Here is a 144,179-nt window from a genome sequence, read left to right as displayed (position 1 = left end):
ACTGATGAAAAAACAGGGATTCTTTCAAGAGCAGGACAGTTCTCACAGCTGGAACATTTGTAAGTCAGGTCTGAGGACTGTCTGTGCTCTGGTAAGTCTGAGGTTAGTCTTACAAACAGGGGAAGGGAATACTAATAATTACAGCTCTTTAAAAATCTAACTTATTGTTTCATTATGTTTCTTATCACCGAAGGCATTCTGAAAAATGGAAGAAAATCATTTATTAGGCGCATATAGGACAATTCATATATCCAGAAAAGGATCTTCAAAAACTAACACTTAAGACATCATCAAAGTCTGAAATGTTGTGACTCTTTTAGTCAAAGAAAATTTGAAACTTTTATTTGAGTGAAATGAGAAAATGGTGATAATGTATGTAAATATCTAGAGCTTAGAAGAGGCATACCAATATTTGAACATATTTTTTATTTAATCCATATGTTTTTTTATTGGCAAATATTGATTGAGTTCAATTATGTGCCAGGCACTGAGTTCAGCACTATTAAAGCATTTAATCAAGTTGTGGATTATCCCTCATGGCTTGGTCTTTGAAATTTGAGCATCCAATAGAAAGAATGATCTTCCTGAGCTTATATTCCCTTCAAACATGAATTTCATAGTTGTTAACAGTGAAAAAATTTTAGGGGATGACCCAGTGGCCTATTGGTTAGGTTCATGTGCTCCACTTCGGTGGCCCAGGTTTGATTCCTGGGTGCGGGGCTACACCACTCATCAGTGGCCATGCTATGGCAGCAACCCACATACAAAATAGAGGAAGATTGGCAGTAGATGTTAGCTCAGGGTGAATCGTCCTCAAGTAAAAAAAAAAAATTTTTTTTGGAGTCTGCCTGATTCTGAAAATGGTGATGTAAGTAAAACCTAGACAAGTAAGATAAGTGAAAAAATACCCCCAGACAAACAAACAAACAAAATACTTTCTTTTGACTGGGTATTTGGTGATGGAAAGGCCAGTTGTTTGGGATAGAGTGACAAGAGAGAGTATGTTTGGATTTAGACATTTGTCGGTAGCGAAGCTTATTTATAGCTGCATAGCCATAAACCAAGGTTTCCAGATCTCAGCCCCATGACATTTGGACCAAGACGTTTCTTTCTTGTTGGGGGCTGTTCTGTGCTCTATGGAATTAGCATCATACCTGGTTTCTACCACAAGATGCTAGTAGGTATTTGGCAGTAGGTATCTGGGTAGGAGAAGCCTGGCAAGAAATAGCAATGATTTAAGAAAGGAGATGGGAGTACTCCCTTTCCTATGGACAGAACTAGATGTTTTAGAAATGACGAGAGAGGAAAAGGGCAAAATTTCCCCACAGTCTCCCAAAACCTAGTTGTGTAAGGTATATATATAAAATGATAGGAAGTTTTGAAAATGGGTACCAATTTTACTTTTGGGCACTTGATTCTATTAAGACAGTTTTTTGGCAGAGAAAATTGAAATGATGCTCTTTAAATGAAATTGGAGTCTCGAAAATAATGAACTCATTTACAGCAAACCATTATTGATTGTGAACAGTGACTGTCACATAATAATAGTTTACATATTTGTTGGGGAAGTCAGGGATGAATGGTATGTGCTGCCAATTACTGACAGTATATAAAGGTTCGGGAGAAGCAGAAGGCACACACACACTTCAGAAACCTCCTCTTGCAAGCCACCTGAACTCGCTTCTCCTGACAACATGTGTTGCAACTACTATGGCAACCCCTGTGGCTATGGCGTCGGATATGGCTATGGCTGTGGGTTTGTCCCCTATTATGGCTGTGGTTATGGAAGTGGCTACGGCTGGGGATATGGCCCCCGTTACAGCTGTGGTTATGGAACCAGATATGGCTGTGGATACGGCTCCTACTATGGCTGTGGATATGGCTCTGGTTCTGTCTACTGTGGCTACCGGCCATTTTGCCATAGAAGATGTTATTCTTCTTGCTACTAGAACATCACTATGCAAGCTGCGTTTGCTTCTGAAACAGCATGTCTAAACATCATTCTGATACAAGGATCCACACCCCATGATTTCTACGTTGAAGAAAGTAAAATTTGATAGAGGCTTTGACCTCCCACTACCCATTTTTACAATGACATTTTTGTGGTCCGAGGTTCTGTGGTATCATCTGACTAGTTTCCAAATATTTGCCTTTTCTTCCTGAATCTGTGATTCTCTGTTATGATCCTAATATCCTACAGTTGGGCAAATCATTTATTCTCAATAAAAATCTTCTTTGTTTCTAACAAATCTGTGTATACTTGCTTGTGAATTACTCCCTTTTTGAGATGTTATGACCTCTCTTGAAAATTCAGCTCATAATGTGTTGCTTGAACCTTGTTTTTTTTGATATTATACAAGCATTTCTTTTTATAACTACATCAGAAATATGGTCTTATCTACCTGTTTCTCATAGCCCACATGCTCACGCACTGACATACCCAAGAACAAATCACAACTTATTGCTGAACCCTGCTTTGGATTTCATACTGGTGTCTAAAATGTAGCTGGAGCATAAAAAGGAAGTAGACGACATCTATTCAGGAGGTCATTACAAGAGTCCCAGAGAGAGGAGATGCAACCTGAATGTTTAAAGGATTAATTGGATGGAAGGGACAGTTTCCAGGATTATTGAGAATTTATAAGAAGACTCAGGTGTTAAGCACGAGGAATAAAGAACTAAGGAAAGGGTAAGTTAGAAGGAAAACGTACTGCCATATCCTCTGTGTTGGATGGAAGTGCAAATATATTTTTTGCATATATTGATGTCGAAGAAAGTGACTAAATTCGCTTAACAAATATTTGAGTATTTTTGAAAGGCTACCATCCTAGACACTGAAGACACAGTAGGAAAATATAGACAATTTCCTGCTCTTTGAGTGTTTACATTCTAGCAGGTGAAGATAAAAAAAAAGTAAGAACTAATTAAGATAAATTCAGACCGACAAGTGCTATGGAGAGAATAAAACAGCTTACTGGGAAAGAGAGGAAGGGTTGAAGTTTTATTTTATTTTATTTTTTATAATTTTTATTTATTTATTTTTTCCCCAAAGCCCCAGTAGATAGTTGTATGTCATAGCTGCACATCCTTCCAGTTGCTGTATGTGGGACGTGGCCTCAGCATGGCCGGAGAAGCGGTGCGTCGGTGCGTGCCTGGATCCGAACCGGGGCGCTAGTAACAGAGCGCGCGCACCCAACTGCTAAGCCATGGGGCCGGCCCCGGGTTGAAGTTTTAGAGAGATAGTTCGGGGAGGTATTTTGAGGTTGTGACAAATGAGCTGATGACATTTTCAAAGAAAGACTAGAAAGGACAGTAGCAAGAGTAAAGGGGGAAGAGAAGTTCATTAGGTTTTGGGTATGATCAGGTGGTGCTGCATTTTCCACTGGAAAAGAGCAAGGTCTATTGCCCTGATGAGGCTCTCTTAGGTTTGGGCAGATATAAGAATGGGATTAAAAATTCCAGTCAAGTTTCTGAGTTGGAGAGCCTACTACTTTGTTAGCTTTTGACTTTAGTGCTCTTTCCTCATCTGACTTTCCAGGCTCTAATATGTATATCCTACAACAGAAAAAGACTTTCTAGACTCAGTTTTAACCAGCAGTAGTAAATGTGTCACTGTCTTATCTCCAAGACAGGAGTCACTGCACAAAGTCTGACTCTGAGGTCCCTGGATCTAGGAGACCCCACACAATGGCCAATTCCAAGGAAGATGGCCCTGTCGTCAAAGTCAGCCCTGGAATGAGGCTAATTCCTAGGATATAATTTGTCCAACTGATGAAGAAACAGGGGTTCTTTCAAGAGAAGGACAGGGCCGGCTCCGTGGCTTAGCGGTTAAGTGTGCGCGCTCTGCTACTGGCGGCGCGGGTTCGGATCCCAGGCGCGCACCAACGCACCGCTTCTCCCGCCATGCTGAGGCCACTTCCCACATACAGCAACTAGAAGGATGTGCAACTATGACATACAACTATCTACGGGGGCTTTGGGGGAAAAAAAACAAGGGGGAGGATTGGCAATAGATGTTAGCTCAGAGCCAGTCTCCCTCAACAAAAAGAGGAGGATTAGCATGGATGTTAGCTCAGGGCTGATCTTCCTCACAAAAAAAAAAAAAAAAAAGAAAAAAAGAAAAGAGAAGGACAGTTTTCACAGCTGGGACATTTGTAAGTCAGATCTGAGGACTGTCTGTGCCCTGGTAACTCTGAGGTTTGTCTTACAAACTTGTGAAGGGAATTCTAATAATTACAGCTCTTTGAAAATCTAATTATTGCTTCATTATGTTTCTTGTCATTGAAGGCATTCTGAAAAGTGGAAGGATATTATTTATTAACCATGTATAATATAATTTATATATCCAGAAAAGGGTCTTCAGAAACTAACATTTAACATATCTCCAAAATCTGAAATGTTGTGAATCTCTTAGTGAAAGAAAATTTGAAACTTTCAGCTTGAGTGAAATGAGTAAAGCGTGGTAATGTTCAGAGAGACAGGGGTGATAAAATTAGCTATCATTTGTGTGCAGGTGTGTGCATGTGTGTGTAGCATGAGTTGGTGAAGGTTGGGAAAAATGAAGATTAGGTTTCACGTATCAAATCACGTTATGGAGGAAATGGAACACAATTGATATGAGTGGGTACTTTCTGTAGTAGGATATGATTTAAAGCTTTCCAGGTCCTTCATGAGGAAACACAAAATCTTTTCTTTGATGAGTAATTGCATATTGTAGAAGTTCTAAATTGTAAAATCAGTTATTTGTTCTTTCAGTCATTTAACAAATATTAAGATCCATGTGCCAGCTATGCATTGTGATTGCTGCTGGGGATAGAGATATAAAACACATAGTTCTTTCTCCCAAGAATTCAAAATATTCAGTTGGATACAAAAATAGTAAATTATATATTCGTATTATAACAGGTATGTTTACAAGTGTTATGGGGCTACTGAGGAAGAACTGGGGAGGAAACCTAAATCAGTCAGACTCTGGAAAGGGAAGGCTAGATAAGAGTCAGAGATTGCTTCCAAAGGAGAATGATATATGAGCAGAGCCATAAAGTATGTGTTGAAATTGCTCAGTTACATGAGAGGGAAAATAAAATTCAAGGCAGAGGAATTTAGAAAAGAAGCAAAATTGCTGGCAGTTTATTGCTAGACTAGTAACCTCTATCGGAAAAATTATAATCAATGGCTACACACATAGAGGAATTCTCAGATTCTCTTCAGCTTCACTGTCCAATATGGTAGCCACTAGAGAGATGCAGCTATTGAGTACTTGAAATGTGGCTAGTCCGAAATGAAATGCACTCTAAGTATAAAGTACACACCAGATTTCAAATACTTAGTATCAAAAAGAATGAAAACTATATCAAAAAATTTAAAAATATTGGTTTCATATTAAGTGATAATATTTTGGATATATTAGGTTAAATAAAATATGCTATAATATTAATTCACTTTTTTTTCTTTTTTGTATGTGGCTACTGAAAAATGTAAAATTCTATATGTGTTTCGTGATATATTTCTACCGTACAGTGTGGTTATAGAAGGCTGTAACAAGCTGGCAAAGAGGGGATTCTGGCTAGGAAGAGAAGCCATGTAGGCCATCAGCAAAGATCAGGCAATCCTGCCATGTTATCAAGGTCTAGGGAGTTGATCATTCCGAGCCAGTAAGACCACAGTAGCCAGTGCCAAAGACTCCAGGGGTGTGCCCGGTGAAGACAAAGTTTTCATCTGAGGTAGTTTATTCAGTAAATGGGATTGATCAATTTGCCCTCTGTTTGAGATACAGAAAAGATACTTGCCACATACCATACACAAAAGAAATTCCATATTGATTAAAGTTCTAAACAAGAAAGTTCATTTATTCAAGTACTAGAAATGGCATAGACATGCAGGAACAGAGTGAGCCAGTTAGTAACTTGAAACTTGTCATGCTAGGAGTTTTTACAACATGGAAATTGGCAAATCTAACCCCCAACCCCCAGCAGAGGTTTTAAACAGTTAACAGCACACCACTGCCCATATCCCTCCTGTCATTGAGAAGAAGTTTATTTCTTTGAAAGTTTTGGAATAAGTATGTATTACTTATGAGCCTGAAAAAGAAAAAGAAAAAAAAGAGGAATATCCTGGGAAATTAATGAAGAGAGGCTACAATAGTGTTCTGTGTCCAGAAATCTTTAGAACCTATTTTAAGTTGATATCCACATTCTCCTGCACACGAAACATTGTCTTTAACTGTACTCTCCTTCCTCGAGATATCATTTCCTCAAGGTCATCCAAAGGATCACACTTACAAAAAAAGAATTGTATGGATAGTGATTAAGAGCCTAGGTTCCAGAGTGTCACTACTTTCACTCTAGTTATTACTAGTTTCACTCCATCAGTTATTAGCCGTGCGATCATGGGCACATTATTTAACTCTTCTGAGCCTCAGTATACTCAATGCCAAATGATCAAATAGTGCTAGATCAGGATTGTTGAAATTACCAAATTAAATAAAATATGCAAAGCTGTAACAGTGTGAGAACGCAGTAGATTTTGTATGATATTTATTATTAGGTTGCTTAATATAGAATTGCAGACATTTAACCATATTTAACATATAAAAATGAGAATTCTATATGGCTCAACCTTATATACTATGCTTACTAATATTGACAATATTTTAATAATCCCAAAATTTTAATCAATAATCTCAATTTTATCATGTCAAATACATAGGCATACTCCCAAGTTAGATGTTTGTACCTCCATCATATGTGTATTCCATAATTATGAACTCTAACATATGCTGCGACAGCAAGTCAATTGACATAATGTTTGTCATTGTATTTTCAATAACAAATGAGTGGGTTTTAGTGGAGTAGCTTCTCTTCTGATGATTTGGTCTTTCTTTTTACTTTATCATCAAATTGTATGAATTACTTGAGAAGTTTCCATTGAATTTGGCAAAAATTATGGGATCTTCAATGAAGAAATTTTTTTTTGGTGGGAGGGAAGGTAATAATAGTAAATGTCGGTTGCGGTAAATTGAAGAGCGAATGGGTGAGGAAATACAAAGATTGAAAATACGCTAGTCTTTCAATGGCATGTAGTGAAAGGATATAGACTGGTCCAATGGAAATGATGATTCACTCTCCCTGAAGAGTTTCTAAAGCACAGAGCTTGTCCCTGAGCTCTAGATACATATTTTTTATTCAAAATTCTGTGCCCTGGAATAGTGCTTGCATGATGTAGGTACTCAAAAATTCCTGTAAAATTAAATTGTACTGTTCAGTCTCTGTCTAGAAAAACAATCAATGGAACAATGCAAGTAAATATGGTCATGCTAAAGCTGTTTTGGGAAGAAAGCAGGTGACGTTAAATGTGGAAAGACTCATGGAGTTTGGAGGCATGGAGCCAATGCTGAATATATTTTAGTGGAAAGAATTGTAAAAGTGGGACAATAATAATTAGAAGGCAAACCTGGAATCTGAGGTTTTCATTTTGACATGGAAGTTGCTGATCTAGGGTGCTCTTTCCCAATGTCGACTAAAATTTGAGATGTCTATAAAAGTTACCATCATTTCTACTCAGATACTATATTTGCCAAAATTAACTTGCAGAGCATTAGGAAGATTGTACTCTCAATAGATAGGAAACGCAGTTGCACAGGAAGAGGCTGTAATACCACTATGTGGTACTTAAGAAGAGTTAAAGAGCAAGCATGAGAGGGGGTTGAGTTGTCTGCTTGATGGTTTACACCATGCTTTGGCTAGGATGGCAAAGATCACAAAGAAAGAAAATCCAGATGATAGAAGTGTCAGACAGAAGTTGCAGAATATTGGTAATTTTAGTCAGATGAAGTGAATATTTTGCATTTAAAAAACTGAAGGAGAAAATAATTCATGAGTCCTGCCCTGCTTTTATGTTATAGTAGGAATTGAAGCAATTCAACTCTACAACTAAACAGCTTAGAGTCCTTGGGCAAGACTTAACCATCATTGGCCTCTGTTCTCTCATCTGTAACATGTGTATAAAAATAAGTACCACAATTTCCTAATTTACACTGTTTTTATAAGAATCAAATGAAGTAAGAAATGTGAGTGTGCCTCAAAAGCTATAAAGGAAAATATAAATATTATTATTTATTATTATTTTTCTTGTATAATTTCTGATACATTAAAATAATGATTTTTACAGGTGGAAGAAATCTTATAGGCTTTCATTCAATAATTAGTGAGTGCCTAGTTCTTTAGATTCACAGAAAATAAAGACAAAGTTATTGGCCTTAAATAACACGCAATTGACTGAGAGAATCAGGTAATTAAAATAGAGCATGCTTATGCAACATATTCAGTACCACAATGGAGTTAGGCACAGGGAGATTTGAAAGAACAGAGGAATTATGCCTAATACATGTTGTGAGTGTCCAGGAATGCTTCTCATACACGGTGTAGACTGGACTGTCATACTGAAAATTTCCAAAAACTTGTAAATAGAGTGAATTATATTGCACTGGATAAAATCATGGTCGCTTTTATTTTGGTATATTGCATCAGACACCTGTTTTGCACTAATTCAGGTCTTCTTCACCTCATCTGTCTCTTGCCCTAGCCACCATTGCAGTGGCCATTCTACCTGGGATCCATCCACTTTCTTGTAGGTATAATTTGAGAATGCCTCACGTTATACCCTTGCTGTTTGTCTCTAACCTCCAGCCTGGACGCATTCCTGTCAATGCTGAGATATGGGATGCTGGAGCATCTCCCAGTGTCCACGTATGTGTACTTGGAATTGCAGGAGAGTTAATGTTCCCTGGAGTGAATATCTAAAATATGCTTGGTACATTCCACAAGACATACTTGTTCAATGTGTAGGTTACATTTGTTTTCTCATAGTTCTCATGATAAGCTAAGGGTCACATCTTGGACATAACTACTTGAAAAAAATTATTGTCCTTAGAATGATGAGCTTTTTAAAAATGAAAATTGCTGTGGTAATGAGGCCACAGAGTCCATGTTGTGTGCTCCACCCATTTCTGGTAGTATATAAAGGTCTCAGGGCAGATGACATTCAGACTTAAGAAACCTCCACTTGCTCCTCTGCAGGACTACTGAACCTCCACCTCTAGACGCCATGTGTTGGAACTACTACAGAAACTCATGTGGTAAGTGTGGCTACGGCTGTGGCTATGGCTCTGGATACGGCTGTGGCTACGGCTCTGGATATGGCTGTCTCTATGGCTATGGATACAAGTCTGGCTATGGTTCTGTCCGCGGTGGCTACCAGCCATTTTTCTACAGAAAGTATTACGCTTCTTGCTGGTAGAATGTAACTGCATTGCACCTTTTCCTCTAAAATGGTCATTCCAAGGCCATTTCTTTTACAATGTCTCGCCATCTATCAGATCCCCCTGAACAGAGAGAAGTCAGAGCCTGCAGAAAACTGATTGTCTTCTTAAAAGTCTTGTTTGTAATTGAGGGGGCGTGAATTACTCCATGATGTTTCTGGAAGGCAGAAGACCCCATTTTGGCCACAAGTGTAAATTTACTACCTTCTTAGTCTATGTTTCTATATTGTGATTATTTCCAAATAAACATGTTTCATTGGTTCTAACAAGTTTGTGTACCTTTCATGTCAGATATGTTATTGACTTAAATTTTCGTCTTCTATTTCTGTGACTTCCTCAGAGATTGGCAGGGCTAATGCTCAGCTGTTCATTCCAATTGTGTATGTCTAGCTTCCATTCTGATTGGTCACTACCCATGGCTCATTGCATGTTACATATCTTGAATTTCATTCTTGAAAAAATGGCTCCTTATTGGCTGAGTCTTGTGTTCTGAATCTATTTTACTCAAAGGTTTGTTTTTAAGCATTTGTGTTTCCCGATTCTGGGTCTATCCATTTATTTCTTTCCATATTAATCAGCACTCATGTACTCATCAACACATGCACGCATACACAGAGACAAATGCCTCACAAAAATCTGGTTTGGGAAAATACTAATGGTGAAAAAAATGGTTTGGAAGGGAAGAGACAAAAGGTACAATAGTTAGGTATACAAATGATCTGGAGACTGGTTAAAGGATCCTGGATTTGAGTGGTGGCGTCAATAATGAAAGGGAACAGATAAGCATTGGGGACATTGTGAAGGCAGAAACTATAAGATATTAGACATCAACAGTGAAGGAGAAGCGAGAAAAACCTAGACAAGATTAATTTCTAAAAAGCAAATATTTCTTCTTGGCACGTATAATTGTGGGGAATTCAGGGTGGTATATACAGTTATATATCTGAAAGACTGGTATTGTAAAATTAGTAGGAATTGTATTGCAAATGTGCTCTATGTCCTTCTAGAGACACTAAATACGGTGAGTTGAATGGATGATCTCAAAACAAGAGCTCTTCTTAATATGTGACACCATCTGAAATAAGAATGACTTCCTCATTATGTGCTCTATCACTGGATGTGTCTAAACCCAGGTAGGATCACTCACTACTGGGCTTATTTTAGGAGGAAATTACAAACTCAAGGAGAAGGGTGGAATTAACCAAACTTACATATCCATTTCTGTCTCCTCTCTATTCTAGGATACTATAGATTATGTATGAATTTGAGATTTTAAGACTAATTGTGAAAATGGTGATGCTGATACCAGGAAAACACAGAACTGGAACCTTTTATGTTTCTATATCTGGGAGGAGAAGTCCAGTTATAATGTTTTGGCCTTGGAAATTCTATCTTCATTTGGGATGTAGAAAGACTGTCATAACTGGAGTCAAAATTGAACCACTTATGGTTAAATAAATTCAGCTTCCTAGAATCCCTTGAATCTTGAAAGAAATTGCAAGCTTGAGAAGAGGAAGGGCAAAAAACGACGGATGGATAGGTTGTTATTCTTGAAGAAATAGAACTACTTCTTGTGAATTAGATGAATAAGTAGTCTCACTCATAATATATTTATTGAGCTCCTAATAAAGGGCAATTTATTATGGCTATGAACACAGAACTAAAATATTTCATCCCTACTTTCTAAAAGTGTGGAAAAGATAAAAAAAACCTACAAGCAGCAAAGATCAAAATATTGCTATGATGTAATTATAACAGGAGAGTTTAGGAAATACAGAGGAAGAAATCAGAAGAGAGGCGAGGACTAAGAGAAAATAGAAAGAAGGGTCAGGAATATTTCTGAAAAAGAGACAAATTTCTGGCTGAAATATGAAGGATGAATAGGAGTTGGTTAATCATACAAGAAGGGAAAGAGCCTCTGGACAGAAAGGAAAGAGGAAATATATTTTGGAAAATGTCTACACATTAGAACTTTATTGCAATAGCTATCACCTATCCTGGAGAAAATGTAATCACTAGTTGGGCTTAAGGAATAAATTCACAGGTGTGAGTAGGCTGGATTCTAAGGTGATTCCCGATGACACACACCCTTGTATAATCCCCTCCCCTTCAGTGTGAGCAGGACCCATAACTCACCTCTAACTTTGACAAAGATGATGTGATATCACTCCTGTGATTATGTTATGCTTGGGGTTGGCAGGTAAAAATCAAGATGAATAAATTTGAATTTCAGATAAACAACAGATAATTTTTTAGTATGTTTCACACAACATTTGGGACATATTTGCAAATCTGGCAACTCTAGGTAAGTTATACAGCAAAGAGATTTTTCAGATGTCCTGGCTGACATCTTGTTTGCAATATTGTAAGACCTTGAGCAGAGATCCCAGTTAGGCTGTGCTTAGACTCCTGATCCACTCAGACTGGGAAATAATAAATGGGTGTTGCTCTAAGCTGCTATTTTTGTGGTGACTTACAACAGTTTTCCTCTACTGTTCTGTAAGTTATCTGGTGAGAGATGTGGTTGACTTGGATCAGATATGACCTGGAGATCATGTCTGCATATCAGCAGAGATTAGGGGACCAGTCATACCAATGGGCATCAACGATGGAGGACTCTGGAGTGAAGGTGAAAGGGTGAGAGGCACTCTCAGCCATACTTGATAGGACTGGCCTGTGAACACAACACTGAAATAAAGTTGATCTAGGACCCAAAGTGACATTGGGAATAACAAGAGACTCTGATGCATGTGGGGATTTTATAACAGAGTAATTTCACAATGAAACGGGGTCACCATAAGAAACAATAAGCTCTTTATTACAGCAAGTGTTCAACTGTCCAATGATTAGAAAGGGAGACTTTATGTAGAATAACAAAGAGGAACAAATACTCCATCTTGGTAATATACTATCTGTGTGACTTTTAGTAAGTTTCCTAACCTCTGTGTACCCCTAGTTCCATATTATAAGTTACCTACTTCTTTAATATTTTCATTGGGATCGAATACATTAAAATGTGTAAAGGAAATTTGTGACTTATAAAACATTAAACAGTGTTATTGAAAGGATTTTTTGTTTGTTTTTTTGTGTGCTGTTCTGGTTTGAACTAAATGACTACCTAGAGTTGATAAAAATTTATTGAGGAATGGCTCTTGGGGTGAAAATATCTTATCACAATATTATATTCATGAGTATTTGGTTTCATAAAAACTCTATAGCATAAAATGTTGAGGAGTTTCTGTATAGGACAGCATTGGGTTCCAATGAAATCTCCTACAATGTCATTAGTAATTAGTAAGCTAATCAAGATAATTAGCTAAGTTAATTTTAATAGTTGCATTCCAAAACATAAACTTCCCTACCCTCCACAGAGCCTTGTTACATAAAATATATCTTTGGGATCTGTGTTCAAATCATTGGATAATTGACAAACACTTTCTTTATAGATTTGTAATTGGCTCAAGACAATGCCTGACTGACAAAAAACCAAACATGGTTCTCCAATAAAACTGGAGACTCTACAATAATGGGTTCATTTAAGACAGACACTATAGCTGTGAAAAGACCAAATCCTCTCATTATCAACTGACAGGAGTGATTTGCTCATACTAGGTATTAAGTAAATATTTATTGCATGAATCACGAAATCGATGGTATGCCCTGGCCCTTGATGGTCTGTATATAAAGGTTCCAGGGTAGTAGGGGACATTCAAACTTCAGAAGCATTTTTTTGCACCTCAACTGAAACCTCACCCTCTGCCACCATGTGTTGCAACTATTATAGGAACTCCTATGGGGGCTGTGGATATGGCTCTTGCTATGGTTGTGAATATGGCTCTGGCTATGGTTGTAGATATGGCTGTGGCTATGGCTGTGACTATGGTTCCAGATATGGTTGTGGCTATGGCTGTGACTATGAGTCCAGGTATGGCTGTGGATATGGGTCTGGCTATGGCTGTGGCTGCTATAATTACCAACCATTTTGCTACAGAAGATGCTATTCCTCTCGCTACTAGAACATCATCCTAGAACATCCTATGCCTCTGAAGTAATATTTCAAGATTAACACTTTTCCTCCAAAGAATGCTCCATTTTATCACCTCTGCATTCAAGTAAGGATTGTATACCACCTATGTTTACTTCAAAGAACCTACTTGTTATTGAGGAATTATGAATGCATCTATTATGTTACCTGAAGACAGAAGATTTGATATCAGAATGTACAAGATGTAAATTCTTGGTTCTCCTAGTCTATGATTTTGTATTGTCCATGAGCATAAATATTTTATAGTTGGAGAAAATTATACTTTTTCAATAAACAAATTTCAGTTGTTCTTGCAAGTAATTGTGTTTTTTGGCGGACAGAATCATCAATGACATTAGTATTTATGGCCTCCCCGGAGAGCTGGGCAACCATGGTGTTAGCTGAGCTTTAGGATTATTTGTTCCTTCATCCACTATTTATTTCATGTCCATTCTTTCACCAATACCACACGGTTTCATTTATTACAGGGTTGTAGTAAATCTTGATATTAGATAGTGCGAGGCCTCCAACTTCGTTATTTTTCAAAATTATTTTGGTTATTCTAGTTCTTTTGTTTTGCATCTAAACGTTAAAATCAGCTTGTCAATATCTACAAATATATCCTGCTGAGATTTTTATTGGGATTGAGTTGAATCTATAGATCAATTTTGGGAGAATGGACATCTTAACGATATTGAGTCTTCCAATTCATGAACATGGTATATCTCTGCATATATTTAGGTCTTCTTTGATTTTTGTGGTGGGCTTTAATACAACATTGAACAAGAATGATTATCTTTGTATTCACAGAGGGCATATTCTAGTGGGGGAGACAAAGAAAAGTTTAAAAAACCAATCAGATATCTAAATAAAAATAAATAAATAAATAAACAGAATTATAAATAGTTATAATAATCATTAGTAAACTTGATTTGCTATAAAAGAAATCATATGGTCTGCCAAAACTCACACAAGAAGAAATAGACAATCTTAATAAGACTATATCTATTAAAGAAACTGAATCAATAATTAATAACATTTCAAAAAGCACCAGACCCAAATGAGTTCACTGGTAAATATTTTTATTGCTGCATGGTACTCCATATGGTTTATATACAAGATTTTTCCCATTCACTATCTCAGTGATTCATATGTGACTGCCCTCAGGTCCCCTTCACAACAAAATTGCTGCAATGAACATATGTTCCCTTTTGGGCTTCCATGAGAATCAACCCAACATCTGAATTGCTGGGACAAATAGTGTGTATATACTTGACTTTATTAAGTTCTGCCAGGTTATTCTCTAGAAGGTCTGCACCAGTCCAAACCCTAAAACTGCAGTTCTTACATCCTCACATGTTTACCAAAACTTCGTATTATCTAACCCTCAAATGTTTGATAAGTGTAAGTGATATTATCTTGTTGTTTTAATTTATATTTTCCCGATTACTAATAATTTTGAATATTTTGTATTTCTTTAAATATGTGTTAAACCTTATGTTTTTTCTTCCATATCTTTTGTCCATTTTTCTATTGGACATTTGTCTTTTTCTTATTGGTTTGTAGGAGTTTGTTGTGTGTTCTTGATATTATTCCTTTGTCATTTTTAGACATCGCAAAGGTCAGCTTCAAAACTGCCATTTGTTTATCTTTGTCCATAGTGTGCATAATTGAACAAAGATTTTTAACTCTATGATTTGTGATCTTGTAGTTTTGTTTAAGAAGACCTACCCTACCCTTATGTCAGAGATAGTCTACATTTTATTTTAATAACTTTAAAGCATTACGTTTCATATTCAGATAATTAATTCACATGGAGTGCATCTTTATATGCCGTGTTTCAGCTTCATTTTTTTACTATATTGAACCAGTTTCTCCAACACCACCTATTAAACAGTCTATCCTTGGTCAATGATTGGTGGTGCACATTTACTGTATATTGTTTCTACATATATGAGTCTGTCTCTGAACTCTCTACCATGTTCTCTTTACATTTATGTCTCTTCACATATTCCAACAGCTTTTTATTTCATGGCAGAGAATTAGGTTTATTCTACTTTGTGTTTCCACTGAAGAGAACTAGATCCAATGGGTAGAATTTTAAGACAAAGAGACTTCACAAGATAAGAAATTTTTCTAATGGTTAGAGGAGTGTGAAGATGGAATTAGCTGTCTTGTAGGTATCCTTATCCTGAAGTGGTTTAAGAGTTTGGATCTCCACTTACAGGAGAAGTATGAGTAAAGCTGTGCATTCAAAACATGGGCTTAATTAATTGATTCCTATCATTCACTTCTACTTTGAAATTTAGTGATTCTGTAAGTAAAGAATAATTTAAGAGATCAGACCTGTGGCCCAATGGTTAAGTTTGTCGTGCTCTGCTTTAGTGGCCCAGGTTCGCCAGTTCGGATCCCGAGCATGGACCTACACCACTTGTCAGCCATGCTGTGGTGGTGACCCACATACAAAACAGAGGAAGACTGGCACAGATGCTAGCTCAGGGTGAATATTCCTCAGCCAAAAAAAAAAAAAAAAAAAAGAATAATGTAAGATGAAGTTTAAGTGACCTGGATTAGGATGATATGGCCTGGAAATCTAGAAAAAACAATGCCCCATTCTACTGCAGAGACAGGAAGAAGAGTGTTGGTTTGAGGTACGCTTTGAGGCCTCCACTTTGAGTCAGTATTTCTGAATTTCTGATAATCTCTGCACAAGATGATCCCCAGAGCAGGTGAAAGAGAGAGACCAGATCCAGTAAGGCCTTTGCAGAAGAACTCATGGGTCTGGTCGGGGATTAATGTGATGATGAATAGTCTAGTCCAGTTCTTGAAGGAATATGGGGATCTACTCATTATGGATTGCTGAGAGATTATGAGCTATAATGTGATGATAATAGTTCAGTTGCCTTGAGAAACAGACATCTCATTGCCGTATTTATTTAAGGACAGATGAGTTGATCATCTGCCAGGAGTATGCATGCAGAATGGCATAGCACTTTGTTACTTATTAGCTTTGTTACTTTGGTATAGTAACATAACCACTCCTTAAAACTCAGTTTCCTTACATGAAAATGTAAGTAAAATGTCTTTCTAATATTGTGGGGTGGTTCAGAATTAATAATATTTTCAAAGGAAATTTCTATAACATGAACCATTGTAAGAAACTTATTAGAATGAATTTCTCTCCTCTATGGGAGGTTGCAAAGGAAAAGCAGTAATCAGAGCTTTAAGAGATTAATTAATATATTTATTCACACAACTCTCTAAGACATATTTCCTGTAATTAGTGATAGATGTTTTATAATCAACATTTATATTCACTTAAATCTCCAGTTGCAAGATTTTAAATTCTGAATATACTCAAAAATAGTCACACTCTCATACATAATCTGTTTTCCTATGATGCTAATCCTTTTGGTGGTTCCAAAATTTGAAATAAGAATCTCAATTGTTTTCCATACTGAAACCATAGGATGTTTTCCATATTGAAACCATAGAATGTTTTCAAGCCAAAAGTTTTACAGGTACAAGGTTTATGCTTCCCATAATTAGTGTATTGAATATGTTATGATGCCAAGTCCAGTGAATTGTTGTAGTATTCAGAGTAAAAATTTGTTGTACAAATTGCCTCCATCACATTATAGTTGGTTTAACATTAGGATAATTAATTTTCTCAGGTTTTGCTTCTATTTGCTTCCTTCATTAAAGTTCAATTAATAGAGATTGAGCAAACACATGGGGTACATATTATTATCCCATACATTTTCAGTTGATGCTCAATTAGCTTAAGAACATTTCTCAAGGTTATACAGTGTGTAAATGGTGGAGCCAGGGTTCTCACCCAGGTCATTCTGATTTTGAAAGTTTTTCTGCATTCTAAAGATTTATGAATTAATTTGGGAATGAGTAATGTAATCCAGTTTTTACAAGAAGCAAAGATTGGTGGCCTTCAGAAACCTGATTACAGGTCAAGTGTAGAAAGTAGCATGAGATCCACAGGGAGAACTTGTACCTCAGTGGCTATATTTTTGTAGGTGATGTGACCACACCCAAGAGGATTATAAAGAACCTAGAAAGATATTGTATTAAGAAAAAATGTTATGAAACACTGTAATATATTTAGGTTTAATTTTGAATTAAAATTTGTAGGAAGACAAGTCTTGACAACACAACAACCAATTTAGAACAACCTATTTTTTGCAATCACGGAGTGGGAGCAAGAGAAGTGATTGTAACTAAAGAGAAAAAAGAGCTACAAAATAGAAAAGAAGTGTTCCTTAAATATTGGCAATTTTAACATTGTGGCAAAGACTGACAAATAAGGATTTGAAACTAAGTCAAAAAATTACTACTTTGGGATCTTTTGAAGACATGAGAATCAGCACAAGTAATAAGAAAGTTAAATTTACTCTAAAAGACTTGAAATGCAAGAAGGATTTAAATCAATGTAATTAGACATTAAAACAGGATTACACATCTTATAATGAAAATTTGTTGTGGAAGATATGTTTTGAGACGAGTAGATTTCTGCAATGGAAATGCAAGTGTTTTCTGAAATCAATATTATGTGGCAAATAAAACTCAGATATCTTTGATCAAAGTGAAGAGCTCCACAAGAGCACTGGGTTGCGTGTCCCACTCTTTCTCGAGAGCCAGACAATTGTAAGTGACATAGAAGCCATGGAAATTGGTGTTGAATGTATACATAGATGAGAAAAAAATCTTTGAACTAATTAAATATTTCTTACTTTACCATTTTGGAAATAAAATGCAAAATAAGAAAATCATTTAAATATCATAAAACAATTTAACAAAAAACAAAAACAAAGTATTTTATCAACAGCAGCCAAATAGTAAAACAATTTCAGTTAAAATTAAGGAGCAGACAGTATTATCATGATCATCATCAAGTGTAGAGAGGGAAGAAAATAACAGGCAAAAACATTGGGAAAAAATGATCTTTTTGACAATTATAACCTTGTGTACATAGAAAACTCAAGATGCTAAAGTAAAAAAAAAAAAACTAAAATAAATCAGAAAATTTGTAAGATATATGGACACTAAAAAAATATGTTAAAGAAATATTTTCTGAATTACCTAGATTTAGAAAATGGAGAAAATAATTTTTATAATGTGATATAACTATAAAATTCTCAGGAAAAAAGAAAAAAGATGCAGAAACCCATTTGAAGCACACTATAATAGAATATCTTATTAAAGAAAAAAATCTGAAAAATGGAAATGCAGATGTTGTCTTGATTGAGAAGACCTATCATAAAATGTAAATCTCCCAAATTAATACATAAATTAAGATGCCTACTGGATTTTTCATTGAATACAATTATTATAAATGTATATAAAATACATTCCTAAGACTCATCAAGATAATAATAAAAAAGAAGAATATGTTTTTGGTTGAAGAATAGAAAATAGAAGAAAGGGGACGGCCCCATGGCGTAGCGGTTAAGTGCACGCGCTCCGCTGCTGGAGGCCCGGGTTTGGGTCCCAGGCACGCACCAACGCACTGCTTCTCTGGCCATGCTGAGGCCGCGTCCCACATACAGCAACTAGAAGGAAGTGCAGCTATGACATACAACTATCTACTGGGGCTTTGGGGGAAAAAATAAATAAAATTATAAAAAAAATAGAAGAAATAGAATATAATAAAGAATTTAGCAATATATCAAAGTACATTTGGGAAAGTAATATGATAAAATTTGTTGTACAATACAATGAAAAACTGATGAATTATTTAACAAATGGTGCTAATAAAATTGACTATCCATCTAGAAAACAGTAAATGTGGACCTCCAATTACTCCACCTAAAAAATATTCTGGAAGGATTAAAGATTTAAACATAAAAAATAAAGTAACAAAACAAAAACACAACAAGAAAGCCCTGCAAAATAGAAAATCCAAAGGAATACATTTACAATCTATGGATAATGGAGAACATTTCTAAGAACAGACAGCTAGAAGCTATGAACAAAAAGATAGATGGATAAAATGAAGATAATAGAACAGTGTTAATGTCTTAATATTATACAGAAAGCCATACAAAAAAATAGAAAGAGGAAATAAGTAGATATTCCATGTAAAAGAAATACAAATGTCCAAACATTTTAACAGGTAGTCAAATTCACTCGTGGTTAGAGAAATTAAAAATTAGAACCACCAAAAAATTATTTTTTACCAAATAAACAGATTTTTAAAAAAATTACAAATATTTTTAAAGAAAAGTTTTAGGTTCACAACAAAATTAATGTAAAAGAAGAAAGATTTCCCATGTACCCCTTGCCCCCACACATACAAACAGAGTTTGTACACCTGTTGCTGGCACAGAGGTCTGGAAACGAGCACACTCATGGAATGCTAGTGGAAGTGGTTACTCTGGCTCCTGTTAAGTCTATGGGGAAGGAGCACCCTCGTGTTGTGCCTATAGGTCTGGTTGCTATGACAACAGAACACCCAGAGACCAAAGGTGACATTTATCTTTCTCCTAGATTGTGACTTCCAACACATTCCTTCAATTTTGACATCATTTTCTAAGATATATTTTCCTTCTCTGGTCTTGTTTTCAAACTCTTTTCCTCTTAATACAAGTTTGCAAGTCATTTCTAAATATTTTGATGTTACATACTTGCATATCAACAAAAAGATTTCAGTTTTTAGAGTCTATATTTCACTTTTTGAACACATTATAAAAATTCATACATTCCAAAAAAATACTTGTATTTGCTGATCCTATTTTTTTATTGTGATCTTGAGCATGTTCTAGGAACAGAAGCTTAGAATGAGATTTCCAAATTTTTTTTTTTGCCATAGGAAGTCTGTTTTAAAATATGCATTACAACTAATTTATTGGCTATAATCTTTGGGTTACTATTTGTAAACCAAGCAACTATAGTATTGCTTATTTGGTTTTAAGTCAAATTAAACATCAATTGTCAAACATTTTCAAACCAAGTTTACATTTAATTCTTGACACTTAAAAATGGGCATGCACACATCTGTACTCACAGCAGGTTTTGCAAAGGGAGAAGCGGTGGATCCTTCCATTTGTTGTGCTTTGATTTTTATGTTGTCAGCTTTTGTGATAAGAGATAATAACTCATAGATACATTTAGTATGGTGATGGAGCATGCTTGCAGTGGCAATAACATCATTTGAAATGTTTGCCCTCAGAGGCCAAGCAAATTATTTCAACCAAATATTTAAAAATCTGTGGTTTTTCCCTATGTATGCTGCATACTAGAGACAGATTTCAGCCTACAGATACTCGCAAACTGAAAGTGAAGGGATGGAAAAGGATACTCCACGCAAATGGCAATGAAAAGAAACTGGGCTAGCAACACTTATATCAGACAAATTAGACTTTAAAACAAAAACTGTAACAAGACACAAGGAAGGGCACTACATAATGATAAATGGAACAATCCAATAAGAGGATATACCACTTGTAAATATCTATGGACCCAACATAGGAGCTATGTCTAACTATATAAAGTAATTATTAACAGACAAAAAAGGAGAAATAGACAGTAACACAGTAATAGAAGGGGGATTTAACACTCTACTTATATCAATGGATAGATCATCCAAACAGAAGATTAATAAGGAAATATTGGCCTTAAATGACACATTAGACCAGATGGAGTAAATAGATATATACAGAACATTCCATCCAAAAACCACAGTATACACATTCTTTTTGAATGGACATGGAACATTTTCCAGGATAGATCACCTATTAGGCCACAAAAAAAGTCTCAATAAATTTAAGAAGGTTGAAATAAACTAAGCATCTTTTCTGATCACAAATATACGAAACTAGAAATCAACTACAAGAAGAAAACTGGAAAGACCACAAATATGTGGAGATTAAACAAAATGCTACTGAACAACCATTGGGTCAATGAAGAAATCAGAGGGAAAATCAAAATAACTTGGAGACAAATGAAAATAAAAACACAACATACCAAATTTTATGGGATGCAACAAAAAAATGTATGAAACAAAGAGCTTGCTCTTTGAAAAGATAAAGAAAATTGACATATCTTTAGCTAGACTCACCAGAAAAATAAGAGAGAAGGCTCAAATAAACAAAATCGAAATGAAAGAGGAAAAATTACAATGGACATCTCAGAAATACAAAAGACCATAAGAGAATACTGTGAAAAGCTATACACCAACAAATTGGATAATCTAGAAGAAATGGATACATTCTTAGAATCATACAACTTTCCAAAACTGAATCAAGAAGAAATAGAGAATTTGAATCGACCAATTACCAGTAAGGAGATCAAAACAGTAATCAAAAACCTCTCAAAAATAGAAGTCCAGGACCAGATGGCTTCCCTGGTGAATTCTACCAAACAGTCAAAGAAATTTAATACCTATCCTTCTCAAACTCTTCCAAAATGTTGAAGGGATGGGGAAGCTCCTAACTCATTCTACGAGGCCAACATTACCTTGATAACAAAAGCCAAGATTACCCTGATACCAAAACCAGACAGGGACAACACAGAAAAGGAAAATTACAGGCCAATATCACTGATGAACATGGATGCAAAAATTCTCAACAAAATATTAGCAAATGAAATACAACAATACATTAAAGAGATCATACACTATGATCAAGTGGGATTTATTCCAGGGATGCAGGGATGGTTCAACATTCACAGATCAATCAACCTGGTACGCCGCATTAACAAAACAAAGAATAAAAATCACATGATCATCTCAATAGATGCAGAGAAAGCATTTGACAAGATACAGAATCCATTTACAATAAAAACTCTGAATAAAATGGATATAGAAGGAAAGTACCTCAACATAATAAAGGCCATATATGACAAACCCACAGCTAATATTATACTCAATAGAGAAAAACTGAAAGCTAACCCTTTAAGAACAGGAACCAGAAAAGGATGCCCACTTTCACCACTCTTATTTAACATAGTACTAGAAGTCCTAGCCAGAGCAATCAGGCAAGAAAAAGAAATAAGAGAAATCCAAATTGGAAGGAAAAAGTAAAACTATCACTATTTGAAGATGACACGACATTATGTATAGAAAACCCTAAAGAATCCACCAAAAAACTATTAAAACTAATAAATGAATACAGTAAAGTTTCAGGATACAAAATCAATATACAGAAATCAGTTGTGTTTCCATACACTAAAAACAAAGTAGCAGAAAGAGAAATTAAGAATACAATCCATTTAAAATTGCAACATAAAGAATAAAATACCTAGGAATAAATTTAACCAAAGAGATGAAAGACTTGTATACTGAAAACTATAAAACGTTGAAAGAAATTGAAGAAGACACAAAGAAATGGAAAGATATTCTGTGCTCTTGGATTGGAAAAATTAACGTAGTTAAAATGTCCATGTTTCCTAAAGCAATCTACAGATTCAATGCAGTCCTTATCAAAGTTCCAATGACATTTTTTACAGAAATAGAACAAAGAATCCTAAAATTTATATGGAACAACAAAAGACCCCCAATAGCCAAAGGAATCCTGAGAAAAAAGAACAAAGCTAGAGGTATCACACTACTTGATTTCAAAATATATTACAAAGCTATAGTAATCAAAACAGTATGGTACTGGCACAAAAACAGACACACAGATCAACGGAACAGAATTGAAAGCCCAGAAATAAACCCACACATCCATGGACAGCTAATTTTCACAAGGAGCCAAGAACATACCATGGAGAAAGGAAAATCTCTTCAATAAATGGTGCTATGTTGGGAAAACAAGCAAAAGAATGAAAGTAGACCATTATCTTGCACCATACACAAAAATTAACTCAAAATGGATCAAAGACTTGAATGTAAAATCTGAAACCATAAAACTTCTAGAAGAAAACATAGCCAGTACACTCTTCGACATCAGTCTTAGCAGCATATTTTCAAACACCGTGTCTGATCAGGCAAGAGAAACAAAAGAAAAAATAAACAAATGGGACGACATCAAAACAAAAAGCTTTTGCACAGCAAAGGAAACCATCGACAAAACAAAAAGGCAACCTAACAATTGGGAGAAGATATTTGCAAACCATATATCCGACACAGGGTTAATTTCCAAAATATATAAAGAACTCATAGATAAGAACGACAAGAAAACTAACAACCCAATTAAAAAATGAGCAAAAGATCTGAACAGACATTTTTCCAAAGAAGATATACAGATGGCCAATAGAGACATGAAGAGGTATTTGACATTACTAATTATTAGGGAAATGCAAATCAAAACTACAATGAGATATCACCTCAATGAGATATCACCCGTGAGAATGGCTATAATTAACAAGACAAGAAATAAGTGTTGGAGAGGATGTGAAGAAAAGGGAAGCTGCATACCCTGCTGGTGGGAATGTAAACTGGTGCAGCCACTATGGGAAACACTATGGAGATTCCTCAAAAAATTAAGAATAGAACTACCTTATGATCCAGCTATTCTGCTACTGGGTATTCATCCAAAGAATATGAAAACATGAATGTGTAAAGATATATGCACCCCTATGTTCATTGCAGCATTATTCACAATACCCAAGACTTGGAAACAATCTAAGTGTCCATCAAGGGACGAATGGATAAAGAAGATGTGGTATACATATACAATGAAATACTGCTCAGCTATTAAAAAAAGATGAAATCTTGCCATTTGCACCAACGTGGATGGACCTTAAGGGTATTATGCTAAGTGAAATAAGTCAGATGGAGAAAGTCAAATACCATATGATCTCCCTCAAAAATAGAAGATAAAAAGCAACAACAATAACAAGAAGCAAACACACAGATACAGAGATTGGATTGGTGGTTACCAGAGGGAAAGCCTGGAGGGAGGAAGGCGAAAGGAGTGACTGGGCACATGTGTATGATGTTGGATTGTAGTTAGTCTTTGGGATTGTAATCTACACAGAAATTGAAATAATGATGTACCCCTGAAATTTATGTAATGTTATAAACCAATGTTACTTCAATTAAAAAAGTGGACAAAAGTCAGAAAAAACAAGAACAAAACAAAACAAAAATATAATAGTAAGAACCTCCAAAAAACATCTGTGGTTTTTAACAAGGTCTCTGAGTTTCTTGATTAATTTAAAAATTCAACTTTTGTACACAATACAATTAGAATTTTTCTACAAATACTTAGATACCTACATTTTTCCTAAATAAGTTATTTCATGTAAAAATGTCTTTGGCATAATTGGAAATACTTCAAAGCACTAAAAGAATGAAGAAGGAAAGAATTCAGTGTAAAATGGTGGTGGAATTACAGGCTTCAATTCAAATATGAAGGTGAAGTTATTTGAATGTTGCCCAGGTAAACAAAAGCAACTCAATGAAAGACAGTGGCTTTAAGTGAAGTTTCTCAAAAAGAATAAAAAGCACACAACAGCATGGGACTGTTGTCAACATTGTGCGATGACAAAGATCATTAATCTGTTACTGATTATTTTAATGTGTAAAATATACATAAAACAGTATTTCTGCAGAAGATTTATACTAGGAAACAGAAGAAAAATTTAAGTGTACTGCTTATCACTCTAAAAAATATTAAGATCAACTCAATGAAAGATTAAATGTCACTGTATTGAAATGAGAGAAGGTATTGGCAGAAGTAGGAAAGAAATAATATCAAAGATTTTTAAAAATACTAAAAAGAAGTAAAGAACATAATTAATGTGGATGAAAAATGTGTCAGTAAGAGAGGACAGACATGAAAAATAACATACAGAATTCAAAATAAAAATCCATGGGACAAAAGTGCTTAGAAGATGATAGCTATCCAGCCATCCAGGAGATGATGGCTTTCCCAGATCAGTTTAAGTGGTATTTCTAAAGAAAAAATTAGAAGTAAAAAAGAAAAGTATTCTAAGGCACAGTAGATGAAAATTTCATTAAGCTTAAGAAATCAAGTCTGTTGATCATGAGAGCTGTAGATGGCCACCAAGATAAAAGAAAGCAATAGCAACAAAGCATAATTTGCTGGAACTATTAAACTTCAGGTATAAACCAAGATTTTACATGGGACTGAGCAGAAGAAATGTCATCTAAAGGGAAGAAAAACAATTCTCTTCTTCAATGTCTCTTCCACAGCTGAGATACCAAAAGAAAATAGAACATTGATTACAATATTTTTAGGCAAAATATTGCTAAATCAAGAATTTAAAACCTACTCCCATCAATATTGCCCAAAGATTAAGATAACATTAAATTATTTTCAAATATACAAAGATTCAGGAAGCAGATCATTAATGCATCTTTAATGGTGGCAAAACAAAACAATAAAATTCTTGACTATATACATCAGGCAACTGAGGATTGAATACAAATAAGTAATTTATAAATACGGAAGATTGGGTTCCAAGGAGTAATGATGAGCATTGAAATCATTTAAATGTATAATTTAGTACGAATAATTAAAATGTGTCTAAAATTGAATGAAGATATTAAATACTAAGAGTAAAAAATCTAGAAAACTAGGATAATGTTCATAGACTATAATAATAAAAATAAGGGCAATTTGAGGTTATTGGAAATAAAAGGAACCACAGGCTCTAAAGCAAAATTAAGACAAAGACAAAAGCAAACTACAAATGTAAGTATATATTTTCTATGAGATACACATGTAAAAATAAATCAGAAGTTCAAAATTCAAAGGAAAGGCAAAGATTCATCATCAAATAGACACAAATATAAAAATGTTTACAACACTAATACTAAACTTTAAGTAAAGGTAACATATTAAGTAATAATAAAGGCGGTTTATATTTTGCTGATATGAATCCAAACAAGTGACATAGTATTGAACCTTTTAAATTCAAAACCAAAGAAAATATTGTATTTAGAAGTGACACAAAATCAGTACTAGTGTGAAACTAATTTTCTCTCTTAGTCCTTGAAAGATCATGATAAATAAATGGAAAGATAAAAAAGATTTCGAGAGACATATGACAAACCACTACAGAGAATCACCCTCTTTTCAAGCACCCATAATTTTTTTTTTGATTTGATCAATAAGTTGCAAAAGATAGAATTAGCGTAGGTTACAAATACTGACAATACTATTATAAAGCCAGAAATAGATAAAATAAGTAAAATCATCTTAAACAAGGAATAAGTAAATAATTTTGCAGTCATAGGAGAAAGAAAATAATCACATTAAATCATATATAAATAAGTGACAAGAATACATATAAAAAGCTCTGGGATATTGCTAAAGGTGTATTTAGAGTAAAGTTCACAGAATTAAGCACATTTATTACATTATTTATTATATAAGAATCAAAAAGGACATAAAAGCATTGAATTTAAAAAGAATTACATGAAGAGCAACAAAACAAATATAAGATGGAGAAAATAATAATTTAAGCATAAATTAATGAAATAGAATACTCAAAAGCAGTACAAAGCTTACTAAATCCAAAAGTTCATTGTCCCACAATGATAAACATCTAAGTTCTTTATCAAAGAAAATGAAAAGAGGCAAGCACACAAACTAGGGACAAGTAAGAGGACAAAGCTAGCAGAGATAAAAGTTAAACTTATTGGGTTATTTGTATTGATTTCCAATAAATTTTTTAAATCTGGAAGAATGTATTATTTTCTAGGAGGATGTAAATTCCCGAATACTGCTAAAATAGGAGCCGTATGTAGTTTAATATCTATAGAATTATTGAGGAAATTGTTCAACACCTACTCCTTAAAGCTATCCAGACAGCTTCAAAGGCAGCCATCCAAGAACTCAAGGAAGAGACCATTTTGAAGAGTCTGAATAATCTATAAATCATAAAAAAAAGGAAAGCTTCAAAATTTGTGAAACAGAAGACAAAAATAATATTTTCATTTTGACTATTGAGGCAAAAATGTAGAATATCAACAAATATAGTCATATTTTAAATATAGTTACAATTGTATTGTACACCCCTAAGTTGTGTTCATTCTAGGATTGCCAGGATAGTCCATATCATGAATTCATACAATTAGTTTAATGGAGATTAAAATAAAATCATTATGTTAATCGATGTTGGCAAAAGATATTTTATAAAATTCAACATCCATTCATAACAAGAAAGTTATTGGTAAAATTGGTGCAGAAATTTATGTTTCTCAAAACAAATTTTAGGTGAAGAATTTTTATCTTTCTCAAAACAATTTTAGCGTCAAATTTATTGTTGAAGCTCTAAAAAAATTCCCACAAATGAGTATCAAGACAATGGTGTTCACAATCACCATTGTTTTTTAGCATTACTAGGTAATAAAATAATGCTTGAGAACTAACATAATGTACAGATGAGTTGGCTATTGACTCAGAAAACCTAATAGAACCACCAAAAATAGTAGAAATAAATAATGAATTCATCAAAGGAATCAGTTATAAATAAATATATCTGATAAATACCAGTAAAATCGGGTAGAAAACGTACTAGAAATAGGGTAACGTAAGAAGAGCTGAGGGTAACCCACTGACTCTATACCAGTGGTTCTCAAACTTCAGCATGTATAATGATCACCTGAAGAGCTTGCTAATACAAGATTGTTAGGCCCCATGTTCAGAGATGCTGTACAGTAGATCTGGGTGCTGCTTGAGAATTGCATTTCTAACAAGCACCCAGGTGATCCTAATGCTACTGGTCCCTGCCCTACGTTTGAGTAGCCCTCTCCTCTGTGAAGCTGAAAAGTTACCAGTTACATTACATAAGAAAACCAAACCTTGTTAAATCTTCAGCCTCTTTCACTTCTGCTGCACCAGTGAAACACACTCCAAGCCCCTGAATCCTACTCCCTCAATGGGACTTTATAATCCAGCATTTATTCATCTTGAACTCTCCTAGGACAGGTCCACCTGTTTCTTCCTAGAGGTAGTTAGAGAGGAACAGTAAAAGTTCTACCATTATCTCTAAGTTAGTAACACTGCCATCCCTAAAACTTGGAGGAAGAGGGTGGATGGATTGGGGGGCGGAGTTAAGAAAGAAAGAGGAAAAAGAAGGAGGAAAAGGCAGGAGAAGGGAAGAGGAGAAGGAAGGAGAAGGAGGAGAGAAAGTGGTCTAGAGAAGCTCAAATGAAGCCTCAAATACAGCCAAGCCATTGTCAGAGAAGGAGTTTCATCGTCTGAACTTCTCAGCATTGCAGGATCCAGTCCTTATGCCTCCCAATCCGTGCTCTGACCAACCCCCTGAATTTCTTAATCATTTTCCCCAGATAGTGCAACATCAGATTCATCCGAGGACTGGGTTGGGACATGTGGAGGAAGGTTTCCTTTATTTAGAGCAATGATTCTTAAATCTGAATGCACACCTGGTTCAACTGGAGAGCTTTCATTACGTGTCAATGCCTGGACCCCATCCCCGAGATTTGATTTAACTGGTCTGGCGTGGGACTTTTGGTATTCTATAAAAGCTTCCCCACGAAATTTAAAGCACTTCCATGATTGAGCAGTGGTCCCTATCACCTCAAAGCCTGGTAAGAAAAATTGTATCCTAGACCAGAAATTAAAAAGAACTTCCCCAAAACAGCCAAATCTTTTTTCTTTACTGCCACCTGGAAATACATACTTTCCATTTGAGATTAAACCTCAAAAGTAGCTCTGTAGTTAAATATGTTTGGAGAACCTGAATTACCTTATAACAATTGCTGAGGACTCAGGCAGTTCACCATCTGTGATGGTTAATTTTATGTGTCCATTTGGCTGGGCTGTGGAGTCTGGATGTTCAGTCAAACACCAGTCTAGATGTTTCTGTGAAGGTATTTTTAAGATGAGATTAACATTTAAATCAGTAGACTGAGTAAAGCAGATTACTTTCCATAATGTGGGTGTGCCTCATCCAATCAGTTGAAGGCTTTAAGAGAAAAGACTGAGATCCATCAGAGGAAGAAAGAATTCTGCCTCCAGACTGCCTTTGAACTTGAGCTGCAACATCAACTCTTCCCTCTGTCTCCAGCCTGCTCTGGAGATTTCAGTCTCAACAGTCCTCAAAATCATGTGAGCCAATTCTTTAAAATAAATCTCTCACATCTCCTATTATATCCTACATATGCTATATATATCTATTATATCCTATATATAACTATATATATATATCTCCTACTGTATCCCATATATAGCTCCTATTATAGCCTATGTATATTACCTACTTACCTATCGACCTATCTGTTGCCTATTGGTTCTGTTTTTCTGGAGACCCATGACTAATACACCATCCAATTAGGTGGAAATGAAATTGGTTGCTAAGTCTCTGGGGTTCATGACTTCCCTTTGGGCAATTTTGACCCTTGAACAGATTACAGATCAATAATGAGTTCTGTAAATTACCCTTAAAACCTTCCGAACATGTAACGGCCTCTCTGGGGTCCTCAGCTTCAGCATCCGCAGTCTCTTTTCCTGATCTTGCTCCTATTCAGAGCCCCTAAGATGAGGTTGTCCATATAGGGCAGTGGATAGGGTAATTGAAGTCTCATATTTGGGTCCTAAAACCTTTCCAAATATTCTGAAGTATGTGGCAGCTACACTTGAGCTTTCAATAATAACCTCTGTACTTTATATTCCAAATTCAGAACCACATGAAAAGCCAGTTTTGGGGGAGAACAAGGCGAAAGTTAAAAGAAAGATGGAATATTAACCTTCACTGCAGAACCTTTTAGATTTAGAAGAATGATTGCACAAATAGGCTGTGTTTCCATTATCATCTAAGCTTTGTGAATCACAGAAAGTACATTGCTAATCACCATTTGCCTTGTTTTAAACAGGTCAGAATGTTCTCAAAAATAAAAGCTTGGTAAAGTAACTACTTGTGTTGACCAGTGCTGTTTTATCTAGAAAAGTTGCTCTGAAGACTATTTGATCCGCAGTAGTGGTTCTCAAATGATAGTATGTATCGTAATCACTCAGAGAGCTTGAAAAACACAGATTTATGGGCCCCACACATAGAGTTTCTGATTTAGTAGGTCTGGTGTGGAGGCTGAAAATTTTCATTTTTAACAAGGTTTCCAGGAGATGCTGATGCTGCTGGTTCATAGACCACATTTTCAGAAACTCTGGCTCTTAACCAAATTCAATCAAACACATGAATTAGTGGCAAATATTGCTTCCAACTGGGTTCAGCACATGACGAACAGGGATTCACTGAGCACTTAACATGTGCTTGGTCACTGCTGAGGTAGGTGCTGTGGAGATACAGATAAGATATTGTTTCTGCCATCAAAGAACTCATCATCTCTGTGGAAAATCAAGGATAACACCTCAAGAACAAAACTTGGTACATAACAGCTTATGTGACACAGATGGGAAGGTTGGCAGGAGTTCAGAGGACTCTGGTAACCACTGAAAGCTTCTGTTGAAGGGGAGACTTGAACTGGGCTTGAGGAACTGGATCAATAGATTAAAGAAGGAGGAAAAAAAATTCAAGGTGGGAGAACTACATGGGGACAGAGGCAGAGATGAAATGGGTATTAAATTACCTGTCTAGGGAAAATGGTTGGTGTCTTGCATATGTATGAATTTAATAAATAATTTGATGATTACCATGACTTAGAGTGCTGAACAGATTTAGAATGGTTGGTAAAGAGGTATATTATAAAAGACCTGCCAGCCGGGCAGAGGATTTAGAATTAGCACAGTAGGAAACCCAGAACGTTAAGTAGAAGAAATCAGTGATAGGAAATATAAATTTAGTAACAATGTGCAGAATCTATTGGAGTGGAGAAGTGCAAGATGAACTGAGTGCCTGGACCAAAAGGTCCATTGCAGAATCCAAGAGTGAGACGTTTAGGGCCAGAATTAGGCCTGTTGCAATAAGACAGTAAGAAAATGTTCATTGCAGCATTATTCACAATAGCCAAGACTTGGAAGCAACCTAAGTGCCCATCAAGGGAAGAATGGATAAAGAAGATGTGGTATATATACACAATGGAATACTACTCAGCCATAAGAAACGATGAAATCCAGCCATTTGTGACAAGATGGATGGACATTGAGGGTATTATGCAAAGTGAAATAAGTCAGAGGGAGAAGGTCAAATACCCTATGATTTCCTTCATTAAGTAGTAGATAATAACAACAACAAACAAACACATAGAGACAGAGATTGGATTGGTGGTTACCAGAGGGGAAGTGGGGAGGGAGGAGGGCGAAAGGGATAAGTTGGCACATGTGTGTGGTGATGGGTTGTAATTAGTATTTGGGTGGTGAACATGATGTAATCTATGCAGAAATAGAAGTATAATGATTGGTTTATACAATGTTATAAACCAATGCTACTGCAATAAACAAAAAATTCAAAAAAAAAGAAAAAAAAAAAGAAAATGGATATGCAATATTCCCAATGGAAAATGATTGAGTTTAGTGACAAATAAATGAGCAAAGGTGGCACTTTTATATTAAATTGGGTAATCATCCAGAGAGGCAGTGCTATTAATAGGCAGGAATATTTTCAGTAGAAGTCAGTTTTGCAGGAGAAATGTGTTTGGTCTTAGATAAATGGATTTGAGGTTATGATAACATTTTCAAGAAGGGAATCATCTAGGGGCTGGCCCGGTGGCGCAAGCAGTTAAGTGCGCGCACTCTGCTGCGGAGGCCCGGGGTTCGCTGGTTTGGATCCAGGGTGCACACTGACACACTGCTTGACAAGCCATGCTGTGGCAGTGTCCCATATAAAGTGGAGGAAGATGGGCACGGATGTTAGCCCAGGGCCAGTCTTCCTCAGCAAAAAGAGGAGGATTGGGGGATGTTAGCACAGGGCTGATCTCCTCACAAAAAAAAAAAAAAAAAAAGAAGGGAATCATCTAGGTGAGATTTGTAGATTCAAGAAGGATAGTATACGGTATCAATTTGAAAGTCTCTATTGTTAATTTGTTATTTAAAGGTGTAAACATGAGAGAAAATATTCACTCACATGCATAGTTATCCCTTAAGTTTTAACTGAGTGCCTTCTCTAGACCAGGCAGTGTATTAGGAGTACAAAATGGAATTTAATGAGCGAATTTAGAGGAAGAGGGGGTAAGGTCAAGGAGCTGAGTGTTGGAAGAATTCCTTAGAGTTAGGGTAAAGGCAGAAGAATAAAAGAAAAGGACACATGAGAGATAAGGCTGTAGAAAAAGAACGAGGAGGGAAATGAAAAGGATTTGAAGGTGATGAATACAGCAGAAGTCAAGAAAAACGAAAATTGGAGAAAGGTCACTGGGCTTGGCAAAAGAAAACTTTAAAAATTAGAGAGGAGTAGGCAGAGAAGAAAGTGGAGTTGAAGAGACAGATAAAGAAAGAGCCAGAGAGAAATAAAAGTGGAAACAAGGCAGGATGCCACACTGGTGAAAGGCTAATAACCGGAGGGCAGAAAAAAATACCTCATCCTCTGAGACTAAAGGGAAAACACAAAGGAGATATGATTTATTTTCAATACAATCATCCACTTTCAAAATTAAATGTATTTATTTACATAAATCTATAATTATTAAATATTTCTTGCACATGATGTAATCTGCTATAAATTATATGCACATTTTAAAGTACACATTAAATGAACATTGACTTTGAGCTAAAAGAATTTCCATTAATATTATGATAGTATTGGATTTTTGTGCAGTTATTTTATAGAACTGGATAAATTAAATTGAAAAGATAAATTACAAAGTATCTAATGGGATAATAAATTGTTCATTTTCTATTTTTTTGTTTTTGCGGACAAATTAAGATTAATATTCACACTTTGTTTCCCTTAATTGGAGAAATCTTCACTGAGGATGGAGAACATAGGAGTTAAGCAATTTTCAGAGGGAGAAACCAGTGGCGATTTCCAGATTTGATGATTTTCCAGGTATAGAAAAAAACCATAGAAGCAAGAAAGGAAAATTGGTTTAAAGGGTCAATAGTGTATTTGGTGAAAAGTAGAAAATAGTTGGAGAGAGAGTATAAAAATTTTACCATCACGTATTCTGGGAATTTGTGTGGTTTTATGGAGAGGGCTATGGTGGTAAAAGAGACAGATTTTTTTTTTTACAAATAAAGTTTAGGGGTACAAAAGTCTTGAGTTTTATTTAAAGTGGCACAGAGTCGTCATTTATGATTAACGTGAGACCATTGGTACAAAAATGGAAAGGAAAATATGGGAGAGATGAACTAAGTTGTTGTAAATTTTGCATTTTATTGAAGTGGTGAATTTTTACTAATGAAAAACTGAAGATAATTACATAAAATTATCAATAATTGGGAAATTAAGAGAAAGAAATTTTCAGAAGATGGAATTCATCTTAAAACTTCAGATGAATTCTCATATGGTAAGGAAATACTTTCCAGAACAACTGAGCATTTTTGGGGTGGGGAAAAATAGTAACCACAATTTCTTGTAGTCATGTGAAAGTCCAAAATCTGAAAAGGAACAGATACTGAAGTGAATAAAATTATAGAACAAAGCAATTACACAAAACAAACATATGTTGCAGTTCTAGTATTCTTAAGGACTTGCACAAGGCAAGATAGTTTCCAGGGTGTCGAATGCACAGAGCAAAATCAAACAAAAAATAAAAACAGTAGGGTTATCACTTTTAAAGACCTTACATACGCTATAATCAGTAACATAAGACACTTATGCAGACACATGATATGTCATATTATAGATTATTTGCACCAAAGATGGCTCAAAGTACCAAATTTCAGAAGATTTCTTCAGATTGTCTTACTAAAACTCACTCCTCACTCAGCATCTTAAATAAGGGTTTTCAACTCTCATGGTCAGGTAAATAGTTGAGGTTGAGTTGAGACTACTTTGATAGAAAAGTGATTCAGCCCTATCAAAAATCTATTTTGAAACTATTTAGTTTAATCCAAGCAAAACTGCCCTCCAAAAGGTTATTTAAAAAATAACCTGTTTAACTTAATATGGTCTATTCCCTTGTGCTGTGTAGAAATGCCAATAGTTTTCTTTAGGAAGGTTATATATTCATAAGATTTTCATATTCCAACATATACTCTAAAATTATACCTTTCAAATGAGCTTAAAAAATTATTTCTCAACTGAAAAGTTATTTTTATTGCACAGATATGTTAGTTTGTTGAACAATGTCAATCAGGTTTTTTTTTGATAGGATGGTTCTCCTGAGGACATTTAAAAATGCCCCCATTACATTTTAATTGGTCTTCCTATTCTAATACCTGGCATATAGGAGGTACTCAAGTAAAACTTAAAGAATAAATGCAAATTGTGACTATCTCGAAAGGGACTTTCTATTACAGCATTTGACTGTATATTTTCATCTTGGATACTCTGGTTCTCGGAACACCTTTTAATACCTCCCAGACCCAGTGTTCCTGGAAACATAGTTGGAGTGTGCTACTTACATAGACTGCGATAAGTCCAACGCAATCAGGGCTAATACTCAAGGAAAGATCTTTGCTCAAGAGTAATTTAGCAAATAATGGTTTCCAAGAAATAGGACATTATTAAATGTGTTGGATGAGTGGTAATGATCACTGCATCTCAAAATATCGACCTAATTATGCCATTCATTTGCTCAAAAACTTCTCTTGTTCTTCGTTACCTTTAGAATGAATTCCATGCTTTTTACTTTGATATTTGAATAACTTTATTATTTGGCCCTAGTATATCAGACTCTTCTCTATTTTGTACCCAAGGAGGGGGAAAAAAAGAAAAAAAAAAATCCTTGCCCTCACAAAGCCTATGCTCTAGTGAGAAGAACAGACAGTAAATAAAATGAGTAAGTAAAACACAAGTGGTTTTATGGTGATAAATGCTGGGGAAAAAATTAAGCAGGGAAGAGATATGTGGGAAGGGAGCAGTTATAAATAAGGATGTTCAGGGAGGGCCTCCCCTTGGTAGTGACATTTGAACAAGACCTGAGGGCAGTGAGGGAGTGGGTCACAGACACATGAAGTAAAGGTTGCAGGCAGAATTACAGCAAGAGCCCTGAGTGGACCTGTGATTGGAGTGTTTTGAGGCCTGTTTCATGTGATTTCTCCTTTCTCTTTACCCCTGTGTCACTTTATATCTCCATTAACTCACCCCATCAGCCTGGGATTTGATTGTATACGTACTTTTCTTCTTTACTAAGCTGGAGGTTCATTGAAGGCCTGTTCTGGGTCTTATTCATCTTTGTATTTTCAGCAGTCCCTAGTGTCACGTTGTTTCTTAGGAAGCTCTCAATGAATACTAATTGCATTGAATACATATTTCTAAATTTAGCTTTCCCACACCCATCCCCTCCTGAGAACAGGTGTAGATTTTATGATAATATTGATGGCATCCTAAGCTCCTATCTTTATCTAGCAGCCTGAGATGGGAATCTTGCAGAAGATGGGAGATACTCAGTGTTTAGGGTTAGATTTGGGGGAATTGCTCCCATGCAACTGAGAGGCTTTCTTTTTCTCAAGTTTCTGCTGGGTTAGAGATATGGGGCTTTTACTGTTTGGAGGCCATGTAGACCATGAGATCAAACACACAGTTGCTACGGTCATATTAATTCTCATACTAGGAAATTACCTTCACAAAATATTCATTGAGGTGAATGCCAGCTCCTGCATCAAAGATGAAGAAGTGGTTTTCCCTTTTAAAATCATAGGAGACATCTTGATTTTTCATGTGGCCCAGGATGATCTTCAGAGAACTGTCCAATGTCTGCTTCATCACCTTTTCAATGTCATCATATTTGGTAGCTCTACTGGGTTGAATAATGTTCTCCCCAAAATTCATATTCACCCAGAACCTCAGAATATGACCCTATTTGGAAATGAGGTGTTTGCAGGTATAATCAAGTTAAGATGAGGTAATAATGGATTAGGGTGGGCCCTAATACAATGACTGGTGTCCTTACATAATAGAAGAGGAAAATTTGGACAGAGATAGGCACAGAGGGAAGAGGATGAGAAGATGCACAGGGAGCATGCCATGTGAAAGCAGAGGCAGAGATTGAAAAGATATGTCTATAAGCCAAGGGATAACAAGGATTGCTGGCAACCACCAGAAGCGAGGAGAGAGGCATGGAGCAGATTTTCCCTCTGAGCCCCCATGAAGCAACTAACTCCTTGCTGACACCTTGATTTTGGACTTCTGGCATCCTGAACTGTGAGAGAATAAATTTCTATTGTTTTAAATTGGCCAATTTGTAGTAATTTGTTATGGCAGCTATAGGAAAATAATGCAGCTGTTTTCTCTAGGCAATAGGTCAGATCTGATATGAACAGTTAGGGTGTGGGGACATGGAAGACCATGCCAGCTAGCTTCCCAGTCAGCTCTGAGATGGCTGTCCACAGCATGGACTATGCCAGTGGATGCAGGGCCAATGCTCTGGACAGCACCGTGGCCATAGTGCCACTGCCAGAGGGCCATCTTTGGTCTTCTGGGCAGCAGTAATGTCATGGACTGTGATCATTAGACCCTCGTTAGTTCCTTCATGAGATTCTGTGTTTTATAATAAGATATATATATTTGGTCTTTGTCCACATTTCTGGCCCAGATCTCCTTAAACCTTTGGAATTTCCTAAGTGATGAGAGCCTTAACGTGTCTTTTATGTTAATGAGGTGATTTTTTGGAACACAGCCAAGATTGGGGGCTGGTTGCCAGGAGAACCAACCATGTGATTAGAGGGTTGGAACTCTCAGTCCCGCCCCTAGACCTCCTGGGAGGGGAGAGGGGCTAGAGGTTGGATCAATCACCAATGGCCAATGATTTCATCAAACATGCCTATGTAATGAAGCTTCCATAAAAAAAACCCCAAAAGGATGGAGTTCAGAGAGCTTCCAGGTTGGTGAATCAGAACACTTCCATGTGCCATTGTGCTGGGCCCAAACTCCATAGGGACAGAAACTCCTTTGTTCAGGACCTCTCCCTATGTATCTCGTCATCTGGCTGTTGATTCCTATCCTTTAATATCCTTTGTAATAAATGGTAATCTAGTGAGTAAACAGGTTTCTTGAGTTCTGTGAGCCACTCTAGCAAATTAATCAAATCCAAGGAGGGAGTCACGGGAACTTCTGATTTACAGCCAGTCAGTCAGAAGCACAGGTAACAACCTGGATTGTGATTGATATCTGAAGTGGAGGGCAGTTTTGTGGGACTGAGCCTTCAACCTGTAGAATCTGATGCTATCTCTGGGTAGATAGTGTCAGAATTGAGTTAAATTGTAAGACACCCAGCTGATGTTGGAGAATTACTTGGTAGTGTGTAGAAAACTGCCCTCCCTCGTCTTACCCCCCCCCCACACTGAAATTGATGATCAGAATTGTGCTTCACAAAGCCAAAATTGTCATGGACGACCTTGGCTAGAGGACTCAAGCACTTGGTGCAGTACAAGGCTTTGGTGACAATCTCGAGGGAGTTGTCACTTCCCATGATTTAGTCTCATCCCAGAAACAGAGGCACTGGCAGAAGGGAGAGCGAGCACAACCTTTTGGCTTCACTCTTAAGGTGATGCCCAGCATTTTCTAAAGTGGTTAAGACAAGGAAACTTGGGGAAGTGTTAAATATGTGTATTACTTTGATTGTGGTGCTGGTACGATGGGTGTTCACATATGTTCAAACTCATCAAATTGTATACATTAAATATGGGCAGTTCTTTGTATATCAATTATACTTCAATAAAATTGTCAAAAAGAAAAAAAACAAGATACAGTGAACTCCACAACATGTTCAGCACCAGCATTACTCTGTTTAATGGTGGTGGTATCTTGCTCCTAGAAGATGGAGCTGGACTTCCCATTCACTGTTAAGTTTTGTGTTGTCACCCTTGATAGTACCATTGAACTTGCAGTGGCTGAATCCCACTTGTTGGGGTCAATTAAAGGGTTATTTATGGTCACAATAGCCACATTGTCAGAGTTGAAAACAGCCCTGGTCACAAGGTACCCAATACAATCAAATATGTTTACTACAATCTTCACTATTGCGTCTTAAGGATGCAGTTGACATTGGACTGAAAGGTGTGGCTTTTGCTTGAATAAGGAGACACAGAGGCTAAATTTAGCTTTCATTGGTATGTTCCCATGAGCTGTTATAAAATGGGAAATGTAAGAGTTTAAAGAGGTTGTTTTTTTATTCTGAAAGGTGTGGCTTTTGCTTGAATAAGGAGACACAGAGGCTAAATTTAGCTTTCATTGGTATGTTCCCATGAGCTGTTATAAAATGGGAAATGTAAGAGTTTAAAGAGGTTGTTTTTTTATTCGAAGACTTAATATGACCAAGCAAGAGTGTTTGGAGATTTTATATATATATTTCCGCCCTCGGTAAAGAAGTCAATAAAAGTTGTTTTTGCCAGAGTCGCTTGTTGTGGGGAAATCCCACATTGCAAAATTGGCTTTTCTGTGAGTATCGGAAACAGGCAAGAACAATGAAATGGGTTTTATGCTATTGTCACAAGCTTCTCTTAAGTGATGTATAGCTGAGCAATCAAATGTTGACCTCTCCTGGAATGCTCCTTGATTAAAACATGGGCATTCTAAATGTCTCCCATTTCATAACTAACATTTAATGAGACGAGAATGTATGTCAAGAATTCCCACCCATTCCCTATAAAACAGGTAAAAATGTACTGAGCAACACAAGTACATTTTATAGGTGGTGAGATAAATATTTTAATAAGATATAAATTGAAATCACATATAGGATGTGACAATTTCCTGATAAGTCACAATAGTAAACTTTGCTTTTTATAAAGTACAATACATTTTCTAAATTTTCTTTCTTAGTTTCATATCCAGTGAAATACTCATCGTGTAGAAACAGTGACAGATATTATGACTAATATAATTGTACTTGGCAGATTTGAAGTTGAAGGAGTAAGTGTGAAGTGTAATACCAGCTGTGATAAACTTTTTGATAATATTGCCGCTAAGTTTTAAATTCTATGGGAAGAACAAACAGGTTTGGATGGGGTTTAGTTAAAAAATATAAAGGATGTGTTGTCTGGAAACTGTGAATTGTGTCTCAGAGCATGTCTGAGGGATGGAGTCATGTTTTCTGCAATAAATAAGGAAGATTTTACATAATGTTTTCATGGAATCGAAAAAGGTAGCCTTAGAGAACATTCAGTCCAAGGCCATGATATTTCAGCTGGGGAAACTGAGGCTTGGAGAAAAAAAATTATTTAACCATCAGAAGAGCTGATATTAATGCTATTTATGAATGTACACAGAGTTGTCAAAATCAGTCAATTTCTTTGGGGTTCTTTTAGAAAAAGCAGATAAACAATCAAATAGAAATTGCTTATTTCGTTAGGCCACACTTCCCTAGTTTTCTGGATTTGAGAATGAGCTATTTATCTAGTTGTGTTTGGATAAATGAATAAAGTTATAGTCAGAAATTATAAAGTTAAATATAGGATGGTATATATGTAGAAAAAAAAGTTGCACCATTAGTTCTAAATTTGGCCCTCATATAATGAGAAAAGGATGCATTTTCAAAACGCGTTTTCTTGTTTGTTATTTTGTTTAGTTTCTAAATAAATGGTAAAATAAGTTGACTCTTGATATATTGAGATTCTGAACTTCCACAATGTTTAAACATATGTAAGTAGAAGCTTATAAGAAAACAAGATGTGTCAGAACCACAAATAGAGGATATCTATTAGGCCTATGAAAACAATCATTTCTAGGGTGACAGATTAGGCAAAATACTTTTGTAGCAGCAGATAATGTCTTGTACATGAAGCCCTCTCCAGATGGGAAAATAGCACAGTAAAATTTGCCATATTTATGTGAAACAGTGTAAGGAGAGAGATGACAGAGCACGTGGTGAACCTACCCACTCTCAATTGTAAAGGTTAGCAGCATCTCCTGTCCCCTCACCTCCTGGTGCTGGTGTTGCAGCTACCCTGGGATCTCGCATGGGATCTGTGGATATAGCTCTGGCTGAAGGCTGTGCCTATAGATATGGCTGTGGTGATGCCTCTGGCTGCTGGAGCTTCTGCCCATCTTTTATAAATGGTTATTCCTGTCACTGCTTGTAACTTAAATTCTTTTTGTACCTCCAAACAAACTGCTAGACTTATAGTTGATGTTACAGACCAAAAGTTTGTGTCCCCCCAACATTCACATGTTGAAGCCCGTTTTAACTCCCAATGTGATGGCATAGGGAGATGGGGTCTTTGGAAGGTACTTTAGAATTATATTAGGTCATGATAGTGCAGCCTTTATGACGGGAAGAAGAAGAGAGTGAAGTCTCTCTCTCTCTCTCTCTTTCTCTCCTCCCTCGTCCCTCCTACTCCCCCTTGCAAACACAGAGGAAAGACGATGAGGACACAGGGAGAAGGCAGCTACCTACAACCCAAAGAGAGAACCATCACCAGAAACAGACCCTGCTGTCACCTTGATCTTGGACGTCCAGTCTCTAGAACTGTGAGAAAATAAATTTCAGTTGTTTAAGCCACCCAGGGCCTGCCCCGTGGCTTAGCGGTTAAGTGCGTGCGCTCCGCTACTGCCGGCCCGGGGTTCGGATCCCGGGCGCACACAGACGCACCGCTTCTCCAGCCATGCTGAGGCCGCGTCCCACATACAGCAACTAGAAGGATGTGCAACTATGACATACAACTATCTACTGGGGCTTTGGGGAGAAAAAGGAGGAGGATTGGCAATAGATGTTAGCTCAGAGCCGGTCTTGCTCAGCAAAAAGAGGAGGATTAGGGGGCCGGCCCAGTGGCACAAGCGGTTAAGTGCACGCGCTCCGCTGTGGCGGCCCGGGGTTCGCTGGTTCGGATCCCGGGCGCGCACTGACGCACTGCTTGGCAGGCCATGCTGTGACGGCGTCCCATATAAAGTGGAGGAAGATGGGCACAGATGTTAGCCCAGGGCCGTCTTCCTCAGCAAAAAAAGAGGAGGATTGGCGGATGTTAGCACAGGGAAGAGGAGGATTAGCATGGATATTAGCTCCGGGCTGATCTTCCTCACACACACAAGAATAAATAAAATAAATAAATAAATAAATAAGCCACCCAGTCTATGGTATTTTGCTATGGCAGCCTGAGCAGACCAAGACAGTTGATTTCTTTCTTTTTTTTTTTCCTTTCTTTTTTTTTTCATGAGGAAGATCGGCCCTGAGCTAACATCTGCCAATCCTCTTCTTTTTTTTGCTGAGGAAGACTGGCCCTGGGCTAACATCCATGCCCATCTTCCTCCACTTTATGTGGGAGGCCGCCACAGCATGGCTTGACAAGCGGTGCGTCAGCGCGTGCCCGGGATCCGAACCAGCAAACCCCAGGCCGCCGCAGCAGAGTGCGAGCACCCAACTGCTTGTGCCACCGGGCCAGCCCAGACAGTTGATTTCTGTAGCACTTCATGATATCGTTTCTAGACTTAATTCAACACTAATTATCATTGCAAACCCACTTTGAGGAATGTCTACAAAATGACATGAGTCTTGTTACTATGGTAACAACACAGCATGGCCGGAAGACAGATTATATGATTCTAAAACATACCAAATTTTTGTTATAATAATATTGCTTGGTCATTATGGTCGTACTTGTGAAATGACATATTTTAAAATTTGAAATAAAATAATTGACTGATTTTTAATAAACGTATTTCAATTAGCTCAATTAATTTGTTTTCTTATTATTTACATAGGACATTGTGTTATAAATAATTTTCATATGTTGAGTCTTCAATTAAAGGCATCGGATACAATGTTTTAGATAGACAAACCTTGATAAATTGATTTCAATACCTCAATAACATTTTCTGTTGATCCAGAAAAAAAAACACACTCACTTAAATGTTGCAAATATTAAATGAGATCACACATATGTACTGTCTAGGATGAAGTCTGACACATAGTATGTGCCCAATAAGTGTTAATTACCTTCCTTTATCTCTTAGTTCTCATAATTTGTCTTGCATGATCATCCTGAAACCCCAATGTCCCATAGTAAGGAAGAGGAGTTTATATATTAAAGATGAAAATGAAAGTCAGCCAACTTGTAGTTAAAAGCAGAGGAATAAGACAACTCCTTTTCCCCTTCTCCCGCTTCCAAAGTTGGTTATCACAGACTGCATAGAAAATGAGCTGATGATTGTGATAACGATCTACTTCACACACACGCAAAATACAGGAGTTGGATTTAGACCAGATTTGGTGACTAGAGATTTTGAGGATAAAAGGTCAAACTGGTAAAGGTGATAGCCCCAAGGGAGATAGATCCCGAAGTCCCAAATCACAGTGGCTGTAACACATTGGACATAGACCCAAACTCGGATTGGCTTTAAGCTGTGGTTAAGAAGTGGAAATGTACAATATGGCAAAATTCTATTTATCACATATAAATTGACTTAGATTTTTGAGATAGGGCACATACTTTTAATTCAAACCATATGAAATGTATTGTATTTGAGCATTTCTTGAATGCTAAAATAGCAATCTCATGTAGTTCAACCAAATAGTTCTGAAATTAGGAGAGCAAGTCCTGGCTATGACAGCTGCTAGTTATGTCACCTAAAATCCTGCAACCTTCCCAGATCTCAGTTTGCTTCTCTGTAATATGGGGCTTGTGATATTTGTCCTATTCCCTAGATAAAAAGAATGAATGTGAAAGCACTGACAAGGGAGCTAATGAAATCTTTATCAAACGCTCCTCCCTTCCATGCTGAGCACTTGGAGTGGGAGAGCACAAGGGGAGATGATCAATGGCAGCTGATAATAAAATTGATAAAACTCTTACATGAAGTGCTTTCCTTCATGTTAGGAGGAATGCAATTAATCCACATGTTCACTACGCTGTAAGTGACACGCAACCCAGGATTCTGCTTCAAGAGTTTTCTATCACTTTTGCTCTATATTGAGTTGCAATGGACCGAATGTTTGTGTCTCCCAAAACTCATATGTTGAAGTTTTAATCCCCAATGTGATAGTATTAGGAGGTGTGGCCTATGATTAGGTAACTAGGTCATGAGGGTGAAGCGTTCATGAATGGGATTAGTGCCTTTGTAAAAGGGACCCCAGAGAGCTCTCGCACCCTCTTTCCTCCATGTGATGATACAATGAGAAATTGGCAGTCTGCAGCTGGAAAGAGGGTCCTTACCAGAACCCCACCATGCGGGCACCCTGATCTCAGACTTTCAGCCTCCAGAACCATGAGAAATAAATTTCTGCTGTTGATAAGCCACTCAGTCTATGGTACTTTGTTATATTAACCTAAATTAAGACACAATTTAAACTGCATTTACCTGTGGAAAAATTATTTTAATACTCAAGGGCTTTCTTACCACATAGAATCAAAGAACTTTGGAATTTGAGAGATCCTTAGAGTTGAGGATGCTGAAGACAAGTGATCTGAACCTTTAGAGTATTTATATCATAGTTTGAATAGAATAATTTAATAACTATTTTCTAAATATAAATATTCCATCTGTTTATTTTATGACTGCTTTTTTTAATTTTGGAAATTTTACAAATGGAAGAAAATAAGTTTTCTAATTACACTGTTTATTTTTATGATACATATTTTTCATGTGGGTTTATTTTCATTGAATTTCATTATTATTATTTTTCATTTGTAAACCAAAGAAGTATTGTATGTATTATGTGGCTACAGTCCCTAGACTAATTCCTACCACATTTTGTCAAGTATATTCTTGACAAAGTCAAGTATATTCCTGACAAAATCAAGTATATTCTGATTAGTTTTGAACCATATATCATTTTTCCAATGAAAAATCTAGAAGATTTCTTTCTTAGGTTTGAAGTCTCACTAGACTCCATATCATATTTCTGCTACAGTGATTCAATCGCACGGAGGAGGTAGAGAAGAATAAAAAGTTTTCTGAAGAAAATTTTGTGAGGAAGTTGTGCTAACATAATAAAGCGATATTGTGAACTACGTATATCCAAAGTTTTCAGAACATTATCAAAGTTTTCAGAACTTTTCTGGAGGTTTTCCTAACACTCTAGATGCTCCCAAAGTTTCTTTGGGAAAACCCCAAATTACTATGAATGGACATTTTACCTTATACCATGGAGCATGCATTTAATATAAATGTGTTTCCACTTTTACCCAACTCCTTTTTTTTTTTACATCCAAACTTTGGGTAAGTTCCCTAGAGTCATATGACCCCAACTCAATTTTCTCAACAATCTTATAGCAATTGACTTAACATGTACAATTTGTGAACCAACTTACTTAAAAGTATTTGCCATTTGATCACTGTTTAGGAGTGTTATGTTATATACATCGTGTTATATATATCAATGCAAATTAATTTTCTGTTGCTATTGATTCATTCATATATGTTTGGATTTGGGTAAGGACCTTGCTTTTGAAGATAATCTCTTTATCCAAACCAACGACTGAAATTGACAAAGTCATTTTATGAGCATAATATACCTCTCACTTCTGAATTTGAGCATCGTATGGATAGAAACTTTATAGCTCGTAATATTTACTTGCTTCCTGGAACTATTGGCTTTAGCCTCCACATTCTTTAGGAAAAAAGTTACTTATCTTTGTTTTAGCTGGTTGTTGACAACACAACTTAAGGAAAAAGAATTAAGTTTATCTTCAAAGGACACAGAGTAGGGTTAATAGAATTATTATCTGAATAAAATAAAAGTTTAATTTGAAAAAGGTGTATGAAGACACTTCATGACTGATTTTTATTCTGTTTTTTTCCCATGAAGCAAAAGATGAAGGAAACATTCTCTCTTAGAGAGCTCATGGGCAGCATTTTCTCTGAATTTTCTGGGAAGTATCAGAGAGAAGAATCAGCTAGAATACTACTATGCCTCTCAAGGAAACAGATCTTAATAGGTCCGAGTAGGTGTATGTTCTAAATTGCCAAGGTCTGGAAGCATCAGGATAAGATTAAACATAGATTAATAACAATGGAAGACATTAAGTCTGTGATCTAACTGTAACTACATGTTTGTGTTTCTCTAAAATTCGTTCTTATTTCACTTTAATAAATTTAATAGATTTACAAGAATGTCTAATAGTTATGCTTACATATTTTCATTATGATTTCTATTTTGGTGAATTGCATAAAGTAGAAATATAACCTCTCACTTACCCATGCATATGGAATCAATGTCTGAGAACTGAAAGTATAAGCAGTTTAATAACTGCTGATATTAACCTTTCAATCTATGCTGAACACCTTTAAAATGTCTAGTTATTTAGCCAGCCTTAGTCTGAAACTTTTACAGGGATAAAGAATGAACTGTTTCCTAAAGCAGCCCATATTATTGCAAATACTTATAATTTTAAGAAAAGTCTACTTTATACTGACATATCCATATCTTCCATTTTGATTCTTCCCCCTGAACTAACACAAGTTATATTCTCCTATCCAGGATAGCTGTAGTTGTCAAACACTGCACATGGCCATTTTTCAAATTAGGCATTCAAACTTACCTCAACTATTTCTCTTTTTATATGGTTTCTGGAACCTTCCAAATTGTGTTTCTGTGTTTATTCTCTCTTGGGCACTTCTAATTTAGTAATGTTAGTTTCAAAATGCAATGTTTAGAACTAAAAAGAGAATAAAACCCAGTGATGTCTCTAGATCTCACTTGCAGTGCCACAGTTTTAGATTGTGTTATCACCGCACATCGTTGACTCATGTAAAGCTAGAGGTCAAACAGAACCTCCAGTTCTTCCTCAGATGGTACTAATCTTAGTTTAGATCTTCACAATATAGCATCAGATAGCATTTTCATAATTCCAGAGTGTCTGAGAAAAATTAAATTGTTGTCATGTAAGACAGTCTATATTATTTCAAAGCTGGATGCTCTGTAAGTGTACCACATGTGCATTCCGTAATTCTTTAAAAAATGATAGGAAAATGAGTGAAAGCTTGTTTTTACATGTTTCTTTGATATTAAATTACAATAAATGTTAATTCAAAAATCTAGGCATTAGTAAAACTATGTCCTGTGTGCGTGTTTGTGTGTATTTATAGTGATTGTGTATACAGAAATAGACTTGGAAAACATACAAAACTTCATTACTATGGTTACCACGCCTGTGCTTCACTGTAGTGTGTACACATGTTCAATTCCTGGTCCTACAATGAAAGAAACTCACACCATCTTTCACTGAAGAAAACGTTATCAAATAACACTGGCATCAGCTTGACTAATTCATCCAGGTGGGAAATGGTTATCAAGCGCTTACTATACGACATCCAACACCAGTATGAATTGAACAATCTTGTCAAGATCTTGGCATAGGTTAAACGTATGTGAAACAAGAACAGAGTCTATATAATTAAAATTAAAATGTCATTGAACTTGATTTTCATCATATAAAGGTCACTAATTAATTTTCTCCAACTTTGGAGGGAATATAATGTTTGAGATGGTCTGACATAAAATATAGCCTTTGTAATATACCTGGAATTCACTTTCTAGGAGGTAGGTCAGCTTGGGTACTTCCAAGAGAAACAGTTATCCTTCAAAGCATCTGGAACCAAAATAAAATCTATATCTCAGGAAAGATTTGCTTTGGTGGGCAAGACAATGTGGACACAGAATGCAAGCAGCACCAATATGAGCATCAAATTGAAATTTTCTTCACAGGAATAACTCTCTACAGTGTGTTTCATTATAAACAGCAGAAGAGATTTATTTATTTATGTATGACTGATACATTATTTTAAGCAACACCAGAAAGGCTAGATGACAAATAAAATGGATATGATATATTTAGATATGAAATTATACAATTAATAAAAAAAATCACAAGCAAATATTGCATATCACCTATTTCATATTGATTTGGAATCTGTGACTTTGTGCGGGAAGGGGACATGATCATTCTATTTCACAATAATGAATATGTGGAGTAGAAACAAATAAGAATACTTCAGAGGTCATAAAAGAATGGAGTTTGGACAACTTGAGGTAAAAATCAACATGGAGGAAGAATTTGAAGAATTAGCCAAGATGTGTTTATAGGAAGAAAGGACAGAGTTGAACAAGTAATTACCTAGAAGAGTGATGCTAAACCAATAAAGATATCTGAACAGTTCAGTGATATAAAATTATGTGGACAGAAGATTACATGTAATAAGAATGTACAGAAAAGAATGACTATCATTAAACTTGAAATTAAATTATGTCTCTAGGTTTGGATTCAGAAAACCTTTTGAATGTCGTAGCATATGTTTAAAATAGCAATATTTGTGATTATGGTATATTCATTTTAAAAAATAAAACAATTTATAGCATTGACTAATATTTTCCAACCTGAAGTTCCCGAATCTATACGGTTCTACTGGCCGTGGGATCTGTGAATTATTTTTAACAGTCATAAAAATCTTTAGGAAATCATACATATTCCTATGTGATTATGTTGAAAAGGCGTTTCAAAATGTTTCTTTGCTTTTGAGTAGAATTAGATCAATTTATTGTGCTAATACTTTACTTTATGCTGATACAAAGCTTTGATTGGCCTCAGTATGTCTTTGATTAACAAAAAATGAGACGAGATAGTATTACTTAATAAATACAGTGCACTCAGCAAATTTCCCTGCTGTTATCAATAAGCAGCAGTTTACAGCTGTGTAGTTTTAAAATCTACAATCCTTTGAAGAAAGCTTGTACGACCCTCCAGGCCTAGGTTCACTCCTTTTCTGGGGAATGGTGATCTATGGGGAGCCGTAGAAAAGGAGCCTATATTTTGCTGGAATTACACCTGTCGTCACTCTTTTATTTTGTCGTGACAACCTGCTAGATTTTCACTCCTGGTAAATATGTATAAAACAATGAATTCATTTTTCTGAGATATAATTGAGACTCAATTTCAGATTTGCCACACTTGCATGGAACATAACTTGTCCAGGGTAAAGATGACTACAACCTATCTCCACCATCCATAATGGCTGTGTATCTATGATTCACCTGTAAACAGAACCTGTGAGAACTAGAGGGAAGACTTGGGGAGCCTTTACACATCATGTGGTCTTTCTTTTTCTATTCTGCTGTCTATACGTATCTGTGGACTCAATGTCACTCAAAACATATGATTGACAAGGAAAGATACTTCAAACTGTAGGCAGAGCTGTGATTCAAGCAGGACTCACAAACCCAACAGTCAGCTGTTAGCCAGACGGAGGACCAGATGATAACCAACAATGGAAAAGCCCTTTTAGGGCCAAGGGGCGTTTTTTAAAATTTTTATTTGGTAGCATTCTATTTTGTTTTTATTGTTTTAAGAGCACTTAACATGAGATCTACTCTCTTAAATTTTTGAGTGCACAATACAGTATTGTTAACTATACGCAAGATGTTGTACAGCAGATCTCCAGAACTGACTCATCTTGCGTTATTAAACTTTATATCTGTTCAACAGCAACTCCCCATTTCCTCTCTCCCTACCCCCTGGCAGCCACCATTGTACTCTCTGTTTCTATGAGTTCAACCATTTTAGATACTTCTCACAAGTGGAATCATGCAGTATTTGTTCTTCTGTGACTGGCTTATTTCACTTCACATAATGTCCTCCAGGTTCACCCATGTTGTCACAAATGGCAGGATTTCCTTCTTTTTAAAGCTGAATAATATTTCGTTGTACATAATACCACATTTTCTTTATCCATTCATCTGTCGATGGATGTTTAGGTTGTTTCCATATCTTGGCTATCGTGAGTAATGCTGCTATGAACATGGGAGTGCAGATATCTCTTCAAGATCCTGATTTCAATTCTTTTGGAAAAAATACCAGTAGCAGGATTGCTGGATCATATGGTAATTCTATTTTTAATTTTTTGAGCAACTTCCATGGTGTTTTCCATAGCAGCTCTACCATTTTACATTCCCACAAGTGGTGTACAAAGATTCCAATTAGGGAAAACTTCAGTAGTTAGATGATGAAGTAAAATCAAGAATTACTTTTCCTAACAGCTATGTTTTTCCAGTTTTAAGTGGGCTGTCATGATTAATGAGCAGGGCCTTCCAGAGACGAGCTCTCCTGTCACCTCTCTCCAGCACTTCTTTCTTCCATGTAAAGCTGGGATCACCCATCATTTGCAAGCCACACTCCCTCTGTAACTGAGTTTTTATAGAGTTCCTACTGACATCAGTCAAACTCTCCCCCAAAGTGCTCCATTCAGATAATTCTGAAAATAGGGGACTATGACATTTGCAAATAAATGGAGAAATAATAGCAGTTCCTAACACACTACAAACACTACAGTCTCCCGTAGCACAATGAATGAAACATTCTCCTTAGTCTATAGTGACTACATTTTAACATTTTTTTTGTAATTGACAGCAAAACAACTGCTTTTCCAGTCATGATAGGTTATGCAAGTGTTACAGGTTGAATTGTGTCCCCCTCAAAAGTTGTTGAAGTCCTAACCCCCAGTACCTGTGAATATGACCTTATTTGGACATAGGGTTTTTGTAGAATCAAGCTAAGCTGAGGTCGTTAGGGTGGGTCATAATCTAATCTAACTGTGTTCTTGTAAAAAGAGGAAATTTAGACACAGAAACAGACACTCAGAGAGGGAAGACACAGGGAGAACACAATCTATAAGCCAAGAAATGCTTGAGGCTTCCAGAAGCTAGGAGAAGGCCTGGAACAGATGCTACCTCACAGCCCTCAGACAGAACCAACACCTGCCAACACCTTGATTTTAGACTTCTGGCCTCCAGACTGTGAGACAATCAATTTCTGTTCTTTAAGCCACCCTATCTGTGATACTTTGTTGTGGCAGTCCTAGAAAATTAACACAGCAACCGAGTACAAAGTGCTAGATATTGTTAAAATGGCTTTTTTCTCTTATTTAATTTATCAATTGATATTCTTTTCCTGAAAGGACCATAAGGTAAAGAAGTAGCTGAGAAATGCTAATAACTAGAATATGTAAAAAGAGTCCACCACTTGCGTTAATATGACTTTTATTAGATTTAATGAAGAAAACCTTAAAAAACATAAATTTTTCATAACATTGATTTTTCTTACAAAGAATAATATTTTATCACAAATAAATTACAAAGATAATTTTACAATGATACATATTTTATCACTGTTTTATATTGCTAAACTATGGAAAATATAAAGAAATTAAAATAAACCATAATTACACTAACCAGAGAAAATTACACTGTATTTTTATTACTTTTGCTGCTAGTCTTTTCAAAAACTGTGTATGTGTGTATGCGTACTTCTTTCTAACTTAACTTTTCTGAAAATATAGTTCTTATTAATTTTCCTTTGTTGTAAAATCTTAGGGTCACATGGGGCTAGAGGGGCTAATATGTTGTTCTCACGTGTCTTTGACGGGATATACATAGGCAGGTAGCATAATCAATGACTTATCTTTTAAATAATAACCATGTAATTTCATGTTCATATTTGCCATTGCCTTAAAATAGATATTTTTAAAAGCGTGGCACGCTCCCATTAGACATTGAGGTGTTTTATTCGGACAAGAATATAAAGCAGTGATCCAAATGTGGCCCTTATGAAATCGTTGATATTATTCCCCAGCATGATGCTTTGTAAAATGGTTTGTAAATGCTGTGTAAATGCTTCACAACTCATATCCTCAGAACACAAACACGTGTTATGAGCCTGTGGTTCCAGCCTAAGAGGTGGCTTAGTTGTGGTTGTCTCATTACAATGAAGATCATGGGAAGGTGCTGGGGAGTCACTAATGAAATCATTTCCTGTCAATGGGTCTCTCAGAAGAAATGTATAAAATATGTGAAAGTGGCCTTTATTGTTACTAGTAATAAATAATAGTAACTGAAGATTTAATTTTAGTTCCTCCAGAACATGTTGCACTAACACTCAATGTGGCTTACATATATGAAGAATATGGCTACATATACTAATGATATTTTATGTCTTTATCTGTTCATATATGAGATTGCCAGATTTAGCAAATAGAAATACAGGACACCCAGTTAAATTTCAACTTTAGGTAAACGTATCAATTAAAAATTTTTACGTATTATTTCTAAAATGATATTTTAATATAAGTGTGTTCCAAATACTTCATAGGACATACTTACATTAAAAAAGTTATTCGCTGCTATCTGAAATTCAATTTGGGTGTCTGGTATTTTATCTGCTAATCCTAACATACCAAGGGGTCCTTCTGAAACTCAAGTTCCACTTATGTGACTATTCCAGATAAGGATTAAGAGACAACTTTCTGTTAGACAGCTGTTCATAGCAAAGAGAAAAGTTGATGCATAGAGAAGCTGAATACAGGGACTAGAGAAATGGAGACATTCCCATTTTCTCATGATTGTTTTTTTATTTTTCTGCAGTGTGAATTCACCTTTTTTTGGGAAATGAAGTCCAGGCCACCAATTCCATATTTAAATTGTTTATAAAGGAATATTCTTTCCAAAAGCAAAAAAAAAAAAAAAAATTGTGTTTTTTTTGGGAACTGATTACCTTATTTATATTAAGCAGTTAAAATATTCTCGGAAATGGTGGTCTCACAAACAGATATAAAAGGGAATACTACAGTATCTATTAGATATAGAGCTGTATTGTTCTGTGGGAAGAAACAGTGTGGAGTAAGTGGAGAGGTACTGAGATTAGGGTTCGATGATTATATTTTAGTGAGACATACATGGAGGATAAAAGGAAAGGGACACCTCGAGGACCACTTAAGAAAATTCTCCCTCCGGGGCTCTGGAGAAATAACATTTACCTTACAAGGGAGACAGAGGTGGGTGGGTATGAGTTTACATGTTCCAGTCTAGAGAGATGTCAATGACAACTCCTGAATAATAGAATTTGAAAACTAGAAATGATGTAAATGTCTTTTGAAATATGAGGATATAGAAATGAAATGAAAGCCATACTAAGGAATGGTAAATATTGCAAATGTTCAGGAGCTGAGGAATGTTGATTTGAAAAAGAAGGAGGGAGGTGGTAGGAGGCATGAGTGTGTGGGGACATCACATGGAAGACTGAAAATCTAAAACTGATTATTTTCAAAATAAATTGGCTTTAAATCAACTGAGAGTAGGAAATGAATAATGAAGAGGCAAATGGCCAACTATTGGTTTAGGAGATATATCAAGAGATTTAACATAGCTCAAACTTTAGTACAAGATATAATTATAGATTAGTGAAGAGAAAAGCAAGGTGTTATTTTGCATGATGACACTTGGGGAATATGTATTTGGAACTCACTGGGAACATGTGTATAAAGCACACAAGTTATTTCTGAAAGTTTATGATTGATTTGGGGGAACTGAACTAAGGTCCATAAAAACAGAGAGCTTCGTATGACATAAAATAAAACAATAATAAGCTTTTTTAAATATAACTTTTTTTTTTTTGTGGGAACAAGAATGCAAAGTGTGATATGTACTCTGTAGACCTTTCTCATATAGAAAGATCCCAAGGCAGTACACGATACTGAAAAGGCAGTACACGATACTGAAACTCAAGAACTTTCTTTTACAACCTGGCTGAATTCTCATCTTCTGATGTCATCTAGTTCAGATACTACAGAAATGTGTGTGAGAGATGTAGATATGGTTCCTGCCATGGTTGTGTGTATAGCTGTGTATATGACTCCCACTGTGATGGTAATGGTTATTATGGTATGGCTAACAACTGTTTTGTTATGGAAGATTCTATGATTTTTCCTTCTAGAGAATCACCATTGAGCATTCTTTGTGTCTCATTTAATTTCTCAAAGATACATTGTGCTTTAAGCATCCTTAATGCCAACAACCCTTCACTCAAGAAAAGATGTCATTGCTTGGTGAAAATGTCCTTTGCCTTCAAAATTCCTTTTAGTGCTAGACATGATTTAGTATCATCTAGAGATTGAAAATGTGATTGATTATTTTGAAATTTTGAAAAATATGTAAATTCTCTGTATGTAAGTATCAACACACACTTTAGACTTTTTGACCATTCTGGAAAGCCAGACAACTATTTCGATTAGTTGAGCCTTAGTTTCTCAGAAATTGGTTCTCGACCTTCAATAACTCTTTTTCTCTTCATCTTTTATATTCTAATAAAAACTTGAATTATTTAGGTGTCAGTATGTGACACCTTCAATAATGAATAGATATTTACCTATTATTGAATATAATTCTCGATACACAAACAAAGAAGAAAGGAAGTGGAATGGTCTCATCCTTAATGTGGAACAGTAGATTATGATGAACAAAAACCAGGAGAGGAGAAGGAGGTAGAAGAAGGGAGAAATTTTTAAGTGACAAAAGGGAAGACTGTCTTAGAGATGAAGTTGTAGCCATGAAATCCATGGTGACTGATGAAGGACGAAAAATCATTGTAGACAATAATATTAAGCAATAGTTTTAAGTATAAAAATTGAGCCTCTGCAAAATCTTAAAAATCCTTCATCCTTCAAGATGTTTGTTGTAAATAAGCAGACTGCAGAAACAGTACACAATAAAGATTGTATTTATGCTGGAGAGTTTTAAATTATAATAAAAGAAAACCTTCAACAAAGTTAGTATGACATGCTTGATGACATGTAAATTGCTAATGTATTACATGATAAGTAGGCATATATCAAAAATAGTTCTCACAAGTTTAATTAGCCAAGCAAGCTCAACTTTTAGTTTTTTCTTCTAATATTTTTGTTATCAAAAGTCCTTGAATATCATCAACTATATTGGAATAATGGAATATCCAAATGAAAAAACTAAATGTGGACATTGACCTATAGCTCATACCATATAAAAAAGTAATTTGAATTGGATTGCAGACCTAATTTTAAATGTTAAATCATAAAGTTCCTAGGAGAAAACACACTGACCAATATACCACACTATATACAAAAATTCGACTTGGATTGCAGATTTATATATAAAAGCCAAAACTATAAAATCCCTAGAACAAACACTTTGTTTTGAGGTAGACAAAGATTTCTTATAAAGAGAAAAGCACTACATGTGCAAAAATTTGATAAGCTGGGCTTCAAAGATAAAAATTGTTTTTCTTCAATAAGCACTATTAAAAAATGAAATGAGGGGCCAGCCCTGTGGCTTAGTGGTTAAAGTTCCATGAGCTCTGCTTCAGCGGCCTGGGGTTTGCAGGTTTGGATCCCGGGCGTGGACATATATCCCACTCATCAAGCCACGCTGTGGTGGCATCCAACGTACAAAATGGAGGAGTATTGGCATAGATGTTAGCTCAGGGCCAATCTTCCTCATACACACACAAAAAAGTGCAATCTCATTTCTCACCCTATTCCCTTCATCTCCTCTTCATCCTCCTCCTCCCTCTCTTTGTCTTCCCCTGTCTGTCTCTATCTCTATCTCTCTTTCTCTCCACATATTATTTGAAAATGGGGTCATTTCAAGGGCACAGTCTGTGGGGTCAGGCTCCCCTCAGATCCCAACTCGACCCACTAACTATGTGATCTTGGGCAAGTTACTTATCTTCTTCCTGACTCAGTTTCCTTATCTGTAAACTAGAGCTTTGGTACCTCGTAGGGTTCTTTTGAGGACTAAATTAGAAAATCCATTTCACGCACTTCAAATGGTTTCTGACATTGCCGGCTTTCAATAAACGTTAGCTGTGATCATCATTATTACTATTTATTCTGGCTACATCGGCAATCAGGAGTAAGTGTTTAGGAACTTGTACAATAAGAATAATCTGATGAAACAATAAATGCATTCTCCTTAAAAAAACAAAGCCAAATATTTACTTAACAATGTTTTATTTATTCCTTTTTCCTATTTTGTATTAACTTTCCAGAATTAAAAATCAAAATCCTTTCTCTTGAGTGGCATTAATGAAAAAGTAATCCAAAATAGTATAATAACTTAATTTATGAGTACAGATTTACATTTGCAGGGTTGGCACACGTGAGGACACACACATATTTGCAAGTATTGTTAGACTTGGTATTTAGGTAAACTTTTTCCAGGTGATAGTAGTGTTTTTTTTCAAACTTCTTGATTTAAGAAGCTGAAATTGTTTGGACAACTATGTTGAAACGAGCTGTTATTTTTCTTCAGTTGTATGTGTTACATAATTATAAAATTCTTTAATAAACCCCCTATTATTCAGTTTTCTAATTAACATTTATACAGGGTATATAACATTAAAGTAAGCCTAACAGAAATGGAAAAGTCAGCATACAAGTATTTGATTCATCAAGTTATTTTAATTGATGTTACTTAATCTAACCTTAGTTTTTACCAAAATTCTTAAACAAAACCGTTCAGGATCTGCTAAGAGCTGTTAAGAGTCCTAATCAACTTTTCTAGGCATTAAAACTGAAAATAGTCTAGGATTTATCTAATCAGTACTAGCTATTTTGACCATTTTTAATAATCCTGGGAAAATATACTTTTTTTCTAAATCTGTAGTCAATTTGAGTACTTAGGGTGTCAACAGTTGTTTGCTTTTATGCCATAAGACAAAAAAGAAACAACTTATCTCATCTCAGCTATCAACTGAAGCCATGTCTAGAAGGTTCTCAGGTGGAGACCCAGAGTGGGTGATGGACCTCATGGTGGGGTGGTGGGGCACTTAGAAGATCCTGACCCCATCCCTGGGGTAGTAGAATTTCCCCACGAGACTCCTGTATATGATAAACTGAGACCAGGAGTATTTGTGTAGGGTAATACACAATTCTCCTATGCCAAAGGGTAGCCACACAGTTTCCCTTTGTTAAAGAGCACAAGTTTGGGGTCCACACAGACTCGTGTTAGTTTCCAGTGTTCCCATTTATTACCTGTGCATGTATCAGAAGGCTTCTTAAACTCCGTTAGCCTCTTTCCATTTTTTATAAAAAAAGAAGTTATAAATACTGACCTCAGGGGACTGTTGTCATAGCTAATGAGATATTATACTTAGCACACAGTACCATGCCTAACTTATAGTTGATATTCTATAAAGAACAATATTTTATTGTTGTTTTTGGCAAAACGACTCCTTGTGTATGTTGTTTTGCATCATATTTAATGTAATCCTCAATCTTTGCCAACTCTCAAAAGGTAGTAACCTCCAATTTAAGTTATCTGATTGTACTATTGTTTCTATTTCCTTGTCTCTTGCTTTTGTTGGAATTCATGGAGTGCAGGAGAATTGCTATAGCAACCTGAACAATAGGTATTTTCTCGTCCGTAGTGCTAAATATCCAGACATGTGGAAGCATCTACAGAGTGATGAGATTTTATTTTATTTATTTATTTTTTTTGTGAGGAAGATCAGCCTTGAGCTAACATCCATGCTAATCCTCCTCTTTTTGCTGAGCAAGACCGGCTCTGAGCTAACATCTATTGCCAATCCTCCTCCTTTTTTCCCCCAAAGCCCCAGTAGACAGTTGTACGTCATAGTTGCGCATCCTTCTACTTGCTGTATGCGGGAGGCGGCCTCAGCATGGCCAGAGAAGCGGTGACGTCGGTGTGCACCCGGGATCCGAATCCGGGCCACCAGTAGCGGAGCGCACGCACTTAACCGCTAAGCCATGGGGCTGGCCCTGAGTGATGAGATTTTAAATTTTAACAATTAGAAATTATTTAGAGTTATTTTGGTTTTCTTTTTGACAAAATAAAACACAGAGAAATAATATGCATATTCACTTTATTTAAGAGCAAATGTGGAGCACCATCTTATATCACATACATACTACATCATCTCAACTTATAAGCATCATAAAATCCTTTAGTCTCTCCTGAATTCCACCTGGGAACTTCATAGTTGAGAAAATAATAACTTTAGAATCTCAACTACAAAGCAGAGTGTGACATCCTGAGGAATGTTGTTATATTGCTTGAGTGATTTTTTTCTTATAATTACTGTATTTGTTGAATATTTTGCCATACTGTTTTTTTTTTTTTTTTTTTGTGAGGAGATCAGCCCTGAGCTAACATCCGCCAATCCTCCTCTTTTTTTTTTTTGCTGAGGAAGACGGCCCTGGGCTAACATCCGTGCCTATCTTCCTCCACTTTATATGGGACGCCGCCACAGCATGGCTTACCAAGCAGTGCGTCGGTGAGCGCCCGGGATCCGAACCAGCGAACCCCGGGCCGCCGCAGCGGAGCGCGCGCACTTAACCGCTTGCGCCACCGGGCCGGCCCCTTTGCCATACTGTTTTTAAATTAAAATCCAACGTAATGGCAAAGTACCTCTGAGAAAATGGATTCTATAGAAATGAAACAATTCCTTACCATATGAGATTATGTACCAATGAAAGATCGGAAACATGGTCCTTTGAAACTCTAAACCATGACAATTCATCTTCACTCTCAGCATAGGAAAAGTAGACAAGGTTTCTTGCATTCCATTATAGGTAGAATCAATTTAAGGGTATCTGTCACACCTGGTCTTTTATTTGATATGTTCACTAGCAATTATTAAAATATAAAATAAAATTTTCATCTATAGACCTAATATCTGTAAATTGCAACACTCACCTTTCCTTTGAAAGCAAACAGCAATAATAAAAACTTTAATTTTAAATGGAAAATATTAAGACCTTATAAATGGTAACAAATTTGCTAGTTTCTTTTTTATCCATACTGCAGCTTCAGTTATGCAGCAGTGAAAACTCTGCAATAAAATATCTATTTTTGTTGCTGATGAATCATACACATTGCTCTTCTCAAGCAAGAAGCAGTATTTTCAAATAGGAGTAGAGGCAAATGTCAAGTAAGGTAAGAAGATATCTATTTAAAGCACACCTGCCCCATTTTCTATTAAAGTTTTACAAATATTTTTTCCAATTATATACCAAGAACCTAACTAAAACAAAACAATACAAAACATATTGTATTAAACAATTTAATCCCACCCCAATTATTTTCTATTCAAGTTTGACAATTTTTTTTTCCAATTCTATGCTAAGAAACAATACAAAACATAAATGGTTCAGGTTACCATATGTAAATCTAAATTTCCTAGTATTCATATATTAAATATTACAATAAACTCTGTGACTTCTTGGTTATGATTGTTCATTTAATAAGATAATAGGGAAAACATTCCTGGAACCCCAGTAAACCAGAAGAATAATGGTGAATAGAATCAGACACTTCGGTTTGCGTTCATCTTCATTTTCCTCCTCTTCACTTAGTTTTTATTCTAAAGAAAAGAGTGCCTATCTCTCCTTTTCTAAAATATACTTCTTAGCTAGATGCTTCATCAGAGAAAACAAGACATCGATAGCACAGGGGCATATATTCTGGGCTCTGAATTTTTCTCTCTGATACACCTCATGTGAGTGAGCTGCAACCTCCGGGCACTTTGGGCGCACTTTGGACCCACATCTCCTTGTTAGCGCAGACAGCATGTTTCCCGCTCTCCTGCGCCAGAGAGATAGGAGTTATGGCCCTCTGTTCAGCTAGAGGGCAGTAAAAGCTACTCCAAAGTACAGATAGAAGACTTGATCCCAAAAAGAACTGGGCCTCAGCTTCTAAGTACACTAAATGTGAATGAAAATCCAACAACCCAAACAAACAGACAACTTCAATTAAGCTTATATTCTTTCTGAGGCCAGATTGACTTAGTTCAAGGTCATCCCCTGCCTGCGCCTCGCCCCTGCCCCCGCGCTCCCAGAGGATTTGTTGCCTGAGGTACAACTATATGCAGATGCTAATTCAAATATCCTTATGCTTTCCTAATATTTAAGGCACTCCACAGCAGAAATGATGTAACAAGCTGGCTGAGGACAACTTAGCAGAAAAGTTATTTAAAACAGGTATGATAGTAGTCTTTGAATTCTCAAAAGATGTTAACAAAAATAAAATAAATTTCTTAGAAGAAACTTCGAGATTACCTTAAATGTCATTCCTCCAAGGCTTCTTTTTTATACTAGTCAACTTAGAGATGAGAACTTGACTGTTTGGCCCAAGGCTGATCAATTGGTTAGTGGTAGAGACATGAGCAAAAGCCATATTTCTTCATTGCTAGCCAGGTGGGAGATTTCAGCCTCATAAAATTGCAGTTAAATTAAATGCTATAAGCATATAACGAATGTTTATCCTAAGTACTAGGGCAGCAAATATGCACAAGACACGGTACTGGTTATCCAAGAAAGCACAGCCTAGTGGTGGAATTAGACCCTGAATGCACAACTGTAATGCCGTGGGAGAAGTGATAAAACATAAAATGTTCCTCACAATTCCACATGTCCAGAAGACCACATAGACATTTGGGGTCAAAGCCATACATTGCAATAAACTACAGTCATCCATCGCTTAATAATGGGGATATGTTCTGAGAAATGTGTCATTAGGTGATTTCATCATTGTGGGAACATCATGGAGTGTACTTACACAAATGTAGATGGTGCAGCCTACTACACACTTAGGCTATATGATACTAATCTTATGGGACCACCATTGTATATTTGGTCCATTGTTGACTGAAATATTGTTATATAGGGCGTGACTATTTGCCTGAAAAATTTTCTCTGCATTCTCCCTAGACAACCTTGCAGGACTGATGGAGGATTCAAGTATACTGGGTCCTAACCATCTCTAGCTTTCATTATACTTATTATGGATCTTTCAATCATTCTAGTGATTCCCACCATCAGTAAAATATATACTTTGATTTATTTTCTGGGAGTAATTGCAGATGGATTGTTACCTTCTGTATTTTCTCCCTTTTGCATCTTGTTATACACAAAACACATTTTATTTGGTAAAGGCTGGCTAGGGTCATGAACTCAAGAGGCTTCTGTAAGACTACAACCCAAATGATAAAATACAAGCTGCTCTCTGAAATTTTGCCTCATGTAATTTAATTGCTGTGAATTAGGCTTCCTAACAACTAAAGTGTACAAAAAATATGTTAATATTTATTTTGTATTGAGTAAACACTGAAACCAAATTCCCACTTAATGAGATTCCACCCATGAATTTGTTATGGTCGCTCCCCCCACCCTGCCCCCTTCAAAGATAACATCAGAATCTGTGAATGTCTGTTGTTGGTGATCCTCATTGTGGCCTGTGATGGAGTTTTGAAATCCATCAGCTAAATTCCCTGGGGCAAGTATGGAGTGCAGAGATCTTTGCTGAAGCTGAGAATTCACTATAATTCTGAAGATAGAATTCACTATCTTCTTTGAGACCTTGCCAGTTTCTTGGGTGGTGCCCTGGAGTGGTACACATGCTTCTGCTGCTCAAGGTAACAGACTCCCTCCTCTTCTCTTTCCAGGACATTAGGTGAGATTGCTTTCTCTGTTTCCCTTTCCCTCTTTTCCCTCCTACTATGCTTTCCTCAACAATATTAAAACATTTTACTCTGTGTCCATTTCTAAGATACTTAGATTTTGACAATGAAACAAAGAGTCCTTATTTCCTGCTCCATCTAACTTTTCTCCTTTGTGACTATTTTTAATGCGAGGAAGATACAACATAGAAAAAACAATTTAAACAAATTTCCAATACATTTTCTTGCTCCATGCCCTTCCTCTGCCACTGCAGTGTTCTCCCTGCCTGAATGTTGTGAGACGTTGGCATGAAGAGTTTTTCTGAAATTGAGTAATGATGGTAAAAGTCAATGATCTGGGCTGTCTGCCTGGAGGGAATCATTTCATTAGAGTGAATCCTGTTCATTTAGAGAAGCTACCCGCTTCTCCAAGGAGGCTCTGGTGGATGGCTCCCCTCGTGCTGGGTGATGGACTTAAGGAGCTTCTTCTCAGCTGCGGGCCACACCTGAGCCCGTGTAATCAACTGCCCATTCTGTCAAATATCCTTTCAACAAAGTAAATGGAGAAATCATACATCTGAATGGCAACATTATCTTCTACAGGGGTTTATTCCCTTCCTTTCTTCACCTAAAGAAATCTCCCTCATCAATCAGTTTTCTTTTGTTATATAAATCTTCCCTATTTTTTATCTCTCTGCTTCCATAGCACCCTGTCCACAGGCCTATTATATGACCTAACATCTTGGTATTCTTTCCTTCTCTTCTCTTCTCTTCTCTTCTCCTCTCTTCTCTTCTCTTCCCTTTCCTTCTCTTCTTTCTCTCCTCTCCTCTTCCTCTCTTCCCCTCCCCTTCCTTTTCCTCTCTTTTTCCTATATGTTTGTGTCTATTTTCCTTACAACATTATTCACTTCTTATGGACACTGGGTGAAGAACATGGTAATAATGGTTATATTTGTTAAATGGGTGAGTGAATAAATGGATGAATGGGCAAAATAAACAACTTTGGCTATATTGTTAAACTAAATTCTCTTTGACTGAGATATTTATTGCATTTAAAACTTTACCCCTTTAATCTGAGAAAATGTTTCTTCAACATAACAGCACTACTCACATCTTTATCCACTTATAGACAGCTCTTGTTTATCTACTGGGAGCCCTTTGATCCAGCAGGTAAAAGAATCAGAACTTGACTAGACCAAGATCTCTTTCTTCATCTTTGTCGTTGATTCCTTCAGCTCAATAGGATTTAGAGTCTTTATCTAGATAAAACTATCCATACAATCTATATAAAACACATATTATTTGGAAAAAACAATATGAAGGTACCTAAAGAGGCAGAATGGGAGAGCAAAGAGAGACTCCAATGAGCTCACGTGGAAATAGGATTCATTAAAGTTGGAAAGACCTAAGTCAATTTCAAAAGAAGGCAAGAGTGTGTAAGAATGACAACCATAAGGCAAAAACACGAACAGACATTCTAAAATTCATGAAAAGAAATACAAGTAAGTTTTATAACTACATTATTTCCCTTGCCTTATGAAATTAATATACAACAAAAACTACCATTTCTAACAAAGACCTAAGGATTTTTAAAGGTAGGATGATTGTAAGGAGAATTTGGTTCATATGAAACATCCCTTGCAACTCTCATTTTTGCATTCTAAGTTATAATTAAGCATTGCTTCAGAAAAAGCGTGAAAATATAATGAATTTCCTTCATGCACAGTTAAGGAGATGGAATCACTAGCAGATGAAGGGAGGGTTGCCCTGTGCTTCATTATCATTATTTTCAAATAATATTAATTAAGCCACTTCCTGTGCTGATGGGTGGAACGTAGCGTTCCACAGTCGAAATGGAACAGATGTTGTCCTTGACCCTATGAGTCACAGGAATGAAACATATGGCGTTGCTTCATGTATATCCAGAATAAGAAGCAACTAAAAATGTAAAACGATACTTACAATTTATAATGATTCAGCAGAAAAATGTCTGTTCATGGCTAGTTATTTCCTATAAAAACAATGCAATAATATATTTCGTTGTACATGTTATTGACAGGTGCCTGTAGGTTAGAAATCTCAGCTTTCCCTCCAAAGGTTTTGTGGTATTTCAAATTCTCACCAGCAAAATATGAAAGAAACCTTCTCAAGCACTGAATATTATCGATTCATTTTAGGTTTTACCAATAGAGGAATGGTGGTGAATGCTATGGTACATTGGTATTTTTCAATACTATGTAGCCATTGAAAATAATGAGTTATAGCTCTTTGTGTTGATATGGGAAAGACATTCATGTCATGTAAAACAAAAGATTGTCAATGGAAAAAAAGCAAGCAAACTACATACATCGTTACATGTATATAACTTTTATGGATCTTGAACCTATTTGATCCAGTACCTAGAACGGTCCAAGAATCATAGTCAAAACAACCAAAGAAAAAAATAAATAACAAAATCTGAGCTTTAACTGCTTTTCTCCCAAACATTAAAGGAAGTCAAATTCATAGCGCACAACAACAGTCCCTAATATGCCTGGAGGTTGACGTTTATCTAAATTCCCCAAGGATTTTTACTACTCCTGCACAACTTCTCCTCTTTCATCATTCCAGCCCTTGTTTAAATGGAGTAATCTTTTCTGTGAGTCCTTCCTCTCTACCTACAGTCTCACTGTACCAGTCAATCTCATGCCATCCTCCGATTCGGCTTCACAGACTTTCCCCCAAGGGTGGTTAATAAAGTAGAAATTGATTAAAAAAAACACTTTTTATATTGAAAATATTCACATGTTAATAATTTTTGAGACCATTACATAATACTAGTCTTGTTTTTTAAGTAAATAAAAGTAATAAAGTATATACATTATTGTGAGTTTGTATTCATATAGAAATGATGAAGAAGTGAACACGAAGGTGTCAGCATCGGTTGACTGAATGGTCTTGCACGTCTCCGGCTTGCACCTGGGTATATACCCAGGAGTGGAATTAAAGAGTCTTATGAAGTATGCTCAGATTTTACTTTATGAAATAATGCAAAATTGTTTTCCAAAGCAGTAGTTTCCATTTGTACTCTTACCTGCATGGAAACAACAAAAGCAACTCACCACTTGTGGGGCATGGGGACATGGGCAAAGGTAAGATCACATAGGTTGATTCAGTGGTATGGTTAATATCCTAGCTCATAGAGTGTGTAGCGTGTTCATGGATGCTCATTTTATTGTTATGCTTTATAACTAACATGTAAGTCACATATATTCTTTCATATGCATCAACATTACATACTAGCTATTTAAAAATAACAATAAAAATTCATTTTGTCTATGAAGAATTTGGGGACTGTGAATATTTATTTGAGGTTCCAGAACTTTCTTTTAAGAAAAAAGTTCTAGTTCCATTTGGAGGTTTGGTAACTATTTATTCAGATTGGAACCTTGATTAGTCTCCAAAAAGTTTACAATTAGATGCCAACTCTACCATCCCTTTACCTTAATTAGCAACGGGTAATCCCCAGAAATGCATGACCTTTTATTGCTAGACTTCAGGAATCTTGAAGAAAAGTTTCTGGACGCCTATAATAACTATGTAATTCCTTATGGGCTGCATAACCACAGTCAAATATTTGCCCTAGCAATGCCTTTAAATTTGACATTTTATCTGGTCCAGATTATTTTTATAATTTTTTTCCCCCACAAGATTACTATATATTTTTTTAAGTGGCTTGAAATCTTCTATGAAAAGATGGCATTAAACAATTCATAAAGGGTTTTCATCTTAAGTCTTAAGACAGGAGATTACTACACTGAAAAACAACCATTGCTCTTTCAGAAGGAAGAAGATAGGAAGACTGTGTGAAATTACCCATTCCGCCATTGTTCCTGTCTCCATACATTTTTGTGTATGTCAGAAAGTAATTAGAATATTTTTTTATTCTGTGGAGTTATTTCAAAATATCCTCATCAGACTCTGCTCTGCCTGAGATAAATATAATTATGCTCTCATTGTTCTATTCACTATGGATGGGCTATCTATGCCAGGGTAAGGAAGTGCTGCTTAACAATGCCTCCATGAGGGTGAATTTCTCATCAGTGGTCAAATTCATACAGCTGTGTTTGTAGAGCAAAGCGTCGAGTCTGATGATACTCAAGCTGGTGGGGTCATAGAAATAAACATCTGGAAAATTATGAGAGAAACATGTGAACTTTAAGTTGAAAAGAACCACTTGGCTCTTTTCCCTTAGAACTACCTAAAGAGGCAAATTATAAACTCCATAGCAAATGAGTTCTTATCTTCTGCTCAGATGCCATTGTAGAATGGTTTAGTGGAATGATTGCTGGTATACGACTCAGAAGAGTCTCTCAAACTTGCAGTCAGCTTTTTGCCTCCAGAACTGCTCCCCAAAATTGCTCCTGTACGGTTCGTCTATGATACCTTCTTCCTAAATCCAAAGTTCAGTTCTCCACTGTCAACTTACTTGACCTATCACCAGCATTTACTGGTCTATTCTTTCTTCCTCTTTGAACGTCTTTCTTCCCTTGACTTCCAAGTCTTGCTACTTTCTTGTCCTCTTCCTACTTCCCTGGTCAATCTTTCTGTGTCCTTTCTCATACCTCTGCTTTTCCCTAACATCTTAATATTAAGACGGCCTTGTCTCAGTCCTTGGATCACTTGGCTTCTCCATCTCCATCTGCTTCTCTATCACTATTGATTGCTCATTTGGTTTCATAACTTTTAGTACCATTTGTAAAATCTAGATGACTTACAAATTTGTATTCCCAGCTTATAACTTTTTCCTGATTCACATAGCCAACTGCCTCCTTGAAATCTTGATTATTTCTAATCAACACCTCACATTTATCCTGTCTAAAATTGAACTCCTAATCTCCTTCCCCTCAAATCTGCCTCACTTGATGCTTTCTCCATTTCAATTAATGGCAACTCCATCCTTCCAGTTGTGAGGGGTCAAAATCTAGGAGTCACCCTTGATTCCTCTCTTTCACTCTCCATAACCAACTTATTAGAGAATAATCTTGGCTCTAACTTCAGAATGCATCTAGAATTCCCACCACAGTGGTCTTAACCACCATCATCGCTCAGCTAAATTACTGGAAAGTGCTTCAGACGCCCCTCTGCATCTCCTCTTGCCCTCTACAGTCTGTTTTTAATATAGCAGCCAAAGGGAAATTTAAAATCTAAGTCTAGACGTCTGTCTGCTCAATACTCTGAACGTCTATTTTACTCAGAGGAAAAGTGCGAGTCCTTACAATAGCTTGCTAGGCCCCATGGATTCTGGCCCTTCTTTACGTTGCAAAGCTCTCTGCTGCTCTTTCTATCACTTTATCCTCTCGAGCCACATTGACCTCCTTGCTTTTTGTTCCAAGAACACTACAGGCAGGCTCCTTCTTCAAGACTCCACTCCAGCTTAGAAGCTCTTTTTGCCTATATCAGTGTGGTTTACTTCCTTCTCTCCTTTCCTTTGCTCAATGAAGTTTATCCAAAGAGAGTACTTTAAACAACAACTTCTATTTCTATACCCCAACTCTTGGAACCACTGGTCCCCTTACTATATTCTACTTTTTCTTTTTCCATATCACTTATCACCATCTAGCCTACTATATCACTTCTTTATCACTTTGTAAATTGTCTGTCTCCACTGCTGTAGTAGGCTGAATAATGGTAATAGGCTAAATAATGGCCCCAACGATAGCTGGTCCTAATGCCTGGAACCTGTAAATGTTACCTTATTTGGAGAAAGGGTCCTTGTAGATGTGATCAAGTTAGGGATCTTAAGAAGGAGGATTATCTTAGATTAGCTTTGTAGGCTCTAAGTACAATCACATGCCTTGTAACAGAAAAGCAGATGGAGATTTGACAGACAGACAGAAGAGGAGAAAGCAATGTGACCACAGATGCAGAGATTGGAGTGATGTGGGCATAAACCAAGGAATGCCTATAGCCACTAGAATCTGGAAAAGGCAAGGAAAGATTCTCCCCTAGAACCTCTAGAGAGAATGAAGCCTTGCAGACCCCTTGACTTCAGTCCAGAGATACTGATTTCAGACTTCTGGCCTTCAGAACTATGAGAAAATAAATTTCTGTTCTTTTAAGCCAGTAAGTTGGGGGTAATTTGTTACAGCAGCCATAGGAAACTAAGACCTATTATAGTATAAACTCCATGAAGGCATAGTCTTTGTATGTTTGATTCAATAACATATCTCAAATGCCTAGAACAATGCTTGGCAGCATAGTAGGTGTCCAGCAAATATTTGTTGAAAAAAGGAATAATATCCATATTCCTCTTTATATACTGAAAACAATCTTGCCTTCTTTATAGGGATGTTTTAAGACTCTGTGAATCTGTGTTCTTACTAGTCATAGAGTATTCTCTGACATTTTCTATTCAGCATCAAATTTTAGAAAAATTTCCACCTATGCTCAAGAATATCTGTGATAATCGTCAAGTTTGTGATATTTATCACTACTATATATTTGGTCTGTGAGGTTAAAAATCCATTATTTCTTTTTGTTCTAGAATTATAATACAGTATTCATCAGAAGGGTGGGACTTTCCTGATTATGATTTTAATGGGCTGAATGGCCAGGAAACTCATGGGGAGATTCATTAAAAAATAAATATTAGCTATATTTTAAAAAGATGACATCCAATTTTGAGCAAGAATGAAAAAAATTGTATAAAACCAAAGACTTTTCCGCTAATTTTCAACCATTATCAATTATTGCTTTGCATAGCTCTGCATTACTTTGTCTAGAACTGACTATACCTTTCTTAGTATCAGAGCCAGCATTTGTCTGTAGCTTGGAGACCTCTATGAACTTTGTGCATAAAGTCTTCTCAGGAAGCTTCAAAGTTGCCTTTTATCTTTTCTTCAGTAAGAAACTTCTGTATGCTTACTACAAAGAAAAAGTACCATTTGTCCTTTCCGGTTTTCTGCTCATGCCTGTATTTCCTCTCGTAGACTCTTATTTCTAGTGCCTAAGCAGAAGCAAAAATAAAGGTTTCAACAGCATGATCTGGTAAACTCCATGATTATTGTTTCTAAACAATAGTTTTCCTGCTAGGCTCAATACTCCTACCTTTGAGCCCACTCTTAGTTATTCTTCCATTTACACTGAATTCACTTTCCACCACCAAGTCTCTTAGTCTGGGATTTAAACACTAAAGTAATTGTGTTATAGACTGATTCAGACCTATAGACTTTATTTTGAGGAGCTTGGTGTTACCAAACCAAGCTACAAGCTTTACCATATGTTAAGGGCAAAGGGAAAAAAATATGCTTTCAATAAAACAATAAACCAATACTCTCCCCACATTATCACAGCACTTTTAATTTTTATATGTTCTCTCTTGGTAATTATATGGAGACATACATTATGCATGCATCATTTATATAATTGTAATAAAGTATATATTTAATTTTTAAAAAATTGATGGGCTGGAACACCCTTGATTCTATTCCTCTTTTGAACAGTCTTACTTATACTATTTTAGTTTCTTCCTTCATTACCTTTCTTCAGGATGTGTCCTCAGGCTCATCCCTTCTCGCCTCCAGGCCGTCTTATCTCTTGTCTGGTTTTTCTCCAGTTTGTTCTCTACATGGTGCCAGAATGATCTTTTTGAAGCATAAAAGATTACACTTATCCACAGTTAAACTCCTTCATATCTATGGAAATATGCTTAAATCTTTAACTTACCATAAAAAGCCCTTAATCACATGGGTCTCGCTATCATTGCTCCCCATAAACCATCTACCATTCCTACTCATACACCCTGCACGCCAGCCAGACGTACTTTCCTGTGGATTTTCTGGAGTGCTACATGCTACTGAAGCCTTCATGCTTTGCTCAGGTTCTTCCCTTTATGGCTTGGGATGCTTCAGAAACATTGCATCCCTGCCACAGGCTTTCTTATTCTTTGATGAAAAGTGTGGAGTTAAGCTCACTATCACGTGGCGTTTGTGCCATCTTGTTTTGTACCTCTTCATCAAGACTCTGATTGTCACCAATGCTCAGGATTCAGCATATAGTGTGGTAGTTTAATAGCAAATGTATCCATGCGTAGATATCAACTAGCTATTGATACAATGTTCTCATTTTAGTTTGTATTTAAATGAAACGGAAAGAACTCTATGAATCTATGTACAGAGCATTGTGTGTCTTAGATATTAGAGTCATCTGGCTGTGACCCTTATTATCTCTGAATAGCCAGAGTGGATTCTTTTGTTTGATTGACTGGGGGGATATACCACCTATCTATTGTCATAATAATGCTGTGTGACAAGTAGCCACAAATATTTAGTGGCAAAGAACAATACATGCTTATGGCTCACTGTCTGGGGTCATCTGTGTGTTGGCCAGGGGCTTTGCTGATCTTAACTGGGTTTGATCACATTTCTAGGGGTTGGAAGTCTGTTGGCTTATGTACATTGGTCTTATCTGGAAATGACTGGAGGACTCAGCTCTGCTCTGCATGTCTCTCCTCCTCCAAAAGACTAGCACAGGTATGTTCTCTCCATAATGGTGGAAGGACAAGAAAGCAAGCAGACACATGAGATCTTGAGGCCTTGGCTCAGAACTTGCATACTATCTCTCTGTCTCACTTTATTGGCTAAAGCAAACAGCGTGGTTGAGTCCTTGGTGTTGGAGGATGCTAAAAATGTATATGGAAAAAAGGCACTATTACAGGGATGAGAGACGAATTGGAATCATTCTGCAATCTACTACAGCAACTTTCTCTTTCTTTCCTCAGGACTACAAGTGTACCACTCTTGAAGCTTTGTCTTCTCTCAAATAAAAAAACTTCCCAGATAAAGACTGACATATCCTAAGTCAAAGTTAAGTGGGTAGCTCCCAATTATGTTGGAACATGTTGCCTTTGAATTTTTCAAAATATTTAACTCAATTTTTCTACTTATATATTAGAAAGTGAGTATATGTAGAAATATATATGTGCAACTAGGATGCTGAGAAGCAAAACTCATGGCAATATAATAATGCAACTTCATTTTTGTCTCTTGTTGTTTCTTTAAGATATACTTAGTGTGGGTAAATTTCTTCCGCCCCTAGAGGAAAACCATCAGACAAAATTTCTCACCAGAAAAATGTAACAGAATATTGAGGTATCTTAAACCATTGATTAAATATTAAATCCAAGGTATTAATCAAAACTGTGTCTCAAGTATTCACAGTGATAAGAGCATAGGAAAAGGCATGCCTGAATTTATCATCTTCAAACCTCTTCCTGCTCTGTGGACTTGATTTTTAAAAATTTTTATTTTTTTATTATTTATTTATTTATTGAGGTCACATAGGTTTATAACATTATATAAATTTCAGGTGTGTGTCGTTGTATTTCGACTTCTGTCTAGACTGCGTCATATTCACCAGCAAATGTCTAGTTTCCATCCATCACCATACATACGTACTCCCTTACCCCTTTTGCCCTTCCCCGATCCCCTTCACTTCTGGTAACCACCAATCTGTTCTCCATATTGATTTTTCCCAACAGTAAATTCATGGACTCTTTGGATATGGCCATTGCTGGGGAATGTTCTCTTGAAATTCTTTGAGGCAAAGAATTTCTATCAAGGCAAAACCATTTCTATCATGGTAATGACTTGTGATTCCTTCCTCAGCCTTTAGGAATCGAAAATTTATCTACAGCTTCTTGTTGTGTCTTCGCGTGACCCTCTTAGACAGGTGACCCAATGAAGGCTCTTTCCCATATGTCCCTTATCTGGTTTACATAGAACACACATCCTTTTCTTAGCAAATTCTAAGAGTGCAGGCAAATCCCAAAACATCCACCTCCAACCTGCTGCCCAGGATGCTTTTGTTTTCTGAAGTCTCTATCAGGACCAGCTCTCTCTATCTCTGCTTGCAGCAAGAGGTACTCAGGCTTTCCCAGTCATTCCACAAAATCTCCCCTCACCAAGTTTGAAGCAAAGGAGGGAGAAATCCCTCTCCCTTTGTGGTTTAGGGGTGAGAACTCACAGCATATCAACAGAAACTTCTAGGAAATATCTCTATAAATGTCTCTCTTACTTTCCCTTCTCAACCCTTTATATTCTCAAAGTGTGTGATGGAATCCATGAATTCTGGGCTTGGGTTTCAGTGATAATCTTTGAAAAATCTAAATTTTAGCCTAGCACCTTAATGTCTTTTAGGTCTCTTTCACTTTTGTGATTTAGTAGAAAATTGAATTTTTTGATCTTTTTGCATGTACAAGTCCCCACTTAGACCTAGCCTGTTTTTTGGCAAGGTTCTTTGAAAAATGGCCCATCCATCTCCTTCCCACTTGAAGTAGAGAGAAATTTTGGGTAAGGGAGACACTACTGTGGGTTGCTCCAGTAGGAAACTCTCAAGTGATCATGACTAATCATCTCAAGAAGGCAGCAGAACGGAATCAGCAGTTGGTGGCTTATTGTGCTGCCTATTCTTTTCCCCAGCATCTTCTCATTTTCTTGTAAACTTAATTTGTCTCTATATTCCTAGTTCTAGGAAGATAATACACTACTTAACTCTATGTATAAATAGAGTTCATAGAAGAAGTTGAGGACATGTGCAAATGGAAGCTCTTAAGTTCCTTTCAATCCCTAAGAAAAAGCATGCTCCTGGTGTTAATAACATGATGACTCACCATCCAAGTGCTTTATAAAGTTGAAAAGTGGGTAATCAAAGTTTTATCATTGATAAACAGTGACTATCATGGAATTCAAACTTTTGGCTCTCACACGGTTTTAAGTATCGAGCCTTAGGCCTTTCAAATGAGAAAGTTTGCATTGAAGACCAAAGAGGAAAGAATCATAGTGTAGTCTTTAAAGTCATCGTTATATCACACTTGAGAGATGACTGCAGAACACCAGCCTCTGGGCAGTTCCTTTAATTTTTAATTGGTTAAACTGTCCAAAACATAGCTTGGGTCTCTTATAGGACAAAGTGGCCTGGGGATGCTGAAGCCATTCTGCAGGAAATCTGTGTGCCTCCCATAAAATGAACTGGCTTGCTCTGAACTACATACTTTGTAGTTGAAACCTTTAGTGTCCTGTGGTTCTTGAACAAATATCCTAGGATGCCAGAATGATGGCTCCATTTTAGGGATCTCATAATTTTGGAGAGGAGTAGCAGAACTGAGGTGAAAGAAAAACTCCCAACCAAACAGATATCTTATATTGTGCTTTAAAAAGAAGGATACATGGCAAATGTGTTTATTTTCATCATTGTGTTTATTGTTAGCTGATACTTATCTGGCAATGTATAGTTTTCTTCTACAGTTATGTTTGCTGTTACCAAAAATCTATTTGCACCAGCAGCCTTTACTCATGTCAAACATATCCTTTCTGTTCAGTATCACATTCTTTACATCCTTCCTATATGAATCCCTCAAGTGAATATGGACATCCAAGACATTGGACACCTTCTGGAAATTTCATAGGTACAGAGTCTCAGGAAACTGAGGATGAGAGGGATACCTGATTTCCATATTTCATTAGTTTCATCTATGGATCTGTGGTTTATCATAACTTAACTACAACAAGAACCTCCCAACTGATCTCGTTAGGTTCAATCTTTTCTTTCTTTTATTTCTGCCATGAACATCATCAAATTAATGTTATTCAGTAATGATCATCATGTGATTCACCTAAATTTTTTAGATCTCTAATGCCACTTTAGTTTTTCATTCTTGCCGTCACCTACCATCACGTTTTTATATTCCTCTAGTTCTGCACAACAGCCAAACTGATCTATTCACAATCCTCTGAATATTTTTTTTTGGCTCTATGTTCTTCATATCTTCCCAACACCCCAAATTATCTTTCTTTTGCTGCCAAACAAGTAGTCCAGTTTAAACTCCACCTCCCGTGTGACGTCTTTCATCACTTCTTACATTTACTTCCATGGTTTTATATTTATACACTGCAATATAATGTATTAAATAAAATCTGTTGAGATCCACAGCTTTGTTTTCAAAGCTTTGAAGACATGTGAGAAAGCACAAATCCATGCAATAATTACTGTAGATACTAAAAAAGGACCCAAAGACTTGCAAACACACTCTTCTTAGGTAATATTTTATGATTCTAGGTTATCTTTATATAAATTAATATTGGTGCCCCTTGCTTCTCTCTAGACTGGTTTCTAATTCAGGGCATTTTTCCACCTACCAAAAGTAGAACATTTCAGATATATCCTTTATGATTTGGAGAGGCACTGTTATACAGTCACGCATTGCTTAACAACAGGGATACGTTTTGACAAATGCATCATTAGGCGATTTCATGGTGTGTGAACATCATAGGGTGTACTTACACAAACCTAGATGGGATAGCCTACTACAAACCTAGGCTATATGGTACTAATCTTCTGGGACCACTGTCGTGTGTGTGGTCTGTCATTGACCAAAATGTTGTTATGAGGTGCATGACTGTACTCAGCTGTGTATGCAATGAACCAGATAGAAGAAAAAAATGTTAATCTTGAATGACCCTGACTAAATAATCAGTTCTCATTTATCACTATTTTGTCTAAGTGTTGATGTACTCCTTGGCTGGCTGCAGCCCAAAGGTGTTGGTTCTCAAGATGGCACTTGTTAGCTATTAAATTAGGTCACTGCTTCTGCCTGCATAGTTTCTGAAATGTTGTTTACTGCTGCCTTTGCCACTTGGTATTCATTCCTCGTTTTAAATTTTATAATAATGTCACTCATAGTTTGACTGCTATCTATTTTATATGCTTCTCAGATGCTATGCTTAGATTGCAAGGTCAACAAAGGGAGTGGTTGTGGAAATCACACAAATTGCTGATCACAGTCTTTGTGGCACAAGTGCCTAGCTCCTTGCAAATGCCATCTGTGAAATGAGGGTGTTAGAATAGAATGTCTTTTAAGATGCTTCTCTAGGTTGAGCATTCAGTGAATCATTACATCATTCTAATAACTGAAAGATATGCGAGGGAGGACAACATGCTGAGGGAAGACCAATTTTTTTCTATTCTGTTTGGTTCAAGGTATTTTAGATAGAGCTGTACGTAAGAGGAGAGTACAGTACCAGTTTTAGTGTGATGATCAATTGAAACAATGCATGCAAAGCACTTAGTCAAGTGCTTGAAAAATAATTTATTATTACTATTATCCTTATCATTTAGATAACCTTTAAAGAAATATTTTTGCAAACTTCACTTAGATTGAGTTTTTGTGGAGGAATAGAGGAAGAAAAGAGCTACCTCAGAGGGTACAATTTTTAAAAACCTTTCTCTGAAATCCAGTTACGTATAATATAACCGGTAGATTGAAAATCACTTTTTGGGAGAACTCTCTCCCTCTCCAATGTAAACCAGGTCTCCCACCATATCCTCTAATAAATTTGACACTCCGCCTTCAGTGCACTCTCAAGGTTACAATCATATCCTTGTAGATATTTATTTTGTTATTTTTATTATCTATATCCTCCGGAAAATTTTAATCTTGAAGAGATCACTGTGTGTCTCTGTGTTGTGGCATCCCTATTTCCTGCATTGAGAAAATGCTCAGTAAATATTTGTTATATAAATATTGAATGCGTGAACAAATGCAGAGAAACTTGGAAGCCACCCGATAGTTGAACCATCGCTTATCTAGTATCAGATCTGAATTTTAGTCCTGTCTTTAACACTAACTATCCATGTCACCTGAAATAAGCCTCTATAGCCTTAATGTTTTAATGGGAGGGTTTGTGCTAAATCAGTGGTTTGCAACCCTGCTTGTACATTGTAATCCCCTAGAGAGCTTTTTAAAAGCATTTAATTTTAGGCTCCATCCCAATTGAATTAGATTCCCTGTGAGCAGGGCCCTGGCGCTGGTATGTACATATTTTAAGCTTCCCAGATGTTTCTAATGAACATCCAGGTTTGAAAATCACTGTACTAGATTAATGAAATTTCTTCCATTTCCAAGTCTAGATTATTTTGCCTTCTGAGAAGGCAGGCAGTTCTATTAATTTTTTTGAGCATTTGGAATGATTCTTTGCACATAGCAGGACAACAATAAATGTTTGTTGTTGCTGAACTAGCAGAGAGTTCTACTAAGGTCATGAATACTAAATGCAGGAGATTAGTCTGGTGACTGGAATGATGTGCTCTTCTCTCATTTTATAGTGGGTTCAGGAAAAAAGGCTTTGCAAATTAGATGAAAATAAATTGGAAAATCTCCAGCAATGACAAGTAACTTTTGGTCTCTGTATTGAAGATAATTAGATATTTTCAAATAAAACTAGCCATCACTTAACTGAACTCTTCATATATGCAAGACAGAGTTTTAAGCATTTTTTGTGTACCAAGTAATTGAATCCTAATAACACCTTACAGTAGGTGCTATCATTATCCACATAGTACAGATGAAGCAAATGAGGGACAAAGAGGTTAAGAATCTAGAAAATGGTAGGTCTAGATTTGAACTCAGTCTTTCTCCAGAAATGGGGCTTATTCACCATTATTCTAGGGCAGTGCAGTTTTACAAAATAACCTAGCCAGAGCGAAGTGACAGCTCATGCATGAAAATCACTTTTAATGATAAATATATGACCTCTGAAGAAGATGGCATTTAAACTCAAATAACTTATTCTTTGTTGTTCAACTGAAGTTTCTACTCTTGACATCATGGGTTGTAAACTACCAAAGTATATTAGTTATCTATTACTATGTAGCAAATTACCCCAAAATGTAGCAACCTAAAACCATACAGATTTATTATCTCTGTTTCTTGGGGTCAGGAATACTGGCATGGTTCAACTGGGTTCTCTGATTCAGGGTTTTTATTAGGCTTTAATTAGGGGTTGACTGGGGCTACAATCTCAAATGAAGACTCAACTGGGGAAGGATCCTTTTCTGTGCTCACTTACACGGTTGTGGGAAAAATTCAGTTCCTTGAGGGATGTTGGACTGGGGTCCTAAGTTCCTAACTGAGTTGTAGCCCTAGTTCCTTGCCATGTGGCCATCAAGGCATGCATGAAAAAGTCAAGGAGAATGCCAGCAAGGCAAAAGTCTCAGACTTTTATAATTTAATCTCAGAAGTGACATCCCATTTCATTGCTGTGTTCTGTCTATTAGAAGAAAGTCACTAAGCACATCCTACACTTAGAGGGAGAAGATTACATAAGGGTATGAAATACCAGGAGGTGGAGATCATTTGGGAGCCAATTTAGAAGACTGCCTGCTACACAAGGAATTGTCCATGGGGAATGTGCATGTGGCTCTACCTGTAGCTCTGCAACACCTGGGTGTCGCATGACCATGGAAACTTTGGTGGCCTGGGTGTGGTAATGGCTTTAACTATGGATGTTGCATATTTCTTGACAAGGTAGACAATTATTTTATGGCTTATAGATTTCATAGCCTCTTATGCATCCAAATGATGACATACTCTGATGTAAAAATTCCACAAAGTAGATGATGCTCCAATATTTCTTATTAGGTTTCTCCTCCTTTAGCCTCAGTTTAGCAGCTCCTAAGGAGCCATGACCACAACCATAATCTCACTCTGTCATACTCTGAAATCAGACTGCCTGAAAGACTTATTCTCAAATAAGTGATGTTGGTTTTTATAATCCCCCGATTGTGTTAGTTAGATCATTTGTCTTCTGCTACATTCACGAGGAAGTGACACTAAATCAGTTTCGTAGTAAACTTATATAGCTAAACAAGCCTGACTTTTTTTTTCATTAACACACACCAAGAACTTTATAGTCTTTTATATTTTATTGGACCTTGTGATTTCCACAGGGATCTGTTTTTGTGCCACATGAAGGAACTACACTGGATGAAGAAGTTTTATTGCTCCAATCACTCGTACTTTATTTATGTAAATATGTGCTCTCAGAATTAAGGTAAGCCCTGAGTCAGGTTAGTACTTCCCTTTCAACCCACAGCCCATGATAGAATTATTGTCATTGTCATGATTCAGGTTGTTTTCAGATGCAACACAACATAATGACATTATAGTTCCTCTTCAGCTTCACATGGAAGATGTGTTAGTGTTCATGCCATTCTTTTTTTTTTGTTGTTAAATAAGCACTTTTTTTTTTTTTTGCAGGGAAAGATTCGCCCTGAGCTAATATCTTCCTCTTTTTTTAACATCTTCCTCTTTTTTAACGTCTTCCTTCCTTCCGTTGCCAATCTTCCTCTTTTTTTTTCTCCCCAAAGCCCCACTGCATGGTTGTATATCTAGTTGTAAGTCCTTCCAGTTCTTCTATGGGAGCTGCTACCACAGCCTGGCTACTGACAGATGAGTGGTGCGGTTCCACGACCGGGAAATGAACTCAAGCTGCCGAAGTGGTGAGACCGCCAAACTTTAGCCAAAGAATGGCTCATGCCACTCTTTTTGGAAGTAATTTTTCATTAAGTCAAAATAGTACAAAAGAGCCATCTACGTGCAATATTTTATAAGAACCTTTAGGTGCTGATCATGTTATGTTTCTCATTCACACGTTTTGGAACTTACTCAGGAAGGGAGCATGTAGGTGTGAGGTGCTGAGCACTGTGTGAGGCAATTGCAAAAGTTATTTCATGTAAACGTCACAAAGCGCCTATGAGATAGGCATAATAATGTAATTCACAAATAAACAATATGAGGGAATAAATTACAGACCTAGGATTTCAATCCAAATCTTTCTGACTTTGGATCCATGGTAACTTTGTCACCACTTACTACTATGTTGCTTAAATTCTGACTAGCTCTTGATAATTTACCCCTTCTTTTTCATGGACTCAATTTTAATCCCAGCTAACTACAGTAAGACTGTGGTCAAACTATGACAGTCTCTCACCTTGTGCTCCGAAAACGATTATTGAGTTTTTACATTTCTTTTACATTTGTTCAATCTGAGGATTTTAATCTACTCAAACAGCATGAACCAACCAGCCTATTTCTTCCTGAAGAATGACCACAGAAGTATTCTAGTATCGCCAACTCAAATGCTTTAATGATTGCCAAGTTTCAGTATGAGGAAGGACTGATGATGCTTCTTATGACTACCACATGAAGGCTTTTCTTATACATCCATTTCTGGGGCCAGCCCACCATGGCGTAATGGTTAAGTGCGCACGCTTCGCTGTTGGCAGCCTGGGTTTGGATCTGGGGTGCGCACCGATGCACCGCTTGTCAGGCCATGCTGTGCCGGTGTCCCATATAAAGTGGAGGAAGATGGGCACAGATGTTAGCCCAGGGCCAGTCTTCCTCAGCAAAAAGAGGAGGATTGGCGTGGGTGTTAGCTCAGGGCTGATCTTCCTCACACACACACACAAATAAATATCTGTTTCTGTCCTTCAAACAATTAAGTCTATGGTTTGTGTACCATAATATTATTTTCTAGCTGCTAATTGCTGGTATAGAAATCACAATACTGCTTGGATTAGTGACATCCAATGTGATCTGACTCTTCGGTATGGCAGTTAATCTTTGTACCTCTGTAGAAAGTGTGATGTAGAATGTGTGATAACACGGGAAGCTCCACCCAGATCCCACTTCAAGGGAAGACTTGTCCTGGCTGCTGGGAGTCCTGTCAGCAGACAATCTTAGCTTTCAGCTCCTTCAGGGAATGCCTCAGCTGCATAAGGCAGCTCTGCTTCAGGTCACACCTTTTCAGAGATGGCTGATCAAAGTAGGTAGCATAAAGATCCGTCCATTCAGCCCAACCGGGGATGACTCTGAGGTTCCATTTCAGTGCCAGAGCTCCCCGTGGGTGGGCAGTGGCTGTACATCCTGCATTGAAGTTTGACTTCTCCCTCTGTCCGATCTCGCTTTGTCCTGCCTCCATTCCAGTCGTTGGTCCCAAGGTGGTGCCCTAATGAACATCCTGAACACCAAACTGTGTCTCAGAGTCTGCTTTCCTGCAAACTCAAACCACGATATCTGTTTCAAACCTTTACCACACTCTTGAGACTTTTACATCCTCTTCCCTATATCCAACATATCACACAGTTCATTCTTATAGAATAGCCTTCCTTCAAATTTCACAGAAAGGAGGAAAATTTATCAAAGGATAATTAATTCAGCTTCCAGACACTGGGCTTATGAATTTAGATGTTCACGCCTTCTTGCGTCCTTTCTTTCTGTCCCAGGGTAAAGATTGTCTTTCTATCCAGGCTCTGGGTCCCAACTTCTCTTGCCCTGTAGGAACTTCTACCCCTTAAGAATCCAACACTCTTTCCCTCACCCGTTTCCACAATAATTTTAACAAGGCCAGACCTCAGCCTTAAAAATCAAAACAAAAATTCACAATCTAACTTCTTCTTCTACATAACGTATCATCTCTCTCTTTTTATTAATTTTCTTGAAAGAGGAAAACACACAGGCTGTTCACCTTTTTTTTTTTTTTTTTTTCATTTCATTTACTCTTCAACTCACTAGTCTTCAGAAACTACTCACTCCAACGTTAACAACGATCTCTTTGTGGCAACATGTAGTGGATACTTCTCGATCTTATGTTGCTGACTCCCTTGGCCATTCTAACAGAATGTTGTGTCTGGAAATTCTATCCTCCATTCTCTTCTGTAATATGATTATATCTGACTCTTCCTTCTCTTTTCTCCCTCTTAATCTTCTCATTAAATATTATCATTTCCTGTAATTCTGTACTTGGCCCTCTTCTATGACTTTACATAGTCTCTCTGGATAATCTTATCCATGCCCATGGCATCAAATAATACCTGTATGTTGATGATTCTCAAATCAATACCTTTGTCTCAAATGGCTCTTTCTTTCTTTATTATTCATTTATTTATTTTTGTGAGGAGGACTAGCCCTGAGCTAACATCCGATGCCAATCCTCCCCTTTTTACCCGAGGAAGACTGGCCCTGGGCTAACATCCGTGCCCATCCTCCTCTACTTTATACGGGACGCTGCCACAGCATGGCTTGACCAGCAGTGCGTCGGTGCATGCCCGGAATCCGAACCTGCGAACCCGGGGCCGCTGCAGTGGAGTGCGTGCACTTAACCGCTGCACCACCGGGGGGCCCCAAATGGCTCTTTCTTTAATGTGTCTCTCGCTCTCGTCTTTCTTTAATATTCCTCTTTCTTCTTTGTCTTTTTTTCTTTCTTTGTCTTCCTTCTTTCTTTGTCATCATCATCATCATCATCACCATCATCACCACCATGTAGCTATGATGTCCATCTGGATGGCCTCAAAGTCAGTGTGCTCTAAATTTAACACATCTGCTAAAAATTTGACCCTCTTCTTGTGTTTCTTATTTCAGTAAAAGGCAATATTTTTCACCCATATGCCTAACCCATAAACTTAGTAATAAATCCTTGATTCTTTCTTCTCCTTACCTTCTTGCCAAGCCCTGTGTACTTTGCATAATTAATCTCTCTTAAACCTAACAACTTTTCTCCATCTCCACTTCTACTATCTGAGTTCACACCCTAATCTCCTTGGAATGGATTATCGCCATAGTAACCTAACTAGTCTCCCAGCCTCAGTTTCAGCCCCAATGAGCTATTCTCTCCCCTGCAGCCAGGACATCTCAAATAGCCCTCAGAATAAAGTGCAAACTCCTTAGGATTGCAAAAACCATTCTTGGCCTGATTTTTAATCCTCCAGTTTTATCTCTCACTTCTCCTTACCATTCTCTATTTTATGGGTTTTCTGAATAAATTATAATTCCAGGAACACCATGAATTTCCCTTACCTCTGGGTCTTTGTGTACGCTGCTTCCCCTGCTGCCACGCTCTATTCCTTCCCGTTCCCACTTGGCTAACTCCTGCTCATCATTTAAGAGTTAGCTCATGCGTCTCTTTTTCTGAGAAAGCATCACAGTCTTGCATGTTTGGGATGAGTACCCCTTCTACGTGCTCTGTAGTGCTCAATGGACTGCCAATATCAGTTTGGGTAGTCTTGGATCTACTCTCAGTAATCACAGCTTTTCCTCTTCAAGTAGTTTCAGATGTGAAAGAGGTTTGAGAATTGTTTGTCAAGCTCTCTCTGGCACACTAGAACAGATTAAATGGCTTATTAACTTGGGTGCATTGGAGGTCAAGTTGTGCATATAGATACTGAATAGTCATGATCTTGTAAAGCTCTAGTCCAGTGGATAGGGCATCTTAATAAGAAATCAAGGTACAGACTGTTTGAGATGATGTAGGTAAGCTGTGTCTGTCATACAACGGCAATTATTTAATTATGGGGAAATTTCTGACTTCATCATCTTCCTTAACTTCAACTAATAATCCTTTTCAATTACCAATTAAGATGTCTTCATTATTTTCAGGGATACTGAATATCTAGTCATAGGAGTGTACATTGCAATTAAATAGAATTTAGGTCTGCTTTCTAGAGTACTGCAGAAGGAAGTTGATACTTTAACATGGCTATGCACAGCCAGATAAAAGAGAAAATTTTAACATAAAATATATAAGAGCTATTATAATTTGAACACACTTTTTTCTGGATTATTTAAAATCTTTGTGAACTTTGATTAAAGGGCAATAGAATTGTCCATTGCTTATTGATTACTATATAAATATAAATATAAATACACTTGACTTTTATTGAGCACTTTTGTGTGTCAGCCACTGCATGAAGCACTTTACATGTAATAACCTATTTATGTGTCACAGCAACTCTGTGAGGATGGCATATTATCCCCATCTTACAATGAAAAAATGGAAATTTAGAAAAACCAAGTACTTGCCCCAGATCATACAGGTAACTAAACAGCAGAACCGGGATTTAAGGCCAGGTCTGTCTGATTCCAAAGTCTATGCTCTGAAGTAGTTGGCTGAACTAACCCACGTGTCTTTCACAGGCTTACTGTCATTTGGTTTTCCTATTAATAGACTTTGACATCCTAGCATTGTCATTTTCCAAGACAAATGTGGTGTGCTCCTCTTTCCTGATGTCTTAAAGTCTGTATTTATTCTTGGCTCATAGGATAGATGGTCCCTAAACTCTCCTAGGGGCAGGTATAAGAAGGGAGACCTCATGCTTTGGTCTATTTAGAGGTTGAATATTTGTAGAGACTCTAAATTTGGGACTTGTTCTGAGTGGAATTGTGTCCCTCAAAATAATATGCTGAAGTCCTAGTCCCTGGTAGCTATGAATATGACCTTATTTTGGAAATAGGGCCTTTGCTATGTAATCAAGTTAAGATGAGGTCATACTTTATTAGGGTGGGCACTAATCCAATATAACTGGTGTCCTTATAAGAAGAGACACAGAGACACACAGGGAGAGCACATGTGACTACAGAGGCAGAGACTGAAGTGATGCATCTACAAGCCAAGGAATGCCAAAGAGTGCTGGCAACACCAGGAACTGGGAGAAACACATGGAACAGATTCTCCTCTAGAGCCTTCAGAGAGAGCATGGCTCTGCAGACACCTTGATTTTGGACTTCTGGTCTCCAGAACCATGAGATAATAAATTTGTGTTGTTTAATCCACCCAGTTTGTGGTACTTTGCGATGGCAGCCCTAGGAAATGAACACAGGACTCTGTTAACTATCTCCGGTGTTTTAAGTCTGTATATCTTATATGTTTACTGTGTTTGGAGGTAAGAATGGGAAGAAAATACATTTTCTCAAGAAAAAGGCAAAGTAAACAAGAAATCACTTTTCATCTGTTCTTCTGCAAGAAGCTACAGATGTTAAGTGACTCAAATTCATCACACATATACTCAGTCATTCCTGGGGGCATAAATCACTTGCAGCTGCAGTGAAGAGAAATTCATGTTGGATTCAAAATGATATACCTATAGCATAAGAAGCCGTTGAGCTGAATAAACACAAATAAAAGCAATGTTTGCTAGGGAAGATTATGCATTTTTATTGGAAAATTGAAAACGTAAGCATTCTAAGACATGGGATACAGGAGAAATAGTTGATATCAGAGTTAAAAATAAATTTGACAGGAGGAGCTGTAATTAGAATGTTGAGATTTGCAATTCAAGTATTCAATTGCATGAGATGCCTGGAAAATCTGATCCATGTGATGGATGCAGGCTGACTCCTGCATTCATGGCGGCCAACAGTGGAGGATTACTTAGCAAAGTAGAGATGATCACCAGTTGTAAACTGTGGATGAAAAGAAGAGGACGTCTTATCATTTAAAATTGAGCTGATGAATCTCTAGGGAATTGTTTTAAGCTATCCATGTTTTCAATAAAAGCCATAGGACTTATTTCCTCATAGCACAATGGGCGACAGCAGCCATACTGATACCCACCCTAACCATACCCATTGACTTGTCCTAGGCCGCCAAAGTCCCAACAATAGTAATACCCAAGGCCCCATAACCACAACATCCACCACCATGGCCCTCAAAGTAGTTTGTATAATATCTGCAGCATAGAGTCTTGGGAGATGAGGATGTGTTAGGAAGCAAATGATGAGTGTCCAAAGTTTGACTGTTAATGTATGTGGGAGCTTTATGTACCACCTAGAGTGGCTGTGGAAAACTCCAGGACTCCAATTTCTAATTCCATAAAGGAGTTAGTGTCAAAATGATAGCTAATTCTTGTACATATGAATGAAAAAAGTTAAGATGGTGTTGGAATTCTTGTGGCAAAGTTAGAATTCCATGACCAATTAGAAAAAGAAAGATCTAGTTTCAAAAATCTTTGTTTATCCTATAACTCAAAATGAGAAATCCGTAGCCTATATCTGCATTCAGAGATTCATATATAAACGGAACACATTCCTTTCCAGGTCTGGGGAATTCAGCTAACCACAGGAATAGGCCTGCTATCTCCTTTATATGCAAAGCAGGTGGAATCTCTTTACATCAGTAGAAAGATGAACATTTTCAAATCCAGTTTTTCTCACACTGCTTCTTAATATCATCTCATGACATCAAGCTGAAAGCAGTCATCTGGGGATGTACTGTAATGTTCTTCAGCTGAGAGTGTTGGATTTCATTTTTGTTGAAATACTGTCACTAAAAATAATGATTCCAGCTTCACATAATACAATTCAGGCATGTTACATTTTTAAAATGCACAGAAAAACAATATGAAGAGAATACAAAATCCAGCATTTCTAAGCTGGGATGTTGGAAATGCATATTCTCTGTAAGAAGCTTGAAGATGCAACTTAAAAACAAAATGATTTCGCCTAAGACCCATCACAAATACTCAGGGATGAGGTCACATAGAAGCTAGTTACACACACATTTTTTGTTTAGGTCTTGACAATCAAAATGCATAGTTGCCAATGACATTGGGCTGTGCAAAATAATAAGTACCTATGAGTTTACAAGATGACAGGGCTGTCTGAGTTTATGTGGACTTTTCATCATTGCTTACATGGTTGATAGATAAGTGGATGGAAAACAATTCCTCTGTGTGGAAAATATTTAAGTACGAAACAAGACAGTAATAAGATTTCTGTTGTTGTTTTAAGGAAATAATTAGAAAAATTGAGTGATAGGGGAAATATTTTTGAGGATGGATTCCACCTGGAAGTAGCCTCTCTCTGGGGGAAAACACTGTTGTAATCTTTAGAAAGTCTCCATGGCCACAGCAGTAGAGGGGGAGAGAAGACTTCCTTCTAGGCTCCTGTAGCAGGCAATTTTTCAAAGCTTTTCTGAGTGATCATCTTTACATTCCAGGATTGCTCATGGTCAGACAGTCCAAGATAATAGTAATCAGAGTATAAAGAACTATGAAAATCTTGTGAATCAGTGATGACTTAAAACAGAAAGTGCTTGAGAGTGCTTCTATCATTAGTGTCAGAAATGTTATAAGGCATTGATCAGTTTAATGAGAATTGATGTGAACAAATTTAAAAGACAGAACATGGCCTTTTGAAGTGGCATGAAGAATGATGAATAGCAGGTGCCCAAAGGAGAAATGAATCTGTAAAGAATTGTCACAATGACATTTACCCTAGCAACAACTAGTCTAGATGTTCACTAGTTTCTTAGAATATAGAGCCTGAAGTTAACAATGGACCAATACTGCCATACATCAAGACACTGTTATATTTATACTATGTTTATATTTAAAATAATTGATTAGTGAATTTACTATAGTCTGGGTTCTCACCTATATTATTATTATTTTTTCTGGTATATGGTTTTCATGAAGAGATCCAATGTTAGAAATGTAATCAGGTGGACCCCGTTGTTGTTAAGGTCCCTGTGTCCAAGGGAGATAAATCAAGAAGCAATCTAAAATGGTTCTTTTGAATAAGACTTGTTTACATTCGTAAGCATTACATGCAGCACCTCAGAGTATGGTAGGCAGGTTGTACCTTCCTTAGAGTGCCCACCATGTAGCAGAACATGTACCAGAAAGGTGCCCCTACGGGTGCCCACCAAAGAGTACGAGTGGGGCCTGAAATGACCCCATACTGCATTTGCTGGGCTGTGATCTTAGCTTAGGACTATAGGAGCCTGGAGGAAGGGGTCTTGTAGTTTGCACAAAGGCACAATATTGTGCTTCTTCTGGGTTTGTTTTGTTCCATGACAAACCAGCCGATAGTAGCATAAAGAACAACAATCCTTCATGTGGCTCATCTGTAGGCAGCTGGGGCAGCTCAAAGTCTCTCTGGGAGCTTGAGTTACCTGAAGGCTCGTTCACTCACAAGTGTGGTTGTTGATGCGAGCTCTGGGCTGAGGATTCAGCTGTCAGCAGGAACGCTGATACATTGTCTCTCCAAGTTACTGCTTGACTTCCTCACAGCATGGCAGCTGAGTGCCCAAAGGGAGCATCCCAAGAGAGAGTCAGGCATAAGCCACATCGCTTTTTATGACCTAGTCTTAAAAGTCCTACAGTGTCACTGTGCCACATTCTAGTAGTTATGATTGTTAAAAAAGTCAGCCAACTGCTTCGGCAGCCCGGGGTTCGGTTCCCAGGCACAGACCTATACCACTGGTCTGTCAGTGGCCATGCTGTGGTAGCAGCTCATATACAAAAGAGGAAGATTGGCAGTGGATGTTAGCTCAGGGTGAATCTTCCTCAGCAAAAAAAAAAAAAAAAAAAAAGTCAGCCACGTTTTAACAGATAGGGACATAGATTTCAGAGTTGCATGGTTTTGGAATACTCTTTGGGTATGGAAGTGTCGTTATGGCCACTTTTGGAAAATATACTCTGTCATAGTCCTGGCTATAGGACCATCAATTTAAAAAAATAGTGAGATCATCAAAAGTTAATTGATAGCTTTATCACTCAGGAACCTGGCCAGGAAGAGATGATGTGCTCAAAAGGAGTATTTAAAGAAAGCTTAATAAAGGAAACTGTTTACAAAGGTGTGGGTGGGATTGAGGAAACCCACAAGTAGTGATCAATCACCTAGGACTAGCAACAGTGGGAAGCCACTCCTACATCTGAAGGACCAAGGGGAGAGAGTGGTTTCCAGAACCTAGTGAGAACCGTAGATGGAAGAGAAGGGTCACATATGGACGTACACTTTCAATTCTCTTGGGTCATATGGAAACTGTACAATTAACTTTTTGAGGAACTACCAAACTGTTTTCTAAAGTGATTGTACCAATTTATATAACCAATGTATGAGGCTTCCAATTTCTTCACCTTCTGACCTACATTTGTCATTGCATTTCATTTTAATCATAGACATCCTATTTGATGTGAAGTGGTCTCTCATTGTAGTTTTGATTTGCATTTCCTTAATGTCTAATAATGTTGAGCATCTTTTCACATGCTTATTAAGTATTTGTATATCTTCTTTGAATAACTGTTTATTCAGATCTTTTGTCCACTCTTTAATTGGGTTATTTTTATTGTTGAGTTGTAAGAGTTTTTAGCATATCCTGACTACAAGTTTCTTATGGGATATATGAATTGCAAATATATTCTGCTATCCTGTGGTTTGTCTTTTCGCTCTCTTGATATTGTCCTTTCAAGCAAAAGAGCATCTAATTTTGATGATGTTCAATTTATTTATTTTTTATTTTGTGGCTTGTGCTTTTGGTGTTGTATCTAAGAAATGATCACGAAATCCAAGCTCATGAAGATTTACAGTTATGTTTTCTTCTAAGACATTTACATCTTTAGCTCTAACACTTATATTTTTGATCCATTTTGAGTTAATTCTTGATATGGTGTGAGATATGAGATAGGGTCCAACTTCATCCTTTTGCATGTGAATATCCAGTTGTTTAAGTACCATTTATTGAAAAGCCTATTCTTTCTCTTGCCACTCTTGTCCTAAGTCAACTGAGCATAAATGTAAGGGATTGTCTTACCTCATCCAAGCATCGAAAGTCTAAAGTCCAAAGTCTTATCTAAATATCATCTAAATCGGATATGAGTGATATGCAAGGTATGATTTATCCTTAGGCAAATTCCTCTCTAGCTATGAATGTGTGAAAACAAACAAGTTATGTGCTTCTAAAATACAACGATGGGACAGACATAAGATAGACATTCCCATTCTGAAAGGGAGAAATAGGAAAGAAGGAAGTGGTAACATGTCCCAAATAGGTCCAAATCCTAATAGGGCAAATAACATTAAATCTTAAGGTTGGAGAATAATCCTCTTTGGCTCAGTGTTCTGCCCTCTGGACTCCCTAGGTGGTGGTCCTGCTTCCAAAACTCTCCCAGGCTGGAGTTGCTGCACTGTGACTTTGGGTGCCCTGCCCCCATGGATCCACTGGCTGCAGCCCCTGCTTCAGCTTTCCGCAGGGGCCTTTTCCCTGATACACTAGGTGGGGGCATTTGGGACCACCTGAACTAGAGAGGAACTAGCTCTGCCCTCCCATCCCAGGCCCTTGCACTATGGGCCTGGCATAGGACGGGCAGACCTGATGATCTCTGAATCATCTTTGAGTTCATTCTTCCATTATCTTGAAGAATAACACCTGGCTTCTGTTGAGATGGCTGATCCATACTAATCTCCTTATCAAATAGTTGTTTGGCCATACCTTTAGTGTTTTCATTTTTTGGGGTATAGTTAGGCTGAGGATTTTCCAGATCTTTAGTTCTGCTTCCCTTTAGCTTAACAATTCTTCCTTTAAGTAATTTCTCTCCTCTCACATCTTACTATAAGCAGTCAGGAGGAACCAAGCCACCCCTTTAACACTTTGCTTAGAAATCTCTTCAGCCAAATATCCTATTTTATTGCTTGCAAGTTCTACCTTCTATGAAACACAAGAACACAAACACAATTCAGCCAAGTTCTTTGCCACTTTATACGTTTCCTCCAGTTTCCAATAAGATGTTCCTCATTTCTGTCTGAGACCTCATCAGAATAACCTTCACTATCCACATTTCTACCAACATTCTGTTCCTAATTACTTAAGTATTATCCAAGAAGACAGAAGCTTTCTCTACAACTCTCCTTTCTGAGCTTTTGGCAGAAGGGGTAAGAGCTTTCCGGGTTCTCTTTTATAATGGCACTAATATCATTCATGAGGGCTCCATCATTCTGAACTAATCACCCCCCAAAGGCCCCACCATCACACTAGAGGTTAGGATTTTGACATATGAATTTTTCAGGAACATAAACCTTCATTCCATAGCATTCTGCTTCATACCTTCAATGGGCTTTTCTCTTTTGTCCAAATGTCTCTCTTTCTCTTTGTCCAGATATCTGCATCCATGTATATCCGTCATTTGACTGGTTACCTCATCTGGAAAGACTTTTTTTTTTTTTGCTGAGGAAGATAAGCCCTGAGCTAACACCTGTGCCAAACTTCCTCCACTTTATATGTTGGTTGCCGCCACGGCATGGTTGATGAGTGGTGTAGGTCTGTGCCCGGGATCTGAACCTGTGAACCCAGGCTGCTGAAGCAGAATGTGCTGAACTTTAACCACCATGCCACAGGTCCAGCCCCTCTGGAAAGACATTTTTAACTTAGGCTAATTTGGATAACTCTTTTTTCTGATAGATTCCTATGAAGTTTTTAATTTTATTCCTCTAATGTCCTGATAACTCACTTGTCTCTATGGGTGGGGTGAGTTCTCGACAAGTGTGTCCCAGCACACTGTGTACTGCTTATCCTGTACAAATATATTGACAAATTTTACTTTCTATAAAACATTTACTATCACCTTAACTAAGAATATCTCATTTCTATTAGATGGACTATTGAGTTGTCAAATGTGCCACAAACACAAAAATAGTGAATACTAGTGGGCTAGAATGTTCTTAATGCCCTTATAGGCCAGGTGACCCTCTAATAATCTTTTGAGAGCCACGTCCCTGTTAAACCTGTAATGACATCCCAAGAAATGTTGATCTCTATTTTAATTGGTTTCTGCTGTGCACACTACTCTTTTGCCACCTAACACACATATTTGCAATCATTTGTTTACATATCTGTCTCTGAAGGGCAGAAGACAGGATCATGTCCTATTCATCCTTCTGATCTATACTCTAGTACTGGGTCAGGCATGGTGAAGAGGCAGTAAAAATATATTAAATAAAATGAATGAGTTAATCAAGTAAGTACAATTTTATAATAGTCAAAGAAGATGATAACAGAATGTTCACATACGCTTGAAATCCCAGGAACGATAAATTACGATTGCCCAAGTTATTATATCGTTGGTCAATCATATACAAATTAAAATTACTTTTTATAGTTTATTATATATTTTTAAGTTTTATCTAGATGATATGATGATGGTAGACTATAAGGGAATTGAATTCTACTTGTTGACGTAAAGTTTGATTAAGTAGAAGTGGAATAAACTGCTTCTCAGAGTTTTTGAAAACCAAACAGCTGATATTTAATCCCAGTTCAGCAAGACATTCACATTTCATTATCTAAAATCAGATGCATTACATACGGCACCAGATCTTGGCACAAACAATTGACCTCATTCTTTTTCTTTCTCATAGGGCGAACGGCTTGAAATCTCAAAATTATTTATGACCATTTTCTATTTGCCATTCCCATGCCCTCTCGCATCTGAGTCCTGCTAATTTATCTTCTATGTCTGTCCGTTCTTCTTGTGATTCATATTTTCACAGCTTCTGCTTCAACAAAAACATATTGGCTCTGAGAGCAATCCCTTAATTATTCTCCAACTTCATATTTCTTTATTCCATGATGCATTCCACAAAGCCATAAGCTATTTAATCTTCCTAAGAGAATAAAACCAAACCAAAATAACAAACAGAAAAAATTTCACTGCTTTTATCACTGTCTTGCTCAAAAATTCCATCACGCTTCGTCTACATTCTCTTTATGTTTTGGCCGTATAATATCCAATAACTAAGGCCTCCAATAAAAACACACTAGCCCATCTTTCTCAACCGAGCTCTCATTAACTTCTTTTCTCAAATCCTCAGTTTTATAGTCCTGAGAACATGTCTTGCACAGTGTCACACGCGAGGTTTTGTTCATTTCATTTGTCTCACTGATGAATGTTCTCTCCTCTTGCCATGTTTTATAAATTTTTCATCATAAAACATTTACTCAGCTGAAAAATAGAAGAATATACACCTTTTTATTCATCACCTAATTTGAACAATCATTAACCTTTTAATATATTTGGTCATCATTTTTTGTTGAAATAATTTAAAATAAATCACAGGTATGATATTTCATAATTCAAAACATTTCAATATGCACCTCTAAAAACTAAGCGTGTGTTGTTACTTTATCATAATAGCATTATCACACCTAACAATAGTAACAATATTTCCCATATATCAAGTAACTCAGCAGTCAAATTTTCCTGTTTGTTTAAAAAAGGCATTTTAATGTTTTTTTTAAATCCAGGACTCAAATAAGTCCCACATGTTGAATTTACTTGTTATGTCTTTTAATTCCCTTCGAATTCAGAAGAGCTCTTCTTTTTTATACTATTGACTTGTTGAAGAAATCAGATCAGTTGCTCCATAGAATACTCACAATCTGGATTTGTCTATTTGTTTACTCATGATGTTGTTTAACTTGTTTCTTTAAATCATGTATTTTGTATAAATTGTAGATGAGACCTTAGGTCTCGGCTTGATCCAGGTTTAATACTTTGGCAGGGATACTTCAGGTGATGCAGGGTATTCATTGTGCACATACTGCCCAGTTGTTCTAAACCTCTTTTAATCTAAATAATTCTCATTCCTCCAATTCTGTTCCTGGTCCCTCGATAAATTCTATGAAGCATCACATTCCTCACTAGAGTTCATTGATTTCCCCCCTCCTCTGAACACCTGTGGCATTTATGGTCTATAATACATTACAACACTTCCCATTTACTTTTGTGCTATGCTATATACCATTTTGAAGTACATTTTCTATTTTGTGTTAAATTCATCTGTTCAAATATGTTGTAGGTCCTAGTAGTCAATTCCCACACACCGTGTTTTGCCCCATGGCAATGAAGATATTGTAGGTTTCCATCACATATATATATTTTATGATTTTTATAGTTGACTCCACAGGGACTTATCCATGTATTTTTCATCTTTTAAAGAAAAAAGTTAAATATAGAAGTATTCTTTGTTTATGCCACTTGTATTATATAGAGGAACAAAACACAGCAAGAGTGAAGGAAACACCAGTAATATCCTCAGTAATGAGGATAATTGTAGGTCCTAAGACCACGCACACAGACCATGCAAGGACTGAGACCACATATGTAGACCACACTCAATGACTCAATGAATATTTGTCCCCCCAAAATGAACGAATGCTTGATTTGCTCATACTGTGAAAAATATTGTATGTCAAGAATGTTTTTTAAATTGAATAAATTGATTACTGCTTGTTATAGCAGCCAGAAGTCTCTTGAAGTAGTTCACTCTAACAATTTTCTATAGTAAAGATATTCCACAAAGAGTTGTCTGTAAAGACGTCTGCAACGAAGTACCTAGAATACACTTTGAAGCATATGCAGTTTTCAACAGCTGTTGACGTAGTCCATCTCCTTCCTCTGCGTATCCAGGGAATACCATGGAAAGATTAAGTTAGCTGAAGATCCCTGGGGGGTTTTTTCCCCCACTTGCTATCCAGAGCTTTTCCTTATATTCTTCTTTTGGTCTCTATCAGATTTTATAGAAAAAAACTAATAACATGTATCAACTCTGGTCATTTAGGGCTCCAGAATATGGAAGTGTTTTAGTCAGTAAATGAAACTGCTATCTCCCCCGACTAACAACACTGGGCAGCTCCTCAGAGGACTTTATGTGGCATCACATTTTGTTTTTGGTAGCTGTATATAAATTCAAATTATTATGTTTTGTTTCCTAAAATAATCTTGGGCCTCATTATCTGCCATTGTGGCATAGTGAAATAGTTGCTAATAAAGGCAAGAAATCTTTCCTGGGACTAAAATCTAGTAGATTTGTTAAAAATCTATGCTTACATTGTCATTATGTTTCTCCTTGCCTCATTCGTTTGGATTTTATGACTATTATGGTAAAAGTTATTTGGAGGCCTATGCACAAGTATCCCTTTCTCTTCAAGATATGTAAACAGGGTATACTAAATGTAAATAAATTAAAGATAGAATGCTGACAGCTTATAAACAAATGTTAAAATCTGTAGTAAACACCGGAAAAGAAATTGGAAATCAAGTAAAAGTTAAGTAAAGCCGTGCTTTCTAAAACTTCTTTCAATTCTATGGGTCCGTGATTCAGTTTTCTGTCATCTGAAGCATCCTTTCAGTTTTTAAATGTTTTCTTCATTTGATGTTATCTTTATTCACAAGATCATGTGTGCTGGTAATAATAAGTGAAGCAATACAAACATGTGCAAAGGTGAAGCTAATTATCTCCTATCCTACCGCCCACACATATTGCTCTCTTCAGGGCACCTTCCCTCACTTTCTCCTGCCTCATATGTCCATTTGCAACTTTGTCTCTACTCATAGACAAAGTGCAAAGTTATGCACACATGGGGGTTTGTGGTCTCAAACAAGAAAGAATCAAACTATACATACTGGGTGCTTGCCTTTTTATCCTGATATGTATTATGGATGTTATAAGTCAATAGATATCCCTATGCACATTACATATCACACACATAAATATAAGTATATAAATGATATATTCTTCATTCTAGGAATTTTTTAAAGCACAGTTTCTGTTCTTCTTTATTTCTTGCCTTTGGTTAGCCCCTTACCTTCCCCCATCCCCACCCACTCACTCAACACTACCCATCAGCTTTCTACCACTGCCCAGCCAGATAACCATATGCTAAGTTGTCTAGCATATTTCTCTTTCTCTTTCCCATTCAATATATTCATACATATACCTATAGATATCTCATATATACATATAAATATTTCATGTATATATATATACACACAGATATAGATAAATACTTTATTCAATGTTTTAATTAAGTTTTGAGCTGTTGTCTTGTTAGAGCTACAGATCTGCTGATCTTTTTGCGGTGCCCTTTGGTCCATACAGGGAATTGGAATAAAATCTCTCTGTTTAAGAATCAAACATGACTTAGTTCCACAAGTATTTAGGATTTTAAGGCTGTTAAAAGGGACTGGAAAAAATTCAGTGTTCTGGCCATCATTACATTTCTTTTCCATCTAGATAAGTCTAACCTTTTTGCCATTGCCTTCTACCACTGGGCCAGAAATTTTGCTCCGTGCTGTCATATATTACTGTAATTTCCTTCACAGACCTTTTTCAACCTGACATCATGATCACAACTTTAGCAAAAATGTCCCCTCTGAAACCCAATGGTGCTATATTTTCAAACTATCAGAAATTTTAAGCCTTCCTGCTACAATTTGGCTTATAGATTCTGCATGATGTATCAATCATAATGACATTCTCATCCACTTCCATGCAATGCAGACCAATAACTCTGTAACTCCGAGGTAAATAAGCAAATAATGAATTAACATAGCACAGCATTTGAGGTCAACGTGTGGATCTAGAGAATGATGATGGTTTCCAATTCACGCACCTGGTTTTGTTGGGATGGTGAGCCTCTGAGTCTTGACGGTATATCACCTACTGAGATACCAGCACACAAGAGTTAAAAAAGAGTTTTCATAAACTGTCTCTGAGTAGAACATATAAAGAATTATTCAGCAGACTATTTAAGTAGATATCTTATAATTCACTGTAAATGGGCACTCTATAAGGAGTAAGGCATAGCTGCTAATAGATCCCAAATATTAGTCCTTAGAACTTCATCAAGTAGAAAAAAAAATCAGCTTATTTGCAAACCCTTGGGATTTTGTGGTTCAGCTTGTTCACCTGGTCAGAGTTGGACCCATCAACCTTAAGCAGAGCCTGGCTCTTCTTTGGTAATCTTGTGGGTGGAGTTTGGGGGTCCATTCCCAGACATGGGGGGCTGGAGAGGCTCTTCTCTAAATAATCACTAAAGCTCTGGTTTTTTATTGTAACTGCCTTTATAATGTTCTGTCATCGCCTCTTTTTTATTTTTTTTCTCCGTTGTTTTTATTTATTTATTTAATTTTTGTTTATTGCAGTAACATTGGTTTATAACATTGTATAAATTTCAGGTGTACATCATTATACTTCTATTTCTGCATAGATTACATCATGTTCACCACTCAAATACCAATTACAACCCATCAACACACACATGTGCCGAATTATCCCTTTCGCCCTCCTCCCTCCCCCCTTCCCCTCTGGTAACCACCAATCCAATCTCTGTCTCTATGTGTTTGTTTATTGTTGTTATTATCTACTACTTAATGAAGGAAATCATACAGTATTTGACCTTCTCCCTCTGACTTATTTCACTTTGCATAATACCCTCAATGTCCATCCATGTTGTCACAAATGGCTGGATTTCATCGTTTCTTATGGCTGAGTAGTATTCCATTGTGCATACATACCACATCTTCTTTATCCATTCCTCCCTTGATGGGCACTTAGGTTGCTTCCAAGTCTTGGCTATTGTGAATGAAGCTGCAATGAACACAAGGGTGCATGTATCTTTATGCATTGGTGTTTTCAAGTTCTTTGGATAAATACCCAGCAGTGGAATAGCTGGATCATATGGTAGTTCTATCCTTGATTTTTTGAGGAATCTCCATACTGTTTTCCATAGTGGCTGCACCAGTTTGCACTCCCACCAGCAGTGTATGAGAGTTCCCTTCTCTCCACATCCTCTCCAACACATGTTGTTTCTTGTCTTGTTGATTAGAGCCATTCTGACGGGCGTGAGGTGATATCTCATTGTAGTTTTGATTTGCATTTCCCTGATAGTTAGTGATTTTGAACATCTTTTCATGTGTCTGTTGGCCATCTGTATATCTTCTTTGGAGAAATGTCTGTTCAGGTCTTTTGCCCATTTTTTAATTGAGTTGTTAGTTTTTGTGTTGTTGAAATGCATGAGTTCTTTATATATTTTGGAGATTAAGCCCTTATCAGATGTATGGTTTGCAAATATCTTCTCCCAATTGTTATGTTGTCTTTTCGTTTTGTTCATGGTTTCCTTTGCTGTGCAGAAGCTTTTTAGTTTGATGTAGTCCCGTTTGTTTATTTTTTATATTGTTTCTCTTGCCCAGTCAGACATGGTGCTTGAAAATATGTTGCTAAGACCGATCTCGAAGAGCGTACTGTCTATGTTTTCTTCTAGACGTTTCATAGTTTCAGGTCTGACATTCAAGTCTTTAACCCATTTTGAGTTAATTTTTGTGTATGGTGTAAGGTAAGAGTCTACTTTCATTTTTTTGCACGTGGCTGTCCAGTTTTCCCAACACCATTTGTTGAAGAGACTTTCTTTTCTCCATTGTATGTTCTTGGCTCCTTTGTCAAAGATTAGCTGTCCATAGATGTGTGGGTTTATTTCTGGGCTTTCGATTCTATTCCATTGATCTGTGTATCTGTTTTTCTGCCAGTACCGTGCTGTTTTGGTTACTATAGCTTTGTAGTATATTTTGAAATCAGGGAGTGTGATACCTCCAGCTTTGTTCTTTTTTCTCAGGATTCCTTTAGCTATTCAGGGTCTTTTGTTGTTCCATATAAATTTTAGGATTCTTTGTTCTATTTCTGTGAAAAATGTAGTTGGAAATTTGATAGGGATTGCATTGAATCTATAGATTGCTTTAGGAAGTAGGGACATCTTAACTATGTTAATTCTTCCAATCCAAGAGCATGGACTGTCTTTCCATTTCTTTGTGTCTTCTTCAATTTCTTTCAGCAATGTTTTATAGTTTTCGGTGTACAGATCTTTCACCTCTTTGGTTAAGTTTATTCCTAGGTATTTTATTCTTTTTGTTGCAATTGTAAATGGGATGGTATTCTTAATTTCTCTTTCTGCTACTTCGTTGTTAGTGTATAGAAATGCAACTGATTTTTGTATGTTGATTTTGTATCCTGCAACTTTACCATATTCGTTTATTACTTCTAAAAGTTTTCTGGTGGATTCTTTAGGGTTTTCTATATATAAAATCATGTCATCTGCAAATAGTGACAGTTTCACTTCTTCCTTTCCAATTTGGGTCCCTTTTATTTCTTTTACTTGCCTGATTGCTCTGGCTAGGACTTCCAGTACTATGTTAAATAGGAGTGGTGAGAGTGGGCATCCTTGTCTGGTTCCTGTTCTTAGAGAGATAGCTTTCAGTTTTTCACCATTCAGGATGATATTAGCTGTGGGTTTGTCATATATGGCCTTTATCATGTTGAGGTACTTTCCTTCTATACCCATTTTATTCAGAGTTTTTATCATAAATGGATGCTGTATCTTGTCAAATACTTCCTTGCATCTATTGAGATGATCATGTGATTTTTATTCTTCATTTTATTAATGTGGTGTATAACGTTGATTGATTTGCAAATGTTGATCCATCCCTGCATCTCTGGAATAAATCCCACTTGATCATGGTGTATAATCTTTTTAATGTATTGTTGTATGCGATTTGCTAGTATTTTGTTGAGGATTTTTGCATTGATGTTCATCAGTGATATCGGCCTGTAATTTTCTTTTATGTGTTGTCCTTGTCTGGTTTTGGTATCAAGGTAATGTTGGCTTCATAGAATGAATTAGGGAGCTTCCCCCCTCCTCAATTTTTTGGAAGAGTTTGAGAAGGATAGGTATTAAGTCTTCTTTGAATGTTTGGTAAAATTCAGTAGGGAAGCCGTCTGATCCTGGACTTTTATTTTTGGGCAGGTTTTTGATTACTGTTTCAATCTCCTTACGGCTGATTGGTCTATTCAAATTCTCTACGTCTTCTTGATCCAGTTTTGGAAGGTTGTATGATTCTAAGAATTTATCCATTTCTTCCAGATTGTCGAATTTGTTGGCATATAGCTTTTCCTAGTATTCTCTTGTAATCTTTTGTATTTCTGAGGTGTCTGTTGTAACTTCTCATCTTTCATTTCTGATTTTACTTACTTGAGCCTTCTCTCTTTTTTTCTTGGTGAGTCTAGCTAAAGGTTTGTCAATTTTGTTGATCTTTTCAAAGAACCAGCTCTTGGTTTTATTAATTTTTTCTATTATTTTTTTAGTCTCTATTTCATTTATTTCTGCTCTGATTTTTATTATTTCCCTTCTTCTACTGATTTTGGGCTTTGTTTGTTCTTCTTTTTCCAGTTCCTTTAGGTGCATTGTTAGATTGTTTATTTGAGATTTTTCTTGTTTGTTGAGATAGGCCGGTATTGCTATAAACTTCCCTCACACAACCGCTTTTGCTGTATCCCACAAATTCTGGCATGTTGTATTTTCATTTTCATTGGTCTCCAGGTATTTTTTGATTTCTTCATTGACCCAGTCGTTGTTCAGTAGCATTTTGTTTAATCTCCATGTATTTGTGGCTTTTCTGATTTTCTTCATACAGTTGATTTCTAGTTTCATATCATTGTGGTCAGAAAAGATGGTTGGTATTATTTCAATCTTCTTAAATTTATGGAGACTTGTTTTGTGGCCTAATATGTGGTCAATCCTGGAGAATGTTCCATGTGTGTTTGAAAAGAACGTGTATTCTTCGGTTTTTGGATGAAATGCTCTGTATATATCTACTAGGTCCATCTGTTCTAGTGTATCATTTAAGGCCAATGTTTCCTTAATTGTCTTCTGTTTGGATGATCTATCCATTGGTGTAAGTGAAGTGTTAAAATCCCCTACTATTATTGTGTTACTGTCTATTTCTGTTTTTATGTCTGTTAATAATTGCTTTATATATTTAGGTGCACCTACACAAGGGTGCGTAGATATTTACAAGTGTTATATCCTCTTATTGGATTGTTCCCTTGATCATTATGTAATGCCCTTCTTTGTCTCTTTTTACAATTTTTGTTGTAAAGTCTATTTTGTCTGATACGAATACTACTACCCCAGCTTTCTTTTCATTGCCATTTGTGTGGAGTATCTTTTTCCATCCCTTCACATTCAGTTTGTGAGTGTCTTTAGGTCTGAAGTGTATCTCTTTTATGCAGCATATTTTTGGGTCTTGTTCTTTTATCCAGTCAGCCACCCTATGCTTTTTACTTGGAGCATTTAGTCCATCGATGTTTAAAGTAGCTATTGATAAGTATGTACTTACTACCATTTTTTAACTTTTTTTTTTCTCAGTGTTTTAGTAGTCCTTCTCTGTTCCTTTCTTCTTCTATACAGAATTGATGGTCTCTTTAGTTTAACCCCTGTCTGAAAGCTCTACTCTTTACCTCCCCTCCTCCCTCCTTTTATGTTTTTGATATCATATCTAACCTCTTTTTTGTGCATTTGTATCCATTACATTCTTATCATGGAAATAGATAATTTTTACTATTTGTAGTCTTCTCTTTTCCCCTTAAATCAGCCCCTTTAACATTTCTTGTAGCACTGGTTTCTTGGTGACAAACTCCTTTAATTTTTGCTTGTTCGGGAAATTTTTGATCTCTCCTTCCATTTTGAATGATAACCTTGCCGGGTAGAGTATTCTTGGCTGTAAGTTTTTTCCTTTTAGCACTTTAAATATATCATGCCACTCTCTTCTAGCCTGTAAGGTTTCTGCTGAGAAGTCAGCTGATAGCCTTATGGGGTTTCCTTTGTATGTAACTTGACTTTCTCTTGCGGCTTTTAGGATTCTCTCTTTATCTTTAATCCTGGACATTTTGATTATGATGTGTCTTGGTGTGGGCCTCTTTGGGTTTATCTTGTTTGGGGCTCTCTGTGCTTCCTGTACGTGGATGTCTGTTTCCTTCCATAGGTTAGGGAAGTTTTCCTCTATCATTTCTTGAAATAGATTCTCTGCCCCTTTGTCTCGCTCTTCTCCTTCTGGGACACCTATAACACGGATGTTAGGTAGCTTGATGTTGTCCCAGAGGTCCCTTAGACTGTCCTCATTCTTTTTAATTCTTTTCTCTTTTACCTGTTCAGCTTGGGTAATTTCTTCTAGTCTCTCATACAGCTCACAGATCTGTTCTTCTGTATCCTCTACTCTGCTTTTGAGTCCCTCTAGTGACTTTTTCAATTCCAGTATCGTATTCTACATTTCTGATTGGTTCTTTTTCATATCTTCCATTTCTTTGTTGACAATGTCACTGAGTTCATCTATTCTTCACCCCAGGCCAGTCAGCATCCTTAACATTCTTAGTTTGAACTCTCTGTCGGTTAGGTTGCTCATTTCTGTTTCACTTAGTTCCTTTTCTGGGGTTTTGTCCTGTTCCCTTACTTGGAATGTATTTCTTTGCCTCTTCATTTTGCTTCTTTCCCTGTGCTTGTACCTACGTATTAGGTAGGTCAGCTACGTCTCCTGCTCTTGGATAGGTGACCTTATGTAAGTGATGGCTTAGGAGGCCTGCAGTGTGCTTCCCTCAGTTCTCAATGTTCCAGGGGTGACCCCTATGTGGGCTACGTGTGTCCTTCTGTAGTTGCCTTTTTGCTGTCCCTGTAGGTGCCCAGGGAGGCTGAGTTATGCTCCTGGCCCGCTGTTGTAATGCTCAGCTTCTTGTAGTTATTGTGGGCCCTTCAGTCTCTTTATCAGGTGTGGGGAGCCCCAGCACAGTTGGCTTCAAGTTCTAATACCACATTTGTGTTTCAGTCTTTCTTTTAAGTGAGTAGGCCCCCAGCGTGGCAGGTTGTTAGGCTCAGGGGCTTACAATTGCTGTAAGCCTCCAGCCTTTAGGTCTCTTGCCAGCTCTCTGAGGATTGCAGCTGGGTGGGGCTGGCCTCAGGCACAGGGCAACCAATTGTTTCAGGCTTCGGATGGTGGAGCAAACCCCCTGTGTGGGTCTTTGAGAAGCACAAATCTTCTGCAGCTGACAAGCCCCAACCCCTCAGGTCCACACACATAGTCAACACAGTCTTGTTCTGTGTGCACGCCCCGACCTCCCGAAGCGGACCTAGTCTCTCCTCAGCGGGAGCCCCACACACTCCACCACCGTCCCACACTCTCCACCGGCACCTTGTGCACGCCCTGCCCCGCTGAAGTCGGCTCAGTTGCCAGGCTGCAGAGAATCCAGTCACCAATCTATGCAGGCCCTCAAGTTGCCTGAGGGCTTGTTGTTGGGTGGGGCCAGTCTCTAGGGTGGGCTGCCTGCCCTGGCTGAGCTGGATTAAATCGGTGCTCTAGCGGGTGGGGCTGACCCTGGACTAGCAGGCCCCAGGGAGAACTCCAATGGCGTCTGTGTCAGCACGCCCACAGCAGGCCACAACAATGGCCGCCACCACTGTCCCAGTCCCTGGAGAGGCCTCACCTCTCATCGAGATGCACACAGGGCCTATTAGGTTAGTCTCTTTTCACCAAAGCACTGTGCACCTTTCTTTCTGGTGACTTCAGGTTGCTTTCTGAAACCGGTGAGTTTGCATGTGGACCCTTTAAGAGCCGGTTTTAATTTCTTTGCAAACCAGCTTTTCTGGGAGTCCTCCCCAATGTTTTAGTAGCAGGCAAAGTCAGATATTCTGCCACTCGTCTCGATTGTGCGGGGTCCACAAAATGCCCACAGCGGGGGCGCTCCCTGGCTCAGGGTCCCGGTCCTCCAGGGAGGGCTGCGTACCTGTAGGCTGCTCCCGGGCAGCCGTGACGCTGGCGGCTTGTGAAGGCGGCGTTTTTCCTTTCCAGAAGGGAGTTCCTGCCTCTTCTACCTCAGTTAGGATTTTCTGCTGTTGCAGGAGTTCCTCTTATCCAGTTTTCAGTTCTGTCTCAAGGGTAATTTTTCCATGAGTAGTTGTAAATTGGATGTGTCCGCGGGAGGAGGTGAGTTCAGAGTCTACCTACGCCGCCATCTTGACTTCTCTCCCTCTTAGCATTGTTTTGATTTGCATTTCCCTGATGATTAGTGATGTTGAACATCTTTTCATGTGCCTATTGGCCATCTGTATATCTTTTTTGGAGAAGTGTCTTTTCATTTCCTCTGCCCATTTTTTGATTGGATTGTTGGGTTTTTTTTTGGTTCAGTTGTGAGAGTTCTTTATATATTATGGAGATCTACCCCTTGTCAGATGTATGTTTTGCAAATATTCTCTCTCAGCTGGTGGGTTGTCTGTTCATCTTGATTCTGGTTTCGTTTGTCTTGTAGAAGCTGTTTAATCTGATAAAGTCCCACTTGTTTATTTTTTCTTTAGTTTCCCTAATATGGGTAGGCAGGTCATCTGAAAAGATTCCTTTATGACCAGTGTCAAATAGTGTGTTGCCTATATTTTCTTCTATGAGTTTTATAGTTTCAGGTCTCACCTTCAGGTCTTTGATCCATTTTGAGTTAATTTTTGTGAAGGGCGATAGCAGATGGTCCACTTTCATTCTTTTGCATGTGGCTGTCCAGTTTTCCCAACACCATTTATTGAAGAGACTTTCCTTTCTCCATTGTATGTTCTTAGCTCCTTTGTCAAAAATTAGCTGTCTGTATATGTGTGGTTTTATTTCTGGTCTTTCAATTCTGTTCCATTGATCTGTGTGTCTGTTTTTGTACCAGTACCATGTTTTGTTTTGTTTTTTATTGGTATTCATTCTGCTTGGTGTTCTCTGAGTTCCTGGATCTATAATTTGGTGTTTGTTACTAATATTCAAAAGTTCTCAGCCATCATTATTTGAAATAGTTCATCTATTCTCTTTTTATCTGCTCTCTGGTAATCTACTTCTGTGTTACACCTTTTGAAATTGTCCCACGGCATTTGAATATTTTTTCTTTTTTCATTATTTTTTATTTTTTTTTACATTTCAGTTTTGGAAGTTTCTTTTGACCTATCTTTAAGCTCACTCATTCTTTCCTTGACCATGTCCAGTCTACTAACGAGCCTATCAAAGATATTCTTCATTTCAGTTACAGTACTTTTGATTTGTAGCACTTCCTTTGGTTTTTTCTTAGTCTTCTATCTCTATGCTTACATTACTGATTTATTCTTACATGTTGTCTACTTTTCCCATTAGAGCTCATAACACATTAATCAGTTATTTAAAATTCTCTACTGGATAATTTCAGCTTGTGTCCTATCTGAGTCTGGTTCAGATGATTGATTTTTCTTCAAAGGTTTTTATTTTCTTGCCTTTGTCACAACTTCTAATTTTTTATTGAACGTTGGCCATGTGATGTAGGATAATAGGAATTGAGGTAAATAGGCCTTTGGAGACAAAATCAGCAGTTGCTTATTTACTTTTCATTTCCTAATATAAATAAGACAATCAATTATAAAAGAGAACTAAATTACCTGAAGAATAATTTATTATGAAGAATATATTATGGATCTTTGTACTAATAAAGCATGTTATGATCAGCAGCTTTATAAGATATGCATACCATGGGTTATTATGCTTAAAAATAAAATTTATTGGGGGCCAGCCCAGTGGCATAGCGGTTAAGTTCGCATGCTCCAATTTGGTGGCCTGGGGTTGGCAGGTTCGGCTCTTGGGCCCAGACCCACGCAGTGATTATCAAGCCACGCTGCTGCGGGTGTCCCACAAATAAAATAGAGGAAATGGGCACGGATGTTAGCCCAGGGCCAATCTTCCTCAGCAAAAAGAGGAGGATTGACAGCAGATGTTAGCTCAGGGCTAATCTTCCTCACCAAATAATAAATAAATAAACAAATAAATAAATAAATAAATAAATAAATAAATAAATAAAATTTATTAATTTAGGATAGGTTAATTTAAACTTATTAAAATATATGTAAGGAGAGGCTTTAAAGGTAGAAATGTGTAGCTTTGTGGGATTAGGGTCATTGTGTATATTATGTTACTAGACAAAGAATATACTCTATTAATAGATCTAGAAGCTTATAATATATCAGTAATGATGTCATTCTTAACATGGGCCTGTGGACATTGTGCAAGGACATTTGATTGTGCAAGGACTGGGATTAAATGTCCTTACAATCCCCAAAGAATAATTAAGTAGATAGTTTAACTTTTCTTACTGAAATGCTGAAGCATGATTTCTTCCGTAGTCCAAGGCAAACTAAGTTCTGGTATTGTGTCTATTGCTGAATTGTCCCTTTCTAACTGGATACACGTTTTCAGTTCCTAATGTACTGCCAGCCACCTTTGCCTGTCTATGAAAATTAATCAAACAACATATATGTGACTATAGATATGGTTTTCAAACATAGCACAGGGAAATTGGCATTTCAAATTCCTGTAGTAGATTTAGGGAAAGAGCTAGAATTAGAGGGAAAAATATGTAATTTTCATGTATTTGAAAGAGAATTTGGAAATACAAAATTTAGCTGCCACTGATAAAAGCGAGAAAGCTGCAGTCCAGTTTGCCCAGACCTTGGTTTTCCAGGATGGTAACCAGGAGTCTGTCCTTAGAGAATCTCACAGACGTAAAGGACAGCTGGCCCACTCTGCATGTAGCCAGGAGATAAAGAATAGGTCAAATGTTTTGTTTTTAACTGAAGAGGAGTAGCCAGAAGAATGTGAATCATTCAGTGACACAGCTTGAATAATACTTTCCAGCTCTGGGGAGACAGAAAAATTCTATAGCCTGAGGCATCTGAAATGTTTGAGAGAAAAAGGGATTGTAGTTTTACTAATTATGAAGCTTAACCTGACAAGGTGTGGAGAGAAGCAGAAGCTATGAATATATTTATGAAACCAGAAAACAACAAATTTTACAATGGTTACATGAAAAAGAGCAAGAAAGGTGATGCAACGACTTATATGCACACTCCAACTCACAACATATATAAATACACAAGTGTTAGACATAAATTAATATGAATGACAATAGATAGCATTATCAATGGGAAAGTTTATTGAAAAGTAAACACATGACAGTTGTTGGATTCAGATGTTAGCAAAAAGATAGTAGTATTACCATAACAAAGGGAACTATCTTTAACATGTGAGATAGCCCAGATGAATTTGGTCAACTGAGATGGAGGCATGCCAAATCTAAACTTATTTTTCCATGTATCCTAGTATATGTTTGCCATTGAGTCACAATGGATTTACCAAAATGAAGAACCCTGGAAGCAGAATCAGTGGATCAAAGGAAGAGGAAATTCAGGCTGAGCTACTCAGAAAGATCCTTCCTACAACCCATAGGACCAGTATCTGCCACAGCAAGATGGGAGGCAGCAGCCATACCCATACCCACCTGTCTTAGTCTGGGCTGCTATGACAAAATACCACAGACTGGAAGTTTAAATAACAAAGATTTTTTTCTCACAGTTCTGGAGGCTGGAAAGTCTAAGATCAAAGTGCTGGGAGATTTGGTGTCTGATGAGGACCCACTTTCTGGGTAACAGACAATTGTCTTCTCGCTGTGTCCTCACGTGGACAAAAGGAGTGAGGGAGCTCACCAGGGTCTCTTTTATAAGGACACTAATCCTATTCATGAGGGTTCTTAATCACGTCCCAAAGGCCCCACCTCCTAATATCATCACATTGAGGGCTAGGATTTCAATCTATGAATTTATGGGAGACATACTTGTTCAGTCTATAGCACTGCCATAGCCAGGATAACCACAACCATAGCCACAGCTCCATCCGTAACCACAGCTCAGGCCACCAAATCTGCAGCACAGACTAAGATAGTAACTGCCATAGTAGCACATGGTGCCAGGACTAGAAGGTTCAGTTGAGGGGTAAGGACCTGATGTCCTCAGTCTAAATGTCACCATTGACCTTTTATACACCCTTCATGGTGGGTGGGGAAAACCACAGGCAGTGTGTTTACCTTATATTTTAAATTAACTTTCTTTATTCCAGCTTTTGTTTCTTAAGGCAAAGAAGGCCCTCATAGCCAGGATTTCTCTGTCATGTAATAATTCACACAGTCATATCATGTCTTTAATAAGAAATTCATATTCTATTTCCAAAAGCCATTCTCACTCTAAATTTAATTACTTTGAGGTATAGGAACAATTTCATGTAACTTTTCTTCAAAAAGTTTGTTTTTGCTAATAATCATTTTCATAATCAGAATACCGTTTGAGAATAGAAAGGATAGATGGGTGCAAGGAACGGGGATGTTACCTGAAGCCACAAGTCTGCCAATTCTCTGTTCTCTTTTCTCAGGAGAAAATAAAGTTTTTATCCTCCCAAAATAATCCTAGTTGTTATTTGTGATTGACAGGCTGAATCTATATCCCTAGTGTTACAAAGCCATCTCTTAATTCGTGTTCAATATTGTGAACTATTGGGTAAGTTTGACCTTGACTATATTTGGATGAGTTTACTATTATACAAAAAATTTAGAATTTGTGTATAAGCATGTTTTCTTAATATATGTTGGTTTGTTCTCCTCACATGGAATATAATTTCTTATGGAGTAAAACTGACCGTGCTTGAAACTTCCTCTGTTACAATGATGTAAAACCCCACTGTCCTTGGGAAGATACTGCAAAGGGCTTAGTCCAAAAATCCCAGTTTAGCTATCCGGTTCCAGTCCTTTGCTAGAAATCCAGTTGACCTGGGAGTGCTGCAGAACCTGTCCACATAGTGTTTGGAAAATGACAGAGTCCATGCAAAACAAGGTGAAGTCTTGGGCTTGCTCAGCCATCATATTGGATGGGAGGTGCTTCATGCAGGTGGAAAGAAATTCTTCCTTTTGGACAGACCAAACCTTCACTGAGAGGAGCTCCAAGTTTTTCATTAAAACGAATGTTTATGTCTAAGAGATGCTGTGCTCTTTACTGACACTAGTGGGAGAAGGAAGAGATGTCTGTGTGAAGAGAGGGGAGCCCAGCAGTCTCTCTAACTGAGAGAAACACAGAAATGAGGCAATACGTATGCAATATCACTCAAGGATTATGTCACATACAAATGTGAAGATGAATTAATAAAAGCAGTTTGAACATACACCAAGAAGTATTTTTATTTTTTTCCATTTTGAAGCTGTTCATACTGATCTCTGATTTTCCTATTGGTTTAACCTCAGAGAGCAATCAGCATGTTTCCATACCATCATTATTCTATTCATGATCATAGAAAGGTTGTGGGAAGGACACAGGAAGGTCGTGAGGAAGTCTGCACTTTCTACTGCTGCTGCACCCAAGTTATCTCCAACACCACCAGAAATACGGTTTATATCATCCTTTGGACGTTGACACTTGGAGGTGGGTTTGTATGTGTATGTATATGTGAATAATGCTTCTTTTTCACATGCTCCTAATTGAAAATATATGGAAGTTCCTGTGAAAAGTTAAAAACATTTAATAAGAATTAATTAATTTATCCGTTCAACAAATATTTGTTGGGGGCCTCCAATGTGATGATCTTTAAGGAAGTGAATTATACGACTTTTGGTAACATTATTTTCTTATTCGTAGGATGAGGATAAGGTAATTGTGCAAGGTCATTTGAGGAAGTTTCAGCATCCTAAGTTCAAAAATATAATAAGGTATGATTTAACTGGCTGCTATGACAATGAAACATACAAAGAATTTCTCTGGAACATACAAATATTCTATGTTTTATAAATATATAACAGATTTTTCCAATTATTAATAGAGATTTGCAGTTTAAAAAACGGTAGTTAGTGATGTCTAATGGTTGGTCAGATAGTTATCATCATTGTTTTGTAATCTCAAAAAAACCCATTGTCTCTATACATACCTTTTGGATAAAATGTTTCAATTTCTTATAAGTAATATAAATATAATTAAAGTTCCATTTCACATTGTTCCAGTTTTCTGGGTTTGAGGGAAAAGTAGGGTCAGTAAAAAAATTATTTTATAACTACAAAAAAAAAGTGGAAACTACCCAATGTCAGAGCTGATGGTATAAGAGGGAAGATCTTCATCCAATTTGCTGAATCCTGTTGTGCTGAAATGGTAAGAAGATAACTTTTTTTGGGGTACTTTTGGACAAGAATGTCAGGTGGATGCGCCAAAAATGTAGCCACAGCCATGGTAGACTTTCTGATCTTTTTTGGGTGAGAAATTTTTCATGAAAAAGAAACCAAGAAAATGTGGAAGAAAAAAATTACATCTACAGAAGTACAGTACTAAATGATGAGTCCAACAGTGTGGTATTGGGAGACAGCCAAAGACAGAAGCTAAAAGAGCTCATTTTTTCTTTTTTTAATTTATTTTTAATTTTTTTATTAAGGCAATTTTTTTAGAGCAGTTTTAGTTTCACAGCTAAATTGAGAATAAGGTACAGAGATTTCTCATATATGGCCTGCCCCCATACATGCATAGCCTCCTCCATTATCAAGAGTCCTCACCAAAGGAATGCATTTGTTTCAACCGATGAACCCACACTGATGCATCATAATCACCAAAAGTCCCTGGTATTCATTACAGTTCAATCTTGGTGTTGTACATTGTATGAATTTGGACAAATGTATAATGACATATATCCACCATTACGGTATCATAAAGAGTAGTTTCACTGTCCTAAAAAGTCTGTGAGCTCCACTGATTCATACCCCCCCACGCCCCAATCCCTGGCAACAACTGATCTTTTTACTGTCTCCATAGTTTTGTCTTTTCCAGAATGTCATATAATTGGAATCATACTGTATGCAGCCTTTTAATATTGGCTTTTTTTTTTTTTTTAATTTTTTTGTGAGGAAGATCGGCCCTGAGCTAACATCCATGCCAATCCTCCTCTTTTTGCTGAGGAAGACCTGCCCTGGGCTAACATCCGTGCCCATCTTCCTCTACTTTATATGGGACACCGTTACAGCATGGCTTGACAAGCGGTGTGTCGGTGCACACCCGGGATCCAAACCGGCAAACCCCGGGCTGCTGCAGCAGAGCGCGCGCACTTAACCACTTGTGCCACCAGGCCGGCCCCTTAATATTGGCTTTTTTAACTTAGTAATCCGCATTTAAGTTTCCTCCATGTCTTTTCGTGGCTTGATAGCTCATTTCTTCTTAGCACTGAATAATATCCCATTGTCTGGATATGTCACAGTTTATCCATCCACCTGCTGAAGGTCATCTTGGTTGCTTTTAAGTTTTGGCAATTATGAATAAAACTTCTATAAACATCCATGTGCAGGTTTTTGTGTGGACATAAGTTTTCAACTACTTTGGGTAGACGCCAAGGAGTGTGATTACTAGAGCCTATGGTAAGAGTATGTTTACTTTTTAAGAAACTGCCAAACTGTCTTCCAAAGGGGCTGGACCATTTTGCATTCCCACCAGTAATGACTGAGAGTTCCTGTTGTTCCACATCCTCATCAGCGTTTGATGTTGTCAGTGTTCTGGATTTGGGCCATTTTAATAGGTGTATTGTGCAAATTTTAATTTGCATTTCCCTGATGACATATGATGTGGAGCATCTTTTTATATGCTTATTTGCCATCTGTATATCTTCTTTGGTGGAGTGTTTGTTAAGATGTTTGGCCCATTTTAAAATCAGATTGTTTGTTTTCTTATTGTTGAGTTTTTAGAGTTCTTTGTGTATTTTTGATAACAGTTCTTTAGCTGATGGGTCTTTTGCAAATATTTTCTCCCAGTCTATGACTTGTTTTCCCTTGATATTTGTTATCTCTTGATATTATCTTTCAGTGCAGAAGTTTTTTAATTTTAATGAAATACAGCTTAGCAATTATTTCTTTTATGGATCATGCCTACGGGATTGTATCCAAAAAGTCATGGCCATATCTGAGACCTAGGTTTTCTCCTATGTTAACTTTTAGGAGTTTTATAGGTTTGCATTTTACATTTAGGTTTGTGATCCAGTTTGAGTAAATTTTTGTGAAGGATGTTAGGTCTGTTTCTACATTTGTATTTTTGCACGTGAATGTCCAGTTGTTTCAGCACCATTTTTTTTACTGTTTGTAATCACTTTATTAATAAATATTTTTTTATAAATAACTATTTAGATAAAGTTAGGAATAGTTTCTCCACAATTCACACTGGCCTGATATTTTTTGATCCATATGCTGCTGGGGAATGTGAATATTCACCATTCCATAAAGTTTCACAAGGAGGCTTCTCACAAGTATATCGGTTAAAATCATATTGTAATTTATATTCTTATGCTATTATATAAGAAGCTACAAAATATTTCTTAATAGTTTTATGAAATGCTTTATCTTGGAATTATCTAACTTTCATTTATGTATACAGTTATTATCTTTGCTCCATTGTATTGCTTTTGCTCTTTTGTCAGAGATCACTTAACTATAATTATATGGGTCTATTTCTGGGCTCTCTATTCTGTTCCATTGATCTATTTGTCTATTCTTTCACCAATACTATACTGTCTTGATGACTGTAGCTTCATAGTAAGTCTTGAAGTTAGGTAGTGTCAGTCCTCCAACTTTGTTCTTCTTTTTCAATATTGTATTCCCTACTTTGGATTTTTTACCTCTCCAGATGAACTTTATAATCAGTTTGTCTATATCCACAAAATAACTTGCTTGGATTTTGATTGGGATTGCAGTGAATCTGAAGATCAAGCTGGAAAGAACTGACATATTGACAATATGGAGTCTTCCTATCCATGAACATGGAATATCTCTTCATTTATTTAGTTTTCTTTGATTTCCTTCATTAGAGTTTTGTAGTTTCCCTCTTATGGATCTTATACATATGTTGTTAGATTTATACCTAACTATTTCATTTTTTTGGATACTAATGTAATTGGTATTATGTTTTAAATGTCAAATTCCACTTGTTCATTGCTGGTATATAAGAAAGCAATTGACATTTGTATATTAACCTTGTATCCGGCAACCTTACTGTAATTGCTTATTAGTTCCAAGAGGTTTTTTGTCAATCTTTTTCAGATTTTCTACATAGATGATCATGTCAGCTGTGAACACAGACAGTTTTATTTCTTCCTTCCTAATATGTATACCTTTTATTTCCCTTTTTTTCATCTTATTGCATTAACTAGAACTTCCAGTACAATGTTGAGAAGGAGAGATGAAAGGGAGCATCCATACCTTGTACCTGATCTTAATGGGAAAGCTTCAAGTGTCTCTCAATTAAATATGATGTTATCTGCAGGATTTTGGGAATATTCTTTACCAAGTTTAGGAAGTTCTCCTCTATTCCTAGTTGACAGAGTTTTTATTATGAATACAAACTGGATTTTGTCAAATGCTTTTTATGCATCTGTTGATATGATCAGGTTATTTTTCTTCTTTAGCCTGTTGATGTGACAGATTACATTACTTTATTTTTGAATGTTGAACCAGCCTTGCACATCTGGGATAAATCCTCCTTGGTTGTGGTTTATAATTATTTTTATACATTGTTTGATTTGATAATATTTTGTTGAGGATTAAGAGTTTCTGATTTTGTTAATAGTTTTTATTTAAAAAAAAATAGAAGATGAGGCATGTCTTTAGCCTGATCAGATGTGAATGGATGAGTGGCTGCAAATTGGCATGAATGCATAGGTTTTACAGGTGTTGTTAAAAATACCTGGTGGTTAGGCTTACCACTTGCCTGAGTTCTGGCCAAGAGGACCTTCAGTTCTGAGTCCTGTCTTTTAAAGAGTTCTGGACCTCCTCCTGCACATGCTTCCCCCTAGGGAGTGAAGAATATATGGGACCAAAGGGATAGACTCACAAGGAGTTGATGATCTTTACCTGAAGATAGTCCTATTGTGTCTGTTACCCTGGAATTCCCTGCCAAGTGGCCCTGAGCTTGCTTGAATCCAAGGTCTTATTGCTCTTTCTCATGGGCCCCATTACTAAGCTGAGCTTCTCTAGGGCCAAGGACAGCCAGGTGATGAATGTTTGTGGGGGGGTGTTGATGCATTGCTCCGTTGTTCACCTAAGTCCACCCAATGCCCTATGGACTCCGAGATGGAGCCAGATGTGGAAGGAGAAGGTGCAGATTGTAGGCCACAGACCTACACTTTTAAATTTTGGTGCAGAACTCCAAGGAGTCTGAGAATTTCAAGTTAGAACTTTGCCTTATGGATCATTATGAAGTTTATCAAGGTAGAATAATAAACATATAGGTCATATTTAATATGACATTTTGCTAGTTGAAACATTGAATACATATTTTAGACTATAAGTTTGATATATTTAGATATATGGTATGTAGGCCACAATTTGTACTTTTGCCCTGATTACTGGATGGACACTTGTCTTTTTAGGCATAACCTAAAGCTCAAGACAGCACCAAAGGTGACAGATTTTGTTTTCTTTCTCTCACCATTGCCATCTCTGTCTCTCTCTTTCTGTTGTTCCCTATTATTCTTTCTCTTTTTTCCTCTCTCTCTCTTCTATTACACACCACACACACACACATACAAAATTGTGAGAAAACACAAGATGCAATGTGAAATAGAGTTTATTGAAAAAGAAACTAAGATTTTTTTTACATACATTTGAAAACCAGAATTAATAAGGAAATGGTGGAAATGCAATATTAAAGCAAAAGCATGTTTTAAAAATACAAAATCTGAGGTATTCCAGGTGATTTTGATCAATAAAGATGCCATGTCAAATCTGAACTGTGTTTTTCCTGGGAGCCTAAGATGGGTTTACTATGCATTAAAGATATAATAGAAATTCTAAGGTCATTGATGGTGGCAATAGGATGAGTCCAATGGGCTGAGTGGCTCTAGAAGTTTCTTAGTAGAACCCATAGGACGAGTATCTGCCACAGCAAGGTGAGCAGTAGTAGCCATATCCATACCTGTCATAGCCAAAACCTATGCCACCATAACCACAGCCCAGACCACCGTAATAGTTGCTGTAGTAGCACATGGTGTTCAGAGTGGAAGGTTCAGTTGAGGAGGAGGGAATTACTCTTCTTAGTTTAAATGTTATCATCTGCCCAGGGCCTTTTATACTCTGTCAGTGGTGGGTAGGGCAAGCCGCAGGCATTGCTGACCTCATAATTTAGAATAACTTCCACTAGAAAAATTTACTGAATCTTTTGTTTACTTAGGAAATGAGAGTTCCTCAGATGTAAGATTGTTTTGCTATTACATCGTGTTCCATAATTAAATCCTGTGATTTAATGAGACATTCTTATTTTCTTTTGAAAAACAATTACTCTGTGTGTGATTAATTTAAGGTTGATTATCAGTTTATCATTTCTCTCCACTCCCAAGTTACACTACATCTGAAAGCCCAGGGACCACATTTCCCAAGATGCCTTGCGAAATAAAATTCTTTGTGAAGTTCCCTCAATGAGAGAGACTTCAATGAGATTTAGGAGGCATTAGGAGGCATTAGAAGGCATTAGGGGCCCTCTTAAATCTTTTGCTTCACTAGACAAAGCGAGGACCCACATTACCAAGCTTGCTTTGCTTTTATGTCAGAATGACTTTGATCAAATCACATGCTTTTAGAGATCTTTTCCCCTTATTTTTATTGCCCATGCTTACCTGTATTTATTTAGTTGAATTGATGTGTCCTGTCCTGACTACTTGATGTGACGTAAAGCATACAGTCCTTCCTCCAGGTTTTGGTGTGTTGGCTTGTTTGTTTTCTAAAAATAACTGCAATTTCTCAAAAGGCAGTCTAAGAATTTAGAGTTTACGTTACGTGGCTTTGTATGTGGAAGTGACAAGATAACTGAACTGGACAAAAGTTATCATTTCTGTAGGGTGGAAACACTGGGTTTTAGGGTATGAGTGTGTTTAGCATTTTTAGATGCTGCCAAACAGTTTTCCATAGGGGTTGTGCCAAATAACACGCCCACCAGTAGTTTTGTGAGTTCTAGTTGTTGCACATTCTCAAAATCACTTGGTATTTTCAGTGTCTCTAATTCTGGCCATTCTGGTGGATATGCAGTGCTATTTCACTGTAGTTATAATCTGCATTTTCTTGATCTAATGAAGTTGGTCATCTTTTGTTATTGTCTGCTATAAAATGCTTGTCCATGTTTTTGGCCATTTTTAATTGTTTTACGTCTTTGCCTAGTGATTTGTATGTATTTTTATTTACGTTGTACAAATCTTTTTTTTTTTTTTGTGAGGAAGATCAGCCTTGTGCTAACATCTGCCAATCCTCCTCTTTTTTTGCTGAGGAAGACTGGCCCTGGGCTAACATCCATGCCCATCTTCCTCCACTTTATATCGGATACCGCCACAGCATGGCTTGCCAAGCAGTGCGTTCGTGCATGCCTGGGATCTGAACCGGTGAACCCTGGGCCACCGCAGCGGAGCGCAGCACTTAACTGCTTGCGCCACTGGGCCGGCCCCTGTACAAATCCTTTTTAAAACACGTGTATTGTAAGTATTTTCTCCCTATCAGTGGCTTTTCCATTCTCTTAAAAATAAAAGTCTTTAATTTTGATGAAATCTAGTTTGCTAATTTTTTTTAGAGCTAGTGTTCTTTATATCATGTTTAAGAAATCTGTTTTATATATGTATACTGGTGAATTATTAGTATTTTTAGCGTGTATTCAAAAATAATTTTATTAATTAATCTATTTTTAACTGAAGGGGGTTTTACCAAACACAATGATCTATGTAAATCACACATCTTTACTCTTTAGAGAGATCAAAAGTTTCAATAAGGGACAGAAAATATCTGAGCATTGAATTTTATATTGCTGTTGAAAAGTTTTCTGTCTTATCTGACAAGCAATATCGTCTTACCCAGCATTATTATCATTTTACTATCCAGACTCGCTAGATGCCTGTCTGCATATCTGTAAGGACTCCTGTTTTCTCCAAGTGCCCTTAAATGAAATAGACACACCCAAACATACACTTATAAATAGTAGAGAAATGAATATAAATGCAAAGCATTTTGCAGTGAAAGAGAAAGTTTATTGAAACATAAACTTAAAACCTTTTTCACATCGGAGTGGTTAAGTTAAAATGAAGGAAGAAAAAAATATGATAGCAAATGTAAACATTTTTATGAACTGTAAAGTATTACATGTGACTTTGGTTATCAAGTTGAGGCATGCTGAATTTGTAGTATTCAATCTGAAGCTGAAGTAGTCTAAGATCAAATTTTCAGTGTTTGGAAAGAGAAATAAATTACTCATAAGAAGAACCCTGGAAGGATAGTTTGAAAGCACAGAAGGAGGAGTTCTGCAGGCTTAGTGGCTCTAGAAGTTTCTCAATAGAATCCATAGGACAAATATCCGCCACAGCAAAATGGGCGGCAGGTGCCATATCCATACCGGCCATAGCCACAGCCATAGCCTCAGCCCAGGCCACTGTAGCTATAGCCCAGGCCGCCATAGTAGTTGTCGTAATAACACGTAGTGTGAGGAATGGAAAGTTGAATTGAGGAGCAGGTTATCAATTTCCTCCGTGTGAATGTTAACATCTGTCCCGGGCCTTTTATACACCTTCCCTGGTGGGTGGGACAAACAACAGACAGGAGTTAGCCTCATATTTTACGTTAATTTGCATTTTAAACTTTCAGAATCTATATTTAATTAGGCAGAAAGAAGCCCTCATAACTAAGAATCCCTTGCTGTTATGTCAGGATTCCTACAATCAAAGTAGATGCCTTTAATAAGCAACCTTTGTTATATTTGGAATGTCCTACTTACCACGTTTTTGTTACTTTAAAGTCTACGACAAGTTTGCATGGGGAGCTCATTTGTCTCATGTCCTTAATGGTTATTATTTTTGTTATTAAACTTCTCATCTCACAATGAAGTGTGTGGTTAGGATTTATGAATGTCCCTCTGTGGGTGTACGGGTTAATGAATCGGAGACATTAATAAAGTAAAAATCTGCCAAATTGCTTGTTTGTTTTTTTAATGGGCAAACAATTATTTCCCCCAGATAAGAGTTGCCAATGATTACTTATGAAACAATGGCTGCCTGTACGTTCCTTTGTTGTTTTCATGCCACCTCTTCTTTCACCTTGAAATTTGCTGTTACTCAGTATTCTTGCTTTGGTCTAGGTAATTTTACCCTTGAATCATGTAATTTTCCATTTACTTGTTTATTAATTTTCCTATTAATATTCCTATAATATATCCTATTAATAAATATTTTTCTTATTTATAATTAATACCTTATTTAATGTATTAATTAAATATCTTGAGTGGATATACAACTTTGTGAATTTGTAGGTCACCTTGTTGTCAACACCCTCAGTCCCAAATGGGATACCGATGAAGACTCAGTTCATATTTAAGTACGAGATCTTCTTTACTCTCCTCTCTCTGGACCCAGGATTGCCCTTGCCCATTCAGTTGCCCTCTAGAAGTAGCATGACCTTGGCAAAGGAGACATGCAAACCACTGGCCCAGTACTAGTCCTGATCGGCAGTCATTTGTGTGAGGCAGTGATGCTTAGTAGAGAGGTAAAAATCTCATTTATGTAACATATGGACTCTTTCTTGAGCAAGATTATGCTCCATGTTCTTTAAAATGAATATTCTAAATTTAATAGTAGATGTGTTCCTTCCCTACACTATGTAGACCCAGTTATTAGAGAAAACATCATATTGTGGAAAAAATAGGAACACGCTGTGTTTGAGTAAAACCTAAAGTACTAGATTTTCTATTGACAACTGTGCACGCTTCTATCCTCATTCTATTCTCTATTTGTGTCCCATTGACAGGCATCTACAATTCCCCAGTTACTTGTTAGGAAGGTCCTCCAAAGTTTCTGCCAGTGATAGGCTCTTGTGCAAAACTGGGGCTTGGAAGAGAGAAAGAAGCCATGTTATTTCACTGGCATCAGCAAGAAGATATACGACCCTTGGCAAATGTGGGGTTTTTGAAGTATGCTTCCCTGAGAAACATTGCCCTGCATACTACAGGTGCTGTAACTTTCAGTGTCAGTTTGTTATAGGTCCTGAAACTTCCTTGCTCACCAAAAGATTCCAGTGAATTTGAGTGATGATAGAGGCCTTTCTTGACCTTTGCTTCTATGGTCTTTCTCATAGTTTGATATGCACTTATTTCTCTGCATTAAATCCCTTTCTGTTTAAAATATACAAAGTGGTTTATATTTCCTTAAGCAAACCTTGAAAGATACACCTAACAGTGCAGTCATATGCCCAAGGCATTACTCAGGATGATAACGTGTAATATATGTGTGAATTAATGAACACACAATTTTATTGTGTCACAAAATAAATTTCTTTTTCTTGATTTTAAAAGATCAACCTCTTTCACAATAATCATGGGGAAGAAATCCTGCCAGCTTATAATTCTATATCCAGTGAAAGTATCCTTCAAAATTTAATATAAATAAAGATTTTTTTTCCAGAGGAAAGTGGCTAGCAGAACTGCAGTAAGAAATACTAAAGATCTTTCTTCCTGCAGAAGAATGATCCCAAGTAGAAACATGGAAACTCAGGAAGTTTTGAAGACCAAGGAAAAGTGAAGTATATAGCTCAATATAAATTGCTGGGGAAATGAGCAGTGTGAGGAAGGTGTCTACAAGCTGGGGTGGAGGTAACAATGGAATGTGTTGTGGAGCATGAGGAGGGTGGAAAGGCATCTACACGGCCTGGTGTGGCAGAACAGAAGCTGAGTGTGGCATGGAGGCTGTCAATGGAGAAGGCGAGAGGTGAAGACAGCCCATTGCAGGATGGCAGTAATTGACAGTGAGCACAGGAGAAGAGCAATGGAAGTGGTAGCTATCCAGAGCAGGGCATTGGAGCCCTAGTTGGGTTAGGACGACATCTTATGGTGGATGAGAACAGTGGAGGAGGCCCAATTTGGGGTACTGGAGTGTGAGCTGGGTGAGGAGGGAGTTCACTCAGTCCTGCACAGGTGATAGAGACTAAGCAACGTAAGCTGGGCATCCACATGGATCCAAGACTGTAGTAACTGTTTGGTGTGGCTTGTTGGAGCACATATAGGGTGAGGAGGGTGTCTTCATAGAAATAGTGGTTGGGGGCTGCATCAGCAATGGAAATTGGTTACGTATTGGAAGAGTGATTGAATAAGTAAATACATTAAGGATAATGGTAGCCACGGACAGCGGCTGCAATGATCAACCTATGGTAGACAGAAAACTAGAATGAACGTTGTGATGTTGGAATGGAATTGCAAGTATCAGTGTGAATGCATGGTTTTCAATATATTTATACACATAGACAGAATAAATATAGATGTGGATGTGTATCTGCATATAAAAATATATACGTATGTATGTGCACATGTTCCTTAAACTCGGCTACTGAGAGGATTGGGGAATAACATCCCCTAATAACAATGAGCATATCTATTGCCCAAATCTTAATTTTTAAATACTTTTTTTCCAGTAAAAGGAACCAAAGTTCTTGAGAAAATTGGTTGATACTAGTGTTGGGACAGAAAAGTTAAAAGATGAGATAGGACCATCTTTTTGTGACAAAAGAAGTTCTCAAAAAAGGATGAGTACATATAGGATGTATCAAAAAGATACAGAAGCTAGCTTAAAGTGTTTCCTATTGTCCAAATCTGCCATAGTTTCAGCATTAAATTAAATAATGATAGTTTTTAATTTAATTATATTATAATACATTGAATAAAATATAAATACATGAGTATTAGTGGATATAAATGCAGACATGGATAAATAAGTGGGAAAGGAGAAAGCTTTTCCTTATAGTGAAATGCCTACTGATGAATATAGAAAGGATGATAGATTTTGAAAAATCACTGTTTGGCAACCATCATGGAAATAATCAATTCAGTCAAAAAACATCAGTAGGTGGTAAAACTAGTGGATGAAAGCTTGCTGAGAAATGGGATATTTAAAAAGTCTCAAAACAATTCCTGACAAAATACTTATTAATCACAAAGCAGTAAAGAGTAGCTTTACAGTGGATAAACCACCATAATCAGATAATTAAGGTTAACATTTTCAAGAATAGGGCAAATCTAAATTATGTCCCACCTAATAATATGTAATGAGAAGAGTGCAGGAATCATTTCTGTGATATTCCTACTCAAAATGCAAAACCTAAATCGAGCCATGAGTAAATAGCAGACAAACCCAAATCGAGGGACATTCTTCAAAATAGCTGGTCTATACTCCTTAAATGTCTCAAGGTTGGGAAAATTAAGGAAAGACTGAGGAACCCTTCCAGGTTAAAGGAGACTAAAGAGGCGTAATAACTAAATGCGATGTGTGATCCCAAATTGAACCTTTGTACTATAAAGGACATGACTGGGACAGCTGGTGAAACTAGAATGTGGTCTGAAGATTAGAAGATGGTAATCTATCACTGTGACTTTCTTGATTTTCATGGTCGTTTGGTGGGTATGGAGGAGAACGTCCTTGTTGTAGGAAATGCATGCTTAGAGTGTTCCATGATGATGAGGCATCCCATCTGCAAATTACTCTCAGAAATTTGTATTGTTTTTGCAACTATTTAGTAAGTTTTAAATTTTTAAAAAAACACAGGAAAGTGCAAAAAAAAGTCAATATGATTGACCAAAATAGGATAAAGGAGAAAGTTCACATGACTCTTTCAACAGATGCAGAAAAAGCATTTGATAAGATTCAAGGCCAATTTATAATAACAATTCTTAGCAAACTATAAATGGATCAAATTTTTATTCTGATAAAATGTACCTGTAAACCACTGACAACAAAGTTCATACTTAATGGTGAAATATTTGAAGTGTTCCTCCTGAGGTGATAAATAAAATGAGAATGACTGATAACACAGTCTCTCTCCAGTGGTGTCCAGGATAATCTAATCAACTAGGCAAGAATAAGCAGTAAAAGGTATCATTTATGCAAACAAAGAAATAAAATTACTATTTGAAGATGACAAAAATCCAAAAGAGTATATAAATAAGCTATTAGAATTAGTAAGTGGTTACCTAAGTTTCTGTACATAAGATCAATAAACAAAAAGCAATTTTATTTTTGTAAACCAGAAACAAATAGTAAAGAAATAAAATAAAAATAAAATAAAAAATCATTTACTATCACATAAAAATACATTAAACTTCTAGGAATAAATACAGTGAAATATATTTAAAACTGATAAACTAAATCCCCCAAAACATTAATGAGAGACATTAAAGAAAATCTAAATAAATGAAAGAATGTGCCAAGTTTAAGGACAGGAAAACTCAAGTTTTTTGGTTGCCAGTTCCTTTTAAACTGATCTATAATTTGATGCTATATCACTAAAATACCAGAAATTAAGTTGCTTTTGCCTTTTTTTTTCATAAAAATTGACCAGGTGACTCTACAAGTTATATAGAAATGCAAGCGACAAGAATAGCTAAGACAATCTTGAAGAAGGACAAAGTCAGAAGACTTGCACTACCTGATGCTAAGATTTATTATTAAAGTTCAGTAACTCCAAATGTGTAATATTGACACAAGGTGGCCAAGAAGATCACTGCAGAAAATAAAGAGTCCAGAAATATTAACAGCATGCAGTCACCTGATATGTACCAAAGGTACACTTCAGGTCAGTGAGGGAAAAAATGATCTTTTTAATAAATGGCACTGGAAAATATTATTTAAAAATTTTGCTTATATCTTCTATCATATGCACAAATCAATTTCAGATGAGTTGTACATCTAAATGTGAAATTTTGAAATTGAACTTTGAGTAGCAAAAAAAATGCTTAAATAGGAAGGAAAAAATTGGAATATATTGAATTAAAACCTTCTGCTCATCAAAATACAATATTAAGAGAAAGGAAGGCAAGCCATAGAATTAGAAGATATTTGGGGTGAGTGTGTGTGTGTGTGTGTGTGTGTGTGTGCATGAAACAACCCAATGGACAAATGGGCAAACGACTTGAATAGGCACTTCATGAAATGACTGTATCTAAGCGACAACTAGGGAGCACGGACTAAAATAAAAAAGCCTGAAAATACTCAGCTTTATCAAGGATAAGGAGGAATTGGAAACATCATTGGAGGCGAGATGTAAATTGGAATAATTACTCTGGAAAACTGTTTGCATCTACTGAAGGTAAGCATGCACATTCCCCATACCCAGCAATTTCACTTCTAGGTGTATACCCTACAGGAATGCACACATATATTTGTCAGAATCAATGTAATCCTTCAAAAGTGAAAAAGCACAAATGCCTGTTATTGAATAAATTGTGTTATAGTCACACAACAGAACATTCTACAGAAATGAGAAGGAAGGAGCTTCTGCTACCTGAACTTGTTTGAATCTCACACACATAAAACTGAGCAAAATGAGCAAGACCACCCACTGTGATTTTATTTTATAAATTTCTAAAACCAGGCAAAACTAATGCATCACGTTAGAAAGAAGGATTTGGTTACCTTGGATTGGAGTGAGATGGGAAAATCTTCTCGGGTGTTATTTATGTTCTATTTTCTCATGTGGGAGTTGATTTCATGTTGTAAAAGTTCATCTAGTTGTTTACTTATGATTTGCGCATTTTTTACATGTGTTTTACACTTCAAAGATTTATTTAAAATGACATGAAACGAAATAGGCTTTTTTTTTTTATCACAAAGTGCTCATCAAGCAGAACATTCAATTTGAATGATTAGTTTTCTGGTCGTTTGCTCTCTCAATTTATAGGCATAACAGAGCTGGGTGAATCATAGTCCTTATTACAATAGTACACCCCTCTTTGTGGAGGAGCTCACATTCCTATCAGACAGGCTTTACCTCAGAGATCACAAGAGGAGACAAAGAATACTACTGAGTCACAAAATTTGATTTTGAAATTAAGATAATGGAGATTGATAAATGGAAATACTTGGGTGGCTAATTTGTCATGTGCTCTTTAATGAAATAGTATGGAAATATGAGTTTTTCCTGCCTTATTAATTCATTCATTTCATAAATATTTACATAGAGTCAAATGTATGTTGGACAATTTTCTAAGTGCTAGATCATAAGACTTACTACTCGCTCCTAAAATCATCTGTTTCTACACTCACTGTATGAGGACATTGCAATTTTGTAAGATCGTTAGAGCAACATTAGCCACCTCTAATTCTTTTAATTCATTGCTGAAACTACAATACATATTTTATCATAATTTTGAATAAATAGGTATTTGTTGATATTCCTATCAGAGATATTTTAAAATAAGGAATATAGATGTTCAATTTTGAATATACTGGCTGGAATATATCTTGTGAGAATAAAGTAATCTGCAGTCATATCATTTGTATAAGATATCTCCTATACTCAATTTTTTGAAAGGCAATTTTGTTTTGGTGAGGAAGATTGGCCCTGAGCCTGAGCTAACATCTGTTGCCAATCTTCCTCTTTTTGCTTGAGGAAGATTGTTGCTGAGCTAACATCTGTGTCAGTCTTTCTCTATTTTTTCGTATGTGGGATGCCACCACAGCATGGCTTGATGAGTGGTGTGGAGGTCCATGCCCGGGATCCCAACCCGTGAACCCCAAGCCATCGAAGCGGAGTGCGTGAACTTAACCACTATGCCACTGGGCTGGCCCCTTAAGGCGATTTTTTTTAAAACTCTGTTTATTAAACAGAGGAGATTTACCTGACTTAAACTATCAAGCAGGTGACACACACATGTTGCATGAGCACAAAACTAAAAGAGAGAAAGAAATATAAATGAAAAAGAAAGCAAAGTTGTCAATGAGAGTTTCTTAAAAAATGAAGTTAAAACTTTTTGCACATGAGAGACATTGAATTAAACCTTACACCGAAGTAAAATAGAAATACAACATCAAAAGGAAATATTGCTATTAATTGAAAGAGCTTCTGTGTGATTTTTCTCGATAAAGAAGACAAAGTTGTATCTGAATTTCCCTAACCACAACTCAGGAGATTAAGAAGGATTTTTCTTCTTCTTTTTTTTTTTTTGGTGAGGAAGACTAGCCCTGAGCTAACATCCATTGCCAATCCTCCTCTTTTTGCCGAGGAAGATTGGCCCTGGGCTAATATCCGTGTCCATCTTCCTCTACTTTATATGTGAGACGCCTGCCACAGCATGGCTTGATAAGCGGTGTGTAGGTCTGCACCTGGGATCTGAACCCGTGTACCTGGGCCACCAAAGTGGAGCATGAGAACTCAACCAGTATGCCACAGGGCCAGCCCCTAAGAAGGATTTTTTATGTCTGAAAAGAGGATAGAATTACTGGAGGCAAGGTTAAGGAGGTCAAGAGGATACATCCAATCGGTTGAATTACTCTGGAAGTTTCTCAGAATTCATAGGACCAGTATCTGCCACAGAAAAATGGGTGGCACCAACAGTTTGCTTATCCACTGTAGCCACGTCTGGAAACACAGCCATAGCCACAGCCCAGGCCATAAGAGTAGCTTCTTTAGTAGCACACAGAATTAGTAGTGCAAGGTTCAGTTGAAGAGCAGGGAATCTGTTTCTCGGGATTGAATATCACCATCAGTCCAGATCCCCTCTGTAGTGGGAAAACCACAAGTAGTGTTAGCTAATTTGCATAAGAATTTTTGAACCTCTTCATTCATTATGCAAAGAAAGATTAGTTTATTATTACATCAAGATTGCCAGAAATCCATCACACCCATTTAAGAAGCGATTTCTCTCCTATTTTCAAAAATATGCCTCATTTTATAGTTGGTAACATAAACATGTCAGGTTAAAAGGGATAACATAAACAGGAAAGCTGTATTACAGATGTTTGTTTTTGCTAACAAAAACTTCATTTTAGAGCCAGTCCGGTGGCTTAGCGGTTAAATGCCCGCGCTCCGCTACTGGTGGCCCAGGTTTGGATCCCCGGTGCGCACGGATGCACCGCTTCTCCGGCCGTGCTGAGGCCACGTCCCACATACAGCAACTAGAAGGATGTGCAACTATGACATACAACTGTCTACTGGGGCTTTGAGGAAGAAAAAAACGAGGAGGATTGGCAATGGATGTTAGCTCAGAGCCGGTCTTCCTCAGCAAAAAGAGGAGGATTAGCACGGATGTTAGCTCAGGGCTGATCTCCCTCACAAAAAAAAAAAACCAAAAAAAACTTCATTTTAAGTTAGACATGCACACTGACATTTCAGATCATGCATAATGAGTTTGTGGGTACATGGAAGGAGAAATTATTTGACAACACAAATCTGATAAATTCACCTAACCGTTTCCTTAGGGATAATGAGTCTCAGAGTTTAGGTTTTCTGAGGTTTACTTGCAATAAACTGACAATGTAACATCCCATTCCGCTTTCTAAAGTAAACTTTTATTGAAATACAAAATACGTACAGATGACCATAAATCATTGTGTGTAGAAACAGATTAATCTTCATAAAATAACCATACAAATTTAATCAGCATTCAGATCAAGAAATAGAATAATATCAGGACCCAGATGGACTCTCACGCTTCTTCCCTTCACCAACAACCTCCCAGGCATTATCTTCCTACCTTTTGAAACCATGTATCTGTTTTACCACTTTATAAAGTGAATTCATACAATATGTACTATTTTTATCTCATTTCATATTTTTAGTATTGTGATTTGAGTTTCTTACATGCTGTTTGTATAAAAATTATTTATTTTCATTACTTAATAGTATTCTCTTGTATGATATACCACAATTTATTTATCCATTTTTTGTTGATGGAGAGTTGGGTTGTTTCCAATTTTAACCATTATGAATATTACTTCATGAATATTCCTGTACATATCTCGGTAAACTTATGTACGTCTCAGTCAATTATTGCCACAATAATGTTGCATAACAAACTGACACAAAACACAGTTTTATATAATAGTATACATTTACTTCACCCTTATATGTCTACATGTTATCTGTGGTTTGGCTGAATCAGGCTGGGCTTGGCACGAAACAGTGGGTTGGATCCATGTAACTCTCTTCTAACTTGCACCAGAATTTCATGGATTCATCTCCTTCTCACTGCGGAAAACAGGAGTGCAAGTGGTCCAGCCTAACTGTGGAAGTAAGTTTCTAGCCTCTACTCCTATGTCCATTAATTTGTCGCAAGCACGTCAAGGGGTGGGGATGTACATGCACACCCTGTCCACTGAGAGGTCACACAAGTTCTGTAGCTACGCCAACAACAATGGAGAATGGATATATGATCCTCTCCTGTAGGTCAAGGAGGGGATGGATATTGATGAAGAGCTATTTATTCTGCCACAGATATACTTTGTTGAGGGCTTAACTAGAATTGGAATTACAGTTTTATAGAGTATAGAATTGTTCAGTTTTTGTAGATACTCTACAAAACAGTTTTCCAAAGTGGTTGTATCATTTGATAACTCCACAAGCTGTTGCTCCACATTCTCACCAACAGGTCACACTGCCTGTCTTTTGCTTGTAGCCATTCTGGAGAGTATGTAGTGATTTCACTTTGCATTTCCCTGATACCTAATATAGTTGAACACCTTTTGTATATTATTGGCCATTTTTAGGTTTCCTTTCTTTGAAATACTGGTTCAACTCTTTGTCTACTATTGAGCTGTATAGGAGAAATAATCAACAAAATTCTTTCCCCTGCTACATCAAAATTTAATCTTATGATTATCTGGCTGGGTTTGCTCTCCTGGTAACCTCATAAGGTGAGAAATATCAAGTACATTACAAGCTTCATTGCTTATGATAAAAGTGGCCCCCAATTAGTAAATTGCATCTGGATGGGGGAAGCTACATGGGATCTGATCTGGACACTTCTGCCAATGACCCAAAGAAGAAAAGCCGAAACTGTAGATAGAAGAGACCAGTGACATCAGCCTAGAGATACAGCCCACTTAGTAATGATCAGAGACAGCCAAAAGAGAATGTCACAGAATGTGCCCATGGGAATCAAATTGTTAATTGTAGTGGAAAAAAAATAACACAAAATATGAGGCTCAGACTTTAGCCTGATAGGATGTGGATGCCATTATATGTGATATATAATGGCATTTATATATATACATACATATATATAATATATACATATATATGTATACGTATATTTGATGGTTTCACATTACCTGAATGCACAGATTTATATGATTAGGAAGGAAAGAACAGTTGATCTGTTCTTGTCTTTTGGACACATCATCCCTTCAAGAGAAAACCTATACAGTGATTTCTTTTTCTCCCTTTCTCTCTTTCTCCCTTCCACTCTTTCTCTCTTTCTCTCTTTCTCCCTGCCTCCCTTCCTCCTTTCCACCTCTCTCTCTCTCTCTCTCTCTCTCTCTCCCTTCCTGTCCCTCCCTCCCTCTCTGCCTGCCTGCCTGCCTGCCTTCCTCATAATTGAACATTGCTGTGTAGCACCACATTATGGCAAGAGGGGTAGATTTAGTTGAGAAGCTAACCATCAGTTTCCAGAATTCAAAAGTCACCATCTGCAAATGGGCTTTTATATATTCCCAGTAGACGGTGAGGCAAACCATGGGAAGTTTAGACTCCATATTTCAGACTAATTTGCATTTAAAATTTCTTGAATCTATCGTTTGTTTGGAAGAAAAGCCCTCATAAATAAGAATACTTTGTGATTACGTAAGGATTCCCACAGTCAAAGCAGTTGCCTTTAATAAGTAATTCTTAGTTCATTTAGAAAGCCCATACCCATTCTATTTTTGTTTTGAGCCTGTGATTAATTTTCATGAAAAGCTCCTATATCACATCTTTGGGGGTATTTATTTTTATCTAACTATGAAACGTATAATGTAGAATTATAAATATCCTTGTGTATGAGTGTGGATTTTTGGATGGGGAAAGTTAATGAAGCCACAAAATAAATAATTGCCTTTTTTGTTTTTTGAAAATGTTTACTGCAAACACCTCTTCTGTAACTATGCGTTTCTAGTGATTACTTATGGTGAACTGTCTGCCTATTCATTCATTCATAGGCTCTTTGTTCCACAAATTCATATAAATAGATCTCTCTTTTCGCATTTAGATTTGTATCATTTTTGTTTCTAGGTAAGTTTATCAATTCAACCATGCAATTTCACAATTATATACTCATTTCCTTTATAAAATACTAGTTAATTCACTAGAGGTAGAATTTAAATTCCTTATGGGTGAAACTGATATATGTCTTTATAAATTTTATATTATAATGGGAAAAAACTTCTGTCTAAAATCAGGAATCTAAATAGGACCCACATATTGAAACAAGAGATGTTGGTCTGGAAAAAAAGAGGAACACATGATCTGTCTAATTGAAACCTACAGTACTAGATTTTATGAGAACAACCCCATAATATCGTCTACATTCTATTTTCTTCCATTTATCACAGGAATTGGAAACTGTATTTCTCAAGAGTCTTTTGCTAGAAGGAAGTTACAACTATTCAAATGACAGGCTATTGTCCAAGATTGGTTAAAGGGAGGAGAAAACCACATTATTGGGTAAAGCAGTGGGATAATATATGACTTTTGGAATATGTGAGGTTTTGCATGAAATCCTGACTACTATCCTGAGGATCACCTGTGGTTCCCACACTTTCTTGGCTCATTGAAACACAACAGTAAGTCTGAGCGATAGGGGAGATATTTCTTGACCTTTTCTCCTCCAGAACTTCCAGTGGTTGAGTAAGCTACTATTTCTTTTAATCGAATATTTTCTTGCCATAAGTATCCAGAATGTTTTCTGTTTCGTTTTCCAAATCCTAGTTGGTACACTTAGCAATGTCTTGATATGCACACAATATTATTAAAAAGATTTAATATGTAAAATTATGTGTAAATTAATGCCTACATTTTTATTGTGCTGCAAAGTAAATTTCCTTTATTTTTTGAAAAGGAATGGCATATTTAAAGTTCTTAATAAAATAACTGCCAGCAAAAATATTTAGAAGTTAAGAAGAAATAATTATATATTCAGAGAAATACTCTGAGGGAATTTGTCACGAACAGACTTGTATTAAAAAAATACTAAGGGAATTACTTAGGCAGAAAGAAAATTATTTCAGTTGGAAACACACAAATAAATGAAAGAGTGAGGAACAAGGAATGAATGACTGTGACAGTAAAGATAAGTGAATATTATGTGTATAAATCATCATCATCACCGTCATCATCATCATCATCTCTGGGTATAAAATATACAAAGAATCAATATTCTTGAAAGCAGTGATATAAAAGATGAAAGATAGTATAATTTAGTTAATGTGTTTTAAGGTTCCAGCACTATATGATAAGTAGTAAAAATGCTAATTTATATTAAAGTGTAATAAGTGAAAAATACATTTTATTCTCTAGTGAATCACTGCAAGAATGATAAAAGAATAATCTTCATGAAAATAGAGGGAAAAAGGAATATAAAATATTTGATTAATTCAAAGAAGATAAGAAAACAGAAAATGGAACATAAACCCAGTAGGACAAACTTAAAACAAATAGAAGGTTGGTAGATTAAAGCCCAAATATATGGATAATGTAAATAGACTAAATATATCTGAAAATACAGAGATTGTAAACCTGGAAAAAAATATAATAGCTAATTACATGCTGCATAAAATAGACACATCTCTAATATCATGTTATAGGATGTTTGAAAGTTAAAGGATAGAAAAAAATTTATCTTGCAAAAATTAGGCAAAGGAAAACTAGTGTGGCTATGTTGATATCAGATATTAAAGAAATAAGAATTTCCAGAGCAAGAAAATAAAATTTCATAACCATAAAGGGACCAATCCATCAGCAAAGCACAGCAACTTTTATCCAACATGACCTAAGTAATATAGCTTCAATATTAAGCAAAAGCACCTTCCACAATCATAGTGGGATGAAGTAAAAGCGTTTCTTAATAACTGAGAGAAAAAGCAAATAAAAATAAAAATAAGCAAGGATATTGAAGAACCTGAACAACACAACTAGTAAACTTGAGCAGTGGATAAAAATAGAAGGCCAAACTCAACAGCAGAAAAGATAATTCTCAAATGCACGTGGAGCATTTATGAAACTGACTACACGCTGAGACAGAAGCACGCCTCAGAACATTTCAAAGGATTCAAATAATTTATAGTATGTTTTCAAATCACATGAAATTAATTCTAGAAATCGATAATAAAAATATAACAAGAAAAGCTCCAATTATTTCACAATTAAGTAGAGCACTTAACTTTTGGTGAATCAAAGACAAAATCCTAATGGAAATTGGAAAGTGTTTAAAAATGAATGATACTGAAGATATAGTACATTAAAACTAATGGGATATAAAGAAAGCAGTATTTAGAGGGAAATATAAAGATTTAATTGCATATATTAGAAAAAAATTAAAGTGATACTGTAGTGCTGTGAGGAAAGAATTGTCTTTTCAGTAAATGGTCCTAGGTGGATGAGTCATTCATATGGATAAAATGAATTTAACTTCTGTATTACACCACATAAAAATCCTTTCAAAATGGATTGTAGATATAATTGTAATGGATAAACTAATAAAGTTTCTAGAAGAAGATATAGGAGACTATGATATGACCACAGAGTCACCAACAATTTCTTAAACAGGACATAAAAAACTCTAACAATAGAGGGCCAGCCCGGTGGCTTAGCGGTTAAGTGCGTGCGCTCCGCCGCTGGCGGCCCGGGTTCGGATCCCGGGCGCACATCGACGCACCACTTCTCCGGCCATGCTGAGGTCGCGTCCCATATACAGCAACTAGAAGGATGTGCACCTATGACATACAACTATCTCCTGGGGCTTTGGGGGAAAAAAATAAATAAATAAAAATATTATTAAAAAAAACAAAAATAAAACCTCTAACAATAGAGAGGAAAATGATAGGTTAAACTATATTAAATGAAGAACTTATTTGTCAAAATGTCAAGAAAATATCATGAGAAGATAACTACAATACATATATGGAATAATTCCCAAATTCGTAAAGAATTCTATCTAATAAATAAATGAAAGATAGTCAATTAAAAGTCAGCAAAAGTTATGAACAGACACTGCATAAATGAGAATTTCCAAATGGACAATAAATATATAAAAAGATGTTTATCCTCGTTACTTGTCAGGGAAACACAAAGCAAATGTACAGTGAGAGAAGTAACACCAGCTGGAATAGTGTAAGTGAATAATCTTAAAACTATAAAGTATTCCCTAGCATGTGGAAGAACTTAAACTTACATATACTACTGATGGGCGTTATAAATTGGTATAATCTCTTTGGGAAACCGTTTACTAAAGCTTAAGTCTATGACACAAGGCTGCATTTATAAGTATATATAGAGCAAAATATGAATAAATATGTTTAACAAAAATATGTACAAGAATATTTTTAGCAGCATTATTCATAATAACCCAAAAGTAGAAAGCTCAAACATCCAATTATCAGACAAATAAATTGTGGTATATTTACACAGTAGAATAATCTAGTTGCATTGTTTAATATGGTAGCCATTGGCCACATATGATTATTTACTAAATTTTTTGATTAATGTTTGCATGGTATATCATTCTCCATCATTTTTACTTTCAACTTACATACTTCACTTTTGAAGTGAGTTTTTTTTAGACAGCATATTATTGGTTCATGTGTTTTTTCCACTCTGCTTATCTCTTTTAGTTGGTGCATTTAAGCCATTTATATTTAATGTAATTATTGATATGTTAGAGCTTGTGTCTGTCATTATATTACTTGTTTTCTCTGTTTATTATTCCTCTCTTTCTCTCTTCTTACCTTTCTGTACATTACTTGAACTTTTCTTGATTCCATCTTGACTTATTTACATAATTTTTGAATATACTGTTTTCGTAGTTTTCTTAGTGGTTGCTCTAGGTGTATTACAATATACGTACATAACTTATCACAGTCTACGGTGTCAACATTTTACCTCTTCAAGTGGAGAGTAGAAATCTTATTTCCATTTGGGTCTCTTTATCCTCCCCACTTTAAAAATGCACTTGCCTTAAACATTTCCTCTACATACATTGAACACCACTCAGGTGGTATTATAAATTTTGCTTCAACCATCAAATATAAATTAAGAAATTCATGAGAAGAATAGTCTATTATATTTACCTAAATTTTTACCCACTCTAATGACTTTCTTTTCTTTCTGAAGTTCCAAACCTTCTACTGTTATAATGTCTGTTTAGAAAATATTCTTAGCCATTCTTTAAAGGTAGGTGTGGTAGTGACAAAATCTCTTCATTTTCCTTTGTCTATGAATGCCAGAAGGATATTTCTGCCACATATAAATTTCATAGTTGATTCTTCTTTTCTTTTAGTATTTGAAAAATGTTGTGTCACTTTCCTCTAGCCTCCATGATTTCAGATAAAAAATTGACTTTCCTTCCCAATAAGTAAGAAATTGGGAAATAATGATTTTTTTGAGTGTTTCAGTCCTACTCTCTTTCTCATTTCCTTCAGGACTCTGATAACACCAATGTTAGCTTTTTTATTATTGTCCTACTAGTCGGCAAGACTCTGTTGATTTGGTGTATTTTCTTCCTAATGTTCAGATTAAGTAAATTATTTTGGTTTGCCCTCAAGTTCACTGATTCTATCATCTGTCATGGTCACTCTACTATTAAACTCAATGACTTTTTATTTTTTTTTTGGTTGTTGTATTTTTCAGTTCTGTCATTTCCATTTGATTCTTTTAATAATGTCTGTTTGCTTAGATTTTCTACTTTTTCATTTGTTTCAAGAGAATCCTTAATTGCTTCTTGAAGCAATTTTATGATTGTTGCATTAAAACATTTATCAGTACCATAATAAAATTCTTATCAGGTAATTCTAATGTCTTTTTGATCTTGCTCTTGGCATCTGTTGTCTTTTCTCATTTGAATTGTGATTTTTCTGGTTCTTTGTATGATGAATGCTTTTTTTCCTGTTCTGAATGTTTTGGATAGGATGTGACTTGGATTCTATTTCATCTCCCTCTCTCTCATTTTTTCTTTTTTAAGCAAGCAGTTTTCTTGTGAGGTAGCAAGGGCTCTGTGTGTTTGTTTAGCTTCCTGTTGGGCCCACTGAAACCACCCTGGCAAAAGTGAAGTTCTAACTCACGCTGCCTCCTCACTGCAGATGGGTGGAGTACAAGTTTAGCACCCATCTCTGCCCTATTGACACCTCCTGGTGAAAATGGTTGCCTAATTGCACTGCCTCATATATCCTAGTAGGGGATATAAGCCCAGCTTCCCACTGGGCCCTGCTGATATCACAATCATGGTGAATAATTTGCTTTTTGCTTATTATATCTGTGAACATGTGCATCTTAATGTTGGTTTGATGAGTGACAGGCTGCTGCAGCAACTTGGATCCCACTACTGAGAAACTCACATTTTTTGCAGATATCACATTCTGCAGAGAATGTATAAATTGACAATAATGCCATAATATAAAAAAGTTGAGATTCTTGAGATTGATTGATGAATATAAATAAGCAGATTTAATTTGTCATATGTTTTTAAATAAAACAATATAGAAATAGAATGAGAAATTTTGCATAACTGTTAGTTAGCCTCATTAATACATTCATTTAACAAATGTTTATAAAGTGACTACTCTATACAGTGTTTACACTTGGGGACCATTTTTCCAGGTGCTGAACTGTGTGATTTACTTTTTGTATCCTAAAATAATCTTTTTCCACACTCATACCATGATGCCATGACAATTATGAAAGACCATTAGATAAATATCCATCTTTGTAGAAAAATTATTTAAATATGTTCCTATTTTATTTGAAATTTTGAAATGTAATGAAAGTGAAATGAAAAAAAATGAATCCGTTTAATGACAAAAAATGCATTTCACTGAAATCTCAGCAAATGGAATTGTTCCTACTGGTTGGATCTGCAGGAAAGGTAGCCTTGGTGGAAAAATTGAAGTGGTAAAACCAAAAGAAGTTCATACAAAAACACAGCAATGAATGGTTCAATCTAAACATGCAGTGTCAGAAAAAGGCTAAGAACAGAGACACAAGAATAGAATCATGGAAAATTATGTTACCATCGTGGAAAGCATTATTAAGTAATTAAGATAACTATTAGTTACAATTTTAGCTTAGGAAGATAAGGTTTTAGTGTGATCAAAGTGTTGATGGTAATAGTGGCTGTAGGTATACACAAGCGCATAAATTTATGTTGGTGTTGCCTAGGAAGAAATAGTGGTTATATCTTTTTTACACTTTCTCACTTTGGGAATATAAATACCTTCAGTCATAGTCAACCAAAACTAATGGAGATGAAGAAAAGTAAATGAAAAGCAATACTGACAATGAGGATGTTGATTTAAAAATGAAATAAAAATTTTCTGCCCATGAACGCTATTGAACTAAACTGTAAAGTTAAATGGAAGTATAATTTAAGAGAAACAGTTCTATAAATCATAACATATTTCAAATGCTTTTAATCAACCAAGATGAAATGTGACATATTTGAACCTTGCTCTCCCCTCCCCCTGCCATTCCTAAGGCAGGGGGCTAAGACTGAGTTGGCCACTATTGAAGAGAGACTAGAATTCCCTGTGAAGATCTCTGAAAACAGAGTCAGTGAATCACAAGAGAAGTCAATAGTCTGAGCAGCTCTAGAAGTTCCTCAGTAGAATCCATAAGACCAAAATTTTCCACAGCAAGATGGGTGGCAGCAGCTGTATGCACACCCATGATAGCCACAGCCATAGCCATAGCCCAGGCCGCCGTAGCCATAGCCCAGGCCGCCGTAACCATAACCAAGGCCGTTATAGTAATTGCTGTAGAAGCACATAGTGTCTGGAGTGGGTGGTTCAATCGAGAAACAGGGAAACAGTGCCTCAGAGACAATGTGACCATCTGCATAGGACCCTTTCTGCACCCTCAACAGTGAATGGGGAAAACTACAGGCAGTGTTGATCGCATACTTCACACTAATTTCCATTAGAAAACTTTTAGAGTCTCTTGGTTCATAAGGTGAAATGAAGCCTTCATAACCAAGATTACTTTGCTATATTAGGATTCCTGCCACCAAATCATAGGGCTTTAAAAAAGGCATTTTCTCGACAACAAGAAAACAGATGACTCAATTAAAACATGAGCAAAAGATCTGAACAGACACTTCACCAAAGAAAATATAAAAATGACAAATAAGCATATGAAAAGATGCTCAACATCTTATATCATAGGGAACTGTGAATTAAAACAATGAAATATCATCACATACTTTTAGAATGGCTAAAATCCAAAACATTGATAATACCAAATGCTAGCAAGAATGTGGAGCAACAGGAACTCTCATACTCTGCTAGTGGGAAAGCAAAATGATGCAAATGCTTTGGAAGACAGTTTGGCAGTTTCTTAAAAAACTAACATATTCATACTGTACAATCCAGCAATAAGCCCTTTGTTATTTACCCAAATGAGCTGAAAACATATGTCCACACAAAAACCTGCACACGGATGTTTATAGTGGCTTTATTCATAATTGCCAAAACACGCACACAATTGAGATGGCCTTCAATAGGCGAATGGATAAATGAAGTTTAGTACATCCACACAGCGTAATATTATTCAGCAATAAAATGAAATGAGCTATCAAGTCATGATAAGACATGGAGGAAGCTTAAATGCCTATTGCTAAGTAAAAGAAGATGATATGAGAAGGCTACATATTGTATGATTCTAACCACATGGCATTCTGAAAAAGGCAAAACTATAGAGCCAATAAAAAGATCAGTGGTGTCCAGGGGTGTGGGGGGAGGGAGACAGGGATGAATACGTGAGGCACTGGAGATTTTTGGGACAGTGAAGCTATTTTGCATACTATTGTAATGGTGGATACATGTTATTACACACTTGCCAAAACTCATAGAATGTACAACACAATGTACACTATGTAAACTAGGGTCTTTAGTTAATAATATGTATCAATATTGGCTCATCAATTCTAACAGATGTACCACAGTAATGTAAGACATTAATAATAGCAGGCATTGGAGGCCAGAGGGTGTGGGTATATATGGGAACTCTCTTACTTTCTGCTCAATGTTTCTGTAAATCTAAAACTAATCAAAAAACAGTCTATTAATTTTTTTAAAAGAAGCATTTACTTCCAAAGACTTTGCTCTCAATTTGGTTAGTGGATAAGTATTGCCAAATTACTTGGGATGACATAAAGCACACAAACATTCCCTTAAATTTGTGATTTTGTTTTGGATATTGGTTCTACCCAACTGTGGATTTCTAGGTATGTTTATATTTACGTATTTATTGTAATTCTATTATATTTATAGATTTATTATAAATTATATTTATATATTTGTTGTAATTCTGTAATTCTATTATAATTATATTCTATATAAAATTATATATACATGATTTATAGATATGTAATTCTAGTATACAGTCTTAAACTTTATATTATATTTGATGGATGATTGGGTATATTGAAAGGGAAATTACTTGGTGCCAAAACTGCCAAATTCTCCATCTGTTCTTAGACGAAAGCATGCCTTGTCTACTAGATCATGTTTCCTACAGAATACTTTCAGTGGACTAACTTAACACATATTTTTGCTCCTTTTAAGAAAAAAAAAAACTTTATTCATGTACATTGCATAACATCCAGAGTGTGCATAAATCGTAAGGGTAGAACTTGATGACTTTTTAAAGTTGACATGCCTGTTTAATCAGTACTTAAAGCCCAAAATTTCATAACACTAATATCTCAGGTGACTTTCCTTATGCCCTTTTCCATTCAGTACAAGCGCCCAAGTGTAACCATTCTAGATATCCGAAACCATGGATTTGTTTTGCCAATTTTTGAACCTTATACAAATGGAATCACACAAATAGGATTTTTTTATCTGGCTTCTTTTGATCCACATTTTGCTTTTTTGATTCATATATTTTGTTTTTGTGTTAATTCTCAGGGCTTTATAAAATTTCAATGTACAAATAAACCACAATTTCTTTATCTATACTCTTGATGATCGTTTGTGTTATTTCAAAATTTTAACAATATTTTACAAATAGTGTGCCACAATCTTGTAAATGTCTCTTGGTACGCTTATGCATGTATCTAAGACATGGTAATTATTGCTATAATAATGTTGTATTAAAAAACTCTCAAATCTCGGTGTCACACAACACTAACGTTCATGTCTTGCTCATGTGTTTGCGGATTGGCTGGTATTTGGCCAATATAAGGTGGGTTTGGCTCAAGCTGCATGTTGGTTTCAAGTCTTCTCCATGCATCCCTCATCTTTCTTGGACTGGCAGCCACTAGAGGCATCTTTTCCAGGTGAAAAGGAAGAACAGGGAAAACTCAGACGTGCGTGCATATACCTGTGTTCAAGGCATCTCTGCCAACCTCCTACTGGCTAATGCAAATAACATGGTCAAACCCGAAGGCAAGAGTCAGGAAAATACATTCTGTCCATAGTAAGGCCAAACCAAGTGACATTGGTAGCCATGCTCAAAGGGGAAGGGACATATACTCCTGCCCTAAAGCTGAGACAGGAAAGAACATAGAACATATTTTCCTCAATAATAACCTGACCCAGGGATCCACAAACTCTTGTGCACCATCTGTTTTGGTAAAGTTTTATTGGAAAATATCCATAACCATTCGTTTATGTATGGTCTATGGCTGTTTTCATGTTACAATGACAGAGCTGAGTAGTGAAGACACAGACCACATGGCCTACAAAATCTAAAATATTTTACTTCTTACAGGAAAAGTTTACCCACCCCAGATTAATCTATCAGAATAGGCATATTGATTATGTGCATACTTAGAGTCAGAATTGCTGAGTTATAGAAGACACCACTAATAGTTTTCCAAGGTTTTACTTTCCACCCGCAGTTTTTCCACTACTTGTTACATTTTGTATTTTTCATATGTTTCAGCATTGTTGACTTATTACAGTTTATTGCAATATGTTATTTTTACTTTTTTCCTGATAAGTCTAGGAACTTAGAGCTAGCGGTTTTTATATTCCAGTCCTTTATATTATACTTGTGATGCATCTCATTTTCTACATATTTAAACCCCCCAAAAATTATCATTATTGTTTGTGTACCATTAATATTCATTTACATTTTTCTATTTATTTAAGTCTTTTGTGAATGTCTGTGTTTTTGTCTGGGTCTCTTTTCTTCTGCCTAAACAACCCTACTGTTTCTTACGATTAATACTTGATAAAAATAAATTTTCTCACTGTTTATTTGTCCAGAAAATTATTTTTATTTTTATGTAAGAAACTTTTGATTGTATGAAATTCTAGTTGATAGTTATTTGTGATCCTCCTTGCTTAAAATATCATCACATTTTCCTTTGGCTTCCTTTGTTTCTGTTGAGGAGTCTACTGCTAGTTTTACTGTTACTCTTGTAGGTTAATACGTCTGTATTCTCTAGCTACTTTGATTTTGGCTTTGCATTTAATTTTCAGCTCTTGGGTTATGCTGAGATGTGATTTTAATTGTTCTCCTCCCTCTTGGCAGTACAGAGTTTTTAGAATACAGGGGTTGATACCTTTCATCAGTTTTGGAAAATTATGTACTACTTTCTCTTCAAAATGACTTCTTCCTAATTCTTTCTTCTCTTGCAGGACTCCAATTACATGTATGTTTTACCATTTCATAAAGACTGGCACATCCTTCACATTCTTTTCAGTATTTTACATTCCAATTTTTCTATCTTTGCTTCAACTGAATAGTTTTTATCAACCTATCTTTAAGCTTAGTAACTCAGAATTTCTGTAGGGAGTCTATTGGATTCTTTATTACATTGTTCATCTGCTTTCTTTTAAAGATCTGGAATTTAAAATTGATTATTTGGTGAATTTATCCAATTTTAACACATATTTCACAATTTTCCATTATGATTCTCGTATATATTAGTCATGACTGTTTTAAAATTTCTTGTCTGCAAACTCCAATGTATGGGTCACCTTTTGGTCTGTTGTGTTGTCTGTTGCTTCTTTTATGTTCTTTTACAGGGCTCCATAAGCTCAACATTTTGTGTAAAAATGGTAGAGGAAACAGAATAGTGTTGTATTTCACCATAGAGATATTTTTTTGGTTCTAGGCTATTAGAAAAGGTTGATTGCCTTAATCCAAGGAAAGACTAACATAAAATGAGGCTCTTGATTTTTTGGTAAGGGCTTGTCTACCTCTATTTTGCTTCAGGCTGTAAGGTTACTCCTTCGGTTCTTTCATTTAAGGGCACTTCTTCTTGGCGATGCTTAAACTCTAGTTATTATTTCCTCATCACCTTGATATGGACAAAAAAATTTATCTGCTTTCCAAATGCATCTGCTTGGTTTCTTAGGAAATTGACCTTTACAACTTTAGAATTTGGAAAATATCTCAGAGAAACCTGGCTGTGTGTGGAGCTCAGTGTTCTGCATTTTCATCAGAATCTTATGTCTTTAACTGTATTTGTCAGCCCTGAAAAAAAGCACCCCAAAATTCTGCTGGTTACTCTTTCCCGCAGCAGTCTCTTGCCCTACTCCTAGAATCAAGAACTGCAGAATTTCAGATCGCTTTTCCACAATTTCCATATCTTCCGGATATTGGTCCCTTTCTTCCAATTTTTTTTTTTCATTGGCTCTGCATTGTACTTAATGTTGTTAGTTTGAGTTTCCCAAGTAAAACAGAACTACTTCAAGGGTGGAAAACAAATTTGTTTCTGGAGAAAGTTAATATCTATAGACATATATATTTGATAAAAGACAGACCCCTCAGTAAAAAAATGAAATAATCTAGTATTAATATGATACTGAGAAAATATCTCATGATTTTGATAAATTTATCTTGTCATGCATATTATATATTTTTTTCCAAATACTTAGAATAAATTAGTATATTTTGAAGTACTATTTGGCCACCACGTTGGTAAGGCAGAATGTCATTATTAGCACTGACATTTTAAATTTGATAATGCCTATACTCATTTTCTAGGCAAAAATATTTTTTAAAAATTGAAAAATATTTCATAAAAGCTGAGGTCTAGCTGATATAACCCCACCATCGGTGTTGCAAAATACACAAAACATATAAATTCAAACCAGTTTTAATGCTCTGACGTAAAATACAACTATTATAATAACTAGCCATTTTTAAAATTTAGATTAAGAACATAAGCCAACAGAGATAGTAGGCAAGATTATAGAGACATATATAAAAACAGATTTCTTATGAGCACCATTGAAAAGAATTGATATTTTTACCCTTTTCATTTTTAGGCACACAAAAGAGCACTCTTGCTCTTTTTCTCTCCCCCTCTCCTACAAACAACCATGCACACATGTGAATAATTACACACAAGTACACAAACATACATGATAAACTGATAGAGATAATTCAGTATAAATGTAACAAAGCAATATTTGCAATGAAATAGTTTATTTAATAATACATGTCTTCTTTAAGTAAAATATATGATCAAATTTAATTAAATTTTATGTAGCATTATAAAGGTAATACAGTATCAAAGGAAAAACTTTTCTATAAACTATGATACAATCCAATTGATAATGGTGCATCATTACAATAGATGAATTTCATTTATTTATCTCAGATAGTTTAATACAAAGTTAGTATTTTTGAAGACATTTTAAAATTTCTCAGGTAAAAGAAACCTGGAGATAGTGCCAGTAAAACAAGAGGACATAGCCAATAGACTAAAAATTCCTTAGTGGAAGCTGTAGGACCAGTATCTTCCACAGCACAGTGGGTGGCGGCAGCTGTAACCATAGCCACCATAACCACAGCCATAACCACTGCCCAGGACACAGTAACCATAGCCCAGGCCGCCATAGTAGTTGCCGTAGTAACACATCGTATCAGGAGTGGAAGATTCAGTTGAGGAGCAGTAAGTGAGTATCTTTAGTCTGAATGTCACCATCTGCCATGTGCCTTTTATACACCCTCAGTGGTGGGTGGGGAAAACCACGGGCAGTGTAGCATCTTATATTTCACTAATTTGCTTCAGCCAGTATCATGAATATCTTGATTTATTGGCAAAATGAGTCCTTCATAACTGAGATAGTTTTGCTCCTATGTCAGGATTCCACAATTTATGGACCTTTAAAATGAAACTCTTGTTCTATTACCAAGGCTATGTTTCATGCTATATTTATTTAGTTGAATAAATATGACCTGATTACATGGTATGGTGCAAAACACGAAAATGAGTATCCCAGTTTTTTGTCTTGTTTACCATTTCTCCATGAGAAGAAGAGTTTGAACATAATTCTCGTCTGGTGGAACATGTCTCCTGAATCTTCCTTGTGAAGGATGGGTATAATATATACATACACTCTTATAAAACACTTCCTTCCACTCAATATGACTTTATTGGTTATGTTACTGGCAATATGGCAGCATGTTACTATCACATATAAACATATTTGGCATTTATTTATGAACCTTTCCTTTGGTATGTTCCTTTGATCTTTCCAGAAAGTGCATGACCATTTTATGAGCAGAAACTGTCTATGCTTTATGATTCCTTTTGTCATCACATAGGAAGGTGCTGTAGATGTATTTGTGAAATACACCAAGGTTAAGTTTGGTGCTCCATTCTCAACTCTTGTGTCTTTTTTTACCAGGGATCATTTTTGTTCTTACAGATGCCCTGGAGTTGCAGTAGTGACTTGTCTCCTAAAAAGTGTGTGAACAGTATCGGAGAGGCAAAAAGAGTCATGAACTTATTCTTCACTGCCTCAGTTTTCAGCTGATAGGTGAAGCATTGTTGGAGATAGAAATCTCCAATCATGGAAAGACTAAACTAGCACATAGCAGAGACTATGCTCCAAGGTTTTTTGTTTTTAGTTTTAAATTTTTAATGAAATTTATTAAAATATAATTTATAAAAAACAAATTATATATTTAAGAGTAAAGCTAAATGAATTTTGACAGAGATTAATATAAATGATATATCTTCACTCTAAACATAGCTATTGGGAGAGTTCATGATGGGGGAGGAAGCTTCCTCCCTGATTTTATAATTGGTGAACCCAAATTTTCTCTGACCCCACAAACACTGCTAGTTATACACTTTGTTATCTTCACACATTGAAAGTAGTGATGGGTGTATAAATATGATAAAGAACCTACTTTCCCTCATGTTTCTAATTTAGATGACATGAAACTTTGGAGAGAAATTCGCATAGGTTTTCAGCCTCTTCAACTACTCAATTGTTATTTATTTGTTAACAATGATTTTTAAGACATTGTTTTATGTGATATCTACTATTGTTTCTGTGTCTCCTCTTATCACTGGCTTTCTCATCCATAGCATGAGATGCTAGAAACTGTGAAAGGATGTTAGAGAAACTTCAGTATTACAAAAGAAAAATAGAGCCAGCACTGATGGCCTGGTGGTTAAAATTTGGTGCTCTCACCACTTCTGCGGCCCTGGTTCGTTTCCCAGTTGTGGAATCACACCACCCATCTGTCGGTTGCCATGCTGTGGCAGTGGCTTACATAGAAGAACCAGAAGGACTTACAACTAGGGTATACAACCATGCACTGAGGCTTTGAGGAGAAAAAAACAAAAAAAGAGGAAGATTGGCAATAGATGTTAGCTCAGGGTGAATCTTTCCCCACACACACAAAAAGTAAATAAATAAAAAGCAACCTCTATTTAAAAAAGAAATAAATTTGCTTTCTTTTAAAATTAGAAAATAAGTAATTATTTTTCTTCATTGGGGCAAATGTTTATCTGGCGTTATTGTGTATATCTTCAAACAATTAAGATAGATTTTCAGATATCAAAATGGTACTTGACATCTATGTTAGTCAACCTGAATTTTATTGGTAGTATTCACTTTTCAAATATGACAACGCCTAAATAGTTTTGGGGCAAAATATAGCAATTTCTTGAAAAGCAAACAGTCCACTTAATCAAAATGATCTTTTGCCTGACTGATCATCATATTCCATGAAATTCTGTTGTCTCTTTACCGTTTCCCAATATCATTGGGCTTCTTAAGAAGAAATAGAATAAGAGGGCACATTCATTTTTGGGATTTCAAAGGACAAATACGGAGCTACAAGAGGTGGGGTGAGGTGGTATACGAGAGGCGCAGTGACTCAGTGCATTGAAGGCTGTCGTGCTGAGGTAGTGAGCAGCCAGCAGAGCCTTTCCAGAGGATTCGAACATCAAACATCAGGCAGTCAGCAGCCATTGGAGAGGGGATGTTTGGCGAACTATTTTATGGATGACGTGTAGAGTACAGATAGCAGCATGTGAGGTATGAGGAGTGAATTATCTTTTCTCTGAGGCACGGTTTTAAGCAATTCAGTTGAAACTTATCATATCAAAAAATAGACAAAGGCAGGAGTTTTTAAATGTGGTGATAGAAAAACGGACAATTTTGTGGGCAAAAGTGTCATTTAAAAATTTAGCATATGAATATAAATCCATAGTCTGATCAGATTTAGCAGTGGCTACTGAATCACATGGAAGCCTGGACTACATCTGACCTTAGATAAAAAGAACTGATGTTCAGATCCTTGAATTTTTAGGCACATCAAAATCTCAGGAGACATCCAAAGGCATTGTTTTTCTATCTCTGTCTCTCTTTTTCTGTTTCTCTTCCATTTCTTTATCTCTCACTATCTCTGTTCCTTTTTCTTATGTACACACATGCACACAAACACAAAAAGCAAAAATGATGGAAAGAAATTAATATAAATGCAATGAAACAATATCTACAAGGATAGACAGTTTATTAAATATGAACTTTATTTTCTCAAGTGAGCAATATGAAATAAATATTGATGAAGAAGAATAATGTCAATATAAAATAAAAAGTAAAACTTTTCTATAAATTATAAGACATCCTATTGATTTTGGTTAATCAAAATGGGGATTGCTGAATCTGAATTACCCTTTTCTTCCCAATAGTCAGGAATGAAGTTGGCATTTCTGATGTGAGTATGGAGGTTGGATTAGGAAGCACAAGAGGAGGAGTCCAGTAGGTTGAGCTGCTCAGGAAGAACCTAGATAGAACTCATAGGACCAGAATATTACACTGCAAGCTGAGTAGCCCATAACCAGAGACCGGGCACCATAGAGGTTGCCATTATGACTCATGGTGACAGAAATGGTAAGTTTGGTAGAGTAGCAGGAAATATCTTCCTCAGATTGAATGTCACCAACTGCACAGTTCAGGGCCTTTTAAACACTCCCAGTTGTGTGTTGCACGAGCCATGAGCAGAGCTGCCCTTGTCATTCAGAATAATCACTCAAATGTACTTTTTAATGTACCTTTGTAAGTAATGTATTAATGTATTTTTCATTTGTGTTAAAAAGTAATTGCAATTTACTTTATTTAAAGACAGTTTAGGTTAGCCAAGTCTTATTCAGTTATTAGGTTGGCCAAGCAAAATGATCAATATCAGCATCATGTCTATCATAGTTATAGGATGGGTGGGCAAGAGAGAAGAGCTGCCTGAGCCCCAGTTCTCCACAGCTCCTGTATGCAGATTCCCTAAGGCAGTACCGTTACACACAATGTCATCATTTGAGCAATGAGAGACTGGAGATGGTATGTGCACATATTTGTGTATAGCTCCAATTTTTCTCATGCTCTCGATCGAAACTTAATGGAATTCATTAAAAATTAGTTTGCTATGTTCCATCATTTAAGCAAATGACATTCCATTATTTAGGCAATATTTATTGTGGGCTCACTATATACCAGTCACTTTCGAGGCAATGGATTGTATTACTTCTATTATTATGATTATGTCTTCTCATATGATCTGTTTTTTCTTTTATAGTATTAAGACATAGCAGTATTGCAAAGCCATTTGAAATATTGAAGTGTCCCGAGAAGACAATACAAAATTGAATTGTTTTAACTGGATATCTCCAAAGTTGGAATAATGACCAGATAACTCCAAAATGTTTCCATTAGGATAATGGGGTTTTACACCCCCTTACCAGATGAAAGTACAAAACATGGTCGGAATCTAACAATAAAGTGGTTATATTTTATGTGAGATATTTAACTAACAAATATTAATAGAATGCATTTGTAAATACAAAATAAATTCCATGTAAAATAGTAAACTCACTGAGACCTAGTCAAAGACTTACACTAAAACTAAGTATAGTGAGAAGGAAACAAGAGTTATTTTTATGGGAAAACAGGAATACGCAAGGAGTTGGTCTTGTCTAAATAACTCTCAAGAACTGTGATTTTGGAGACAAAAATAAATTGCCTGTAAGAAAACAATAAAGTGAAAATTTACTGACTTGTCAATCTCTAATTATCTACCCCTTTCTTGTACTCACATGAGTCCACAACCAATTCACAGATTGCAAATCAGATTGAGTTTGGATGTGGCGTTGTTGACATTGCTCCTGTACTTAACTTCCAGGAATTATCTTTGATTTTACAGGTGCCGTGCTGGATGTCTGTTGCTGCAGTAACATGTCTTTTCAAGATGTTTGATTAGTCATAGAGACACATGTAGTGATTGGACCCATTTTGACCTTCTCAACTCTTTTTTTTTTTTTTAATAATTTTATTTATTTATTTTTTTTCCCCCAACACCCCAGTAGATAGTTGTATGTCATAGCTGCACATCCTTCTAGTTGCTGTATGTAGGAAGTGGCCTCAGCATGGCCAGAGAAGCGGTGCGTAAGTGCGTGCCCGGGATCCGAACCTGGGCCACCAGCAGCAGAGCTCACGCACCTAACCACTAAGCCATGGGGCCGGCCCTGATCTTCTCAACTCTTACCTGAGAAGACTGGTGCTTTTTGAAGGCAGATCTTTACTTAGAGAAGACTATGCTCCAGGGTTTGCCTTAAGATGAACACTTAAATGTAATAGATGAGATACTCTTTTCTGACCTTTTATGGATCTAGACGGCAGATGAAAGACTTTGTGTGAACAAAAAGAGCAGAAAAAAGTATCTAACTGAGTGAAATCCAGCTTCAGATAATAGTTAGTTGCAAAGTATTACTAAAACGCCATACACAAATGTACCCCTTGAGTTGATGTATTTGACCATGTATTAAAATGCAATTCTGTTCTATTTCAAGTTTATAAAGACTATGTCTGTCACATCTGGTTCTCTCATCAGAGACACTAAAATAGTTCTTTATATGATTAAATATAATTCATTCAACAAGTATTTATTGTCTTCTACAATCTAGTAATGTTTTAAAGCAGTGGATTATTGTTTTCTATCATTCATGGGATGAAATTATAGAAATTATGGAAGGAGAATTTTTTTTCGCAAGTTTCTTCTGAAAAGACTTCAGTGGAAGAATAGAATACAAATATTTTAATGTATACCAAGTTATTATTTATCATAATTTGGGACAATTATGCATATAGCTATACATGGTGTTATGCTTATTGCGGGCTTCTAAAAATAATTTATGAAATATTGCTTTCGGCTTGGCCATATATGTTGGTCTTTTGTAATGCCTTTGATAATGCTGACACTTCAAATATGAATAGGTACATATTCATCTTTTGTTCAAAGTATTAGAATTTCTTACAAATCAAATAAAAAAGAAATATCCAATGTAAATGACACTTTACCAGATGAATGTCTTATCAGAGAAGAGCCTATTTCCCATTGTTTATTGTTGGGGTGAAGGGGCTGGTGGAAATTTGAAGTGAGCTGGAAAATCAATCTTTTTGACTTCAAAGGAAAACTTGGAATTACAAATTAAGAATTGAATGATATAGTAGGATTATAATATATACATATATACACATATATAAATATTATAAAGTATAAAATGAGTTCCTGTGTTAAATCTTTTTGTGATGAGATGATATCAATGAATCACTCTTGGAGGAATGATGTATAGTAGAATATCAGACAGGTACACTATTTAAGCAATGTCTGAATGGTGTCCGGGAGCTGGCTTGTACCAGC

General features: G+C 36.4%; 2 protein-coding genes and 1 pseudogene across 2 annotated transcripts; 2 read left to right on the top strand and 1 right to left on the bottom strand.

Moving 5' to 3' along the window:
• Positions 1-1,694: 1,694 nt before the first annotated feature.
• On the top strand, positions 1,695-1,949 carry LOC131392815 (keratin-associated protein 21-1-like). The gene has a single exon (XM_058522993.1). It carries the CDS (start codon positions 1,695-1,697, stop codon positions 1,947-1,949), a length of 255 nt encoding a protein of 84 aa, XP_058378976.1.
• An 11,134-nt stretch (positions 1,950-13,083) lies between these two features.
• Positions 13,084-13,335, top strand: LOC131392816 (keratin-associated protein 6-2-like). Its single transcript, XM_058522994.1, has one exon. The coding sequence runs from the start codon at positions 13,084-13,086 to the stop codon at positions 13,333-13,335; it is 252 nt and encodes an 83-aa protein (XP_058378977.1).
• Positions 13,336-35,834: 22,499 nt separating this feature from the next.
• On the bottom strand, positions 35,835-132,051 carry LOC131423064 (glyceraldehyde-3-phosphate dehydrogenase-like; annotated as a pseudogene).
• Positions 132,052-144,179: the final 12,128 nt, after the last annotated feature.

Source organism: Diceros bicornis, chromosome 27 (genome assembly GCF_020826845.1).
Source record: "Diceros bicornis minor isolate mBicDic1 chromosome 27, mDicBic1.mat.cur, whole genome shotgun sequence".
Taxonomy (NCBI): domain Eukaryota; kingdom Metazoa; phylum Chordata; class Mammalia; order Perissodactyla; family Rhinocerotidae; genus Diceros; species Diceros bicornis.
This window is presented reverse-complemented; position numbering and strand designations above follow the sequence as displayed.

Coding starts and splice junctions, on each gene's coding strand:
- LOC131392815 (XM_058522993.1), top strand. CDS start 1,695: ATGTGTTGCAACTACTATGGCAACCCCTGTGGCTATGGCGTCGGATAT.
- LOC131392816 (XM_058522994.1), top strand. CDS start 13,084: ATGTGTTGCAACTATTATAGGAACTCCTATGGGGGCTGTGGATATGGC.